The 139,518-nt window shown below is 47.5% G+C and overlaps 11 protein-coding genes and 1 pseudogene across 14 annotated transcripts; 3 read left to right on the plus strand and 9 right to left on the minus strand.

Annotated features, from left to right (window-relative positions):
• Positions 1 to 9,787: 9,787 nt before the first annotated feature.
• LOC6602180 (60S acidic ribosomal protein P0) lies at positions 9,788 to 10,981 on the minus strand. Its single transcript, XM_026992177.1, has 2 exons — positions 10,893 to 10,981; positions 9,788 to 10,835 (listed from the first exon to the last, which is right to left on the minus strand). The coding sequence occupies exons 1-2, from the start codon at positions 10,944 to 10,946 to the stop codon at positions 9,936 to 9,938; spliced, it is 954 nt and encodes a 317-aa protein (XP_026847978.1). The 5' UTR covers positions 10,947 to 10,981; the 3' UTR covers positions 9,788 to 9,935.
• A 516-nt stretch (positions 10,982 to 11,497) lies between these two features.
• Positions 11,498 to 12,100, plus strand: LOC6602181 (annotated as a pseudogene).
• A 3,028-nt stretch (positions 12,101 to 15,128) lies between these two features.
• Positions 15,129 to 18,651, plus strand: LOC6602182 (NEDD4-binding protein 2). Of its 2 annotated transcripts, XM_026992207.1 has the most exons (6): positions 15,129 to 15,349; positions 15,427 to 16,186; positions 16,264 to 17,008; positions 17,071 to 17,759; positions 17,818 to 18,401; positions 18,463 to 18,651. In XM_026992207.1, the coding sequence occupies exons 2-6, from the start codon at positions 15,464 to 15,466 to the stop codon at positions 18,533 to 18,535; spliced, it is 2,814 nt and encodes a 937-aa protein (XP_026848008.1). In that variant the 5' UTR covers positions 15,129 to 15,349; positions 15,427 to 15,463; the 3' UTR covers positions 18,536 to 18,651. The 2 variants fall into 2 exon arrangements, with proteins under 2 accessions (XP_026848008.1, XP_002027222.2); XM_002027186.2 differs by having other exon boundaries at positions 15,129 to 16,186.
• Positions 18,652 to 19,203: 552 nt separating this feature from the next.
• Positions 19,204 to 20,194, minus strand: LOC6602183. Its single transcript, XM_002027187.2, has 2 exons — positions 20,038 to 20,194; positions 19,204 to 19,977 (listed from the first exon to the last, which is right to left on the minus strand). The coding sequence occupies exons 1-2, from the start codon at positions 20,053 to 20,055 to the stop codon at positions 19,417 to 19,419; spliced, it is 579 nt and encodes a 192-aa protein (XP_002027223.2). The 5' UTR covers positions 20,056 to 20,194; the 3' UTR covers positions 19,204 to 19,416.
• Positions 20,195 to 22,306: 2,112 nt separating this feature from the next.
• On the minus strand, positions 22,307 to 52,136 carry LOC6602184 (tyramine/octopamine receptor). Its single transcript, XM_026992239.1, has 4 exons — positions 52,088 to 52,136; positions 24,514 to 24,793; positions 23,185 to 24,447; positions 22,307 to 23,091 (listed from the first exon to the last, which is right to left on the minus strand). Exons 2-4 carry the CDS (start codon positions 24,655 to 24,657, stop codon positions 22,699 to 22,701), a joined length of 1,800 nt encoding a protein of 599 aa, XP_026848040.1. The 5' UTR covers positions 24,658 to 24,793; positions 52,088 to 52,136; the 3' UTR covers positions 22,307 to 22,698.
• A 7,137-nt stretch (positions 52,137 to 59,273) lies between these two features.
• Positions 59,274 to 60,881, plus strand: LOC6602186 (glucose-6-phosphate 1-dehydrogenase). The gene has a single exon (XM_002027190.2). It carries the CDS (start codon positions 59,292 to 59,294, stop codon positions 60,879 to 60,881), a length of 1,590 nt encoding a protein of 529 aa, XP_002027226.2. The 5' UTR covers positions 59,274 to 59,291.
• A 39,534-nt stretch (positions 60,882 to 100,415) lies between these two features.
• On the minus strand, positions 100,416 to 102,239 carry LOC6602189 (actin, larval muscle). The gene is made up of 3 exons (XM_026992238.1): positions 102,171 to 102,239; positions 101,104 to 102,069; positions 100,416 to 101,032 (listed from the first exon to the last, which is right to left on the minus strand). The coding sequence occupies exons 2-3, from the start codon at positions 102,026 to 102,028 to the stop codon at positions 100,827 to 100,829; spliced, it is 1,131 nt and encodes a 376-aa protein (XP_026848039.1). The 5' UTR covers positions 102,029 to 102,069; positions 102,171 to 102,239; the 3' UTR covers positions 100,416 to 100,826.
• A 2,575-nt stretch (positions 102,240 to 104,814) lies between these two features.
• Positions 104,815 to 115,031, minus strand: LOC6602190 (delta-1-pyrroline-5-carboxylate synthase). Its single transcript, XM_026992235.1, has 11 exons — positions 114,806 to 115,031; positions 111,124 to 111,288; positions 110,919 to 111,059; positions 110,742 to 110,849; positions 110,492 to 110,659; positions 110,229 to 110,417; positions 109,953 to 110,148; positions 109,148 to 109,389; positions 106,331 to 106,814; positions 105,994 to 106,272; positions 104,815 to 105,180 (listed from the first exon to the last, which is right to left on the minus strand). Exons 1-11 carry the CDS (start codon positions 114,899 to 114,901, stop codon positions 104,915 to 104,917), a joined length of 2,334 nt encoding a protein of 777 aa, XP_026848036.1. The 5' UTR covers positions 114,902 to 115,031; the 3' UTR covers positions 104,815 to 104,914.
• A 2,869-nt stretch (positions 115,032 to 117,900) lies between these two features.
• Positions 117,901 to 124,138, minus strand: LOC6602191 (chitin synthase chs-2). Of its 2 annotated transcripts, XM_002027195.2 has the most exons (10): positions 124,098 to 124,138; positions 123,739 to 123,989; positions 123,490 to 123,662; positions 123,249 to 123,375; positions 122,957 to 123,163; positions 122,718 to 122,893; positions 122,013 to 122,630; positions 120,893 to 121,142; positions 119,280 to 120,509; positions 117,901 to 119,206 (listed from the first exon to the last, which is right to left on the minus strand). In XM_002027195.2, the coding sequence occupies exons 1-10, from the start codon at positions 124,136 to 124,138 to the stop codon at positions 118,059 to 118,061; spliced, it is 4,221 nt and encodes a 1,406-aa protein (XP_002027231.1). In that variant the 3' UTR covers positions 117,901 to 118,058. The 2 variants fall into 2 exon arrangements, with proteins under 2 accessions (XP_002027231.1, XP_026848035.1); XM_026992234.1 differs by lacking the exons at positions 122,718 to 122,893; positions 122,957 to 123,163; positions 123,249 to 123,375; ... (1 more) ...; positions 123,739 to 123,989; positions 124,098 to 124,138 and having other exon boundaries at positions 122,009 to 122,048.
• A 1,011-nt stretch (positions 124,139 to 125,149) lies between these two features.
• Positions 125,150 to 127,567, minus strand: LOC6602192 (organic cation transporter protein). The gene is made up of 6 exons (XM_026992236.1): positions 127,166 to 127,567; positions 126,857 to 127,106; positions 126,685 to 126,788; positions 125,847 to 126,616; positions 125,552 to 125,733; positions 125,150 to 125,492 (listed from the first exon to the last, which is right to left on the minus strand). The coding sequence occupies exons 1-6, from the start codon at positions 127,393 to 127,395 to the stop codon at positions 125,289 to 125,291; spliced, it is 1,740 nt and encodes a 579-aa protein (XP_026848037.1). The 5' UTR covers positions 127,396 to 127,567; the 3' UTR covers positions 125,150 to 125,288.
• Positions 127,568 to 128,477: 910 nt separating this feature from the next.
• Positions 128,478 to 130,704, minus strand: LOC6602193 (solute carrier family 22 member 3). Its single transcript, XM_026992237.1, has 6 exons — positions 130,354 to 130,704; positions 130,068 to 130,299; positions 129,897 to 130,000; positions 129,063 to 129,838; positions 128,821 to 129,002; positions 128,478 to 128,755 (listed from the first exon to the last, which is right to left on the minus strand). Exons 1-6 carry the CDS (start codon positions 130,566 to 130,568, stop codon positions 128,579 to 128,581), a joined length of 1,686 nt encoding a protein of 561 aa, XP_026848038.1. The 5' UTR covers positions 130,569 to 130,704; the 3' UTR covers positions 128,478 to 128,578.
• Positions 130,705 to 130,959: 255 nt separating this feature from the next.
• On the minus strand, positions 130,960 to 138,102 carry LOC6602194. Of its 2 annotated transcripts, none has more exons than XM_026992232.1 (7): positions 138,012 to 138,102; positions 136,313 to 136,673; positions 134,245 to 136,249; positions 133,769 to 134,173; positions 132,251 to 133,706; positions 132,100 to 132,193; positions 130,960 to 132,043 (listed from the first exon to the last, which is right to left on the minus strand). In XM_026992232.1, the coding sequence occupies exons 2-7, from the start codon at positions 136,653 to 136,655 to the stop codon at positions 131,703 to 131,705; spliced, it is 4,644 nt and encodes a 1,547-aa protein (XP_026848033.1). In that variant the 5' UTR covers positions 136,656 to 136,673; positions 138,012 to 138,102; the 3' UTR covers positions 130,960 to 131,702. The 2 variants fall into 2 exon arrangements, with proteins under 2 accessions (XP_026848033.1, XP_026848034.1); XM_026992233.1 differs by having other exon boundaries at positions 138,002 to 138,102.
• Positions 138,103 to 139,518: the final 1,416 nt, after the last annotated feature.

Consider the following 139,518-nt stretch of genomic DNA (forward strand, 5'->3'; position numbering starts at 1 on the left):
TGCCACTGCCACCGCCACCGCTACTGCCACCGCCACCGCTACTGCCGCCGCCTATTTGTGTCTCTCTGTCTGTGTGTGCGCTTCTCTCTTATTTGAATAGGTATCCATTTTATTGTTTATTCTAGACTTTTGGTATAAGCATGTCGCGACTAATTCCAATTAATTCAGCAGACAAATATCCTCGAACGACGGAAGCCCAAAACTTGCAAACTTCCTTCGCTCTCTCCCCCCCACCCCCTCCCCCCTTTTTCATCCTGTCTCAATGAAATGCTGAGCATGCAAGCCAGCCGGCTCACTCAACGTACAAGAGCGACAGAGAGAGAGAGGGGAGGAGAGGAGAGTGAGTGAGCAAAAGCGCTGAGCTTTTGGCTTTGGCTTCAGCTTTGGCTAGTTGTCTGCCTTTGATTGTTGCTGTTGTTGTTGGTGGGCAAGGTCGCTTTCGGTTGCAGGGCGGAACAAACAACGAAACCTGAAAGTGAGGCGGCACAGTGGAGCGAGAATAATGTATCTTTGATAAGTTTTTGGCCCAAAGACATGTTCTGCCATGAAGAGAATCACAGTGGTCCACATCTCTTCAGGAATGTTTTTTCGTTAATCAAGAGAATGTTCAGCACCGGGGAACAGAAGCTCCTATGGGAGATTCCAAGGATCTGACTAAAAAGGCTTCTAGCATATGCCTAAACTTGTGGAATGGAACAATTTTACACTTCTCGCCCTCGTATTTACCCCACTGTGCCGCATAATCAAATTTCCCAAAATTCCGAGCGGAGTGAGAGGGAGAGGCGGGGGCACATTCGGAAACATTCAGAATCGGAATCAGAGTCCTGAACTTCTCCAAGTCCTGGCCCCGGCATGTGTGCATGTGTAAAATCAGCTTATAGCCTCTGCCCTCCACTCCGGCTCTCTGTGTGTGTGTGTGTTTGTGTGTGTGTGTGTGTATGTGTGTGCAACACAGAGTCAGAGTTTATTTAAGCAAGTTGAAAGTTTTTGCCTGAAAGATTTACCTTCTGCCAGTCGGGAAGACAGTCGAAAACTTCTTTTTGCAGCACCATTGACTTTTGTATTTGTTACAGTTTTCTTCGGGTAATTCAGATTTTAGCAATCTGCAACGTGCAACGCGCAACGTGCTACCTGCCGCTGTCAGCTCCCATCCCACCATCCCGCCATCCCACTATCCCCCGCCTCGTCCTCTAGGATGTAATTTGTTTGTGCTCAAAATGCTAAGATGCTGAAATGAAACCCACACAGATTTCGACTTGGTGCAAACAATGGAGAGCAGTGCCAAGCGGAGCAGAAAGGTATCTAAATATATATACATATATGCGATATAGAGATTAACCAGAGAACTGGAACGGGAACTGGGCCTGTGATATGTTTTTGCAGCCATAGGTAAGGAAAAACAATTCCAGACCCACTGGGAGAATCTTCGCACAAGATTCCAATAGCAGAAGCACCACAGAAAATTCATTAAGCCATATCCCATGCTCATTAGAAGTTCAAATAACTTTCAGATACTCGGAGAGCAAACATAACCCAAGCCTAAAAGTTCCATCAGATGGATATCATGGCCAAGGGTTAATTGGCTGAAGCCGGGCCGAAAAGTGAATGAAATGGATGGCAAATCTCGTCTGGCTGTTAATCATGTTATTACTTGGCAAGGCAATTAATTAATTTGAGCTATTTATATATTATGCATGAGCCGGATACAAATGTATCTGTATCTGGCCATCAGCACAGAGCGCACACACACATACGCGCACCCAGAGATGATAGGGGGCGGGCTGAAATTTGCTGAGCCAAGCTGTCAGAGACTTTGGTCATATTTGGTTTTATTATTATATGCATATGTTGACATTTACAAAGCCAACAGTGGAACGGGGACTGGTGGCAAGAGGCGGAGGTGGTGGCAAGCGGGGGAGGTGGAGGTGGAGGTGGAGGCGGTGGTTTCAGCTTGTGCAAATAACTTTTTGTATCTACTATGATCCATCAGCAAATGCAGTGAACAAACTTTTCCCCAGCAAAAACATGATTTTTTAGCCCAACCCCAGACTCCTAACCCTCAACCCGTGTCCTCACCCTCACCCTCACCCCACCCTCATCCTCATCCTCACCGAGCACCACCGCTCAGAAACCATAAACCAAACACAGCAAAGACATTTAAACAAATCAAGCAATGAAGCTAAAAGTCTCTCAACCGTATCACACATGAGACCCCGTCTGTCCCCACAGTGGAGTGGAATGCTTCATTTAGCCCAAAAATGTTACGGAAAATACCAAAGCAACGTAAGGGTTACAAGAGTCTCTCTCTCTCTCTGTCTCTCTGGTTGGTTACTGCTGTCTTAAGTGATGAATATCTGGAGAGAATTTTGTATCCGCTTTAATGGTTAGATTGCGTTAGCCGAATAAGACCCCTGGGACAGGGGACTGAAACCAGAATGGAGCGGAACCGAAAGCAAAAACGTACCAAAGCTAAGTAAGTAAACGGATCCTTTCATCAGACCCTGCTGCGGGGTTACTTTATGAGTACTAGTGCTAATTCGGATAGCAGATGTTTCGTCACTCTATTTAATTGAAACTTCAAGTGGAATCAACTGGAAAAAAATAACCAGCAGTGTATCGGAGAATTGTGACTGTTTAGTCCATCAATTGATAGTGTTTATTTGGAATCCGTTCTGGTAGCCAACAAATCTACTTCCTACCTTCGACGACGATATTGTTTTCATTTACGTTCTCATTGGCCACGGTTTGTGCGGAAGCCCCAGCCAGAGCGAGGGCCAGGATCAGGTAGATAAACCTCATGTTGATAGCTATCCAGATGGTTTTCGAATGTACAGCTTACTGCTTTGGGGACCGGGCCCCACTTATATACCCTCATATTCCTGGTCATGCTTAAATGCTATTTTCAATGCATGTTTAATGAAAAGTTTAAGCTAGATTTCATAACTGGAATCAATGTGGCTGGTAACTGTTTCCTCAACTAAACACTATTGGTACAGAATTCGGATGCGCTTTACTGGATCGATTCTGTTAGTTGAATGATACCACAGGGACACGGACTGGATCAGGATCGAACGCGAGAAGTACTAAAGCTAAATATTAGTAAAATATTGTTCAGTAGGTAACATTCCTTATTAAGTATATCCATATGCTATATTTTAGGGTAGTACGACGTGGAGTACCTGCATTCACTCATGAATCACCTATGATCATATGTAGATACAGAGAGATATCAAAGTATATATGTTTAATCTTTCTCTCTCTCTCACTTTATCTCTTCTCCAATGTGGCTTAGCAGTTAAGGCTGAGGTCTTATGCCACGCTAGGTTACCTATCATCGCACCTATGTACATGTATGGGGTATCTCGACAATGACTTTCTAACAGATTTGTGTACAAAGATAATCAAACTAATCGTTCATAATTATATTTAGGTATATTTTTATCATATATTTAACTGGGGAATGCCATCTCTTTAATCCTTCAAACCGATTATAGTGTTTATTTATCATCCCTGCTGGTCTCCACGAAACTACTTCCTACTTCCCTCCTTTGATGACGATTGTGTTGTTATTTCTGTTCATATCGGCGTGAACGGAAACCGTCGTCAGAAGAAGTGCCAGGATAAGATACAAAAAAATCATTTTTTTGCTAGCCAAATGGTTTTGGAAGGTAGAGTCCGCTAACTGGCGAACCCTATTTATACCCACATGCTTATTGGTCATGCTTAAATGCTACTTTTAATGGGTATTTAACTTAAAAGTCAAGTATGAAGTATTACTGGACGGGAAATCTGGAACTAATAATGGTTACCAAAATTACTTGGCAATTTCCCATTTGTATTTAATGTAAGGTTCAACAGGGATTCTATAATATGAAGTTATTCGAATTGCTATATTTGAAGAACTTTTGTTCTGTACTTTTTTCTACCTTTATAAATGGCTTGTTTCAATGAATTCTTTGTACGTACATGGATCCCGAAAATCTTTCGAAAATGTACTTCCATCTTTTGTTTGTTTCTCTAGTGCTAGAAGGTTGTACTACCTTATAAATGATTTAAATACAAAACTGTTACGATAATTTCCTGGCAAAATTCAATACATTTTTTTTTAAGCTTAAATGTCTCCTAAACATGATATTTAATTTGATGTGATTCATATTATTTAAATTTTATTTGAATTCTTTGTTCTATCTCTTGACTCTGGGAGAAACCAACCAAAATCTTATTGCATTCTAATTTCGCTTCTCCCACCCGCTTTCCATCTTTTCCAGCCCAGCCCCATTATTAAAGAGGCATGCTTGATTATCATTTTTTATCATTTATCATTTGCAAGATTATCTGTCCAAACCATAGATCTATTTACGACCAACTTTGATATTGTTGGTATTCTTATTGATATTCCCTCCACCTTTTCCATCTGATGGGGGGGCTGCCTCTGCTGATGGTCCTCCTACTGGCCCTGGTTGTATTTGCTGATGTTGTGGCAATTGTTCTGCTGCTGGTCCTCCTACTTGGCCTAGTGGTATCGGTGGATGTTGTGGCGGTGGTCCTCCTACTTGGTCTGGTGGCTGTGCTTGTGTTTGATATGGATTTTGTTGATATTGCACTGGATATTGTTCTGGTTGTTGTTGTCCTTCATAACCCATTACCTGTCCATTATATTGGGCAATCGACAGAGACACCCATATGATCGGGAGCAGAGTAATGCTGATGCACTTCATCTTAGCATTGGGAGCAGTGAAGGCAATCCCTGTTGACCGGACGCTTTTTATACCCGAGCCCCTGGCTCTCACCTTTCGGTGGTGCAAGTGTAGAGAATCGATGGAACCGTATCGGGCTCTATTTCCCACTCAAAACTGGTAGCCACTGGAGAGAATTGATCGAACTCGTTAATGCTTCTGTAGCAGACTGGTAGCTCTAATGGAACTAATCCCAGGGAATTCTTACATTGCATGCATCTTAGTCACGGATTTTATGTAACTTTCAGGTGAAGTTTTCTACGTATGTAGTTTTTGAATGGGGTTGGGGTGGTGTGATACATATCTGTTTGTCCTGGCTTTTTCCAGGACTCCGTTTCGTCTTGTTTGTCTTGGCCTTTTGCTGTGACAAAATTACATTTTACACATTAATTTGTGTAAGTGGAAACATTTTACATGACATTTAAACTTGCGTCAGCTCACTCTCTCTGTCTGTCCCTCTACTGGTGACTGCTGGCTGGCTGGCTGGCTGGCTGGCTGGCTGGCTGGCTGGCTGGCTCCTTGCTGCTTGCTCCTTGTGGTTGTCTGGTGGTTGTTGCAGCTGCAAACCACCCAAAAGATACACCACACACTAGTTAGATAGACCGTGGGGAGAGGAGAAAGGGGAATGGGAGAATGGGGATTGCCTTGCACTTTGTCTGTTGAGGCGGAATATGCCGCGTTCTGTTCTCAGTCCTCACTTTGAGCTTATTTTTCGGGGGTACAGTCTCTCAGCTCCTCATACCCGGCACATGCCCCAGCAAACTTTCCGCAGAACTGCAATGGTGTAAGTGGTCTCTGGGGGGGTGGCTGGGCGGGTGGCTATGGGGCAGCATTGGTATGGTGCGCTATGCCACGCCACGCCACGCCATGACACTCCTCCCCGCCCACCACCACTGCGGTCGTGTAGTCAACTTCAACTTCACTTAAAATCCTTTTTGCCATTACGTTTCGATGCATATGAGGTTTTGTTTTGGAGGCAAGTGCTTCGGATCTCGCCGCCCTCTCCACCCTCAGCTTATTTATAATTTAAATTTGGCAAAAAGTTTTGCCAGGTTGCATTCCCAGCCATCGAGTGGGTGAACTTTACTTTTATGTAAATGCCGCACACACTATCACTATCCCTTTCCCTCTGCCTCTTCTCATCGCTCTGGGCCCCTCTCTTGGCCCGGCTCGATGTCATTCAAAAAGTTTCGCTTTTGGCCATGCCAGAGAGAGCCCATCAGCCATGAGCCAAGAGAGAGCCCTGTCCTGCTCTTTGCTGGAACAGCAGCAGTCATTATGGCCTATGATTAGGGCTTTTAGAGTGCAGTTTAGTTGGGCTTATGGCCCCAGTGTGTGCGTGTGTGCGTGTGTGCGTGGACCTTTGACTGGGTTAGCTGCTGGATTATTCCCCATTGAAGTTGATTCCAGGGGAACCACTCATCCATTTATCTGTGGTCCAACAGCCGCCGCAGCAGCAGCAGCAGTAGAATTCTAAGCACCCGAAAATAAATACATTTTGAGCAGCTTTATCAAAGCTGAAAAGCCTGCTCCAGCCAAGAGCGTCCGCCGACCACCGTCCCAGCCCGAAAGACAGTTGGAAAACTTCAACCAATAAAAATTAAAATATTTAAGCAAAGCGTAAAGATGCAAAGCTCCGCAGTAAAGAAAGATACATGGCCCAGGGAGAGCTTTCGGCTCAGTGCCGGCTTCTATTGAAGATTAAAAATTCCACACAACCTGCGTTGGAGCAGCAGGGGCGCAGAGTGGCAGAGTGGCAGAGTGGGGTTCCGACCGAAAGTATCATTGCAAAAGTTTCATTCGCTTTTCTCCGAGAGATTTCGAGGCTGCGGTAAAAATGCCTGTGCACAAAGGAAAGAAAAGAACAGAGAAAGAGGATTCTCTACCTTTCGTATGTGTGTGTGTGTGTGTGTGTGTGTGTGCTAAGTATTTTCTCGGTTAATTATGCAAAGATATACGCTTAAAATTTTGCAATATTACGTGCATATTTCAAATACCCGGTCCTGGAAAATTCCCGCTGCCAGCGTAAAAACGTAAAGCCGTAAAAATGCCTTCAAGGAGACAAGGCTCCAGCGATACACACACACATACACACTCCAGACAGCTGTGCTAAGGAGTAGGGCCAAAGCTTACGCCTCGTAGGTAGCGTGCCCCAAGACCGAGACCAGGACCACGACTAGGACCAGAACCAGAACCAGAACCCTGACACAGGGCTCAAAAGTGTTCTTTTTTTGGATGTGTCCAGAGACGAAGGATGCCTGCAATGGCTGACGGGGGGCTGACGGGGAGGCTGGGGCTGGGGTGGGTACGTGGAAGGTTACTCCCCTGGCACACGGATTTTTAATTGCTCGTTTGCCTTGCAATCATCGTTCGTCGTTACGTTTCTTGTCGTTTATTGTTACCGTTAACACAACCGTTACCACTGGCCCAGAGACAGCGACAGAGTGAAAGCGCGTTAGATGCTCCTCAGATGAACCCGTTTTGTGTTTAATTAAAGTGCTCCGATTTTAATGACACCCACCATGGAGAATAACCAGAAAAAAGATGTGGGGTATAGGATTTATCCACTTTATCCACAGAGAACAAATCAGATCTTCAAACACGAAATCAAGACAAGGATAAATGATCATAAATGTCCTAACTTAAAGCTTAAAAGAGAACATCTTGTAGTACCTAGTTCTCATCATGGAAATGGCTTAGAACCTCAGATTTTTACGTATCGAAGGGCGAATCTTAAAGTCCCAGCGACATGAAAGGGGTGTTGGATCGGTGGTTATGTTGTTGGGTTGTTGGGTGGGTGTTCCTCTGAGTGCGTGCTGTTGACTGTGATTTATGTGGGGCCGGGGCCGGGGCCGGGGCCGGGCCTCGTTTTGGGACCACCTCAGCTTGAGCTTCCCTGTTTTGGGCAACTCGAAACATATGCATAGATAAATTATACGCGGCAAGCGCCCCTCAACCACAGCAAATCCTCGTATCGGCGGGGAGAAAGCAAACATTTTGATGTGACGAGACTAAATTGAGCATGCTGTGCAGTCGGGGCGGGTGGAAGGGGGCGTGGCTCCAGGTGCTCTGTTGGCCTCCGCCCGGACAATAATCCCGGGAATTTGTGTGTTCAGATCTCTATTCAATTTTTGTGTGGCTTCCCCTTTCATGTTTTCAAAAGATTTCACAAAATATGTATGCTTTTATTGTACGTCAGTCAGTTGGAAAATATATTTTTGTTTCGGCCATCAATGGATGTGTCCAACAGCAGATGCGATCCCGACTAAAGTTCAGTTCATTTGGAAACTCCAATTCCAATTCCAATTCCCATTCCTTTTCCACTTCGCAGTTCGCAGTTCGGTTAAAGAACTGCTGGCCAAGAATCATTTAAGCCATTCCACAGGAGCTAAACCATTTTGCTCCAAATCTTTTGGCCAAACAAATCACAGCTGAGCACACACACACAGACAGACACACACAGACATTGTGGAGTGTGGTCGGTCCAGTGGGGTGATATACTAGTATGTCATGGCCCGGCATGGTATGCCCGGAGAACAGAACATGCATAACAGCAGCATCATCGTTATATCGATGGCATTCACATGTTTAGCACACAAACGAAATGCCAAAGCAAAAATATGCATACAAATCTATCTGTGTTCACATTGGATAGCCCAAAATCGAGTACAGTTTGGCGTCTCGTGGGAACGGGGGGGAGAAGCTGGAGTCCATTCGAGAGAGAGAGAGAGAGTCGCATCTGTATCTGGGATCTGTCGACTGCTCCACATTTTGTTGTGCATTGCAAACATGGCGTTTGTGTGTGTGAGGCGATGCTGTGTGTGGTGACGTGTGGTACATATATCGTATATTGTCTATATGGGTCTTCTGCTGTCCGTCCGCCACATGGCTGGCTGCTGTCCCAATCAATTGTCCGACTGTCCAAACTTCATTTGTTATGCGCATCACAAAAATTGAAGCAAATCATTTTGGCAATCGCATTTTGATTTCGAATGTCGCTTGCTGATTGAGTGGGATGGTATGATGGAGGATTTCAATGGTGGATTGGGGATGATTGGTCAATCGCCCCACAGTTTATGTTAATTTCGTCGTATATTTGCCGCCAGAGGCGCTCGAATTATGCAATGCCCTTATTAATTTATCTAGCAATCAAATGGGTTTCACAGCCACATAGTGATAACAACGTGACACCGGCAACTCCATGCGATATATGTACTATCTATTAATTTATATTGAATGTTAAAAGTCTTCATTGATTTTGGCTATCAAACCCCATACACAAATTCTTATACAGTATTCTTATTATGTGAAAAAATTCTTAGCCCTCTCCTACTATGTTCATAGCTTTCTTATATCCAGCTGTGACTCAACTATCGCTTCACTCACGCTACCAAAAATCATCTCTAGATCCAATGAAGGCCTGCGGAGGATTTATTTTCGTCAGGGTTTCGGTCCTGGCTATTTATGCAGTGTTTAACTTGGCCCGCGGCTGCTCCTCCTCTTCTTACTCCTATTTTTGCTTATTTTCCCCGTCCCATGAAGGCGTGGCACTTTCACGCCCCAGTCGCGTAACTCATTTTCGCTCTCCAGACGGGCCAGAAAAGTGCCGAGAAAAAGGGAAAGAAAGTTTCTTTGGCTGCCACTTGGCACATTCTTAATTTCTTGCGTATTTTGTCAAGACAAATTGAATTTTTATGAGCGTCGTCGTCGTCGTCGTCGTCGTCGTCGCCGTCGTTTGCGAAAAGCAAAAGAAATCGCAAAAGTCGTCGACAACGAACGACGGCAGCAGAAACTTTAAACTTTTCTCATCTTGTGAAATTCATTTTAGCACAAGTAATTACTTTGTAAATATATGAGGGTGGGGAGACGAGAGGCAGCAGCAGATGCAGCCAAAGTCCACGTAGAACAGCACATGCTGCCTTCCGGCTATTTAAGGGGCAATAAAGTGTCTTAAAGGTGTTAGGGGCGGCGCATAAAGGGCGCTAACGTGATCCTCTTTGGGGTATCTCCTTACAAGTTAGAAACAAAACAGATTGCATATTTGCTTTCAAAACAGTTTACAGAATGTTTAATGCAACTCGCCATTGGGCTTGTCAAACCGCGACGATCATTTGCTTTAGGGACACACATTTTACGATCTTAGAGAGTAAACGCTGAAAGCAGCAACGGGCTGCAGGCGACAGCAGGCGGCTAACCAGCCTAATCGAAGAGACCGAAGCCCATGTCATCGTCCTCCTCTTCGGACTCGGACTCGACCTTCTTGGCCTCCTCCTTCTTCTCGGCAGCACCGCCGGCAGCGGGAGCAGCCACAGCGGAGGTAGCGGCAGCAAACTTGCTGGGGTCCTTGATGTACTCCTTGATGGTGGTGGCCTCCTTGAACTCCACCTCTGTGGTGGCGGCGATGGCCAGCAGGTTCTTGAATCCATTGGCAATGCTGTGAGGGGCCGAGGCGATGGTCGGGTAGCCCACGGATAAACAGACGGCAGCCAGGTTGGCCACTCCCTGCTGGAACTTGGCACGCAGATCCTCTGGCTTGATGTCCAAGATCTCAGGCGAGAAGATGGAGCCAGAGTCGTATACCTGGCTGACGATCAGACCGTACGAGAAGGGCGAAATGTTCAACATGTTGAGCAATGTGGCCTCGGAGGCGCCCACTTTGTCGCCGGGCTTGAGGATGGGCACATCGTTGATGATTTCAATTGTACCCTTGGAAATCTTGGTCGGGATGGACAGAGCCTGGAAGAAACTGGTCTTCTCGGGTCCCAAGCCAGTGTTCTGTGCTGGGATGATGACGTTCAGGGGAGCGATGGCACCCGGACGGGCTGGGGCGCGCACCTTCGACTCAAGCAACTTGTCGCGAACCTCTGCCAAATCACCCTTGGTGAAGACAAAGCCAACATTGCCCTTGATGTGGGGTAGCAGCTTCTCCAGCTGGGGATTGTTCTCCAAATGACCGCGAATGGCCTTGCGCATCATGGTGTTCTTGCCCATCAGCACTACAGCCAGTCCGCGCAGGCTGGTACGGATGTTCTGCATCTGCTTGGAGCCCACATTGTCAGCGCCTACAATGAAGCACTTTGGAAACTCGTCGAAGAGTTCCTAGAATGGCACCTATGTTAGTGGCAATAGCCATTTGATGTGGCACACAATACTTACCACAACTTTCACGAAGTACTGAGCCTTCCATGCTGCCTTGTTCTCCCTAACCATATTGATTGTGTATTAGGGACTCGTTGAAAGAATTTAAGAACTGCAAAAAGAGCCACATATTCGATTAAAGGCGTTGCGTCGCATCAGCTTGTTGTTATTTTTTACCCATATTTGCCAAAGATGGCATATATTTTCAAAGATTTAATTTCCACTTACCAAAGCAAGAACTTTTCACTGAGGTGACTTTGACCAAAATGGCCGAGCCAAGGGAAATCGTAAATACAGCTGCAAAACCATCGATATTACTATCGTGTGCCACTGGCGGAGTTGCCACACAGATGAGAATTCCTGAAACTGACAATACAAATCATCTACTGCGACAATATAGATGTCATAATGCAGTATTGCAATCTAATCAGTACGAAATTAGCATCGAGGACGATCAAGTTTTATTTAAATTCATTATTTAAAATTCATTTAAGAAATAAAGAATTTTGTTGATAGCGGTGTTGCATGTGCTGAAAATATCGATGCATTGCTCCAAAACATCGAAACTATCGATAGTGCTCGATGGTTTGACAATACTTAAATCGTCCAAAGTTCTCCTCCTGTTTTAATGAAATAAGTAAGAGTAAAGCTGCTCAGGCAGTCAGTCAACGTACAGAAGTCACATTCCACTTTATATCAGAATGGGAAAAGATTACTACCAGATACTGGGCATAAACAGAAATGCAACTAAGGATGACATCAAAAAGGGATACAGGCGGATGGCGCTCAAATACCATCCGGATAAGAACGACCACCCCCAGGCCGAAGAACAGTTTCAGGAAGTTGCGGCCGCCTTTGAGGTGCTGTCAAACAAGGAGAAACGAGAACTTTACGATCAATACGGAGAAGAAGGTCTCAAGTCTCAAGATGAGGCGGCGCAGACATTTGCCCAGCCCACACCTGATATGGTGCCCTTTATGTGCGCAGTGGGCGGAACTGTCTTATTTGCCTTTGCAGCATACAAAACGTTTCAATTTTTCTCGAAAAAAAAGAACCCAGATGTAGACAACGACGAATCTTCATCAGATTAAATTTATTGTTAATTTACTAAACGTACTTTTCGGTGTTATTGTTATTAATTTTTTCGACTAAATAAAACAGCTGAGTGTCATCGATATTTATCCAAAACGATGAACAAAATTATGGCAGCTCAAAAAAACATCAGATAGGATTTTTGTGCATTGATTTGATATTTTGGAAAGTATTATTATGTCGGAACATTACCGGTGTGTGGATTAGTTACAATTAAAAAATATTATATAATAAAGCAACAAAACAGTTTTCAAACTCCCGGTCACGACATTCCTTGCGATAGGCCGCAGCCAAAGACCATGTAAATACATTCTTTGCGTCAGCTGAGTAATTGCAAGTAGAAATTTGCAGGTATTTGAAAATAACTGATCGAAACATTAAACATATATTGTACATTTTATATAGGATAAAATGGACAACTTCGAAGTTTTGGGAGTGAAAAGAAATGCTACCTGGGAGCAAATTAGAAAGGCCTATTTTAAAAAGGCCTTGCGTTTCCACCCAGACAAGAACAGTACCGGAGAGGAGGAGTTTAAGAAGATAAGCGCCGCCTACAAAATCTTGAAGGATCAACATGAACGAAGCAAATTAGATCAGACCTACCGCGAAAAACAAACAGGTCCCGAAAAATCACACGAAAAACACCGGCGGAAGCACAGTCAAGACAAGGAAGCTTCGTGGAACAGCTCAAAATGGAAAATTCCGTCCAAGTCAAACCTAAAAATGTATTTTCTTGTTCTTGGAAGTATGGTTTGTGCATATACGATCTAAAAAATGATTTGGAACCATAGAGCGCCTCGTGCAGCGATGATGGAAGAGGTTGCTCATTTAGCAGACACGATCGCGGCACTCGAAAAGATATCCAATGCATCGAATGCAGAGACTTCATTGACTTCCTCCCTATCATCAGCTACCAGCGCCGTAGCTAGCGCAACTGCCGGAGGGATAACCAAGATATGGAAGTGGACTACAGGGTCATCGAATGCAGCGACTTCATTGATTTCCTTCCTATCATCAGCTACCAGCGCCGTAGTTAGCGCCACTGCCGGAGGGATATCCAAGATATGGAAGTGGACTACAGGGTCATCGAATGCAGCGACTTCATTGACTTCCTTCCTATCATCAGCTACCAGCGCCGTAGCTAGCGCAACTGCCGGAGGGATATCCAAGATATGGAAGTGGACTACAGGGTCATCGAATGCAGCGACTTCATTGACTTCCTTCCTATCATCAGCTACCAGCGCCGTAGCTAGCGCAACTGCCGGAGGGATATCCAAGATATGGAAGTGGACTACAGGGTCATCGAATGCAGCGACTTCATTGATTTCCTTCCTATCATCAGCTACCAGCGCCGTAGCTAGCGCAACTGCCGGAGGGATATCCAAGATATGGAAGTGGACTACAGGGTCATCGAATGCAGCGACTTCATTGATTTCCTTCCTATCATCAGCTACCAGCGCCGTAGTTAGCGCCACTGCCGGAGGGATATCCAAGATATGGAAGTGGACTACAGGGTCATCGAATGCAGCGACTTCATTGACTTCCTTCCTATCATCAGCTACCAGCGCCGTAGCTAGCGCAACTGCCGGAGGGATATCCAAGATATGGAAGTGGACTACAGGGTCATCGAATGCAGCGACTTCATTGACTTCCTTCCTATCATCAGCTACCAGCGCCGTAGCTAGCGCAACTGCCGGAGGGATATCCAAGATATGGAAGTGGACTACAGGGTCATCGAATGCAGCGACTTCATTGATTTCCTTCCTATCATCAGCTACCAGCGCCGTAGCTAGCGCAACTGCCGGAGGGATATCCAAGATATGGAAGTGGACTACAGGGTCATCGAATGCAGAGACTTCATTGACTTCCTCCCTATCATCAGCTACCAGCGCCGTAGCTAGCGCCACTGCCGGAGGGATATCCAAGATATGGAAATGGACCACAGGGTCGTAGCCAAATCGTATGCTGTGGGCCTTACAATTTTCTTTACTGCATCTCGTATTTAGCATTGTGAATAAAAAATACTGTACAACTCTCTAATATTGCATATAGTGCTTTGCTAATTTTTCTGCGAAGAGAGAGATAGCAAGAGACAAAAACCGCCAAATTAGTGTTAGCAGACACGTCTTTCGGCTATCAGTCGAAGACTGATGTTTTCATCACAATGGCAATCGACACCACAATCAGAAACAGAGCCAGGAGCAGCATCATCAAAGCCCGAACTCGAGTTATCTAAAAAGGTGGTTCAACTGGATTAATTGGCTGCCCGTAGTCGCTTTCTTTTCGATTATAGAGCAAGTGATGAAATATTGTCAGCGCTGGCTGTGTTGTCAGTTTGTTCTACCGCTGCTACTCGAACTACTCCACGTTGCAGTCAAATATTCGAGAATTGTAATCCCAATCGTGGCAAAATTGTCTCTGCGAACATTGTTTTTTCTGGCCAAGGGCCTTGTGACCACACTGGTCCAATGGCTGGTCCAATTTCTGTCTAGTCGCTCCATTGTGGAGAATCTTGTGATTTTCGGCCACCTGTTGCAGATTCTAATTCTGGGATACTGGATGGGAATATTGCCCTTGTTTGGGTGGAGCATACTACGCTTCATTCACATTGCATTGATCATAGCTCTTATCGCTGTAAAGCTGTTTCTGAATATCCTTCTTTATATGACTGGATTTTAATAAAATTTTGTTTAAGATCTAGTAAGATTCGAAATTTATTTAGTGGTAATTGTTGTTAATCATTTTTGTTTAAAACTTATTTTGTAAGCAATCCAATCAGACGATATATTTTTATCGATAAGTCCACTATCGATATCCTGTGACGAAAAAATGAGACGTAATTATGAATGGGCTATAAAAAAGGGTATGGACAACAGGCAAAAATAGCCAAGGCAAATTGCCAGGTTCGTACGACCTCACCTCGCGGGTGAGCACAACATACCTTGAAGACAAAATCGGCAAGGTATATTGGGTAAATGTGGTGAATGTCACCTTGCATGCGTTGCATTTTCTGGGCTATGTTGCCTATTGTCCATACCTTCTTTTCCCTTCCATTATTTCGTTTCTTACAATGATTTAAGTTTTAAGTGTAATTACTATAAAGTGTCTAATCGATGGCCATTTATAAATGATGATTTATATATGTCATTGATGCAGTGGTGTTGTTAATGCGATGCAGCGCAAAAAGCACTTTGATGCTTCAAAGACGTATTATTTAGTTTATGTACACAAAACACAACACACGACAAAAAGGGACGCATCTGAAACTCGAACCCAAGGAATTCGCATGTGTTAGCAGTAAATAACCAGCTAAAGAACGGCCCCCAAGTTTGTGCAACAGCTTGGGTCGAGGATCGAGTGGATTGGCAGTTTCCATAGTATTGGTGAGTCCGGTCCGCGATAAGGGAACGGAGCAGAGCAGTCGAGATTACTGCGTATTACGTTTCACTTACACATTCAGAGAGAGCAACAGTTGCGCAACAACAACAACAAATAGAATGTCAGCGGCGCGAAATGCTGCTGAGCCAGCGGAATTGGCGGTCTTGCTCAACAACGAGCTGAGCGTCAGCCAGCCCAACGTCAACAGCAGAGGTAACGGCAATGGCAACGGCAGAACCAACATCGCCATGTACACTCCGAGGAAATTCGTTGGCCCAGCCGCAACCAGCAGCTTCAAAATGTATCCCAGCAGCTTCGAAATGTATCCCAGCAGCGCCAACAACAAAGACAAACAGTTCAATGCCATTTGCATGAAGGCCCAAGCTGGCCAAAAACTGATGATCATCATGCGCGGGCCATCGGGCAGCGGTAAGTCCACGCTGGCTGAATCTGTAATACGCCAAAGCGGTCTGCTGGAGCAAAACGACATGCTGGACTTCGTCTATAGCACAGATGATTACTTCAACAGGCGTGTCTATAAGTTTGATAGAACTCTGCTGACGACCGCCCATAACTGGAACAAGGAGAGGGTACAAAAAAAAGCCTCTATGGGCTGGAGTCCCATCATAGTCGACAACACCAACATAACGGTGTGGGAAATGCTGCCTTATGTCAAGATTGCCGTACAGTATGGCTACCTGGTGGAGCTGCTGGAGCCTCAAACAGACTGGTCAAAGTCGGCCAGCAAGCTGGCACAAAAGAACATACATAAGGTGCCCCGGGAGAACATTCAGCGCATGCTGGAGCGCTACGAGAAGACAAGTGTGCCGGAACTAATCAAGGTAAAAGCAAGAATCAAGTGCAAGTCTAAGGTTTTCCCTATTCTCAAGGTATTCTCTCTCTCTTTCTCTCTTCTCAGTTGCTGAAGGAAACCAAATACACAGTAAAGTTGCCACAGCTACGACAACACCCGCCACTGCCGGCCGTGCCCACGATAGTTACGCTGCCAGAGAACGACAATCCTGATAGTCTATCCCCAAACGGTTTCAAGCTGAATGTCAATGCCTGCAGTTGGGTGCCCCACGAACAAGGTGCTCCCAAATATTGGTCGCAATCGGGCGGTGAGCAGCCCCCATCAGCCCCCAGACTAGATCCAGTTGCTGTTGGGACTGGTTCGTACGAGAATGCGCTTATAGATCTGCTGCGCGATGACCCGGCCGAAAAGGCCCCACCGAAGGCTGGTTCCAATGAACAAACCACTTTCGAGCGCCACTGTCTTAATTGTCCCAACGAGCCCTCAAATTTCGTTTTGCTGCGTCAAATGTATCCGAACAAGCGGCTGACAGGCCTCTGGGATCTCTACGTGAAGTGCAAAACGAATGTGGATTGGGCCGTGGACATACTAATCAAAGAGGATGAGCTGAATGCCGGCTCGGAATCGGACCTTGACGCGTCCATGTTGCCAGAGGAGTCGGCACAATTCCAATGCGATTGTGGCAGAGCTGATAAAAAGGGGGAAGCTTCTCCACCCCCACGTTCACCATCGCCAACGGTCTTGGGGGCCAAGTATATGCCCAAGCCCCAACGCCAGAGCCGTAACAAACGCTTCTCGGCACCGCCAAACAAGGAGCTGCAGTTGCAAGTTGAGAACTTCTTTGTACTAGGTTTGAGATGCTTCGAATGGGAACCATTGCCCTCAAGCTCATGGATTTGATTTGTGTTTTAGGTGATGAACAATACTCGGATCACACCCGAAGGATACGCGACATACGCAATGGTATACTCGATCAGCCGATGATTGTGCAGCCCACAGAAGTCGTAGAAGCGGAGGAGGAGGAGGATCCCGACGACAATATTCTGGAGGAAATGGATTTGGGGGATACTCTGGTCCAGCAACTGCGCACTCTGTTCCATACAGATGGGGAGATGATGCCGCCGGAGCTGCCCGCCACCAAAGTGTTTGTGCCACGGCAATTGCTTAAGCAATTGTACATGCTGTGGCTGGAGGGCGTCTATAATCAGCTGGAGGAGCAGCGCCAGAGAACGTTGCGCGACGATGAACAATTCGCCCGCCTACTGAAGCATCCCGAATATGCCGAGTGCAGCGAGTCGCCCAGGAACGTGAACGAGTTGCTCGACATGGAGCTGGCCTGGAGCATTTACAACAGCGAGCAACAGGCCGCCAAGCAGGCGTCCGAGATGGCCGCCCGTCATCAGCCCAACGACATTGCCACCCATTTGACAAAAATGAAGCTGTGCGAGAAGTTCCCGAATATACCCAACGAAACGGTGCTCGAGATATTCTCGGCCACCGGCAGCAACTATGGCAAGACCGTGGAGGTGCTCGACAGTGATGTCCAGAGTTCTCTCAACGAGGCGGAGCTTTATGATAAGGCGTTGCGCGAGAGCGAGAAGGTATACCATTCAAATATGCTCAGTCTCTGCCTCACTTTAAACCACTTTTTCTGTTTAGGTCGCACTGCAGGAGCAACAGCAACAGCAACAGCAGAAGTTACAGCAAACCGTCAAAGGCAGCGAGAATAGTGCTGCAAGCCAAGGCCAGCGGTGTGTCTCGACAGCGTCGTCGAGCAGCCGCTCGCCGCAGTTGCACGAGGAGGCAAAGTGTGCCGCTCTGCGTGACTTTGAGGAGACCCGCAATCTGGCCGCCCACCATGCCCAGCTAAAGGCCGAATGCTATCTGAAGGCCAACCAGGCTGTGCAGAAGGGCAACGGCAATGTGGCGCTGTACTATTCGCAGATAGCCAATCTGCACAAGACAAAGATCGATGTGTTCAACCATCGGGCTGCCACCTGCATTATGGAAGTGCACAAGCACACCCAGAACAATCCGGATCTGCTGGACCTACACTATCTGCACACTGTGGAGGCCATCAGCTGTCTGGATCTCTTCCTCGATCGCCACATAACCAAGCTGCGCAAGAGTACGCGTGTGTACAAGCATGTGTTCATCATTACAGGACGGGGACTGCACAGCGCCAATGGAGTGTCCACCATAAAGAACAAGGTCAAGTGCAGGTTGGGAGAAAGGCGTTTACGGTGAGTCTTCAGAGGATAAATTTATGAGGGATCGCTTATCGCTTGCATTTTATCACTCCAGCTGGCAGGAGGTCAACCCGGGACTTTTGCGTGTGAAAGTGTTTTCTGCTTCGCGTCACTCGGATAACTTTTGATCAACGTCCATCAACGGTACAGGACAGGTCGGAAGAGCAGCAGCAGCGTCAGCTATCCGGGTTCTGTAATTGCCCTTTGTATTGATTCTTACAAAATTCATAGTCAGCCCATTCTGTTCGCTGTGTTTTTCTTTTAATTTTAAGCATGTTCCTCATGCCGCTGCCAAAAGAGACATTCCAGTTTATTTTTGAACGATGCATGCTTGCAACGTACCTTCAATTTCTTTAAAACTTACTTATTTTTCTTATCATCGAAGATTCGTATGAAACACGAATCGGGGGAATGGAATGGAGTCGATAAAACAGGTGCTATATTCGCATAGCCTACAAATTAACTCAAGTATCTATCAAGGATATATAACTATATATTTTTGTACTACTGCACAAGTTATTATATTAGAATACATAAGAGTATAGTCTTAAGTGTAGCCGTAAGCAAAAAAAAACTACAATTAAATATTTTTGTTATGCTCTGCAACTTTTCCACAATTAATCCAAGAGTCCCGTGTTAAGTCCTTGGGCAACGCAGGTATTCATAAAAGCCATTCCGAGTATGATTGGTGATATTTCTGCAGGTACTGGCACTAGCAGGTACCAGGTACATAGCCTCCTACCTACTGGGAACGGAACATCTGGTCACTGTAGAAAACCCCATCGCAGAGTGGAAACCAAAGTTTTTGTTGAATGTTTGAAACATGGAAAGACGATGTTTTATTTAAGACTACAAAAAGTAAGATTCCTGGTCTGTAAAATTTAAAATCAGTTCATTGTTTTCAGATACACATGCAGTGTGTACACAAAGCGAATGATTCGTATTCGGTACTTAGTCTAGAACTTGGTCGATGGCAGTCTAAGAAGTGCTCCTATGGCTTTGGTTGGGTCTAGCAGTAGCTTGGTGACGCCTTGCGCGGAGAGGTTGTTGGCGATGGCGACTTGGCAGCAGCCACTCCTGCTCCCGGCGACTGGTTCTCCTTGCCGGTGGTGGTCTGTACGCGATTGCCGATGGCCACCAGTTCCATGAGATTTGCCCGCACGCGCTTGGGCGTGAAACGCGAGGAGCCTGGGCTGTTGTTGGGTTTTTCGCGTGGCGGTGTGTTAAGGAACACGCCCTCGAAGATCGTCTCCAAGCTGTTGCTGCGACTCAGGGCCGTCTTAGTGTCTTCGGCGTCGCTGGGCGGAGTGATTTGTGCGTTGATTTCATGCAGGGCCACAAAGTCGGGATGGTTTTGGCAGGCGGGCTCCTCTGGATGATGCTGCTTCGGAGTTTCAATGTCCGAGATGTTCAGGTCATCGATGGGTGATGGCGTGCGTCCATGCGGCGAGAAGGCGCGTATCTCAAAGGCCGGCAATTCGTCGCAATTGCTCGGCTCCTTCACGCCCCCCAGATCATGCTCGAATGCCAGCGACAGGTCACTCTCGCTGTCCACCGACGACAGCGAGCACTGCAGGCGAAAGGAGCTGTTATGCTGCTGCTCGATGATGCCACACATGTGTGTATTTACCGAATCCGATGAGTCCATGTTGTGGCTCGAGTCCTTCGTCTGTCCTGTATTTATATGCGACGCCTGCAAGGCCAATGCTTCTGCCTGCTCTGGACTGCAGAAAGATTTCGCGGAAATCTAGGCTAGCAGGTAATCTGTACGCTGTTCTTTGGTTGCCGCTCCGGTCGGCCGGTTTGTTTACGATAAATATATTTTTGATTAACAAGTTACATTTTAAACCCAGCAAATATCGAAATGAGAGGTGTCAAATATATCATATCATATATCGATATATATCGATTGAGGTATACAATGAACTGAACCACCAAACGCAATTATGAGCTTGAACTAATTAACCCTTCATGGACCAATGCGTGTTTAAATACTCAAGAGGAGATCGTGCGATCGTTTTATAAAGTTCCGGGTGTCCTTTATGCACTAGAAAATAATTAAAAGCGATATGCTTACACGCCGGCCACATTGGTATTTAAATACCAAACGGATTTTTGTGTTGCTATATGGCAAAACTTAAACTGGAGCAACAACCAGATGAATATTATAATAATATTTTGTCAGTGGTATTTAAATACACAAGCTATTTATCAGATATTCGCAAAATTAAACATTTGTTATTGTCTCTATGAGAGGAGGAGCGACCGTAATGGGTTAATGATTCGGTTTCAGAAAGTGTGCGCCAAAAATAAAAAAAACACTACCATTCTCTCATAGTTATTGTTTTTCAATATGGCTTAACTGATTGCAGCGATTAGGATGCCTTTCAAGCTTATACTGTGGTAGAGTTTAGTTACTTTATTAAACGAATATGTTTCGCTTAGACGTTGTTTACATTGCCGCTGCCGGCTCGCGACTTGTCCGAAGTTCTGAACGTAGGTGATCGCTACGAGCTGACACAGCTCTTCACTGTGAAACCTACAAGCGCTTGGACGCAACAATGTACACTGTGCCGCAGTCCCTTCTGCTGCGTGGGCACCTGTGTGTTGTCCGGTCCGACAAGTCCGTGAAGTGGGAGCCAACACATGGACAATGGCCGAAAGACTGGAGGCCATCAAGGTACGGCGGTAATCGAACAAAATTTAAGTGAGATAAACATTTGAATGTTTCAGGACAGCCCCGCGCAATTGAACCTAGTGAATCCGGATCTAACCAGGTCACTGATAGAAAAGGACGTGGTGAGTCGCTAGTACCATCTTTGGGAGGGTTTTTTTTTTCCGATATTCCTGTAAAGAGCTTGCCGTGATCCAGCCAGCAGCAAAAACTTTCTAATGGTGCAGGTATATAGTCAATTTTAGAGCGGCGCGGCTGTTGTTGTTTTACTTCGACAGATACATTTGTAAGAAGCTAAACATAACTGAACACAAATAAGAGAACTCCTCTCCTGAGATCTGTCGTTTTTTCAGGCTCTGAAATGAACCTTCATCATCTAATATAAATCATACAAAATTTGGAAAAATTCTATGCCACAAGATTTACCATCTCTACCCGAAATACAATAGTCAATATTTTTCATAACTTTTATTTGAATCTGTCTTTTGTTGGTTGTTTGGTTTCTGTTTTTTGTTTATGCTTAGTTTGGTTTTGCTCGTTAAACAATTTAATTAGTGAAATTATCGTACATCGTCGTTAAAAGTCATAAATTGTGGTGTATACGATGTGTATAGTATGTACTTTAGATTAGTTTATTTAAGTTTAGTTTAGTTTATACATCGATTTATAGATCTCGTCGGCTAACTCTGTTGCATTCTGCCAAGTGCAATGAAACATTTATTTATGTATGTATATTTATTATAATTATTATGTATTTATAATTCTCGAATGTGCTAGCTTTTAGCTGCCCATCGAAACGCAATTGTTGCTGTCTGTCAAAAAAAAAAAACACACATTTAAAATTAACGGTTATATTATATTATATTATGTAACAAATAGTTTAAAGCGTATTCAAAGTATACATTAAGTACAATAGTTTAGTTCTTTGGTTTACATTTGCCTACAATTACAATTAAATACAAATCGTTAAAGTAATCGCCTAGAAAAAAAACACATTTCGTTTCATAGAAGTTGGTTTTTTTTTTCTTCTGTTTCGTTTATGTAATTAATTTATGTTGAGCGCATATTTAATTTTACTAACACTTTTCTTTGGGTTTTCTGTAGTATGCATAGAGTGAAACACGAAGTTTTTTGCCACAATCCTGTGCCTAAACATTTAATTTAATTTTATTAAATTCAATTTCATGTTTGTTCTCTTGTGTGGAACGATATATGTATGTATGTATGCATGTATTATACGAGTACACGTATGTATGTATGTATGTTTTTTTTTCTTCGATTTCATTGCATAATTTTGATGTGGGACTTGCTTGTGGCCAGTTGCCCCTTCGCATGAGTATCTAACGGGTTTAAATCTATACGCCAAATACAGTTTTACTCGCGCCTCGAAAGATCAGAGAGACATAAAGAGAGTCAGTGGCCCCTGAATGCCAAAGAAAGGAAACCAAATATGTGCTCAGATTTTCTGTGATCAATCGATGTGGGTATCTCCTTGCCAATGCTTTTGTTGCCAGCCAGTTCTCTTTCTTTCACTCTCTCTACTTTAAGTTTGGCACAAACTCTGAGTAATGCTCTACCTCTCCGTTCCGTTCCGTTCCGTTCCGTCCAGTCCGCTCCTTACTTCATGCCCAGCAGCCGCTTGAAGGCCCGCCTATAGTCCAGGTTAAAGATGGTATAGATGACCGGATTCAGGCCGGAGTTGATGTAGCCCAGCCAGGTGATGAAGTTCTTGAACTTGTCGCTGGGACAGCAGCTCTGGCAGAACGGCAGGATGACATACATAAGGAAGAAGGGCAGCCAGCAGATGACGAAGACGCCCATGATGATGCCCAGGGTACGGGCTGCCCGCCGCTCCTTGGACAGTGAGATCTTCTGTTTCTCCTCGATGAACTGGTTCACGCCGCTGGGCTTCTTCTGCAGCGGTGCGGCGGCCACTGCACCGGCGCCAGTCGATGATTGGGGCGGTGTCAGTTTGAGCGAGGTCTGCTCCTCCGCCTGGGTCACACAGACCTGCGAATAAAAAACCAATCAATCACTGCTCGCTGGATCTACGAAAACTTCAGCTAAACTAAAACCCCAAATTGGGCGAAGCTTGTGCCTCACCTGAATGCAGCCTTTGGGATCGCTGCCGCTCTCCGTGCTAATCTCTGCATCAGATTTTCCTGCAGCATTGCCGCCGCCACTGCCGCCAGCCGGCAGGAGCTGCTGCTCGCCATGGGGCTCGCAGGTGGACGCGGACTGGGACTTGCGACCACCCCGGGCCTTGCCGTGCTTGATGGAGTCCTTAATCTTGGACCGACGCGACTTCTTCACCAGCACCACCACATGTTGCTGCTGATCGTTGGTGGTGGCCGTCTTCGAGCCCTCCTGCTGGCCATGGGTCTCGCTGCTGATGCTCTCCTGGTCGTTCTGGATCATGGGCGTGGAGAAGTTGGCCCGGTCCCGGCCGCAGCAGAGCCAATTGGTGAGAGCGCGAGACTTCGAGGAGGAGGCTGCAGCCGGCGAGGAGTTGGTGATGGGCTCCAGCTCCGTGGACTTGAGGGCAATCGTGTTCAGCTTGGTGGCCTTGGCCCGCTCCCGCAGCCGTCGCCGCGTGGCCACAAAGATCTCGATGTAGACAATCGTCATGATGGCTAGCGGTATGAAGAACGAGCCCAGCGAGGAGTAGATGACGTAGCCCCGTTGCGAGGTGAGCTCGCAGGGCGTGGCGCTGGTGAACTCGTCGGGCCAATCGTTCCAGCCGATCAGCGGCGGACTGCTGATCACCAGCGAAAGCACCCATACGCCGGAGATCAGGAGCAGGACGCGGCCCACTGTCCGCTTCTGGGCATAGTTAATGGGATCGGTTATGGCCCAGTAGCGGTCCAGGGCAATGGCGCACAGATTGAGGATGGAGGAGGTGCAGCAGAGCACGTCGCAAGTCAGCCAGAGCTTGCACAGGTGTATGCCGAACTCCCAGCGTCCCAGGATCGAGTAGGCCACGTTGAACGGCAGCACCAGCAGGGCCACCGTCAGGTCGGCCACCGCCAGCGAAACGATGAAGAAGTTTTGGACAATCCGCAGCGGCTTGTACGTGAACACACTGAGAATAACCAGGATATTTCCTATAATCGTTAGCACGATAATTATCGACAGAACCAGTGCGGTCAGCAGAGCCTCCCACTCTGGGACGGCCAGCTGCAGGCCGAGAATGCTGGCGTGCAGCTCCTCAACGGCACCGCCGCCACATTCCTCCGATTCGCCCGGACTAGTGCCCGCCGTCGTTGTCAGCGCAGCTGCCACTGTGGTCAGCCCCTCCACCAGCGAGCCGGATATATTGGCTGCTGTTTCCGTGGCTGATGCGCCCCGTCCGCTGATTTCGTCTGCCTGGCTGCTGCTGGCGGCGGTGGCGGCAGCGGCGGCGGCGGCTGCAGCGGCAGCGGCAGCACTGACAACAGTTACCGATTTCGTCGATCCGCCGGCTGCTGCTGCTGCTGCTGCTTCCGGCGCTGTGCTGACAGCGGCTGCCGCGGTAAAAGCCGCCGCTGCCACCGTTGTGGTGACATTTATGAACAAGATTTGATCTGCCGATGGCATTTTGGCATTGCCTGTCCTGTCCTGTCCTGTCCTGCCCTGCCCAGCCCTGCCCACCAGCGCTCGGATCACTCTTACATGCGTCCTTCAAGGGTGTGGGAGAGGGGGAGTAGCGGGGTTGGAATGTATGGGTGGTGTCCTGCAAAGAGAAATGGCGTGAAAAACAGGATTAATGTGGCTGCAACTTTCAACGCAGAGAGGATGTGGGTCAGACATTTGAAAATCCAAAGTACTACAATCCGAATTCGTTTCCCAGTAAACGCCCCCCAATGGCCTCTTTGGCTCAGTCGGAAGTTTTCAGCCGTCAGCCATCAGCCATCAGCCATCAGCGATGGGGAAAAAGTTTTGTCATTGCAAATGTGAAGGACTCAAGCACAAGGCAATCAGGATCATGTCAAATCCAAATTATTTACAACTTGTCAATAAGCATGCAAAGATTCCCTCACAATTCCCAGCCAAGACAGTTGAATGATGGGACCACCAGTCCCAGTCGAACCGAAACGGAACCGGAATGGAACCGAAACGGAACGGAAAGGAACGGAACAGCACATGGATAGAGCCGAAACCGGGGCAAAAAGGTCAAGTTGATGGGGCATCCTTTGAGGTTCGGGGCAGCTACACTTGTCAATCCGATGGAATCCGCGACCAGAAGGTTATTAACAATTTAAATGACGCATCTTCTCGCATTTAACTCTGGGTTGGATGAAATATTTAGAAGTAATTAAAAATGTGCAGCCCCGAAGTACTCAAGGAAGGACTCAGCTGTCTGGAATGGGACTGGGAATCTAAGTAAACGGTTTTCCCGAGAAGATACTCGAAGGGTGTTCCGTACAATAGCTTGTTGATCCCTTCCCCACCGCCCCACCGCCTCACCGCCCCCTCATCAATAAGAACCCACTGCTCACCCCATAATCATCCAATAATTGTTGCTCTGCTCTCGCCGGTCCTCTCCCACTTGACACTTCTATATCCGTTAAGCTCTTCCCAAGTTTACCCAAGGCATACCACCTCGCCCCCGCCCCCACCCCCGCCCCTAGTGATGGCAGTTGAAAGAACATTAATCAAAATAACCCGCTCATAAACTGAACACTCCGAGGGAGCAGGAAGAGAGAGAGAGAGAGGAAGGAACAACTTTGAAGCAAACATTTCCATTCAGCCAAAAATTGTTTTGAGTTTTTTTTGTTGTTTTGTTTTTCGCCGCGCCATGGGAGGGGGGAGGGGAGGCCTGAACCCTGAATCCCACCTTGATTTCTGTCGGCAAATGTAAAGCTTTTAGCTCGGGTTGTGGACGGAAGGCCGTTCTTTGGATAGGAGGTAGGCAGCGGATATTTTTGTACAAACAGATGGGGGAAAAAGTTTTAAGCGATTTTTAGTTGGTTACCTGGCCAAGATTTGAACAAGATATCGGGCACGAGTTGAAGGGGGTAAACCCCACCAGATCGCTGAGTGGGGGGCCTTAAAGAGCATTTCCCTATCATTGATGGAACCCAGGCGACATATATAATTAAATAAATCTTGGGCGGAGGACGGGGAGCGGCCTGTTTTGTTTTTGAGACTGTCCTGGCCGCCGGGCGATAAGCTTATTACAAAGCCCCTGATTACGGCTCCCCCACGACTGCTACTCTTTTCATGTGAGTGGGTGTCGATGTGCGGGTGTGGCAACAGCTTAGGATAGTTTTGGCCCTGACTCGGGCCTGGGCTCGGGCTTGGGCTCGGGCTTGGGCTCGGGCTCGGGCCCAGTGCCTTGGAATGGGGTAAAAGTTTTTTGAACTCGCATGCAGTCGCCTGCAAAGGATGCGGCGACCTTGACTTGACCAGATTTCTCTGCTATACATTTGAATACACATATCCTGCGCGTATGTATGGGCATGTCCTTTTTGGCAAACTTGTCATTACCATTGGTGTGTGTGTGCGTGTGTGCGTGGATGTGGGAAAACCACTGCTGGGGATAGAAAACTTTTGCTAGTTTGGGCAGAAAACAGAAATCGAGAATCGCTGGCGAAATCAAATGGAATATTTAAGGGTTTTCCTTACATCTGCCCCCCCCTCCGCCCCCTCGGAAGAGTATCCCCGCTTCGTTGAGGCGATCTTTTTGTTTTATCCAATTTTCTGCCGTGTCATGCTCATTAAATATGCAAGAGTTCCGGCGTATCTGCAAGATACACGCATCCTAACACCACCCACAGAGAGCACTGCCCGTCTTATTTATAGCCCACATTAGGCACTTGGCCATCTAAAAATACTGGAACCCCCCCCCCAAAAGAAAGAAAGAAAAAAAAGTCGAGAGACGGGCAGGCGAAACGCTTTGATGCTGATCCAGTTTGCCACACACACGCACAGAACAGAACAGAAAAAAAACAATGATAATAATGAAAGATACGTGAATAGACCCGGACACATGTATCTTGGGGAATTTCTGTTAATTGGCATTGATGGGCGAGTGGGCCACGCCCCTGGACTCCGGCTCTTTAACACCTCCGAGCTCCGTTTCTTTTAATTTGCATGATTAATGGGGCGTACAAACACCCAAATTTCCCCCATAATTACACGAACTAAACGAAAAACACACACAAAATAAGAAAAAAAATGTACCTAAGAAAACGATTTGATTTGCTTGGCTTTGATTGCGTGGCAGCTCTTTTTGAATACCGGGCAATTTTAAATATTTCATGCGCAATTTGAACGAACTCAATTGATTGGAACTTTCGACATTTTTCGCGCCTAACTAAACATGGTTATGCCCCGAAAGGAATGCGAGTGGGGGGTAGGCCTTCGAATGTTTCCCTTGCTTGAAGTTTTCCCTTTGATTTCCACTATTCTTGGCAATTATTGTAGCAGGTCGCCGATCTGTACGGCAACTGACAGCTGGCCAGGCTCCAGGCTCCCGATAAGGCCAGTGAAACTCTGATGGCAATTCAAATTCCAATTCCCATTCCAATTCCCATTCCCAGGCCTAAACTCACCTGCGTTTTTGCAGTTTCTCCCATTACCTATCGACCAGAACTATGCCGGCATGAGCTCGGGACTCGGGACTCTGCCTGATGCTGAACCCAAATGAAAGTCCACATCTTCTCAATAGAGTGCAATCCGGGAGCGAGTCCAGGGGGAGGGCCTTATCCGCACACGGTCAGGCTCTGCGGTCCATTCAGGATATTCACGCATTCCACGTTGAGCCCCCAACGGCCCTTCCACAATTTTTGGGCTTTTATTACGCAACTATCGATGCAGTTTTGAGATAGAAATGGGATTATGTGGGACACTCTCTCACTGGGCCCACCAGGACTGCCAGGACAAACAAAATATTTAACAATATTTATAAACGAAACGTGTCGGCTTCGGTCCATTTATATCCGTTCAGAGCTTGCAGGCTTAATGCATTTTAAAGGAGCAGCCATGCATCAGTCCAGGAAGACACCTCCTCCCACTCCCACTCCCACTCCCTCTTCCACTTCCACTTCCACTCTTATTCGGGCTGGCTGCAATTTTGTGAAGGCCAGGTTTCTTGGGGCCTCCCTTTTGTTACGGGTCTGTTGTGCAGGTGCTTTTCCGCAATGACAAGAACATGTGATGTGTAAAACAGTGTGAAGATCGTTCCTGACACGGGGGACAGGAGGCAAGATAAAGGCCGGTGCCTGCCAGGAAAAGTATTTGCAGGGCAGTGACGAGAGAGGGAAGGAGAGGGAGAGCTGCTGGCAACTGACTGATTGGATGGTTATTGGAGAATGCAAATTACTGAGGGATTATAACGAACGGATTATACCGTCAGAAGGGTATGCTCCTCGTACACAATGTGGGGATTCCTGAAACGGATTAGAGAGCCTTCAGACTGCGTCGACTATCGCGAGAGCCCGATTTTGTTTCCTTGTATGTTTAAATCGATCGGTGAATGAAATTGCTGGCACAACTGCATAACCCTCCATGGCATTCCGTCGTGGGCTGTGTCAATCGTTTCCCCGTTTCTGTTGAAATGTCAGCAATTTGTGCGCCGCTATCCTGGCGCCCGACAACTTGGCACGTTTCTGGGAGCTAATGCGGGCCAAGCTATTCGAAAATTGATGCATACTCGTACTGTTGCACAATCAGGGGGGGCAGATGGGACAGATGGGGATGGACACGTGCAGCGTCCGACAAATGCTCTCAACATACATCTGTGTGAGTATACCTGAAAGTGATAAACATGGAAATCATCATCATTGGGGGGGGGGAAAAAAGAAGCAAACCAGCCATGTAAGCTGCCAGCCAAACGAGTATCCTGCCGTTGCTTGTGCTTGGCCACGCCCATGAAACGTACGTCTGTCCGCCTGTCTGTCCGTCAGTCAGTCAAAAATTGCACTCGAATGCACATTTTGTGCCAGCGAATCGAACCCTGGTCGGAGACCCATTGAGCAGCGCCAAGGACCAAGGATATGCGATGCGAGAGAGTTGCAAATGGAAGTGCTTTTTCCGCTGGCACCCACACCCACACCCACACCCCCACCCACACCCAAACCCACCCATTTCTCTTGGCTGTTTGGTAATTGCTGAAATACTTGTAGGGTTTTGGATGGGCGTGTCATAGTGGTCTGTATTTAGCAATGCTTCATCCCACTGTGCCATTCAATCGAAATTCTTATCAATTTATTTTACTGTTGCAGGCAGGAGCCCTTCCCCCCATTACAAGCCAATTTACTGTGGCAGGATAACAGCCCCCTCCTCCAGCACATAATTTCCTATTCCTGCAGCGATCGGGGAAACATGGAGCATTAGCTGGGGATTATGCGGCATGTGCCTCCACCCCCCTCCTTTGATGTCTTCCACACTTTTTAGTCCATTCAACATGTGGTAGGCGTGTCGGGCTTCCTGTTTCCATTAATGGCCCCCACCCCCCGCCCTTGTCTGACCCTGAATGCTCTTTTAATACACATTCTATTCGTTTCGGCTAAGACAAAATGCTAAACTATTCATGAATTGATTTCCCCTTTTCCACCGATTTCTGTTTATTTGTCTGCCCAGCGGGTGGCGGGTGGCGGGTAGCGGGTGGCGGGTGGCGGGTAGCGGCCCAGGGAGCCATAAAGTGCTGGCTGTCTTCTTCGTAGTAAAATCAATTTGTAAAACTAATTAATGATATCATCTTTTTGGCTGTTGTCTCTCCCAATTAGCTAAGAGTTCCGAGTATTTCCCCCAGTCAAATCTCTGTTTATCTTCCCATGCCCCTGCCACTTCCCATGCCCCTGCCACTTCCCATGTTGGTGCCCAGATCTTAAAGTTAAATGGACAATGCCCGGGGTTTTGTGTGGCTGTTTAGTTTTCATATGTACACACAAACGGGATTTCAATTGATTTGATTGATTTGCTTTTTCGTCCTATCCCATCCTATACCATGCCATCCTCTAACCATTTGCCACTTTTGATTTTTTGCACAAACAAATCAAAATGTCTATGGAAGGCACTTTTTCTTCCATCTTTTTTTTCTGAATTGGCATGCAATTGGTTCTTGTTTTTGTTTGTCGATTGTGTGTGGTGCTGCGAGTGGTCAGGGAATTTCAGATTGCTTTCGAGTGGGTTGCTCGAAGCCTTTTGATTGCAATTTGGTTCAGATTTGATTTGATATATTCGCAGCAGCAGCTGGATAACAATCAACCTGGCTCCGATTGGGTTCGAGTGGCAGCACTGACTCCGACTCTGACTCTGTATCATATTTGTATCTATTAACTTTTCCTTGGATTGCCAGTGTCCTTCTTGCTCTAGCTCTTGTACAAACTTGGGCCAACATCTGTTGCTGCTCCCGAGCCCAGGGCACGGGCCAGCTGTTCCACGAGCACATATACATACGTCATCCGGGCAGTGGCTGTGGCCCGGCCTGCACTTAATTAAACATTTCCGTTTAAACAATGGACTTGCCCCGCACTCGCACACGATAAATATATACGTGTCAGTGCTCGTATATTGCCTATGGGAGAGCCCCAGGATTAGCGCTTCCCTGCCCCAAAAGGGGGCGGCGAGGGGCAGAACCAAAGACCACAATGTAATAAGCTTTGTTATGGGCAAACTTTCTCGGAAAGAGCGGGTGTCTCCGGACTCCGGCGGACCCTTGGCGGACTTTGACTGCGTACGTGTCGAGAGGTTTGATTGAAAAGCCATGCCCGATCGATGCAGTCATAAAAACTAAAAGGACGCCGGGCGTTCCGCTGTAGGCAAAAGTGCCAGCACTCTGGGTCAAAGTGGCGGCACTGAGTCTACACTGGGAGAAATATACACATACTTAAGCTGGATAATTGGTTTGGGTTCTCCAGCGCAGACTCTGGATATGTTTTCCTAATCGCATTTCACTTATTATACATTCTTTTGGCCATGTTTTGTATAGTGTACTCCAGACGATTGCAATTGCGAAAAGCACAAAGCAAAACACAACACAAAACGGCAAAGACCGTGGCCCGGCAAAGACCGGGTCCCCTCATTTCTATAAAAGCTTCTTCTTCGTTGCCCAATAAACAGGGACTGTTTATGGACTTTGGCATTGATGGGGGGAGGGGGGGACATGTCTCGGGCTTTTGGGCCATCCAAATCGAAATCCAAATCCTAATTCGATTCGATTATATTTTTATTTTCTTGATTTTCTTGATTTTCTTGATTTTCTTGATTGTGATTGCTGGCAATGTGGCGTTAAAAGTAACCGAATTAGCGCTTAAGAAGTTGAACCACTTATTCAGGTCATCATTTTTCGATTGGGTTGGAGAGGGGGAATGCGGGAGATACAGGGGGTACAGGGGTATACCGGGCATTCAGAGCACCCTCGCACTCATGAATAAATGCATTAAAATCAAGATGCAATATTTGGGCAAAGGATTTCACTCGATCCCCTGCCTTTGTCCTTACGCAGACTGGCTTGCTTTAAAATTCATTGCATTGCAGAGCAATCTAGTCGATGGTTGATGGCGCCTCATCAATATGGGGGCTGGATTTGCTCCTGCTGCTGCGCCTCAGACGGGGCAACTCAAAGCAGCATCCCCGCAGTGGCACTGGCAGTGGCAGCAACAGCGGCAGCCCCGACATGGAGCGTATTTGTCAGAGACACAGCCCCCACGCCCTTTCGCCACCCCAAGAATTCCCCAAATGATAGTCACAGAGAATCGCAGGGAATCGGAGGGAGGGGCGGGGGGGATGCTGGAGAGAATGTGTTCGGTACGTGTCTGACAGAAGGGAACTTTGTTGCTTTGGCTTTTCCTTTGACGCTCTCACTGCATGCGACAAAATGTACTTGCTCGCATTTATTACATGCAATTTGGTGGCCCAGTGGTGTGGCTTTATGTTGTTTACCCAGGCACCGTCCCCTCATTCCTTCTTTTTGCTGACTTTTCGACTCGGAAATACACCCAGAGATACCCAGAGATACGCAGAGATACCCAGAGAGATGTGATAACTTTGTTGGCCCTGTCCAGGGAAAGCGAGACGAGTGGAGCAAGCAAATAGTGGAGTCAAATAGAGCAATGCTGGACGGGCGCCATCCATCAATTGCAATTGGGGCTGGCCAAGAGTGGAAAAGTGTTTAAACAGTATGGCTTAGAGGGCATTGAGATAGGTCTGTTGGCGTTTTGTTAGACGATAGTGTGTCAGGTCGGGATGGGGCGGAAATAAGTACCCCCTCCCTTTGGCGAATACTTCCAGCTATAAATATTTTTTGTAGGTGTATATCTACCCCGCTAGAGCTCTGGCTAAAAACTAACCCATTAAGGTAATCCACGAATTTATGGGAGTGACAGGCCTACAATATTCGGGCACACTTGACAGCTGTCAGAGCCATGATAGATTAGCCATAGACATAAGTTATGACTGCCACAGATAGCGACGGACGATAATGGGTGACAAAAGGATTAAGTGGAAAGCAAAGGCATTTCCCGTATAATTTCCCGGTATCACAGATTATAATCTGTGTGGAATAATCAGTGCCCGCTGGCACGCCAAGACCAATGCTCGTATTTTGAAATAAATATCGCACTCGAAGTGTTCTCTAGTCTAGATAAATCTATGATGTGTCAGTTTTGCCAGAGGTTTTCCTTGGGCCCATAAATTGTTGTCCGAAATTGCTGCGGCTTTTGCTGCTATCCCAGCTATCCCTGCTATATTTTTACTGTCGTATTTTGGACGAGAGTACTTTCGCCCATCCGTGACATGTACGTTGTACATGGCATATAAATCATATTTGGCAGCCCATTGGCGCTGTCCACTCGCGTACTCAATCGCCATTAGAACTACATACTGCCTTTGAATGGGGGGCATGGGCAGGGGCAGGGGCAGGGAGGTAAAAATCACTTGAAATATTATCATTCCCAGAACAATTCGTATGCATCAAATGCAAATATCCCATATATATTGATATATATTACACAATCATGCCGCACCAATTGTTGTTTATTATCTGCTCGTCTGCCCCTCTGCTCCTCAGCCCCCTCTGCTCGTCTGCCCCTCTGCTCCTCAGCCCCCTCTGCTCGTCTGCTCCTCTGCTGACTGGGTTTCCTCTCATGTCTGCCGTCCAAGTTGTGTTTTTTTTTTGTGTGAGAACGAGTATATATGCATTTTTTATTTGGCAATAGCACTCGTATTCCCCCTTGACTCTGGATCCCGAGCAGCTGCAGCTGCAGGTGTCGTCTGTCTGCACTCGAACATCAAGGAGCAGCAGCAGCAGCAGACGGCACGACGTGTGCCTGTTAAGAAAATATATATCTTACACAGAACAGAAAGCAGAAGAAACTTTTCCTGCCTATCATGGCAGTGATGCAAGTGCTCTTCGGTTCGGGGCTGGTCGACCCAGAGAATGACCTGCAGAGTAGTGAGTGCTGGGGCTTTTTCTAGGCAAGGATGGCACTTCATAACTCAAGTCTTCACGAATTCCATTCCACATAAAGCAGACTTCCTTGGCCGATCTCTGTATTCCCCGTATTCTGCGTTTCCTGCTTATGATATAGTAGGCCAGTATCTTTCATGGTTCTCCGCCCATGCCATGCTTATGAAATATTTTTCGACGATTTTCACTCTCCTTCCACTTGGTTTGCCAGAGGTGCCAGAGGTGCCTGTCTGCCCACCTTCCCATCTCAACGCCTAGTCCATCTGTGGCCCGACAATTGTCTATATAGTATATTTAGCAAAATGTTTTCTTTCCTCCGCCTTTGTGCTTTGTTTTGGCCGCAGAAAACCCGGCACTGAACGAGCACCAGCCCCAGCCCCAGCACCAGCCCCAGCCCCAGCCCCAGCCCCAGCACCCGCACCAGAGATATCCATAAATAATTGCTTCGATTTTTTAGCTAGTGCCGATGCCTCAAGTAGTGTGTCGACAACTTTATGAGCACCACCCGAACTGTGGGGGCGGTGAAGGCGGCGGAGGGCGGGGAAGGTGGCGGAGGGGGAGGGCAGTGGGGGAATGCCTCAAGTGTTGGACTGTTTGGGGTTTGTTTCTGTTTCGCCTCAATTTCCCTCTATTTTTCCTTGATGAATTCAACAAATATTGACAACGTGCGTGCCAAACACAAAATAAATCATAGTCGATTCTTGTTTTTATTTTTGTTCTCTCTTCTCTTCTCTTCTCTTCTTTTCCTTCCTTTTCGTCTTTCCATTTTCCCCCAAAATTTTCTTCTCGTATTTATTTACATGCCGGAAGAACGCCGAGCGGGAATGAAAATGAAAACGAAGTCAACATCAGTGCCACCACGAGGGGCAGCAGTGGCAGTGGCAGCAGCAGCAGCAGCAGCAGCAACGCACGTCATTAACAGCTCGTTTTTCCTGGCGGTGGGGGGGTTGGGGAGGGGGTACATGAACAGGAGGGCGAGGTGCTGGTACTCGTGCTGGGGTCCAACATTCTGTGTGGGCGCTTTAGGCGCATATCTCCGTATGTCATATGGGGCTCGACTCTCGGGGCTATCTATTAAATGGAAATAAGTTTTGTACATTGGCATGGCAACTGTTTTCCCCCAATTCCCCGATTCCCTGATGGAAATAAGAGCCATCTACATATATCTCCACAAAAATTCGTGGCACTGCAACGCTTTCGAAATCTCAACAAACCGCAATATTTTCAATCGTTTTTTCAACTAATTCGGCCCTTAGATTGTTTTTATAAGAAGTGTATCCCAAAAACAAGGTCCTTGAGTATTTTCCATTCTTCCGCCTTGAGGGAAGTTTCGTCTTTCAATCTATTCGACTTTCATGTCTCTCTTTGGGCCGCTTGAATTTCCCAATCCTTTGTGGACTTTCTTCTCCATTTTCCCGTTATCTCTTGGGCCGCAAGTTTTCCCATAAAAATTAAGTAAATTGCCTCGTCAATTATCGCAGCTCAATGGCAATTAGCAATTGGTTTTGTTTGCCAGGGCGTAACCTCAAGTGGGTTTTTGCTTCTCCTTCGATGGGGAACTCTTTGGGGGCTTGTTTTTCTCTCTGGCAAATGCCTTTAATTTGGGTTTCGTTTCTGCGGAATTTTGGAAATCAATGAGCCTTGAATGTTGCCAAATTATTGACGATGGGGTGGGGCGTGGCATTGCGGGGGCAACAAAATGCAAACTGAAAATGGATCCTGCTCCTCTGTGTCGCATGGAGCACACAAAGGAAAATTAGTCACGCCTAATTTGCAATTCATTGCAGGCAACAATTGACTTTGCCAATGATACAATTTGAATAGGTCCAAAATGCTCCCACTCCCCCCTAGCCGCCCCACTCCTTCAATAGGGATACGGATGGATGCTGCTCACTTCCATGCGAGCGCCTCGAGTGGCGCCTCAGATGATTGATATGGGTGCTTAAGTGGAGCAAGACGAAAGGAATCAAATTAAAAATCCTCACACTAGAGTCACGAATGGAATGAGGAAAGAGAGAGCAAAAGCTGAAGTGCCCTAACCCTTGAGGTCCCTCCATCAGTGTCCTTAATCCCTTAACCTTTTGCTAAATGTATTAATTTTCCTCTTTTGGATCTGCGATGGGAATTTACATCACATTCCACTGCTTATAAATGGAGTCTTACCTACAAAGAAGTTAGTATTGAATATAATAGTGCTAGGACCCAGGAATCTATTCGAAAACAATGATATTCGTTTTCCAGGAGCCTCTAGGACTTTCATTAAAATGTCTCCAGCTACGAATATCATCTAAGATCCTTTCCTATAGAGACAATTTTCATTTTAAATGAAAGCCCCGAAGTCAGTCCAAGGGTTTGCCCATTGTATGTCCCCCAGCGGACGGAGGGGGGAAGCCCGAACAATGAACTATAATTTATATGCTCTGAATTAATCCAGCTCCTTGGCAAAGCTCGCAGCTTTATCACCTGCCACTGTTGCTCCTGGCTCCTGGCTCCTGGCGATTGCAGGGACAAAGTCTGAGGGCGTGTCCCAGTGCCGCCGCCGGTTATATATTGGCACATAGTCGTACGATATGTACGCTCGTGTATCCATTTAGCAAATGCAACTCTCATCGGTGCAGTTGCAAATATTTAGCTAAAATATGCCACACTTTAACATCTTTAGACAGGAGCTCTCTCTCACTCTCTCTCTCTGTCGTCCCTGAGGCTCCTTTTGTTGCCCGACTCTCGGCTGTATAATTTAATAAGGTCTGGTAAAAGCTATTGGCCCAGGCAGCAGACCAGGCTAAAAGGAAGTTGAACACACACACACACACACACACACACACACAGCCACGCACTGGCAACGGGTCCCTTATTGCTGCTCGTTTTGTAGTTTTCGACAGGTGGGTGGTACAGGAGTGGGGTTGGATGGGTGTAGGAATGCATAATTTCATTATGCTCGCCGAACAAAGGCAGAGGACCAGCAAGAGATACGGCTACAAGGGTTAAGGGGGGGACAGAGCTAGAACTGTGCCGAGTATTCGCTTTACAGCGAAGGTTAAATCATTAGGAAAATTAAAATTTTCCTCGTGCTTGGACACTTGATTGTGTTTTATTGGTGGAGCGGCCCAAACAGCATCTCAAAGGAGATATTTATCTGGCAGATACTGTTGCATATCCACATCATTAGTTGGCTGGGCTGCCCCTTTGAGTGTTCTATTCCTGTACATGGACTATAAATTACTTAGTTGCCTTTTTAGAGCTGGTTGTAGTTGTTGCTGTTCCGGTTGGGCTCTGGCTGGGGCAATCTGGCATCTTTCCCTGACTTTCCTGACTTCCTAGACGCTTCATAAATTTCAATTTATCTTTGGGCCCGTCGCCTCGTCTTCCTTTTGGCCATATTTATTTGCAGCTGTTGACAAGTAACATTAGGTTTAGAGGGAGGCTGCGATGAGGTCTAGAGGAGTCCGGAGTGTGTCCGGCACGGAATGCCCCTAATGGATAGTGTGCGAAAGGCCAAAGGATACGGCCAAGGATGGGGATACGAAACACTGCGAAGGCAAACAGTTTTTTACGACAGGCCATTAAGTTTATCTCTGGCCGCTCGGGCCCTGTCCTGCAAGGTGAAAATTCCCAAGCAAGTGCACTGTGCAGATCCTTTATCTGGGGAAACTCTGAACTATTATTGATTATACGACGAGCACTCCCCCCCCCCCCCCCCCACACACCCTCGGCACAAAAAAGCAGCAGCCTAATCAGTTCTCGTTTCGTTTCTAAAGGTGGAGGAAGTTTTTCATTAAAGTTTGATTCACCTTTCTTCTTTTTTTGTTTGCCGTGTGCCGTGTCGTGCACCTGCAGAAGAAAAGTTCAGGCTCTTGAACGAGGAAAAATTGCAAAGGTGGGCGAAAGTTGTACTCATTAGCATGCGGTCCTGGGCGCCCCCCTCTCTCCGCGAAGGATGTCAGCTTCTGGTTTCTGCTTATGCGTGAGCAACTTTCAACAGCTGACAACAGTTTTGTCTGTCTGGCAGGCAGGATGGGGGGAATGGGGGGATGTGGGAGGGGCTATGGGGTGTGGGTGTGGGTGTGGGTGTGGGTGTGGCATAGGCCCTTAACCCCTTATCCTGGGGCCAAGACAAAAGTGAAACAACACGCAAGCTAAAAAAAAAGTTGTTCTAAGCTCTCCAGCTCACTCTCTATCTCTATCTCTCGCTCTGTACCCGAACCTAGACCCGGACCCAGACCCGGACCCGGACCCGTACCCGGACCCGACTACAGATGTCGTTTTGCGGTTGCCTGTGTCTCTGGCCCTCTGTTCCTTCCAGTCTAAGAGTCTGAGAGTCTGAGAGTCTGAGTGTGTGTGCATCTGATGTTCTGTCAAAACTGTCTGCAGCAATGAAAACGAAAACTGATGCGCCCCCCCCTCCATACACTGAAAGAAACTGCAGGACATTTTGGCAGGATTCTGGCTACACATCTGCACTATTTATAGATAGATCTAGATCACTGGCTCGGTGTTTTGGCAGTGATTATAGTCCCCGATAGATGAGATGGGCTTCAGCCGTGGCCCCAAACTTTTGGCAAGTGCTTGCGCCCCACTTTCTGTCTGTCTGCTGTATGCTGGCTCCCATCGTCAGCTCACTTGCCAGACATGTTGAGAGCAATCCACATGCATAGTTTTTCGAGAGCAATTAAGTGAAATTCGTATTAGTTAGTGGCAGAGGGTGGCCAGGACATGCAGCAAGCAGCGAAAAGTATTAGCCAAAAGGATGGTGGAGGGGGACGGGGACGGGGACACACACAGCCGCCAAACTTGGACACATTGCCAGGGCTGTGCTCAACGCTGAGCCACTGAGCCACCGCCGAACCGCCGAAGGAGGAGCGGGGAAGCTGCGGGGAAAAGTTGTTGGCGCTGGATGCTGCTGCTGCCTCTCCTTTGATAATGTGAGTTCCATGTAACACGCGCTCGCATACAAAGCATGTCATTAAAAGTTATTCCGCCTCCACTTCCCCCCCAGTGCCACTCCCCCTGAGGCCGACATCGGTTGATTTTGGGTTCCATTGGATAGTAAGCCAAACAAGCGACATCTTATGCTCTGGTCTGGCAATTTTCTTTGTTGTTGGACAGTGACTGGCTGCCCCACACTCCAACTGTGCAGGGCTCTTGTCATTAGCTCTGGTCATTCATCGTTTTCTATGGTGCTAACCAGCTATACCGATGCTTTTTAATATCTTATCTAATCCACAACAATTTCTTTCGATTGTCAAATTTTTCACAAAATTTAGAGTGGTTTGGTGGCTGTTTTTTAAGTCCAGAGAAGTGCGACACATTTTAAGGTTGTTTGGCAATATTTTTAATGGGATTTCACCTCAGCCTAGACACTGTTAAGGCCCTCATAAAAGCCGGAACAACAACTGGGCCATCATACTCGTATAAAAAAGTAAACGAGCCAAGACAAAATTACACGAAAATATGTTTGCACAACTGGGTCGGGTCATAGCCATGTCCAATGAGGTTCGTCGTCGTCGCCATGGTCCTCAGTGTCGCCATAGCCATCGCCATAGCCATCGTCATCGGCATCGCCATCGCTCCGAGTATGCCTGCGTGTGGCATGTGTCCAGGGCACCGCCACATCCGAGGCGGACGTTCGTCGGCTCGGTGTATCCAATTCCATTAAAATCAATTTGTCTATTTATTTAACCGATAATCTGCTGAAGCTTCCAACCTCCAACAACTGCCGGCGCTGTAAAGTTCCCTCAATCGAGTGTGGCTCTGGGTCTGGCTCCGTCTCTGGCTCTGGGACTGGGACTGGGCGTTCGTAAATTGTTCCTCCATTGAGAGTGGGGGTGGCACGACAGGTGACAGGGCCAAACAGGTGGACAGAGGGAGAGGGCTGGGGAAAGGGCTACGCTGCGCCAGAGAGCAACCACTACTGCTGGACGTGGACGGCCCTGGGAAAGCTCTAATTTGTCAACATCAGGCCAGGTGAAATGTTTTAATTTTCTGCTCACACTTTGGCGACCAAATGTCGATTTATTATCACCCGCCCGACACACAGCCCGTCCCAATGCCAGCGCCAGTACAGAGGTGGGGGTCACGCCCAGACCTCTCGGGGTCACCTCTGTGTAGTCAATATTTGCGTCAAAGGAGGCGGTAGCATCATGTATGCAGGTGGCACCTGTCGTGCTTTGTCGTAGTTTTTACGACACTATTAACATCATTGTGTATGTGTGATTTATGTACCAGGGATCCCTCTCGCTCTCAGAGCCCGCTCCGTTCCCCAAGTAATCGTTGTGGGCTTGTGTCTGTCTCACTTGAACTCTGATGGCATTCCTTGGCCCTCTATATGCGTTTCTTCTGTTTGGTTTGAATTGGTTTGGTTCGTTTGGGCCATAAAAATCGACTAGTTGCCCCGAAAAGTAGGCAACATTGAAGGCATTACGGCCAAAAGGCAAACAAAGGCAAATAGAAAGGGGCCGCCGGTACGAAGGACGATAGACGACAGACGAGAGACAGAGAACAGCTGCCTTCGTTGATTTTGACATATGAGAAGCACTATGCCTTTATGCGTTCACAAGTATGCGCCACTTAATTACACATATTTTGGGAACGGGGGATGGGTTATGGGCTATGGGTGGTGGCTGTGCTTCCGTTTTGTGGTTATTTGATGATGTTGTTTTTCGGATTTTTGTTTCGTTTTCTTCTGGTTCCTCGTTTAGTGTCCATTAAGTGCTTGAGATGCGTAAATGAGCCTTGATTACATTATTGATTTGTCTATGCGAGTATCTGTCATTAGACTTAATCACGTGATCCATTCTAACATGCATTTTCAGGCTGAAGAGAATTTTGTTTAATGGCAACATTCAGTGTTGCTAGGGTCTTGTTGCTGGCAGCAGGCTTAGGCACAAATGCACATTAACATTTATTGCAGGCAGCATTTGGCCACTGCTTCTCTATGCTAACAACAGGGCGCGTTTCGATAAAGCAGTTCTATGCCAAAGTCCTCTTTAAAGGGATTTTTTCCTCTCCCCTGATTAAATTTTATAAAAGAAGTTCTCCTTCTCCATCTTAGGTAGTCCAGTCTTTGAAGTCGACCCCTTTGGCTGCCCAAATATGTTGCGACCACTGCTTGAGGTCCGCACTGCTTGTGTTTCCTAGCAAGCAGCTTATTTTCAACCACTTCAAGGCGATCTGCTTTTATAGGCTTTGCCTCTTCCCTCCCCTTGTCCCACACTCTGCTTTGCTTGCTGCTACATCAATCAAATGCCGTTAGAGCACTCAACAATAGCTGAAAGAGAGAGAGAGAGAGAGAGAGAGAGCGAGAGATGTGCAGGGCAGTCCCTGAGCATTCCGCTTCAGTGGGTTCGTTGACAGATTTTCTCCTTCTTTCAACTTCTTCCTCTTCTGCTTCTGCTGGTCACTTGAAGCGCAAATAATTGAAATTAATAAATTGAATTTAATTGAAAAGCATTTGGAGGCCGCCTCGACTTGGTAGCCAGGCACTTCAACCCAAGGAGAGAGGGAGAGAGAGAAACCGGGGGCCATGGAGATAGACTGGAAGAGTCAATGAGTTGTGAGTTTTGCTTTCCTTTTCACTTCTTTCCACTGTGACTTGGCTGTTGGTTCTCTCTCTCCCCCCTTCCTCTCGCCACTTCTCCGCCTTCTCCTCCACCGTCTCCTCATTGCTTGCCTTTCAATTTCCGCTGCATAAATCTTTTATCGCCCAAGAACTTTTCACGTTCCAAAAGCAAAGCTAATCGTCAGTGAGCATTTTCCTTGTCCCAGACCAGACCAAAACAGAACAGAAGAGCCCAGCCCGGCCCGGCGCGGCGCGGCGCGGAAGGGCCTGAAAAAGTTCGTGCATTTGGTTTTTGGTTTGCTTCGGGTTTCCTTTTTCATCTCAATGCGTTTTGTTGGCTGTTGGCTGTTGGCTCCTGCTGCCGCCGTCGCTGCTGTGTCTGGGGTAAATTAACCAACAAAACGTTTGCAAACACAACCCAGTCTTCCGTCCACTGGTATTTTGTGTTTTTGCTAAAGCTTAATTTATGCATTTGGCGAGAGAGTAACTTTTTGGCTGCTGCACAGCATGGCGTATACTTGATTTGAGTTTGTTCTTGACTCAATTTAAAGCCCAGCCTTAAAGTCCCGCTGGGGGCTGGGGAAAATGATTTATTATGGCTCTGGGTCACTGAACTCAATTAGTTGCCTGCCATCGATTATCCCAGAGAACAATCAATCAGTCAGTCATGAGGAGGTCCATTGGGATTTCAAAAAAAAAAAAAGATGAAAAACATTGGGCAGATTAGAGAATTTACCAACAGAACTGGAATGCCCCCAAATAGGCCGCACAAACGGGAGAGAGAGGGAGAGATTAGAGAGGCAAGTGGTAGAAAGTTTTCATCAATAATTCCCCTAAACGGCAGCCACAAAACTGAAAGCCAGAAATTAGGTTTACTCTTTACACTCTGCTTGATTAATCCTATTAGCTGCCCTTAATAAACATTCTTATATCAGGCCGCCGCTTAAACAACTTTCAACATAATCCACCCACACGCCCCTGCCCCCCCCTGACAGCTCATAAGCAGCCGCCCCGAGGACGCCCCGGCCAAAGATGTTTAATGACTCAGGCAGGCTGCTGGCCCCGGATCCTGGATACTGGATACTGGATTCTGGGATTCTTGGAATCGCTATGCTGGATCCTGAGCGATGATGGTTACGCTTCACGTCATCCCGTCAGCAGTTTGATGACTTAATTATAACGCTTTGGCAAAGGGTTCCTGCGAGCCCGGCTTCTTTGTATTAATTGTGGCTCGAAAAGGATATGCTGTCCGCCTCCTGTTGATTTATCCAAAAGCATTTTTGATTAATTGGTTGCTCGGGGTGCACCAGTGATTTATTGGTCGGCGCACATCTCACCTTCACGCTCCGCAGGTGAGGCAATTGATGGCACCAAACTCCATCATAATGTGGCAACCGCCCACCGCCCAACGCCCAACGCCCGCCACTCTGGCCCCACCCACATGTGGGCCATAGGAAATGGCGACAAAAGCTGCTTCTAGCCGAGGAAATTCGGCAGACAGACAAAGTTTGTTTCAAGGTTCTGAGGCTGAGACACAAAAAACTTTGCGCTCAATTCCAAATTGCTGCGGCGGCTGCTGCTCCTGCTGCTGCTCCTGCTGAGCCTCTTATTTTAAGATAAGACCCCGCAGAAGCCTTCATTCGCACTCCCTCTAAGAGCTTAGGGCCAAAGTCTCTGGCAAGTCCTCAAATTAGAAATTCTTTAATTTTGCTATTATGGTTGAAATGGCAAGGATCTGGGGCTGGGGCTCGTATCCAGGCAGCGACGGCTACAGGAAAATGTCCTTTTCCCCTTACAATTCGCTTGGTTCTTGGCACATATCTAAGATGTTCCACTTTCCCTTTTTTATTTGGCTTTTTATATATTTTTATAGATAAATGCATTGTTGTCTGTGAATTTCATTGTTTTGTTGTTTTTGAATATTCTTTATATGGCCCATACATACGCACTTAGTCTCATACATACATATATGCACTGCTTGAATATTTTCTATAAATTGTGGTCTTCAATCTTTAACCAAATCTCATTATTTTTACTTTAAATAATATTATTTGATTGCCTTTTTCAATCTCTCATTCCATCTTTTCGCAGTTTACTTTTATGTTCCATCTTTTCATTGGCTTTTCTTTTGAGCGTTTTGAAGTTATCATTTCGCACTCATCTTTAGTTGAAACTTGAAAAGATTTTCTATAAATCGCCATCGCTTTTTCGTTCTTCCTCATCCCTTTTTCGATTCACTTTATCATGGAATGTTTTTGAAGTCAATTTCCTCAGAGCCAGCTTGATCTTTCCACCTCCTGAGCGGTTGTCTGGCTTCTCCCCACCTCCCATCTTCCACCTCCCACCTCCCAGTGCCATCATCATCTTCCGTCTCCCATTTAACAGCTGCCATCTGCGCTCCCACCATTTTGTGTCAAGTCAAATGTCTTTTATGCTTTGCCAAATTTGACTAAATTAAAATCAAACGTTTGGAAAATGCCAGAAAGTAGTATGATTGATGGAGGGGGGGACGGTGGCGGGGTTGGCGGGGTGATAAGGTTACCACTCACTTTGATTGCAGTCGAGCCGAGGCTGATGTGCAAATCATTTTGGCCCTTCTTTCTTTCTTTTTTTGACAGAGTCATTCCACAGAGCACACGCCAAATATTTTGGAAATGCTTTTCTTTAGTTGGAGAGCCACGAGCCACCCTCATCACCATCACCATCACCATACAATCCGCATCCCCATCAGCATCATCATCATCATCATCGTCATCATTCTGTGACATCAGTTTTGATGACACTGTCAGGGGCGGAGTTCTTCTCCCAGTCGCAGCTCACGTATGCCAGTCAAAAATGCAGTCATGTGTGTCTCACTTTCTTTCACTTTCTCCTCGGCCTCCACAGCCTTCGCGCTCTGACAGCTAAAGTTCCGCGAAAACAGCGCATGAAGAACCAAGACAGGAAACTTAATTGCGTAAATAAACATCCATGGAAAAGACGGAGAAAACTCGGATTGAATTTCATTTCATGCATAAAGGTAGTGAGCGGAAGGAGATACAGAAATAAAGACACTCGGGCAGAAAAATGCTCAAGGAGTGCTCGAGGAAGCTCCCCAATAGTCGAGTGTGAAAATTCATCTTGAATTTCTCGCTTTTGCCACATTTATCAGCCCTGCCAATTGACTTTGGATAGCCGCAAATGAACCGTCTGATTGTCTTCCTGCCACTCTGTGTCCGTCCTGTGTCTGGGGCAAGCTGGGGCGCCGTCAGAGCACCTCATTCACTCGATAATCAGCCACATTTATATGCCACACCAGGCACAAAGAGGGGACACAGAGTGGCAGAAGCTGCCACCATTTAAAATGAACATAAATTAAATCATAAATTGCAACAATTTCCGGTAAAAACATTCACCAAAGCGAAGCGCGCGAAGCGCGCGAAAAGAAAGTCGAAGTGAAATGTTCAAGGGGAAATCGAAATCGAAAGGGAAATTGTTTTTCAATGGCTGGCAAATAATTGTTGTTAAATTGTTGTGGAAAGTTCAACCCCCCTCTGGCGACTTTCCCGACCTTCCTTACGAGGCACACCATGCGGGGCATGCGAGGGGTTCCATCAAAATCCAATTAAAAGTCAAACTAAAAGTGTCTCAATGTCGATGGCCTGGATGGCTGGCTGTGACAGCTTGTTTCGGCCGTGGATTGGACTCTTTGATCCCTGTTCCTGTTGCTCCTCGTAGTCTAAAACGTTGTCTAACCCCCCCCAAAGAGGTGTCGCTTGTCATGCTCTATAGAAAAAAAAGACACAACAAAAGCTACATAAATCCCGAACGAAACATCACGGTGCGCCCTGCTTCCCGACTGACTGCGCTCTTTTTTTCGAATATGCTCTCCGTCTCTCTGGGGGAATATCAGTTCACTAGGAAGGCAGCTAGGTTTTCCCTGCATGAGAGTAGTTTCGGGTCGACTGCGGGACTGTGCAGGTGACGCAGGTGACGACACCGAAACCTTCACACTCACATGAGCAATGATAGTCAGTCGTATCGTCAGACCTTGTCCTTATCCTTCACTCTGGGTACCCTTTATCCTCTGGCCTTCACCCTGTGTTCGGTGTTGACGTTTTGCCGTGCTGCCGTGCTGCCGTCTCCCTCCCTATCCGAGCTCCATTGTTTATGTGCTCTGGCCTGGTAAGTGGCTCTCTGATTGCGGAAATTAGCTGGTTTCAAGTCGTTGTCTGAACGAAGCTTTGTTCTCTTCTGTTCCCTCTTCTGACCTGCTCTGCTCTGCTCTGCACTGCTCTGTTCTGTTTAGTTCCGTTCTGTTCTGCTCTGTTATCCAGTGTTGTTTTCTTTTCATTTGATGGATATGCATGCAAAATATGTTCCTGGCTGCAGATGGCTCGGGTTCTGGTTCTGGGTCTGGTTCTCCTCTTCCTCCTAGACGGTCGCCCTGCCCTCACCGTGGCTGGCGGTGGGGCTTGTTGTGGTTCACGTTGTTGCGGTTGGCTGGCGGTATTTATGGTTTTGCGGTTATTAAAAGTGTCAAAAGCGTGTGCAAATAACGATGACAGCAGCAACAACAGCCATTTTGTTGTTATCTGTGAGTGTGTGCGTCTGCATCTGTGTGGGGTGAAGGATGCCATGCCGGTGTCAATGTTGTTGGCCGGGGCTGAAGGGTCTTCTCATGAATTGAATATCAGATTTAATTGCTCCTAAATCTGTCTGTCGCCCGGGGTGGACTTTCGTATGGTTTTGAGCGCTGAACGATTTATGTTGTGATTATAAGAAAATATTCAGAGCAAAACAGAAGCTTACTTCTATGGTATTAAATATCCCTTAGAAGGCTCTCTTCTTCATGGAATATCATTTTTAATGGCTTCACCGTTTAATTATGATTAATTGTAAGATGAAAGAGCTTTCACTTGCATTTTGTCATTAATATGCAAATATTTTATTTTTAATTATTAATTTAATTAATTTAATATTTCATTTATATATGGGAGTGTTTCTCTTTTAATTCTTCTACATGTGTTTTAGCTTGCAAGAAAAATCAGTTCAATATTTTAGTTACAAACTGAGACGCACCGACTGTTTGGGTCGCGCTACAATCTTCCCCGAACCCTGGCGGGGATCCTGCCATCCTGTGTGGAAAATGGCGGCCACGCTGTTCTCCCGCCAAGAGAAGACGCCACCACAGATGCCAGTCCAGCCGCGTCTCCACTTCTGGCAATGCCCCAATGCCACCATAAAGAGTCTGGGCATAGCTTTCGATGATGGCAGCAAGATGGTGGAGCTGTCGACCGTGAATAACTTCGTTCAGTTCACAAGGTAGCGCTACAGTATGTGTCCCGCTGGACATCAACGCCCGTGACTGGACCATCCTGCTTGGTGGCAGGTCGCTGGCCACCTTAGGCCCCCCGGGCGCCGTCATTGCCACAATAATAATCAATAATTGTTGATGTGGATCAAAACGATCCTCAACGGGCGATATGAACTTCAAAATCGACTATTTTGTCCAACGTCTGTCTCAGTTCATGACCCTCTTGCCCGCGTAATGATTCTGAACTAGAGCCCATTCATCGATAAAACTTAATGAGCATAATACAAATATTATTCTAAGGGTATTTCCGGTCATTCGAGTATTACCAGCTGCAGGGTGAGAGGAGCCAATTAAGATTGATAGACAGAGGAGGCATTTCCGAATCAGTTAATATATTTTTCTTTACTCGATGTACCCAATACATATTAACAGTTTGAGGGCTTTCTAGAAGTCCGAATGATGCCACTTCTCATATGAATAAATCCTTTCTTTAGAGTTCACAATTCCTTCAATTGATCCTGAATCTCTCTCAGAACTTAAAAGCCTAGAGTTTCGCTCAATTGCAAAATTCCTCTGGAAAAAAGCAATTAACTGGGCTCTTTCATATATTTCCTATTCCCCTCTATCCTCGTATTCCACGCTTAAGAGCAAGAATGTATAAAAGCGGCGGCTACGACTCGTTCAGCCTCATTCCAAAATTCGATGACGCCGCGTGTGTTTTAGCACCCGGGCGGAATAGGCTCGAAATCGTGAATAGACTTCGGCCGGAGGGCCCTAGAAAGGCGGCCAGAGAAATATAGGCCGGCTGTGTAATGGCTTTCAGTCTGCCTGCTGCCTCCTGCCTCCTGCCCCCTGCCTCCTGCCTCTTGTGTGTGTTGGCACTCTCATTTCAATTCCTATTCCGTTTGCATATTTGCAACAAATTAAAGTGCTCGGGCCTTAAAAATGATGGTAAATGTTGTAAAAAAAAAAAACAGCAGCGGAAAACAGCATATAAAGGGCAGATGGCAAGTTGTATAAAAACTTTATGCGTGCATACATATATTACCCCCTTTTGGGATCAAGCTTTATGGGGTCCTTCAGAGTATGCAATTAAAAGTGAGGTGGAGGCCCTCGCTGTGCGGCTCTCCTTTGTGGCGTCAATCAAAAATCAAAGGTGCAGTGATAATATAATAAGCTCCCAGCCCGCAGCCCCCTCTTGTGGCATGCAACACATTTTTCTGTGAGACAAAAGCAGGAGCAGGAGCAGGCGCAGGCTGAGGATGTGCATGTGGATGAGGTACTGATGAGATTCCTTTGACTGCGGCTCATCCCATCCCATCCGCAAAATGCAAAAGAAAGCCGCTGAAAAGCAGTTGCCGACGCGACGCAGCCTGAGTGATGTGGCAACAATTTTTTATGCGTTTGCAGCAGAACAGAAGCAGAAGCTACAGTGAGGCCTCGCTAAGGCTGCAGAGCAAACGATTCGTGTGTTCAGCCGGATAATCGAATGGGAATTGAGGATGAGAGCCAAGGAGTGCTCTTCACTGGAGATACTTGAATTCCTTTGCGATGGCTCTTGAATTCTTGAAGAGTTCTCTCGAGCCTCCACTGTATCTCTTTCTGCCTGCCAGCCCCAATTTGTATGCATCATCTTCAGCGCTCTCAAAAGCGAAAAATTAAAATCTTAGCAAAGCAAATTGTGCGCAAAGGACGGGTAAAGAGATAGAGATAGAGACAGGGATAGGGATAGCGATAGAAGCGGCTAAACAGATGAAAAGTTCAGGGTCTAATTGAAGAGCCCAGCCCGCACATGAAGTTTGTGCCCCAAAGCGGGATGATAAATGAATGATTTGTGTGCCGGAAAAGTGTGTCGTAATTAGCATATTATGCAGATTAACGAAACCAGCAGAAAAACTGACCAGAAAAAGACTAGAAGGACGGCTTGCATGGCAGCGCCCCCATACATATCCATGGGGATCGGGCGAGTTTAGTTTGTGTTTTCCATTAACATGCAGCACGCTCCATTTGCTCACACTCATAAGTATGCTAGACTATAGTCTCCGACTTGTTTGCTTTCTCCCTCCCCCTCTTGGATAATACTTAATAATTGCTTTGTTGTAATTAAAACTTTTCATCAATGTTTGCACTGAGGATAGCCGCCGACCAAAGAAATAATTGGGACTGGGTAAATACAAGCCAGAGATGTTTTTCGTAGCCCTTTCGTTTCGTTTCGTGCCGTTTCGTTTCGTTTCCTTTCTTTTCCATTGCCCGATGGCATTGACAGGCCACAGGGCTGACAGAAAAACCCAGCAAATACCCGCAGTGAAGGGGTGAAGCTTTCTGCACTTGCTAATTTGTATCTGTGTTGCGGTTGAGTGAGCAGAATGGTGCCCAAATCCAGCCCAACCGAACCAAACCGTACGAAATGGGATGGAACTGAACCGGCCTGATCCGAGCTCAGTGACTGAGGCACGTACTGGGAGCTGGGAGCTGAGAGCTGTACTCGGTCTCAGTTTTTGCGGGACAGGGACCCATTATTATGCAAACCGCAGCCACAAGCTTTCCTTTCCTTTTCTTTTCTTTTCTTTATTTTGCTTTCCATTCTCCTTTATTTTTTTCGGTTTTCTCTTAAAATAATTTTCATCACGCCCGCTGATTGATTGATTGGTAGATAGATGTCCCCAGCCCCTCTTCTTTGGGGCCATTCAATTAAATGAATATATTAAAATTTATTTGCGAGTAAAAAGCTTTAAAATGGAAATGGTTTCCACTTGATGGAATGCGCTGCAATTGTGATTGTGGAGAGCCTTTCGAGCACTTCTGATCGGTTAAAGCTGTTAATGAGCTTAGCGGAATAATTAGCTGGCGTCTTTCTGTGCGCCCAACGAGGCGTATGCGTGATTTGTGCAGCAAATTATGGACTATCGAATCTATAAAATCCAGAAAAATGGCCATATAGTTGAGTGGCTCCAAAGAAATTATGCTTTCTTGATTGTTTGGAAAACAAATTGAATTCCTTTGTTTAGTCGTGCCAGCGGGACGTAGTAATATTATTTGATAGGATTGGATATTTATTAGCAGAGAAAATGAGGCTCTGTGGGAAATCGCCCACTCATTGCGAATCCGAATCCCAATCAATTTGTTAAATCGCCAAGAATCGTATCGGCAAGGAAACACACACAATATTAATGCAGATGAGCCGAGCCGTCCGCACAAACAGCAACTTGCAACTTAATTTGTATATTTAATTATTTTTCAATTAGCATTTTAATTGATTTATGCGACAACGTCATTTACCATTCCGGTCCCGTATCGAGACCAGAGCTGGACCTTAATGTGTCATTAATTTCGGTCGCCAAACATCTTCGGAGGCCGTGGTAAATCATTGCCAATTTAATTGAAAAGATTAAACATTAAAATATCAATATTTCATTGATTGCATGCGGTGACGGTTATCTGCATTAATTTTGTTGGGCACATAAAGGTTTTTCATCTTACTTTTTTGTGTACTTTATTTATTTCTGGCTCTGTTGATGTTAAAGGTACATATTGTACATATGTAAATAAAATGTCGTTCTCCGGCCACTCGCATGACAAGCACAATTCGCGTGAATCAGATGGAAGCGTGTGGTTCGGGGCTATAGATAGACTTATCAGATGGGGCATATGCCCAGTCTATGGGGTGGGATACACACACACACACACACACACACACACATGCATATGTTGCTCGTTTTCTGCCTAACAGGTTAATGATTGATTGCCTCTTTTCTGGGAAGATCTGGTCAGTGACTAATAAAAGATAATACAATAATTAAGCAATCCATTCGTGTGTTTTATTAATTTGTTTATATATTAATTAGGGCCTAGAAATGCTCCTTTAAAGCAGACAGATGTCAAGTTTACTTTTATAGGGCTAAGTTCGTGGCAATGGAATTGGAGTTTTCAGTCACTAGGAAACGCTATTGGAATCCCATCTGAGGGCATTCAAGATTCGCTCTTCGCTACATCGAACCTCTTTAGTCCACGATACACGAAACACGAAAAAACATATAATATAAATAAACAAGTACTCGTAAATATACGAATAAATTGAAACAACAGGCTTAAAGAGTTGGCAGCCGCCTGTGACAGACAGACAGACAGACAGACAGACTGCAACAAAATACAAACTTGTGAATTATTAAAAATGCTTTTAGAGCTGTTCGAGCCCCAAAGCCTAAACGTTGACTTTTCCGAGCCCTCAGACCGCTGCCGAAATGTGGGTTAAGTGCAGCACATACATACATACATACATATGTACATATGTGTGTGTATGTGGAGATGCTTGTGTGTCGATGTCTTATTGAAATTTTCATGAGGCGGCAGTCCGAGCAGATAATGTGGCAGGCCTTTTGATTAGATTTTATGTAAATACTTTCCCAAGATTGTGCGGTGGAACAAGAAAGAGCAACCGCACACCGGAAAAAAATCAAATAAATATATAATCATGCGGCTGGCGCAGAAGTATGCCGCGCTTTTCAAATTGGTATAAATGCGGCACGCAGTGGGACAGAGGCGCCACCCCGGGGTGCCTGTCCCCCCGCCCCGGGGGACTAGGGCCTCGGGCCTCGGGCCTCGGGCAGAACGGAAAAACCTTTATGAGGCTGCCGCGACTGTACGACGACTGTTGCTTAAAAGCCGCGTGATGAAATAAAATAATAATCATGATGCTGTTGAAAGACGACCCCGCCGCTGGCCCTCCCCGCCCCCATTAGTTCACCTGAAGCGAAAGGAGCAGCCGCGTCGCGAAGCAAGAAGTTTTTTTAGGCGCCCGCCCTTGGGGGAGCTGTGTCGTTTAATTAATTAAAGGTGTTCAAATAAAAAAAAGAGTCGCACTTGCCAAATTTGTTGCCTTTTCCCATTACACACATGTATATATGTACATGAATGGGTGTGGGTGTGGGTGCGGGTGTGGGGGCGGTGCGGGTGTGTGTATGGGGGCGGGGGCTTGGCTGTGTATGTGCGAGAGAGTTCCGTTTTCTTTTGTACGGTCACGTTAGGGCAATATGCCGAAGCAGTTTGTTAATTGGGATCAAGCGGGAACCCAGAGAATAAAGTGTATTAAGGAGGCAAGAAACTTAAGTTCTCGTTCAGCTTTGGGTACGCTTTGAGTGGCTTAAGGAGTTTCTGATATGATAAACAATAAATTTAAAGCTATATTTTATATAGACAGTGACGGACTTGAGTGTATTTCAATAACTTTTCATTTTACTGCTGTTTAAAGAGATTTTCCATAGCGATTTAAAAAACAACAAATATTTTATCCCTTAATGAATCACTTTCTCTAAGACTGACTAATTTTTATATTGCATTATTTTTCACAATTTGTAAGCCGAAAAATATTAAAAAAATATTGGCCCACCCAGCACTTATCACATTTTAATGAGTGAATAATCTTGTAACTCGTTCATATGATTACTGGGAACTGTGGAACTGTTCACTATTTAATCTTAAAATATCGATAAGGTCGCCAAATGGCTCAAATTTAGAAAAAATACAAGTTTGGAAAAACAAACCACCGAATCCCAGAGGAAAATCAGCCAAGGAAAATATGTTCATCGTTCTATGGTTCAAAGAAAGGAGCTTCGAAATTACAAAGTTCGTAATACACAAGGAGAGAATGCAGAGAATGCCCCAAATTTGTTTGCCTTTTTTCAGGTAGTTCTTGGATAATTTGTTTAAATGATGGATTTAGCAGTGCATGCAATATTCGTTCTTTGAGCCATTTTCTTACCTGCTGTAACTATTACCAATTATATATTGTTGTGGGTGAGGTGAGCCTTGCGGCTTTCTTTGACTCTGTTTGCCACTGCCACAACACAGCCCTCTGCCACACCGCACTGCACTGCACCACAGCCCCTAGCCCTGGTTCGTCTATGGTTCGAGTTTTTTGCTTTGAGCTGCAATTGGCATGAACATTTTGCCGGACATTTCATTTGATTATGCTTGGCTGCGATTTGAAATTCATAATTGTTTGCAATTTATTTATTACACGAGAACGAATTCTGTTAACTGGTTCAGACTGGGAGATTGGGTGTGGATGCCTGGCAAATGTTTCGAGGAGTTTTCAGTTTTTTTTGTTTTGGTTTTCGATTTGAATTCACACACAAAAAAAAAAAACGTCATGGAACTTTGGGCTCAGAAAACTTTAGCTATTATCGTTGTTGTGCGTACAATGAGTCGGCGAATCGAAGATCAGACCACAATCGATTCATATTCAATTTGCGTTGATTTTGTCGTAAAAGTTGATATTGGTTGGGAAATTGTCACTTGAACTTTTGCGGCTTATTCTCAGCGTGCAGCGTGCTGTTGGGGCATCCCCGTCAGTCGGCCAGTGCCGGAGATACGAAAGACACGGAAGAGCTCCTATTTATAGCGCTGCCACTCGCGTCCACTCCCAACGACGATTCGCAAAGAACAGAACACCAGTCGCCAGTCGCCAGTGCTCGTCGCCCAATGCCGTCCTTAAACTTCACGAGCTTTCGGCGTCGCACAGTGGGACATTCGGCCATTTCAGCTTGCTAAATTAATGAGTCCCAAACGAATAAAAAGATCTTAATGTGAAAGGAACATTTTTCAGCCGTTAGCTTGCACAAGTAAGCAGGGCCATGTCTAGAAGTTTAACCATAAATTTACCCTTTTTGTTTGGCCTTTTGGTTGAGAGGTTGCGCTAGTTAAATCGATCTAGCAGCCAAATGGCTGAGGACCTCAGAATGCGCTTAATTACTTAGATAAAGAAATATTCAGAGAACACATGTAAGAAAAATCTACATGAAATTCAGGAATATTCTTGGTTTTAAGTCTGGTCACATTGGAAAAACAACCCACCAATTGGATGATTTGAAAAATAGGTTTTTCTTTAGAACTATCTATGCAAAAGAGAGACACCCAATAATAGATACCAAAAACAGAACCATACGTTACAGGGCTTAATCTTTTTCCACCTTAAAGATGCGGTAGGTGATTAAAAATTGAATCAATTTTTGGACACTGAAATAATTTTAAATTTAGAGTTCTTATAGTCGGATTCGCTGAAAAATTTGACTTTAGAAAGCCCTTTAAATTTCTCTATTCATACCACTCAAAGTGCCCATCAAATTCTTAGATTTTGTAAAGCACTTTTCGGCTGATATTCCACTGTGCGCCGCTCGTGGACTGGCTTCGTGTTCGGCGCGGCGCTCGGGCATTTGCTTCGTATTCGGCGTCGGTTAAGCAGTGCACGGCACCGCTCTCTTGCCGTTCTTTGTCTCTCTTTTCGTTACCAAACTGTTGATTCCGCCTCAAATTGAAAATTCCATTTGTTAGTTTTCGGTTTTTATTTCCAATGCTGGGGAATTTCTAGATAGTAATTGCTTCTCCTCATAGACCCAGGAACGAGGAGAAAGTGCGAAGGAGTGAAAGGAGTGGAGGTGGTAGTGGGAAGGAGTGTGACAATTCACATTAGACATTCATGGGAGTATGATGATGATGATGATGACGGGGGGGCACAACTGGGAGTTCTTCCTGTTATTCCTTCATTCTTTTATGGCAATGAGTTAACAATAATTTGTAGTTGTTGCTGGATCTCTGTGTGCAGGCAGGAAACTCAATTATCTGGGAGCATGAGAATGAAAAAGATGATAAATACGAACACTCCTAAACTGTAGGACTTCTGCCCTAATGCATGTACATAGTCGAGCGAGTAAGCCCTTGTCCAGCCGGATATAATCTAACTCTCAGTGTTTGCCTCTCAACTGCTTCTGTCTCCTGTCGACATTTTTGCAGTCCTCTGCCCCGCTCTGCACCTCGCCCCCTCCTTGCCTCTTTGGTGTCAATTAAAGTTTTAACAGTTGCATGTCACAGCAAATTATCGTGGCAACAACAGCACATACACATACACATACACATACGCAAATAAATGGCAAACCGTGGCAAGGTCCTGGCCAAATTGTAGACCCAAGTGCTCTCAGACAGGCAGATACAGTGAAACGAGGTTTTGTAGCTTCAATCTTCAATCTTAGTAGCGGAAGTTTGAGACAGGGTCCTCTGAAGAGACATTTCACTGTGGCAGGTGTTGGGTGGGACACCCCCAAAGGACAGTTTTTCTTCATAAACATTGGCACATGGCAGCACATAACTTGACCAAAACACATTTGAGTGTCATACATACATATGTATGCACATATGTGGATTGCTGCACATGGCAGGCGGCTCCTTCGGAGCCTTTTCTCACCTCAAACGCACACAAGTAGATGTCTCTGTGGCCACGAAGTGGGTCACGTCACGGAAATTTGCATATTTCATTCCGTTGAGCACATCAAAGCGAATCGAAACCAGACCAAAAAATTGGGCAGTTCTCCACGGCAATATATTTGTGTTTGTATTTTTTTTGATTTAGTTTTCAATCAATCCCTTCGGTTATTAACGGTTCAGTGGCTGTGTATAGGGGATTTTCGCACCAGGCCCGGCAGCCATTTCTCAGTAATTCGATCCGAAGAATATCTAGAAGGATTTTCATATTTCTTTTCGTCTGTCAACCCTCCGCCCAAAATTAATTTATCTTCCAGCTGAAATGTGGAAAAATACCGGCGAAAAAAATATATATGGAAATTGAAAAGTTGCAAATTACAATGGCTTGGATCGATAGTTGGCCAATATACATTATACGAACACGAATGCGAATACATATGCATATGCATTCTATATCTCTCTGGCACATTGTTGTTCACATCCGATTGGGGTTTCTGTAGTTGTTGGTTTTGTATTGTCTTTTTTGTTTTTGCCACAAATGAATTGGCATCTTTCGAATGCTTTTGGTCCGCCCGTGCTCTGTGGATGATATTCACTCGCTCTACCCCCTTTCGGGCTGCTCTTTTTCACTGCATAATAGCCAGAGATGTTTGCTATTCGGTGTTTTGGCCTTGCCGTTCTCTATCTGTATCTGTGTCTGTGTCGGTGTCTGTGTGTTTGTGGGTCTCTTTGTGTGTGCCCTACCGATGCATTGAACCAGAAATATGTAGATATGCCAATGTGCCATTTTGTGCTCTTGCCGAGGATTACGCCTAAAAGTATGCCATGTATTTTGCCATCTACAGTGAAGCTTCTCCAACAGCTCCAAGCGGAGCCAAGTGTGCATACAAAAGAAGCCTTTCTTAAAGCATTTGTGTAGCTCTATTTATTTATTTAATTTTCTTGTTTTCCTGCCAGGCTATTATCCTGTTGTGCTAGGCTTCAACTTGAACTCCCCGAGTCAATACGAACTCCACCCACAAGTGGGTATGGATTTTCCCTGGCACAGAACTGGACCCGGACCTAACTCAACCTTTGTCGTGATCCGGGAATCCCCACGCGCATTGCCCAAAAAAGCACTTTAAGCGCAGGTGAAAGGTCAACTGCCATTCAGAAGTCAACTCAAATTTCAAATTAAAAATTGTAAAATATACCCAGAAATTAATTATCCCGACAACGGAAAGAGTCAGGTACCAAAAGTCATTGTTTGAGAGGCTCAGGGATAATTTTTAAAACGTCTCCTAAAGTCACTCAAAGCCTTGGGTCAATTACTTAACGGGCTTTTAGTTCTTCTTCTTATTAGCCGTGCTCTCACGAAGGCCCAAACAAATAAAGAGATACCCCTACTTACAAATCCTGATATCATTTGATGAATGAATGAATGGACCAAAGGAACCCGAGTCCGAGTCCGAATCTGACTGTGACTCCGCCTCCGTCTCAGACTCCCCCTCTGGCCGGGAAATCCAATAAAAGATTGGCCAAACCCACAAAAATGCGGAGCAGCACCGTATTTTAATTATGCGAACGGAGATTTCTTTTCTCTTCTTTGGAGCATTCCATTTGCTCGGGAGATGCTGAGATACTGAGATGCTGAGATACTGAGATGCTGCCGACTGATGCCAGTTGGCCAAAATGAATGCCATTCGGCCAGAATGCAATAAAACAATTTAATTAAATTTTATGCGAGCCAAGTGAAAGTAAATGAAAACAAATAAACCACAATTTACTCCCGACAGATGGCACATGTGTGGCCCTCTAGTACTGTTCCCGGTCCTGGTCCTAGTCCATACTCCTGCCTTCTGGTCTGCCATATCCATGTGGCAATTATGAGCTTAATGGTGTGGCCTCTATCCCGCTTCCATTTGCCACACACTGTCACACATCATCAGAGGAGGAGATGAACAGACTTGCAGACCACCCGACCTGACCTGATCATTTGGGCATTTAAAAACTTTGGCTTTAAGCAACTGTTTGCCAAATAATTCATTTTGTTCCGCTCTCGCTCTCTGTCTCTCCCTTTACCGGGCTTCCTATGTGTGTGATTTATGCATGTGTTTAAAATGCTTTGCTTGTGCATAAATCGCTGGCAAAGTTTCGACTCCTTCTGGACCTTCTGCTCGAGCCCTGTCCCAGCTAGTTTGTCTGGGTCATCCATCCGGACTCCGTACTGCGGGCTCCGGGCTCCGGGCTCCGGGCACCGTAGTTCCGTTTCGTCCCTCCTCCTGCTGGGCTCATTGACCACTCTTATGTTTGTGCTTGGTTCGGTTCCGGCCTAGGAATTTCCTTTGTTTGCTGATTGAAATTGACTTTCAGGGGGAGAAGCCAAGGCGCCAGTTGGCCTACTCAACTGACCAAAAGAGCTACAATCAAATGAGCCAAGGAATGCTGCCTCTTGTCGGGTCATTGCAAAGGTTACAATGAGCGATTTGGGGGTGGCCCAGAGTCATGAATCAACCGATTTGTATGTGGCCATAATCCATTAAATGCCTTAATATTGAACTCATCTTTCTTCAGGCATCATTCTTCCACATTGACAGCTTTGAAGGCAAACAATTTGAATAAATTTTGTAAGCCCCCCATAGTTTCTGTCTTCCGACAGACTTTAAACTCCTAAGAGTCTAAGAAAAATATTGATTATTGTAAGCTTCAAACAAAATCTTTACCCCTTCACAAATTTCGTATTCGTATTTATGTCCGTATTTAGCCTGTTCTCTCTGCATTTTGTATGGTTTCGATAACCCTATTAACTTGTTATCACACTCATAACTTGATTTTCCTTAAATTTGGCGAATTAATCTTAATGTCCAAAGTACTTCAATCTCGAGTCTATCTGTCGATGGGCAGCTTATGCAAATGCAGGGCAGAGACGACTTCGACCTCAATTAGTTGTAAATACAAGCTCTTGACCAATGCTCGGCCATGATTATGGCAGAATAACAAGCATACGCCAGGTGGGCGCCCGACCAGGACGAGGACGAGGGGCCTGCACTCGTAGGACGTTTTTGAATGTGGATCGGGATTGGGCCTATCCAGAGAGGGGCAAACTAAGCCAATTAGCAAAGCCAACAGCAAGCAATTGAACTTGAAGATGTCCAGGATGAGAGGAGTCTCCTGGCAACTAATCTCTGAGCGACTCCGGCCCCTCCTCGTGTGCCTGCCTAATAATATTGGCGGGTTTGTCAGGCACGTGGGAAGAAAAAGAAAGTGGTAGAGCAGGAGCGCCACTGAATTAGACCTGATTTTGATGCGTGCGTCACGTTTACGCCAACGCTTTTCTTTTATTTACTTTGATTCGCTGCTGTTTGTGTTCCTTGGCTCCGTGGAGGGGGAAAAAAGGTCGTGAGCCGTGCTTGTAATCCCTGTCGGTCCTCCTTCTGTCACCTTAGTCACTGCAGGATATGAGCCACAGGAAACTCTCTCTTCCCTGAGCCCCTAAATTCGTAATGGCGAATAAAAGCAGGCTCCTAAGTGCATTTCGACACAATAACTCTTTCGACACAGCATAGACCCTCTTAAGCCGCGTCCAAAAGTCTTCGTCATGCTTTATTCTCTATAAAGTTTCAGCCTTTTAGCCCGATTAGCTCCACCACATGGCCGAATCGAGAGCATTGTGTTCCCCCGCCTTAATAGACGCTGACAACCGCTGAGCCATGAAGATCTCCCCGACAGTTGTCGGCCTCTTTGCACTGCTGCTCTTGGTTTGCTGCCTCGGCCTGGAGGCTACAAAAATCAAGAAGTGCTTCAAGAAGGGCTACACCTGGAACCGTAAGAAGCAAATGTGTACGAAATCGGAGCGGAGAGTAACCATTATAGAAATCCGACCGGGCGACCCAAAGGCAATGAAACCAGAGACTGCCCCGAGCTCAAAGCTACCATAGACTTGGAAGTGAAACAGTCAATAAAGACAGGGAGTTAAAGGCTCGCAAGAGCCTTTGGCCGCCTTAAATGCTGTCCACGTTTGGCCGCGTTGCCCATCAAAAAGTGAATAAAAAAATAGAAATCGGTCTGCAATCGTTGAGCTCGAATTGCCATCATCTGTCTGGGGCCCTAGGAGCAGAGGCCAGCACTATTAGCTGGCCCCTCAACATGTGCGCCGTTCGAAGGTATAAAAATGCCAATGCAACATCATCCCCCAGTCCTGATCCTTCGTCGGTCTCCTATGCACTTCAACGGGAGCTTAAGGCATTTGTAATGATTGAATTTGAATTGAAAGGCAAAGGCAAACGCAAAGGCAAAGGCAGCTGGAAATCTCTCATGTGTTTATTCGACTCTCGAAACTTCTTTGCCCCCACCATCGCCGTTCTGGTCTCCTCCGGCAAGTAATCCTGCCGTGCTTCCTGCCGGGCTCTCGAATATTTTTGCCAGCCAGTTTTCCAGCCAGCTTGTTGCTGCTGGCTGAAATAACATTTTGTTTGGCAGCAGCAGCAGCAGCAAATGGCGATTTAAATTCTGTGAAAATATCGCATTGGATGACTGGGGGCTTTAAGGGCTCTGCTGAAGTATTTCCAACAAATTGAGTTGGTATTTAGTTGAAGTTTTTAGTATTTAAGCTTAAGCTGCTATTTCTTGGCTGTCTCCCATCGCTCTCACTTTGCTCGAACTCTCAAAGTTCATTTCAAAATTCTCCCTTTTGATAATTCCTTTAAAATTTAAGTTTTTCCGTTAACGAAATGCAACCTATCGATCCGAACAATGACACGGCCACCTCTTTTGTGGTGTTGGGGGCCTCGGGGAAGCTGGCCAAGGAGAAGATCTTTCCGGCCCTGTGGGCCCTCTACAGGGACAATCGGCTGCCGCAGGGCACCAGGATTTTCACCTACTGCCGAACGAAGCTCCACACGAGAACCTTCCGGCTGACGTGTGCACCCTACATGGACCTGGACCCGGAGCGCGATCCCCCGAAGTTCAACATTTTCTGGACGACGGTGCACTGTGTCCAGGGGCAGTACGACCAAGCGGACGACTACGTGGCCCTCACCGAGGCCATGGTGCGGCAGGAGACGAAGCACAACCAGGTGTATGCGAATCGCATCTTCTACCTGGCCCTGCCCCCCATCACCTTCGATCACGTGACCCTCAACTTGGGCCGAATGTGTAAATCGCCGTTGGGCTGCACTCGGATTGTGGTGGAGAAGCCCTTCGCCAGGAACGATCTCACCTTCAAGCCCTACCAGACACTGCTGTGTCAGTCCTTCAAGGAGTCGCAGATCTACATGATCGATCACTACCTAAGCAAACAGATCTCGCAGAACCTGTTCGGCCTGCGCTTCGCCAACAACCTCTGGTCGGAGACACTGAACAACCGTCATGTGGCCGCCGTGTTGATAACCTGGAAGTGCGAGAAGCCGGTGAAGGACCATGCGGAATACTTCAACTTCTACGGCATCATTCGCGACGTTATGACCAATCACATGATGCAGCTCTTGGCTCTGGTGGCCATGGACAAGCCCTACTCGAACACCATCGACGACCTGCGAGACGGGCGACTCAAAATATTTAAGGATGTGGTCACCCCCGACATGGGGGACGTGATCATCGGCCAGTACCGCCGATCGGAGACCGATCCCGAAAAGATGGGCTACACGGAGCACAGCTACATACCCAAGGACTCTATGACGCCCACATTCGCTATGGTCGTGCTGCATATCAAGAGCAGGCGTTGGTCCGGAGTGCCATTCATCCTGCGTGCCGGCAAGGCCATGAACGACACCAAGATAGAGGTGAGGATGCAGTACAAATCGGTGGCGTGCGACGAGGGGAACAGCAAGGATCTGGACATCAGGAACGAGCTGGTCCTGAGACTCGCACCCTTCGAGGAGATCTTCATGCGGCTGCGACTGAAGCAGCCCGGAGAGGAGCTCTGTCTGAAGGAGGCGGCCCTCAATCTACGAGTGGACGAGCGAGACACCAAGTACATGCCGAACTTCCGCAGCCAAATCCTGGACATCCTCAAGGGCAACCAGAGCATGTTCATGCGCACCGATGAGCAGTGCGAGATCTGGCGCATCTTCTCGCCCATCCTGCAGAAGATCGACCTGGACCGACCCAAGCCCCTGCCGTACAATTTTGGATCACGGGGTCCACTGCTCGCCTACCGCAAGGCTGAGCGGGTCGGGTTCGTATTCTTCACGTCCGATGAGTGGCGCGAGAGCAAGGAGAACCTGGACTATACGGTAAAGAGCAGCAGGATCCTGAGTGGACCGCACTATTCGTTGAAGCCCAACCGAAAGCCGGCCAAGTTGAAGCCCAGCGAAATCTAATAAAATCAACAACGAAAGTTTTTTAATTAAACAAGTGCAGCCAGCAGGCAGAGTTATTGTTACAGCCAATGCCACTGCCACTGCCACTGCCACTACCAACAACCAACTACCAACTATTACTGCACCAGTTGGCCATCATCAAGTCCGGGTTGCTGCACCTTGACTTGGTCTACTGGTTTATCCAAACTTATCAACACTTTGTTCTGTGTTCTGCTGCTTCTGGTGATGCTGCTGCTGCTGCTGCTGTTGCTGCTGCTCTGGGAGGGTATAAATAACACGCATGATTTGGCCATTGTCCCTTGGCCGGGCTCTGGGGGCTGCAAGGAGCTCGTAAATAACCAGGAGGTAGCATTGACCAGATAGCGTCTAGGGAATTCCCTTTCGGGGAACTTTAAGGACTAACAATGGAACCTACATGTTGTAATGTACTGCATGTAAATGTGATAGATGGAAATCTTACACGGATAAACACAAAGCTATATGTAGGACGGGTAAGTTCCAATCTCTGGCTGCTCCTCTCTTCACGGCTTCGTAACAGATATGCCCCGCCTAAGTTTCTTTCAGTTTGTTAGAGTATTAACTGCTACTAGCCGTAGTCAGGCGTTGGCCAGTTGTTGTTCTGCAGGAGCTGGCAAGTTGCCGGCTCTGGCTCGGCTGGTTCAGTAAAAGTTTCCAATAACTGTATAGCAGTTGATGAAAAAATGTATGTACATATGTATACCCCGTGTAACCCAAAAAAATACAGAGAGCGAGAGAGAGAGGGAGAGGGAGAAATAGAGATAGCTGCGAAAGTTACTTTGATTTCTTAAGCGCAACTTTGGCGAAGAAACTTGTTCGAACTGCTCAATCACCAGTCTTTGACTTCTTGTTTACCCCGTAAACTTCGCTGCGGTCATTCTGCTCCTGGCTGCTGCGTGTTCCTGCCTCGCCTGATGAGGACGATGACGATTCCGCGGCGATTCAGCCTCCAAGAGATTAAAGAGTTTCCAGTTAAAGAGCTTCGATGAATTGCCATCTAATTAGCTAATGTACTAAGTGGCTTTTGGCTTGTATGCAACACATTGTTATCCTTGGCACACATTTGCTTAAAAGATTTCCCTGCCCACACAGTGGGGGGTGGGGGGGCGTGGGTTTGTTCCATTCGTTCCCCAAATTTCTGCCGCCTTGATTTTTCATGGTCTTTTGTTGTTCTCTTAACGCTGCCACCCACGCATATGCTTTGTGTTATTTTTCTTTTCTCTCGCTGGTTTGTTTTTCTCGATTTTCCGGGTTTTCCTCCTTTCGGCAGCCAAAAAGCCAAATAAAAAGATTCCCTCGCCCTCACCAGCCCACCAATTCCACACGATCCGGGCGCTGTGTGGTCGGTCTGTGCCATGGAAATCATTAAAAACAATATTGTCGCTTCCAATTGAGATTGCCTTCAAAGTTTATTTATTTTATTGCCACCTCCTGCCTCTGGCATCGCCTCATTTCTTTAGCTTTATATCTCTCATAGGGGACTCGGGCTCGCCTTTTTGCTGCTGGGGGGCTGTGGGGTGTCTCAACATGATTGCCTATTTAATTTGCTATAAACATGAAAATAACCATTAAATCAGCCATAAAGCGATTAAGTCGTTTACAATATCCAGGAAAAAGGATGTCTCAGGAATCAGGAGTCACGAATCACCTCAGATCCACCCACCATCATCATCAATCTGTGCAATCCGAACCATTTAGCTCTGCGTAACCGAAACCGAGACCGAAACCGAGACCAGAACTAGAGCCCATCCGTACCTAATCGAACCCCAACCTGAGCTAATCTCTGTCATGCCTCTCCGAAGGCCTGCCCTCACATTCTGCGGGTATTCCATCTATGCGAGCACACACATATGACTTGCATCCTTGGCTCGCTCTCTGGGGTTTTGCAATGCCACCATTTCACTTTTTAATACCCCACAAACAGGAGACCCAAACAAACACACCTACAGCAGGCCCCATAGGGGGGCGGGAGCGATAAAAAACGAGTCCTGGCTACACCTAGTGGCAAAAAGGATTTCGTGTTTGGAAACCGTAAAGTGAAATTAAAATGGCTGGCCCAGCGCTGAGCTGGTCAAAGCCGGCTCGCCTCGGACCGGACCGAGCCGGACCGGGAAGGGAAGGGATAGGGGATGGGGGATAGGGGATAAGGGATGTGGGTGTGGGAGTGGGACAGGGCTCGGAGGCGGTAAAGCAAATGGCCAGCGCGCTTACAAAACACGGGCAATCAAAAAATTGTAGTTAGTCGGGCATCGACTCATCCTTCGACACAGAGCTGCCACCCCTTGCCCCTCCCCTTGCGCATCCCCTTGCCCCTCCCCTTGCTCATCCCCTTGCTCATCCCCTTGCCGTTCTCCTTGTGATTCCCCTCTGTGTGCTGGTTGTACTATCTTTACGGGTTTTTCTATGCTATGCTGCAGCTACTGCGCTACTGGTTCTCCGGCTTCTGTTCCTGACCAAGTTACAGGCACCTACAACGAACGATTACAACCCGTGACACTCTACACAACTTGTGGGCCAACAGTTTGCGGTTTCAGTCGAAACGGAATGGAGGTGAAGTGAAGTGAAGTTAAGGAGAGGAAAGATTCTCTGGTCAACATTTCAAATTGCTTAATTTAAAAGTGACTGGCAAAAAAGGAGCAACATTCGTCGAAAACAGACAGAGAAGAGGGATTGCAGAAGAGAAGGAGAGGGAGAAAGAGATAGAGATAGAGATAGAGACTGAGACAGAGACAGAGAGAGTGTGAAAAAATAGTTAGATAAATGTTGACCAGCTCAGTAGTGGTACGAGTAGTTGGGCTTGTGGCTTTGGAGGTGTTTTTGGTGTTTCTGGATCTGCTCCTCTGCCTCTGGCTCTGACTCTGTCTCTGTCTCTGTATCCCCATCTCTATCCATGGCATCAGGCAGCAACAAGCTCGTAATCAAAGCAAACGAATTGGGCAGATTTTCAACGCTTGTCCCGGACGAGGGCGGTGCGAAGGAACCCCCAAAAATATGTTGCAACAAATATGCCGTTGGGAGTGGTACGGAGGAGCCGAGCGCTAGGATTGCAATGGAACTGGAAGGGTGTGAAATGGTGGATTAGCCAAGTGAGATGACAGTAAATGGAATTGAAGGATGAGATATACACATGTAGATATGAAGAGTAATATGCAGGGTTATGAGATGGAGAGTGCAAAAGATCTTTGAGGTTGCTTTTGCCTCTCGGATTGTCTTTCAAAAGCGACACCAAGTTAGTTACTTAGGTGCGGTCGAGCTCCATTTGGGATCTACTCAAGCCTGCCTGAAAGGCTATGTCCTTGAGCTAAAAACCTTTGAGTGCATACAGTTTGAATAGGAGAAATGCGAATCATTGATTTGAGTGTTAATTCGTTTTGATTGGGAAGCCTATTGCCAACTTTTTCCAGCATTACTCAGACTCCTCGATCCACTCTCGCTTGTTAGATGTTCCTTGTCCGTGCTATCCATACATTTTTCAGCATTTCCACTCTGTTTTACATTTGCTTTGCTGGCGCTCCTCCACTGACGTTCTCTGCCGGTCCGTTCCGTTCCGCTCCGTTCCGTTCCGCTCCGCTCCGTTCGACAGGGCTCCGACACTCGTTACATTGATAACGTTTCATTTGCTGCTTCTACCTGGTCCACTTAACCTGGTCGAATGGAGCGGGGAGCGGGGAGGGGCACCAGAAAAAGGTTTGTTAATTTCAAAGATATTGCAGAATAATTGCTTGTTTGGTCTGGCCACTGCAGTGGCCAGTCGGACAGTTCCTGTCGCCTTGGATTCTCGCATCACTCCTTTAAGGTAGGACTTTAAGAGTTTAACGGTTAACTGCACTTTTTGTGTGCCCTGCCAGTCCTCCGGTTCCCATTGGCAGCCCTCCTTCCGGGGCACGTAAAAATGCGGTTTATAGTTCATGTGCACTCGCGGCGGCATCTTCTCCATGGCTTCTCCATGGCATCGCCATGGCTCCTCTCCTCCACCTCTGCGCTTCTCCACTCTCATCAGCGTCAGAGCTGCAGGAGAAGTTCCAAGGAGCTGTACTGCCGCACAATGGCCGCATGCACGTCTCTCTGGTCATGGTGTTTGAGTCTCTATGTTCCAGTAGTATCTGTGTGTTTGTGTATTTGTGTGTGTGTTTGAGTGCGCCTCGACGTCTATTTGTGTTGGTGCTAAAACGTGTCATTTGATGCGTAGAAATGTCGTAATATGAGCTAGGTGCTCGGCTTGGCTTGGCTTGGCTTCGCTTCGATGTTCCGCCTCCCTGCCCGCTCTATTCCCCACTCGCAGCGCGCTTTTTATGTGCTCCGTCAGTCAGCTGCTGCCACCGTCCTTCCAAAACTTTGAATTCCTTTACCCCAATGCACACCCGTACATATGCAAATTGTCCACGCTTTATGGGGGGTTTCATTTATTTTGCATAAATATTTATATGCGAAGTGTTTTTATTTTTATTTTTTTTTTCGGGGACTCTTTAATAATCTAATAGAGAGCGAAAGCGGTCGTAGACGAGGTTTAGTCAAGAGCGCGGAAAGTTGTAGGACTTTTATGGGTTGAGGTTATATGAATCTGAAGGAGTAAGGCCATGATTTAATGCCTCATTCTCCCTTTATTTATTAATTTAAAATAATTTTTAGGCTCATAAAATACAGATAATCAACACCTATAAATATGTTCAAATCTTAATCGTTTTCTATAAATTTAAATACTTTTCCTATATATTTTCATGGAATAGTGTATCTGTAGATCCTTGAATTATTAGAAAATCTCAATTGTCGAGTCATCTCCATTTGAGGCTTCCCAGCGGGCTTTTTGGGGGCGGACCTCCCAGATTATTTGATTATCCGTGTTGGTAAACAAATATTATGCGACAATTTGTCATTTACGAGCATTGTCCGGATCGTAAATATATTTTTATGTTGCACATTGAGGGAAATTTATTTGTTATGCGCTTTTGGTTTTTATAAACAAGTTATGAAGTGCTTTCCCCTCGATTGCTGGCAGCTGGGGATCCTACGATTTTATGGCTCTGAGTTATTGCTGATGGAAGGGCGGTGTCGGTCCTGGTCCTGGTCCTGGTCCTGGTCCGGGTGCCGGTGCCGGAGGATGATCAGGTTAAGCGACACTAAAGTTTATTTCAGCTCTGATGCTTCACCTCCTGGCCATATTATAATTTGAAAATAGTTCTTCGCGCCACAGTTCGGTGAACATTTTCATAATGGCAATTTTGGTGTGCAAATCTGTGGGTGGATGGGCTGGTACGGGGGACGGAGGGCACACTTTAGTTATGGCTGCATTATAAATTTCAAATGCAAAACCAGACACTTGCGAGGAACCTGGCTGCTGCCTGGGAACCGACTCCCATTTGTCAGGGTTATGTGCAGCTTCCCCTGCGCACACGTTGCGGTTTATGCACATGGCAATCTCTACGAGTAAATGCTCTTGGATCCAGCCACCCGCCACCCGCCTGCCGCCACCCGTCTCCTTTTGCGACAATCGTCTGGGCTGCATTACGCTAATAACCTAAAACCGTGTGAGTTATGCCATTCTACTTGCGACTGTGGCGGCTGGGAGGGCTCTGGTTTTGTCTAGCGGCTTAAGCTGAATTTGTGAGAGCAGGACGTATCTTCAGCTTCGGCTTCAGCATCAGGAGCAGGAGCAGGAGCAGGAGATAGTTCTGCTAAGCTGCTAATTGACTCAATGAGATCTTTGGGAAAACACTTAGGCCAGGGCCACTTCTGTCCTAGTAGAGATAAAGAATTTACCCACGTCTGTGTGCGTTAGTCAGGCTTTTGTGTTGCTATTGAAATAACTTTGAGCAGGTAAACGTAAACTTAAGCGTTATCCCTCTCCATGGTATTGGATGATGGTTGATGGTTGACAGCATTTAACGGCTACTGTTCGGCGCACTTCCGCCCTACCCTGAGGCGGAAGTTGACCAAACGCTCGAAGGTCGAAGGCTCCTCTGCGAGTGTGCGAGTGTGCGTGGCGTGTGCGTGTGAATAGAACTTCCGGGGCATGTCCTGGAGCAAGGGCTGTCATTGTCATGTGCCACGCTCTAGTTTGCATGCCCTTCTGCCGCGTACCGCCTTCATATCTCCAGCATATTTGCTTTGACAGTTTGTTAGCATATCAATGACCTCTCGGATGTCGCCAAAAAGGTGCAACCAGCAGCATACATACTATACTGTACACCGTATATAGTACATATCCTCTATCCACATAGATTCTCATACAACTCTTTGCCTCCGTCGGATACCAGAGCAACCATAAAAGAGGATGATGGCCACATCAATTTGTTTTTACTCTGTGTCTCCCGCCCACTTAATTAGCGGTGAACAGTGGACATTTTTTCGTTGTGATGAAGCTTAAAGTGAGAATAGTTTGCATGCCATGCTGGAATGTATTCAGGATACTCTGAGTTAATACCCCGGATAATTGCTCGGTATATATTTCGAAGGGTATTTGGGTATATTAGATGTTGTGAGCGAGATGTAACGCCTGGTCTTGGTGTGAAAAGCGAGAGATGGAGAGATAAAGATGGAGTGGACGGTGCGGAGTATAAACAGTCAGAAATTTTTCTAAAACTCGAACAATACAAGCGGTCCTGCTCCCTATCTTTCTTTCTATGTTTTTCATATCTCATGACAAGTGCAAGCAAAATTGTATTGTATAGGATACATAATCTTAACTGAGTATCGTGTATTGTAGTGTCGCGGCACGTGAGCCGCCACTCACGTATCGAGCGGTTTTTTGATCAGGCTCTGCGTATTAATGACTTTGGGCGCGGTCTGAGCCCCTTCAAAGAGAATTTCAAACGGCTTTATGCCAGCCGCAGCTGTCAGAGGAATGTCTGTGTATAACATTAGAATCTAATTGAAATTAAACTGTCGAAGTAGTCAAAGGGAATATGTCCGAGCTGGTCGAAGGATGTACAGGCACTCCTAGTGGTTTATGGCATTACATTCTCATATTTCCACACACACACACACACGCACACAAACTAGCCTTAATCTCCACATAAAGTTTGAGATTTATCATCTTGTTGGGCTTAAATGAGTTAGCATAAATCACAACCAAATGTGCTATATATGATCCGCACATATTAACATGTTCAAGTCGTAAATTTTGAGTACAAAGCAAAATATATAAAAATTCCAGCCCCGGGCCAAAATTCGACTGAAAAGGGTCCCAAAAAGAGCAGACAGTCTGGACGAGAGCAGAGTGGACAGGAGGAGCTAAAGCTGGAGGGAATCTTGGCCCTGGCGCCAGTTCGACTTGGCCATTGTCCGAGGTTGAGGTCGAGGTTGAGGTTGAGGCTGCGGCTGTGTCTGGGTCTGAGGCTGGGCAGGAAATCATTTCAAATTTAGAACTGTCAGAGAGTTCACGGAGAGAGGGATCTAAAAGAGGGGTCCGCCCAGAAAGCTCCCCAATTTGGTTTATTGTTGTCTGACGAAAGTTTGCCTGATTTGCGGTCGCTCGTTTCTCGTTGCATTAGTGCAGACATTTCACGCAAAACTGTTGGAAGTTTTTCTTGTTCGAATACCCTGTATCCAAGAGTACAACGGTACATTGGAATGTGTGCAACAACAGCGACTACAACGGCTGGAGTATTCGAACTCGGATCATGAATGTTTTCAATCCCTGCCATGCCATCTTTGCGCAAAGTAATTTGAGATCAAATCTGCGCCGTCCAGCCTTGGAAAAATGCGAGCAAGGGTATCCTTTAGTCGGTACGATGTACACTGTATTGTGCTACCATGTATTCGATGTTGCTGGCGACTAATTTGGCTGCAGGAGCCGTAGCGGTCTCAATTTAATTGCATTTGCCATGCTGCAGCTCCTCCCAGCAGCAAAGGCTGCTTCATTCCGAATTCCTTTTACGCATTATTATTTAACTAACAAGTAACTAGCAAAGTTTCCATACTTGGGCTAACTTTTGTCTTTAAAGTGTTTGCAGCGCGCAGCCGGCAGCCGGCAGCGGCAGAAGGACAGAGTGCCGTCGTCCCTTCCTTCTGCTGCCGTTGACAGCCGTGGGGCATGCGAGAAACAAAAGCAGCGAGGATCCCGCGCAGCACGAGAGGGAGAGACAAAAAGTATGTTTAAATTAAATAAGATAAAATCTCATAAAAATGAAAATAGTTTCGCCATCGTGTGGCGGCTTCTGCACCCTTTCCCCTCCCTCGCCGTGCGCTCCGCAAAAATGTTTAAATCAAAAATTTATCTCATTAAATCCGTGTCTCTAAGAAACTTCTTCCTTTCGTCTTCCACCTCTTGGCCCCGTTTGACATTTGCTTATGCGAAAATATTTTCTTAACTCGATTTTTGCCCTCCTTTCATCCTGTCGGTGGCCAGGGACATGAATCAACTATGCAAACAGATGAGATTTCTGTCACATTTCTATGAATGTTTTGTGTGTCTCGAGATAACCTCAAGACCGGTTCATTTATTTTTCCAGCACACAAAATGGGAAAAAACTGAGTTCAGTTAGACTCGTGGATTGTTTTCGGACGGCAGGCTATAACATTTGTGGTGCAACCTCAATTCGCCTGCCACATCCGCTCCAATAAAAGCTTTCATCGTCGCCTGGCTGCATTTCAATTAATGCAACAGCATTTGCCTGCAAATCGCATCAGCGGCAACAATCGCCAACGTTTTTCCCGCATTTAAATAGGCGGCTAAAAACAAATTGGGCACCATTTTCCTCGCCAGAGAGAGAGAGAGAGAGGGAGAGGCAGCGAGGCCTAATTCATTTGCTCGGAGCTCAGGGCTCAGGGCTCGGTGCTCGGTGCTCGGTTCTCGGAGATTTGTTGGCGGGATAAGTCCGCAAACAATTTGCTGCCACTGGCGGCTCTGGAAATGTTCGAAGCTAAATGGAAAAGTGCAGGATATGTGACAATTTGCATTTTTATGCAAACTATTTTAGCTCAATTATGGGGTTACTGTAGCCCCTCCTCCCGTCCGCAGGTGAGCCCCTCCTCCCCCAGGATGATGTCTGCAGCTGGGGACTGGGGTTCCCACTGGAGATGAATGCGTGACGCCGCGTAAGCATACAAAAGGTAATCGAATTCGTTGGCAAATGCCATATAGGATTCAAGTGTCTTGCAAAAATATCCAGGAATATGTGAAATGGTGCTGCTGGAGGCTTCACATGGACCATTTGGCGGACCATCTGGTATGCCGGGTACGAGTCTTCGAGCCACTCACGATCGGGATCAGCTCACGCATTCATCCCCGTGTCGGTTTCCGTCAGAGAACGTTAGGCAGGCATGCGAGAAACTCATTTTGTTTTGGCATACGAGTATAAAATAAAACACGCGCGACTGCTCCTGCAAGCCATGGAATGGGGAACGGAGTAGCGGAGAGCAGGCGGGCACCTGCAGGTGGTGCAGGTGGTTCCTGGGATGCAGATTCAGAGCTTTGCATAGGCTGGCACATAACTTCGCATAGCATACTTTGTGCGGCAGCCACACGAGTGACTGAGTGAGTACGAGCACAGTATGTGGGCAGGGGCGTAATCTATATGTTTATAGAGAATTTATGCATTAGTCGCACCTGCCACACCCGCTCTATTTGAGGAAGGGGGAGGGGGAGCCGCACTCGTGCGCCGCTTTATGGCCATCAGACATGTAAATTAACATAATAACCATCATGAGCCCTGAGCCCGAGCCCGAGCCTGAGCCCAGAGCCCAGAGCCAAGCGCCTAGAACCCTAGTCTGACTCAAATCCGGACTCTGCTTGGCTCTCTGAGCCCCAGCTTGGCCGGAATTGCCTTGGGGCAGAAGGACTACAGTAGCCCTTTGGGGTGGCGCTTGAAGTGCGCTTTCGGTGTGATGAGGCGACGCCGCAAATTATGCAATGTTTTTCCCTCTCTTAACTGGCTTCTCTGCACCTGTTTGTTTAGCATTCTGGAATAATGTAAATCAAATTATGTTAAACTATGCAAAGTCTGTGCGGAGTCTGGGCGGAGGAGCATGTTTGCGAAAGGGATTTAATTTTGGCCGGATTTCGGTTCAATTTTATGAGCATTAGCATTTTGACTCTATAATTGCAACTAAAATTTAATAATAAATGTTAATTTGAGACTTTTCCAAGTAGGTTCAACAAGTAATTGTTTATACAAAAATTCACTAGAGAGCTCGTTTCAAAAGGAAAAGGGTTTTTGTTTTTTCATAGCTGCTTTTGAAAATTTAAATTTTAATAGTTTTTAAAAATCATCGTTTTGTAACGTATCACCGATTATATTTGATTTCCTCCCAATCACACTGCCTGCCGCCCAATTATCGCCTGTAAGCCATAATCCAACATATAGTTGTTGAGTGCACTGCCGCATCCACAGCCACGGCCACAGCCGCATCCTGGCCGCCTTTCCATCAGCTCAGACCACTGCGGCACGTTAAGCTCGTGTAGTCTCTTTCTCTGTATCTGTATCTGTATCTGTATCTGTAACTCTCTGACTCTGCTGGGTCTCTCTCTCTCTCTCTTGCACTCTCACGTTGGTATTACTTTATTAATCTGCCTGCTTGGCATGTGTAAAAAAGCAAACAATCGCTATCCCTTGTTAATTAATAGCCATTGCATTGAGTGCGCGAAAAAAGGCAGGAAGAGAGATATTTTAAAATCCCTCTTTACGAGCAGCCGCAGCAGCAGCAGCAACAAGCGAGGCTCCGTGTCCGGGCCCGCGCCAATATCATAATAAGCACTGTGTTAAGCGCCTCATGGTGCACACGCAACAACAAAAAAGTGCATGAAAAAGGCTTTAAAACCATCAAAGATCAGGCCACACACCGAGGTGTGCAACAAAAACGGAAAATTTTAAGTTCTGGCTCGCTTTAAGCCCAAGCGAGCGCTTTAATAAACGGTTCGACATGTATGTGTGTATGTGTGTATGTGTGGGTGTACATACATATAGTATGTATGTGGTCGTTGCTGTTGTTATTGTCGCTATAGCTTCTGCTGTTGCATGCAGCTTAAATATTTTTAATTGCATTTCGCGTAATCACCGACACCTACACAACAGCAACGACGCCGAAGCCGAAGCCGAAGCCGAAGCCAACGACGACGCCGATGCCAACGCCGGCACAGACGCCATCATCAGCAGGCTCCGACTACTCCTTCGACTCCTTCTATCACCGCCTCTGACTCCGCTGCAGACTCACTTCATGTAGAGGTTGGGGCAGGGTGCTGAGTGGTGGGGAGGGGGGCCGAGCCAAAGTCAGGGCAAGCGAGGCGAACATTTTTCCAATAGTTAATGGCAATTTGCTGTTTTGCTATTTACGCCAATTATCCAGCATTTCGCAGCAACAACATGAGGGCCCAGCCAAGTCAAGGCTCCAGCAACAGCAACAGCTACAGCTACAGCAGAGCAGAGCAGCAGCACAATATGGAACCAGCCAGGAGCCGACCCGACCAGCTCCAGCCCCAGCCCCAGCCCCAAAAAACCCCAACCACCCAGCCCCTTCCACATCAAACTCAACAGAGTCCGGGGCAAAGTGCAAGTCGCGCTGCGGTTGCTTTGCGCATGTGTGTGTGTGTGTGTGTGTGTGTGTGCGACAGCGGCTTAGTCAGAAGGGGACAAATAATGGGGGGGATAAATGCCCAACTTTATTAATTTCCCATTGATGCTACAGTCATCCCGCAGCTATATATTTCTCAGTTGCTCCAGACTTTGTTGTCTCAGATATCACTCAGTTATGAAACAGACATCATATTCGTAGATTCACGCTATCTATACTTACTTTCAGCTCTCAATCGAATATGTGAATAAGAGGTCTATTTACTCTGTGAAAAACGGAAATCCCCTTATGATATTCGCTGCCAAAGTTAGTGTCCGACAAAGAAATTCGCCTGTGGCTTCGCACACATATGAAGGTAAGTGACATTATCAAATACAAATACTTGCTATCTTTAATTCCAATCAGCGAATGATTTTTGCCTTCGAACATGTCGCGTTAGAATTGGTTGGCATCAAGGGATTTGCATGGTCACTTACAATATCTGCCAGGGCCCCCTTTGGAATATTCTGGTGCCACCCCTCTGTTCAATGTGCACCAATACAGGGACGCTGTGTAAACACATCATAATTGAAGCCTTCAACAAGTTTCACATACAATTACGGACACCTTTTGCTGGTGCTGGAATACAGAAGAGCCAGAAGAGGTGGAGGTGGAGTGACGTCCAGGCCTGGGCACAGACCCCTTTTGTTTCTGAGTGTTTCAGCGACATGGGCGGTCAGCCGAGGGGGAATTGGCCTTTTGTCATTTGCCCCGTGAGCGGTCAATTGCATTAACGATTAAATGAAGACAAAAGTTCGTTCCTGGCAAAGGAAAATTCCAACCCATCTCTAGAGCTCTCTCCAGAAAGGTTGATAATTATAACCCACATGAATTGTGAATACGGCCAAATTGTCGTTAATTATATTCAACATTTAACAGCGGCTTTCGCATAATGAGTTCACCTTTAACCTCTGTTCATGCTATTTACCCATAGACCCAACTCGTACACACTCGTATTCATCGCTAGAGAGATGGAGAGCTGGAGAGGATGAGGAAGTCCACATTCATTTTAATCCACTCATAATCCTCTTGGAGTTTATGCTAATTGACAATTTGTGCCGCGTTGGTAGGGCTGGATGGCTGGCTGGCAGGCAGGAATTTCGACAAAGTGCAGCCCTGTCGTTGTCTGTCTCTCTTTACCTATGGATGTACATATGTATCTCTCTGTTGCTCTCTCTATCCCTCTCTCTCTATCTTTCTCGTTCTCTTTGAGTAATCTAATTAAAGCATTCAAGTTTTGTCTAATTTGTTGCGCACAGTTAGTTCTTGTTGTGTCGAGCTTAGTGATTTTATTAGCATTCAACACAGAACGCCAATTAATTCCATTAGTGGTGACGACGGCGTTGTCCTGGCGCTTTGGTGTCTCCTAGCTACAGAATTGGGTATGGGAGTGGGGAAGCCGGGAGCCGGGAGTGGGTGGCTCGACTTGGTGGAGCTGTTTACTTTTAATAGCAAAAGGGTGTGGAACGGGGACAGTCGTGAACGCATTTCGAGCTGATCAAATCAGTTGAAATACATTTTCCCCACACAAATCATTTCAACTTTTTAATTGCTGTAATTATTTGTGCACCACCAGCGGGGATGCGGGGGGTAACGTGATTAGCAGCCTTGGGCCACAAAAGTTGGCCTCGATGGTGGCGGATAGTAAATGGGCGAGTGCCGAGAAGCTGCTTATGATAGCAAATAAAATTCCATTTTATTTTCTTAATTTATGCAGAAGGACAGCCTTTAAAACGATACGCGAGAGTAGTGTGATCGGTTCTCTAAATTTAAAAACAATCGCTATTAAGAAACATAAATTCGATGGTGGATTGTGCGTCTATCTGGATTAGTAGACCACAAATTGATTAAAACCATTCCGATCTTAAAATCGTTAAAGGACAAATGGCAATTATACTTTCGCTTACTCTCCCTCTTTATATATTTACATGTCGGGTGGCTCAGCTACTCTCAGAGCACTGTCTCTACGCACTCTCACTATCTCCTACACAACAGAGCGACGGACAGAGGACACGAATGAGCATGCACAGCAATCTGAAAGACAGTGGACGACAACAAACAATCTCGTAGCGAGTTCTTGGACAACAAACAGACCAAAATACACTGAGAACAGTATTAGGATCCGACCTACATGCGAGTATCTGCTCAAGAGATAAACAATAAGCGAATTTCCGGGAAAGATCAATGAAACGGAACTTTGCTTGCGACTCTCGACAAACAGCCGGACGCCTAGTCACACCTTCTCCTGCCGTATGTCACATTGGATTTATTACTATTTGATTGGTTTTATTTATTTACCCTGCCGCAAAACGACAACTGTTGGGGGCAGGCATCGGCATCCGTCCAGCCATCCATCGGTTAGTACAGTGCGTCACAATCACATGTGACAGCTTGTGACTAAATACTTTCGGCAGGGCACTGGGGACGCGGGGCTTTGGATGAATAATTCATTGCCCGGAATAGGACACGCCAGACCTAAAATAAACATGCAGCAATTATCCAAGGCTTCGGACTCTGTTTATGCAATTGTGAAATTAAATTCAATTTTGATGATTTTCTGGGACAATTTAACATGATTCGTCGCTTGGACAGACTCCAGACATGACCGTAATGTTTGACAAATGCCTGCCTCTTCCTCTGTCTCTTCCACTGTCTCTGTCTCTGTCTCTTCCTCTTCCTCTGACACTGGCACAATCTCATTGCAAATGCTGTCTGACATCAATTTGGGAGATTATTTCTAGCATTTACTCATACATATATATTCGTATCTCTTTTGTGCTAGGAACAAACAATACAATACCCGTTGACATTCGAATTCGAGTGGAGAAGTGCATCTGTGTGAGGCTCTCGACTTGAATTCGCCATTTATCGAACTGTGTAATTTATGGCATTTGTTGTTAATTTGTCTTGCCCCTATCCCCAGTCCCCCATTCCAGTCCCATGCCTTCTCTCTAGCTCTCTCTCTCTAATACTTTTTCCCCAAACAAAGCCAAAGTCAAATAGTCGAGCAAACAGTGCGTATACTTGATGAATGGCATACAATAGACATTTGGAGCTGGCCAACCCCTCACCAATGAACTTACGCTTATTTAACCCCGCATTGAGTTATGGCTATCAAGCGTTAACCACAATATAAACGGCTTTTGCAGGTCTGCCCTGGATGGGAGCAGGATACGAGTAGGAAGAGGAAGGTCCTAGGGCGGGTCCGCAAAGTGCTCTTTTAATTCCCAGAAATATTACCTTAAATATCTACTCTGGCAGGATGGTATCCTATAGCAGTTTTGAGCAGATCCTAAAGAGTATATGCATTCTATGTATCTATTAATAACCGGTATTCAAGGGTATGCTCTCAGCTCTTTCTTGTTATCCTTTAATTTAATTAATTTTAGTTCGCTGTTGTTTCAGCATTAAAAAACTATCACCTGAAGATGGATGGCACGTGCAAAAACTTTACTCATTTGTTTGCTGTTCGCTGCACCCCAAGCGAAAACCGCAGTCTCACTAATTTCGTGCTATCCCTCAAACACATCCAACCGCGCGTACTTAAATGCATTGCAGCTTTGGAAATTTAGTTGGAGAGGTTTCTGGCTAAAGAATATGGGGGAAATCGACTAGAAATAGATTTTCAGCGGCAGCAGGTGGGAGCCGGGGGGCATCCTCAGGCGTTCCCTGCAGCTGACAGCAGAAGAAAATTAATTTGCGAATTAAATTTGAGCATGAACTTGTAATTAGCACCCTGGCAGCGGAGTGGCATGCTTCAAACTTGCAGACCGAGTTTTATTTTGTTCCGCACTTGTTCTGCTCAGACTTAGAGTGCACTTCGTGTTGTTCTTGCCGAGAGGCTGCAAAGTTGCATATGCATAAAAGTCAGAACAAATACCGGTGGAGAGGAGTGGAGTCGGGTCGAGTGGAGTGGAGTGAAGGATGCTTGGGGAATTGTTTTTGCGGCAGCAACAGTTTCCATTTCCAACTCGCAGGCGAAGATGCTCCCACAGCAATGGATACTCGCCTCTAGAACCGCAATGCAGATGAGCAGTGGCTGAACTTTGATTAGGCAAATCCTGAAATGCACTTCGCAGGAATTGAATATTTAATGCGCTTCAAGGTGCAAAATTCTTCACATTTATCTGGTACGAGTCCCCGCCACATTCTTGCAACTTTCTGCTGCTGGAAAACACTTTTATTGGACACTTTACATGGCACTTTCCCCAGCATGAATTTCCATAAGAATTGTTCTCTGTAAAACTTCCCAAAAGAAATAAAAAAATATATTCACCTTTTGGATTGTGGGGATTGTGGATTGGGATGTGGTGCGTGGGTGGGTGCCCGTATATCATCCGCAAGTTGCAATTAAAACGTTGTCAATGCCGGATTTTATGTGACCATATCTGCATGGTGGCAAGGTCCTTCCTTTTTGCAATATTTACGAAAATATGCGCTCTGGTCGGTCCTGGCTCTGGTTTCGGTTCTGGCTTCGACCCAACGAAAATCTCTCGGGCTGCCAGTGGCACAACGAAAATGTTACTTAGGAGACAGCCCCAGCCCCAGCCCCAGCCGCCCTTCCGTATCCTTCCAGCATCCCTATTTACACTAGTCTGCACAGCTCCGTTTGCTGTTTGTGTTTGCTGTTGATCTTCCAGCTTGATTTTACTTTAGCCCCCCAAAAAGCTGCGAGCATTTGTATGCCACGTTTTCAGCAGCAACAAAAAGGTAAAGAACGAGAGGCGGAGTGTGGCAGAAGAAACACTTCAGTTGCACGCTCTATATATGTCCATATACATATGTATAAACACACATGTGTATAGTATATATTGTTGATGTTAATGCCATCGCCAGTTGAGCTAAATTCGTGTTGGGGCAAATGCATTTCTCTCATAATTGGATGGGATTTGCTCTGCTCCGTGTTAGGATTCGGTTCGATTTGGGGTTCTCTGACTTTAAAAAAGATAATAAAAGAGGAAGCCTTAAAGGGTTCTGCTTCTGCTACACCAGCTTAAAATGAACGACCATGATCCACTCTGTACTGCACAAGTATTCCCCTCTTTTGAGGAATATTTTACTTCTAGCGAATGGTAATTGCAGAACAATCGGCCAGCCCACAGCAGGGAGGGCATGCCACAATGCAAGTGACAATTTAATTAACACATTTCATAGACACCGCAAACGGTGGGGGGGGGGGGGAGAGAGGGGACCCTGCTCGTTTTGCGGCAGCAACAATTGGTTTTTCCCTTTGGCATTTTAATTATGTATTTGTTGCACTGGCTGCCATTTTTGTGATTGCATGTTTAGTTAAACAATTTAATGGGTCTCCTAATTTATGGGTGGCAGCCGCTGGCTGGCCATAAATTAACACGCAAACGAACGCTTAAATACCATTTTGCCGTAAATCGCTTCTCTACGTATAGTACTTTCCTCTCAAACATTTCTATACAATGGCGGGCCAGATGTGGTCTGGTCTGGTCTGGTCTTCATCCTCAAACTATTTTAATTGAGCTTTTAATTCCCGCTTATCCCTGCTTTCAGCCCCATTACATTTCATCATTCAAACATGCGACTGAGGAATGAGGACTGAGGACTGAGGACTGAGGTCTGAGGACTGAGGTCTGAGGACTGAGGAGAATAAATAATATAAATGACTGGCAGTGTGCAAACATCTTGTAAGGCATTAGTTAACATGTTCTTTGTCCGACTATCTAAATGAAAATGTTTTTGTTTTCGCTTTCACTTTTACTTTTCGCTTTGCCTCCCCATTGATTTTCCCCGGGTGTTGTAGTTGTCTGTTGTTCGTCTGTTGTTCATTGCTGTCGTTCTCGACAGCCAACAAGGATTGCACGTCACTTGCAGTTTTTCACTGGCAGCCGGAATATTGCGCTGAAGTTGCGGCTGAATGACAGGGTTAAGGGTGAGCCGAGGACATTGCGAATGGAATGCGCCAGTTTATTCAATAAATGTGTTCCGGAATGTCAGGGCTAAGCAGTAGCATCTCGAACTAAAGGAATAACTGTGAAGGGCTCTAATTGAAGCTCTCTATGCTCTCCCTATGGGAATGGAATGGGAATGGAACTGGGACCGGGGCTTCATCTCTTTGATTGATGGCTGTTCGAGCATACATCAGAGTTATACTAATATCTACCCAGTGGCCCACGAGTCATACCGTACATACCAGCGCCTATTGACAGACAATTAGGTGTGCCAGTTAGTCAGTGATTGATGAATCTCCGCACAAGTTTCCGCTTTTCCAACTAATTGCATCGCCAAGACCGAAAAACAACTCTTAATAGACTACGGCAAGAAACTACCAGTACAAGAAGAAACGGAATCAAGAAGTTTGCATATCCATTGCACGTTCTACAATTTAATTGCAAAATTGCAGGGAGAATTAGTTGTGGCGCAATCATAAAACAAACTGTCTGCCAGCTCCAGTTGCTCGCCTGCTCCTGCTACAGCTCCTGCTCGAGCTCCAGATCCGGTGTCCTGGATGCCCGGAAATGGCAGCCAGTTGAGTCAACAATAGACGACGCTTGGATTTTCGCGTAAAGTTTCCCAGCGCAACTACGGCAGCGGCTCCGACTCCGACTCCAACGACAACGAGGACGAGGACGACATCCGTTGGCAACATTTCACAGCATATTTAGTTGGCGGGCTCGGTGACTTTAATTTGCCTGGCCGGCACCTGGGGAAACGCGACCCAGACCCATACCCATGCCCATGCCTCAGCCACGGCACGGAGAAATAGCATTGTTGGTTACTTGCAGTCGCTTGTTTTATGGTCCCGAGTCAGCCCCCGAGTTGGCAATTAGAAAAGGGAAACTGGCAAACACACGCGGCGTATGCGTAATTTCCAAGGCACAAACTGGAGTGCCGGGGGAAACGCAAGGAGAGCAGGGAATGGAAACGCAACAGAACAAAGACTTAGACAAATCTCGAGATGGTGAAAGGGAAACCAAGCCGAGAAAGAGGCTTACCGAGGAGGTTTCTTTAATTTGCATTAAGAGCATAAATGGCATTCTGTTCGGTTCCATTGTACTCTCACCGGTTGTGCTTGTGAAATCCTTTAAGTTTTATTACCAATCAATTCCGATCCGCCTCTCATAACTCTGCCTGATGTTCCGGGGAGTAGCCAGGGGAAATCATTCCGACCGTATCCAATCAACGCCTGGCCCACGCCTGACAACAGTCCCGCCAGCCATGTGTACAGAGCCGCCGCATGCCTCCATGGCCCGCCTCCACACCAGGCCCAGAGCCCTCTCCGGACTGCTCCCTCCCTGCCTGCCTCTCATCGCACTTTGTTTGCCTTGTTGCCACACACTCATTTAGCGCCCAGTTTGTTTTGTAATTGCTTTCCATTGTTGGACTGAAAATTGCAAAATGTTTGCACTCCACTCGCAGCACGGGCCTCGAGGCGGGACTCGAGAACGCACCTCAGGCAGGCAGCACTGGAGATGGAACTGGAGCTGGAGATGGAGATCCCTCATTTGCCTACCGGTGCACATAATTGTGAGCTTGGCAACGCTAAACGGCAATTGTTGACAGCCCAGCAAATCAGCTTTAATAGCTCCAGTGTTCCAGTGCTTCCCTTTGAGAGACGGCGGGACTAAGAGGTTTATTAATAAACGCAAGTCGTCGACAGCTGTGCCAGCATGGAGCACGAAGGACAAGGACAAAAGACGATCCTTTCAATTTATGCACAAAAGGTGGTTTATTATTAATAAATTTCATCTTAGCCTTCCGCTCCCGCGGCGCTCAAAATCCAAATCGCGACTGACGATGACACTTGCCAATTGTTCTGCCCTTCGACCAGGGTCAGCGTCGGCCCCGCTCAAGTTCACCAGCCAGTCTGGAAAATGGACAAAGGACAAAGTCAAGGATTGTCGGGGGCTGCCCTCTAATGAAATTTCCTGCCAGTTATTGTGTACTAAGCACCTTTGGCATATTAATTAATGGCTGATTGTGCGGCTCGTTAGCCATTGTGGGCCCTGAAAAAACCCGACCAGTTAATGAAGCCCCAAATTGCCGAAAATTTGAGCTCAAATAAAAATAAAGCCATTGAGTAATTGACCTCGGGCGCTGGTAATAGCACATTCGATGCCGATAACAGGGAATTGCCCAAATGGCATCCAAACATGGGTGACCTAGTATGTGACCTCCGAGTACCCTCATCTGCAATTGACTTGTCAGGGAAAGAAAGCCGCAACTTGGCTTGGAATGCGGCTCTTGGGGCTATCGTGGTTAATTAAATCCTTATGACTATGCATCAAGAATATGCGTATACGCATATGTATCTCAAAATAGGTTAATATTTTCGTTTGCCCCGCAAATTACGCATACGTCACGTAGACAATCCAGAGACAGCTTCGGGGCAATCAGCATGGCTCTGTCCGAGGTCATGAACATCGTCCGCTCATGAGACTAAGACGAGTCAAGGCCACTGGCAAACTCAAATCATATTTGAAATAATCAGAATAAATAAATCCGAGTACAATTCTCCCGGCAAGACACGAGGCAGACGGCTCATAGACCGTCTGGCAAAGGTACTTTGTAGTCGTGTGTTTTTGGCCAGCCCACATCAAATACACGTACAACACGACCACGATACTAATTTCATATTCATATTCATATTCAAATACAGATTTATCTTTAAACAAACAAACGGCGAGGGAAGGAGATGCGCGACAAGGCAATAAAAATTAACACATGCCCGATTCGCAATGCACACTCTGCACTTCCCCATTTCCCACCTCACCAATCCCCATGCCCCCATTTTCAACTGACAAGATATGTTACCATAAACAATACACAATCGTATGATACACAATAAAAGGTCCCATAAATAATGCAGTCCGACAATTAGAGGAGCAAAAACTGATGCAGAATTTCTAATGCATAAAAGTTAAATCGAAAATGGTGTGAATGGAATTTCAATTGGCATATTGCATGTTTGCTTAAGCGAAACAATGTAGCAGAAATCAGCAAAAAAAAAAAAAAAAAGGGAAAGCGCCACACAAAAACTATTTCACTGAATGGGTTTGAAAAGCAAACAAACTGCTGTTGCACATTTTAAATGGAAATTGAATTTACAAACACACAAAATTCAATTCAATTGACGGACGGACGGCCGGGCGGACGGACGGACGGACGGGGAGAGTGAGTGTACGCTTTGGTTCTGCTACTCGCGCAAACTCTGAACTTTTGATGGCCATTCACTTCGATAAGGCGTTCATTAAGCTTCCTGCCACGTGGCGCTTTCATTCCATTCAGCTTCAGGTTTTGTCTGATGAAATGCTTGGCATTTCGCCTCCCATAATTCATATCCTGACGCAATCAATCTTCACGAACTCATTCACCGACTCTCGGAGCACTTTCTCAACTTTCTCTCTCGGTTGTCGTTCATTTGCATGCGACCGCCGTTTGTTTGCTCATTTATAATGGTCAAGAGGGGACCCGAACCGGCCTCGATGCCCAGCTGGCCCAAACACAAATCCAGACCCATTTGTAAACATCGTGTCAAATTTTTGCATCGCTGCAGCACACTCGTATTTATAAATATTTCCCAAGCTCATATTTGTCAGGCCCGGTCCCCGCCCCGGCCCCCGCCCCGGCCACGGCCCCTCCGTCCTGTTCTATCGCTAGATATACGAGTATGCCTCGCTGGTATTTATAGACGGAATGACAGTTTTTTCTGTTTTGGTTTCTGTATTTGTTCTTGTTTTTGTTTTTGTTTTCATGTTTGCGGACACATGGGCATGGTTTGTCGACTTCTGATGTGGGTCAAGAGGGGAACACGTTGGCCTCAACTTGTCTGCCTTCTGTGCCGTTCCTTCCGCTCGGAGACTGATGCGGCCTACACGTGCTGGCAATTAGTCTGCGATGAGTCGTCTCCAACGTGACTGGGAACTCCAGCTGCCTCTGGAGGGACTCCGATTAAATGGAAATGAATTCGAACTTTGCAGATTAATTTGTGCCCCTTGAAGCACGCCCGTATTTAATATAATATAATTAATGTGCCAGAAATATTTTGCACTGCCGCCCAATTTTCCTGAGGCGGTTCATCAAAATATTACGCATACGCCCCACAGAACTCCCTCTCACTCCCTCCCCAAACGGCCATTGTTGGTCTTTTGGGGGCTTTCGTCGAATTCGCAAATATTTGACAAACACAAACATTAAAGCTAAAGCCTCTCGCCTCTCGCCAATCGCCTCTCGCCTCGTGGGTCAACGACATCGGCCCCTCGCTCCACCTAATATTTGCTCTGTACTTCTGTGAGCTGTTCTGGCATAAAATTTATGAGCTGCAGCTTAACTTTCAACCAGCCGCAAGTAAACCACACAAAAATTTGCTACTTAAGGAGGCCAAAAAAGAATGGTAGAAAGGAGGAGCGGGTGGAGGCAAAATGTAACGAGAAAAAGCAGGAGAAAATGGGAAAATAAAACTTCCACTTGGCGCCAGGGGGAGGCTAATTTTAGAAGCAGAAGCCGAAGCAGCAGCAGCCAGTTGAGAGCAAAACACTTGGAAGCACACTTTTAATTTTCACGCTGCAGTCCGGTCCCTGTCCTCGGGGTGTACTTATGGTAGATGCGCTCGATGTGGGCGATGTGGGTGATGCATCATAGAGGAGTGACCCGGACTGACCTCCGGCACACCTACGGGCTGTTAAGCAGTTGAACTTTTCAGTTGTTCCATATATATTGTATATAAACTGCTCGTATAATATACTGAGACTCAATAAACTGGGAATTCGCCAGAAAGTTTTCCCCCTGGCATTGCAATTGAAGAAGTTTCCCCAAATGGCGAAAATTAAAGGCACATTAACTTCAAACTGTAGCCATCAAATAAAATAGGATTTATGCAGCGGAAGAGCGGCTAGCGAAAGAAAGCGGAAAGAAAAGCGTCGGGAATTATTTTTAGCAGCCGAAAATATTTTAATTAATTAAGAATATTCAGTGAAAAGAACCAGAACCCTTTTTTTTCGACTGCAAGTCATAGACAGAAATGAAAAATGGACGCTAAGTAGCGTAAAGTATTTGCAATGAATTTATGAAGCTTAAGAGAAAGAGACAGACAGAAAAGGGCCAGAGGGAGATGGAGAAAGAGAGGTTGAAAGAGAGAGGGGGGAAAGCAGTAATAGATAACGTTTCAAGGATGTCTGGTGGGAACATTAGCCTGGGTCTTCCTTGAAATTTGTGGCATTTTAATTGGGTTGGGTCGAACACGAAAGGAAATGCGGGAAGGCAGAAGAAAACGCTTCAGAGAAAGGCTTACCCAGTTCGTGGGCATACTCGTACCCACTTTCACCCCCACCCGGACAGGAAATTGCCTTGAGAATTGAGTGACCCCTGCTGTAGGGGGGCGGGTGCTTCGTGGAATATATCTAATTGAAGAGAATCCCTGGAGACACGATTGCATCACACATGTGTTAACATTGAAAATTAAATCTTAGACGGGTATTTTTCTACTTCGTGAGACCTATTAGAAGTGCCATCTAAGCCAGAAATATCAAACAAGGACGGGACTTCTCCTTAGGCCCAATCAAGGGTCTGGCTTGATAGAGCATATTTGCCAGGCCGGACAAATGGCTAGATGTTTGAACATGTCCGACCATAATTTCTGCTGCCAAAAACAAACACAGAAACAAAGAAGGAAAAAAACAATCCCAGAGACAGATAGAACTGTGGCCGACAGCACACAGACGTTTAATAAGGCTCGTCCCTGGGATTTGATTGATTAAGTGCCTGCATTTGACGCTGCCCTTGACGAGGCCGAGCGCGTGGGTGATGGCTGATGGCTGATGGCTGATGGACTACTCTGGATAAAGTTGTAAAAATCTATAAAAGCCGGTCCTGTCCCGAGAGCAGGAGTCTAAACACATTGTAAACATTTGCTTTTACGAGCAGGCGGCCGTGTTGACAATTTTATGCACATTACATTTATTACTAATACGCCACGTAAACACTTAAAGCTCCGGCCGGAAACACGGGAAGCAGCCTGGTGGGAAGCAGAGCAAACAAGCCACTTCCGTTCTTCTTGTCGGTTTCTCGAACAAACAGACGAACCAACAAATGGCAGTGGGTCAGGTCAGTGGGGGTGGTGCTGGGCACGGGGAAGTACAGGATGTCTCACAAAAGCCAGGCTCATAACACGGCAGCGGCTTTTTATTTAGATTGTGTTTAGTTACCCTACAGTCTGGTGGGGTATACGCAATCGCAGATTAACTATGTCAAGAAAAATCACACAGTTTCCCTAGTTAGGGTATCTGTATCCCAATCTTGCGGTTTTCCGTGTGGGATTTTATATTTATCCCAAATTTATATGCACGCAATGCTCGACCGCAACGTGACATTGTCAAATGTGTATGTCCGTGTGTCCTGTGCGTCCTGTGCATGGGCTTGTCTGTCTGTTCCAAGACCGGAGCAGGCATTTCCGGGATCAGCGGTGGTGGTGTTGCCGTCACTGGCAGACAACCCCGAGCCAGCCCGAAAAACACCACACCATAAACTCTGTGCGACCTGCTGTGCTCGTTATTATGCAGTAGGAAAATAATACGAGTAACAATCCCAGCTTGGGGTATGAAAAACAGCAGCAGGTGTTGCCAAAACATAAGAAGCGGAGAATCAACATGAAAAGATTTCGTTTTTCCGGGCCCTGAACGAAATTTTGCCTTTGACGTGACGCCTGTCTAAACGGAGTCAGTGCCGTGCAGTCCTCGAGAGTCCTAGTACCCGCCCTCCCAGTCCCAGTCCCAGTCCCCAGTCCCCAGTCTCCAGTCTACAGTCCCTATTCCCATTCCAAGTCTCAGTCTCGGTTGCTCAGTTTGTTTTTCCCTTCTACGTCTGCCCGTCTGCCCGTCTACCCCTCTTACCCTGGACTAGAACCGACTCTGTCTATCTGGTTGTTTGTCTAGGGCTGTCTGTTGTTGGTGTTTGCTGAAGGCAGTACATCAGCCGGATGCAGACAACGAGCGCCCATGAAAGAGTTTGCATTTTTGCCAGCACTCATCGCTTCAGTCGTTCTGGGAAACGGATTTTCCCCCGAATGCCCCCACCCAAAGATGGCCTCGTACGAGGAATACATTTCGCGAATCCGACGGAGATTTTCCGGGGAAAACGAGGCGGGGAACACACTCAGTCGGATGCTAGATTTCCATTTCTCGGCCATTTGCTGCATGTCTAAGCTGTTGCTGCTGTCAGGGCTCTCCATTCTCATCCTGCCTGGCCCGCCCAGGCTAAGTGTGTGTTAATTTTACGCCTGTGTGGGGAGAGTCCTCTTTTTGGGGCATGGGCAGGGGGGGGGCACATGTTGAGGTTAAGTTTTTGCAATTTGAATTAAGTGCACGCCTCTCATCCAGCGCCCATCCACACCAAAGGGGAGGTGCGGAGGCCTCTGCCTGATGATTTTATTGCAGCTAATTGCTCATTTACAGTCACTGCCATCTGTATTCGCAGAAGATCACATTCCACGCCCAAATTAAAGCCATTCCATCTCCCACTCCTGCTCTCTCGTAATTATTGGCTCCAGGAATCGCAAATTTATGCTGGTCGCCTGGGGAACGACTATCAAAAGCCCACACGTGGCCGGTTCTGGATAGCGGAACACAAAACTTAATGCGTTTTTAATTTGCAGCGTTTTTATGGCCACGGAGGCCCTCTGTGGTCCCCACAAAAAAAAAAATAATACGAAAGCGCTGACTCGACGAGGCTGCTGTAAACACTTAATGTGCAGGTCGCGTTTGGATACTAGACCGACTCGAAATGGTCCATGTCCAGCCAGAGAGGGAAGTAGCCGGCCGTGCAAGGGGTTCGTGAAAAGAAATTTACGGAATTTACAGACCAGCGCTTATAATCATAGGATTGTACGTAAAATAGTTGTTTAGCACGGCATGTGTGACTGATTTTCTTACTCCTCCTAACTGAACAATCTATACAGAGCACAACCTTTACTCTATCCTAGTGGAAATAGTATAAAGTTTCTAATTTACTAATTGAATTCTTCTACCCTTCTGCCGCTGCTGGAGCTCCGCCACTGCTCCCACACTTACCACTGACCACTGACTTTTGTTGCCTCTTGCTATCTCCCCCTCTCACTCTCTCTCTCTCTCTCTCTCTTCTCTCTTCTCTCTCCATTGCTCTATCTCTCCTGTCCACAGTTGTACATTTTTCGGACAGGACAGGACAGGACAGGACAGCGCCAAAGACAACAACAAAGTGCATAACAAGGACAACAAATTTGCACACAACGTTTATGTAAAATAGGCAACATTTGTTTTATTGTCGTGGGCTGCCTCATGTCATGGCATACCGCCTGTTCCTGCAGCTTCCCTTTCCCAACGACCCCAACCCCAACCCCAACCCACAGTCGCACAGTCACAGAGTCGTTGCTGTGGACCAAAAATGTTGGAGGAGCACGCTTTCATTTTAATTGCACACATGCTTATCATTTCAACAACAGCGCAGAACCCAACAACGCGACATCGGACAACATTCAGGCATACATATATATATATATATATTTACATATACATATATAAATATATACCCTAGTACCCCTTTTTCGTAGCACCCCCCGTAACAGCTCGTTAGCCCTTGGGGGTAGCCGAAAAAAATATTGCCAGGCTATTTCTGCCATCAAATTGTCCCACTCCGCACCCTGTCGTCTCTAGCATCCGTTCTTGCTGAAATTTGCAAACGGCTACAACACTGCGAACAAGAGAGCAGAGCAGACAACAACTGTTGAATATATATCTATATGTACGAGCAGAAGGACGAGGACGAGGATGAGGACGAGGACGAGCACGAGTCCGAGCACGAGTATGTATAAATACCCGTATATGGAGAGCAGGAGCAGGAGAGTACTGCAGGCAAAAGCCATAAAAGTCAGCTACTTAAACGCAATTGAGCTTTAATGGTGGAGAACTGGCGAGCTGGAGAACTGGAGGATAGGGCCATAGACGAGGATCCAGAACGGGTCTAGAGCCACATCAGCAAATAAACACCCAGCAAACGGGCCAGATGAACAGATTTCTGAGAGGGAGTCGAGCGCCTCGACTATAAAAAAGATTTACTGTCTACAAATTTATGATGCCCCCCAACCCTGTTCGGCTTTCCTGGCTACCCCACGAAACCCTCGGGGCTGCAGCAAAAACAGAAGCAGAAGGAGAAGCAGAAGGAGAAGCGGAATCAGGAGCAAAAACAAGGTTAAGCCGAGGCATGAACAAATTTCACTTTCTGGCTTGGCATTTTAACTCTCGCTGTAAATCTCAATTAAAGTTCCATCTCCTGCCGCCTCACCACCCCGGAAGGATGGGTGCGGATACTGCGGCTGCTCGGATATGTTTGGCATGCGATGGCCACTCAATCTAATTGAAATCCAAACGTTTGCCGCACAAACCAAAGCAAACAATGCGTCTCAAGGAGATTCCCGAGACCTGCCAGGGGCAGGTCCTCACCACGGAAGGCGGCGATTGGAATTAGTGCTTTTGACCGTCGACTGAATGGATGGGAAGTAGGGGAATGAAATGCAATTTAATCTTACAGAATTCCTGTACAGAGTTGACATCATGAAAGTATTTCTTCAGGAAGGGGCTAAGACAATCTAAATTTGCCCTGGATCAACCCCTATTTGGACTCCCCTCGCCCAGCCTATCCGATCTATGCTTAACCCCGGCTAACCCCACGTAACCCCATTTGAGCTGGTATCCAACCCAACTGCACTCCATCTTAGCTGGAACCCGACTCGAACAATTATTAGCATAGAAAGACACTTAGCGGGGGGGCAATCGGTAGAGTCCTTTTGTGCTCTCCCTGAGCGTGGTTCCCATTGTCCGGTAATAGGTCCCCTCGGCCCTCCTCTCAGACTATCTACTCGTACCTATCTATCCTTCGCTGGAACATTCTTTGAAAGGAGCTCAAATTGCTTATTCTATTTCCAGATTTCTGTCTCTTCTGGTCTCACCTCTCTCGCCCCGAGCTCGGCCCAGCCCTTCATTTCTTTTCCCTTCACTCTTCTCAACTTCATCCGCTTTCGCCATTCTCATTCCAATCGCCTTGCAGCTCTTGGCGTAAATCGTTTTAATTTCCAGCACATTTTACGCGCTACTCATCTTACCCCCTCCACCTCCACCTCCACCCCCACCTCCATCGCACAATAACACTCACACACAGACAAAAGAGTTCCAGATAGAAAAAAATACCTGAAACAAAAACAAAGAGAACGGTAACGGGAACTTGAAGAGAGAGGTGTACCCGTACTCGTACTCGTACACCCCGGCGCGATTGCAATGGGCAATGGGCTGTGCCTTGAGGGCAGGCCAAAAGTGTTTGGTTCTTCGGTACTTGGCGGCGGTGTCCGTGTCACCGTAACTTTTATTTCCCCCGACGGCCGAACAATACAAAAAAAAACCTGAAGCACTCTTACTTGCCTCCACTGCAGCTCTTCCCATCCAACGGCCCCCGCCTCCCCCACCATTGTTGTCGGATTTTTATGACAAAGAGGCGCACGCGGACCCCCAATGAAAACTGAAACAGTCAAATGGCGTGGGCCTCGGCCCCCCTCCCCTGGAAATGGGCTGCAAAAAAAAAGAAAAACTGTTTACTAAAACGGAACTAGCCGCACAGGAGAGGTGCCCGCTGCATATGTGGTGCCGCAGCGGGGCAGGGCGGCCGTATGGATAGTCGAGATATGCAGATACATATATACGTATACCCACTGCCTGGGAGGGTAACCGAATTTATGATGTCATTATTTACATGGCATAAACTTTTGCTGTCCGCTGCCCGCTGCCCGCTGTCCGCAGTCCGCTCCTGACTGCAAATAGATTTAATGCTTTGTTTTACCTTCCAACTCGACACCCTATTCCTATCTCCCTTTTTCCAGGGACGGGGGCCATTTGGATTGGCCCAATAGAGGTGTTGACCACGAGCAATGGCCGGCCTATAGGGCCCTCCTATAGGAGGTCTCCACTATCATGAAAGATGATCGTTCCAATGGCAGTCGCTCTGTCAGCTTCATCGAGGTCCATTTGCAGTGCATCTGCTAGTCATCTAGCTGATGGTGCTGGGGCTTTTTTATGGGGAAGTTCCTCGCGATTTTAATTGGATTTTATCTTCCCGCTGCCATTTTCATGGCTCCTCTTACCTCTTTCCTATTCCGCATTCCCAACCCTCCTCGGGCAGCCCAGCACCTCTCTGTCTCGTCGTTTTCATGCTACGTTGATTTGAGCTTGAGGAAAATTGCCAAATTAAATGCTTGGGGTAAACAGCTGACACTGGAAAGGGGTTGCTTGGCTGGCTGGCTGGCTGGTTGTTTCCCCTCGTTGTCAGTGCTTTGACATGTTGAGGCAGGCCGCAGGCAGCCACACTGGCTTCGAGGGGTGACCGCCGAAACACGCACGAGCACGCACGTTAAGGGGCGGCAGGAGCAGGAGTTGGCATTGGAGTTTGGCACAAATCAATTGGACAAATATTGAAGCCAAAAGTGGCTTCCCCAAGACTCTACAAAAGTTTATGCCATATTCTGGCTAAGCACTTTCCTTCTTTCTTCGATATGACGACAATTTGGTTACTAACTTGTGGAGCAATTGGGAAGGCCCTACTTCTGATGGATCGTCCAATCAAAGCGTCTTCTTTAATTGGCTCCCATTTCCTAGGGTACCATTTCTGAACAGCAATTAAGTCATTTGGTTGCACAGTGGCAAACACTTTTCATTCAAAATGTGGCACTCACAATACGAGTAGTAGACAACACACCCACACTCACCCACTCACACATAAGGCCTGGGAAAATGACATTTCGATTGTGGCACATAATAGATGGCAGATGATAACTAAAGTCATTTGCAAAGTGGGTGGGGAATGGGACTGGGAATGGAGCAATGAAGTCCACTTAAATTTATACAATTTGTTTTATTTCGACAGGGAAGAAAAAGGAAGAAAAATTTATTTAGAGCAAGACAAATGTTTCTTTTGTGCGTCGACGACCATTTTCCCGACTGAAAATGGGAATAAAAACGACTGGGAATAAAGACGACAATCATAATGACAATGACGATAATGATGACAGAGGAATCCTGGACAGGGCGGGGCATGGTGTTGGAGGAGCTGTGAGAAAATGTGTTTTGTTAACAATTCCACACGATGGTCTTAGGCTGCTCAGGAGGACTTTCCTAATGGACAAACAACAAGAATTTAAGTGCTAGCCGGCTTCTCTGAAAGGCGACAGACGGGAACCAGAGGAGAGGAGTGGAGAGGAGAGCTGTGTCGGCTGACCATCATTCACACAACGGACGGAGAAGTCTTAAAAGTTGTGGCAAAGTTCTTTGACTTTTCCTTGTGCCACTCTTGCCTCAGGGGATGCGATGCGATGCCGCGGGCTGTATAGTATGTTGTGGTATAACTTTCCCAAGAATATCTATACATCAAATTGCGATGAGATGATAGGCAAGCAATTCCCCTCGACCTGGAGAAATTTCATTTCCCTCAAAATTGTTATGATTTTTCTCCTCTGGCATCTGAAACTTCAGTTCAATTTGTTTGTCATTATTTAATTGAAGTTTTCTCGGACTGTTGTTTCCCTGGAATTCATTTGCATTTCATTGTATTCCAGATGTGTGTGTGTGTGTGTTCATGATTGTTTTCCATTTTGCTTTCGACTTAAAGTTATGCCAGATGGCCACTAACCATACATCTCTGAGCAGAGAGAGAGAGAGAGAAAAAGAGCAGAGAAGATTCTCACTGGATTCACTATATTTCTTACGTATACCATTGGATGCCTGCCATTTGCCCACCGCACCTGCTCATCACACGATGAGTGTTCTCTCAGTCATGCAACATTAAGCATTTGTCTTTACAGCACTGCCACTTCGGTCCCTTCGGCTTGGTTGCTGTTTAATCTGGCCAAAAACCATTGCACACTTCCCGGCGAACCCACACACAGACATACATTTTTACGCATTTTCGCGGTATACATGCTTAATGCTACTATTAATTTATTGTCTCACCCGGCGAGGGCTGCTCCCTCAGTTGTGGGCACAGCTCTGCAGTGCTCCTGGAACTTCTGGGAGCTCCCCCGTAGGCAGCTCGGGAGTGCACATCTGGGTATAATTCATACATGTTCATGAGCTCAGCTTGGGATGGGAGAGCGTCTCCGGATTCTTCTCCAGGTTCCTTCCGCACGCGTGTAATGCGAGTGATTAAACTGTTTCGGCAAACAAAGTACCCGGCAAGACAATGACGAAATGAGTCGAGTCGAGTTGAGTAGAGTCCCGAAACTCCTTGCGGGTCGCAGCATTTTGTTTACTGGATAATGTTGAAAATTCTGGCAATGGCTCATCCCCGTCCCCCGTCCCCCGTCCACCACTGCTTGCATGAAATATGCAAAGCCACTTTTCATAGGTTGCATCAACATCTGGCATGAAGCAGCTGCAGCTGCAGGAAAGATTCAGTTACAGATAGAGATACAAGTTAATAGAGAGAGATACGGTACTCGTGTGTGTACATTACCCCATAAATTCGAGCCATTTTACGATTTCTATTTGCCGTTTCCTCTCAAACAATCCCCGAACGGAAGCTTCAAGATAATGGTATCAAGACAGATATTGTCTTTCCACTCTTAAGTTTTGACGCTTTTTTTGGGGCAACCTTTTTGCCACCTCTTTTCCTTTTCCTTTGCCTTCAGCATAAGTTATTATTTAGTGTGCTCTTTGTTCTGTTTCTCTTCTCCCCGCTGCCCTCCCTTGGAACGCTTTGTCTGTGCCACGAGCTGCAGTTTTGTCGCCTGCAGTGGTTGCTGCTGCCGTTGCTGTTGTGCTCCATCCACTTGAATGAAATTTCCGGCGACAGCACTAAACAATCATAATAACAGATACTGTTTCCCTCGCACACAATTCTTCTTTCCTTCTGTCAGTCCTCCTTCCCCCCCCTTTCCACTTTCCCCGCTCCCGGCTCCCTTCTCCCTTCTCTCTGCTGCTGTTTCTGTTGCTGAAATGGAAGAAGAACTCAATGTCAGTCAGTGAAGCGTTCCGAAGAACACAAACGGACGTACAGTCAGACAGACGGACAAACAGACAAGCAGACAGACAGACAGCTGTCTGAGTTTGTTCTTTCAGCTTAAAAAAAAAAATCATATGCAATTAGTAGACGAAAAACTAAATACAAACAAAACGGGAAAGTTTCTCAAAAATAGTATAGAAATCTTGATAAGAATCCATTTGAAAATGAACAATAAAGAGGATAGCATTCGAATATTTAACAAGAAAGACCTTTTCCTGCTCGAAGTGCTGCATAAATTTCTGTGATCAATTCTGTAATTCCACAGCATCAGCGGAGGACAGTCTCCTGTTCAAAGTCACTTAGCCATAAGTTGCCCTTGCCCAGGCTTACGCCCCTGTCTGGCCTAGCCAGTCGGCCCCTTTGACTGCAGTACCATGGAAGGCGATAACTTTTAGCTTAGAACACAAATTGAGTTAGTGTCTTGACCTACTCAACGGCCCGATTTTGTTTGTGATTTGTGCCCAGCGGCGGCGAACGTCGCTCCAGCAAAACGCAGAAACACAACTTTTGCTTTCATTTCGAGCAAAAGTGAGTTGCGTCGGGGAAAGAGAGCCACGAAGAGCGAACAAAGAGTGGAAGCTGAAACGAAGAGAAAACCCGAGTCGATAAAGCAGTGTGCAAAAATGCTGCATCAATGTGGATTTTGAGGCTTTCAAAGAAACCCGTAAACAGAAATGCAATGAGTGGACAATTGGGTCCCCCCTCAGGTGGATTTGGCCTCCTTTGAGAGAATGCCTTTTGAGGAAATTGGGAAACTCACTCACCTCTGTTTTTCAGGCCATAAATGTCCGCGGGGGGTTTGTTTATTTCGGCGTCTATTGCACTTTGGCGTACAACTAGGCGTATGGGGGATATTGCGCATACGCCGCCAGTGCCTCGCTTCAGTGTTTTTTTTTTTTGTTTGTGTGCTTGCTGCAACGTTTTTCGCAATTTCATATAACAATTAAAAACCATTAGGGCTAAAACAAAAACTCGTGGCAGCAGAAGCATCTTCACCACACATTCAGACCGCCCCCTTTCAGCGCCCAACCCTCTCTGCAGCTGCAGCTGCAACATCTGCTGCTGCTGCTGCTGTTGTTGCTGTTTTTGCTGTTTTTGCTGTTTTTGCTGTTGTTTAAAGGTAATGGCGTGTCATTTGCATTTTGCATGAAGGCAACAAAACAACAACAGTCTTGCATGAGAGTAGTGTGGCAAATGATTTTTGTTTGCTGTGGCATGCCGCACAGAGAATGCGAATGGGTGAATGGGAGATCATATGGCTCAGCTGGGGAAAGGTTGAAATGGACCTCGTGATGGCGATGAGGAGCCCCATGGCTCCAGCCCAGGAGGTTCCATTTATGGATATGATGTGCTAATGCAGTGAAGTTTTTACAATGCCAGGACTTTCAGCAGTGCCAGAGCCAGTGCCGACGATGAGCGGATCCGACCAAAATCCAGTCGGAAACAACTGTGAAAGTCATAATTCCTCGAGAGTTCGCATTAAATCCCAATTAATCACGCTCATTTGACTGCATAACAAAACAATTAAAATCCTGCCCTGCCCTGCCCTGCCCTGCCCTGGCCGTTCATAGAGGTAAATCAAACATCGAGTGTGCTTGCGTAGCCGTCATTAATCTGGCTGGGAACCCCCTTCGTTAATGCACATGAAATGTAATTAATTTGCGGGTTGCCTTTTGATTTACAATTTTATTTGCCACCGGCCATAAATAAGTCGTTTTTTTTCCGGCACGGTCAAATCGCACCAGGATCGTATGAACGGACGGTCGGTCAAAGGCCAACGCCAACACCGCCAAACTCAATTCAAACGCTAGGACTTGACGGTCTGTATTTTTTCTCCGAAATTCGATTGTGGCTTCCGCCAATTTTATTGCCATGATATTCCACGTCAGCGGCAGAGTGTCAGGCGATTGTCGTTTTTGGCATGTTTTGCACGTTTTTAATATTGAAACTGTGTGCTGTGTGCAATTGTGTTTTTGTATCGTCGGTTTTTGCGGATACTATAGTGGGTATAATACAATTTTCAATTTTCGATTGCAGTCCCACGATATTTATGTGTTTTTCTCCCATTGCCATTTTCGATTGCCATCAATGCGAAACTATTTACATTCAACAAGGGTTGAAGAGTGTTTCGAGAGGACATTGGTGAAATATTTTTTAATTAGGGATAGTTTTTCAAGTGGAATATCAGGCAGCTAGGCACGAGTCCAATAGAAAATTAAATCTAATTTAAATTAAAATTATTCGGCATCAATAAGTGCCCAAAAAGAACGATGCAGAACCATCCAGCAAATGCTGGCAGCTAATAAAAAATGATATGCGGGCATTTTAGAAAATTGTGACAATATTCGCTATCCCAAGTTGACCATTTCAATATCCTGGCTAAAGACCCCTCACCATTTACCTGGAACGCCGGCTTCGTCCATCTTGGTCGACCCATCGCCTTACCCATTCCCGCCACAGATCCTTTTCGGGCCACATAAATTATGGCCAGAGCTACAGCTACCGCTACCGCTCCAGCGGCATTACCAACTCGTTTAGCTAAACTCGCACAATAACTGCTAAAGCCACTGAACAGTTGCCATATTTTGCTCGACCTTTTCACTTTACTTGCTCACTTTTCTTTCGCCGCCCCCCCGCCACAGCTTGTGCATATTGTGTGCAATATTAAAAGAAAGGGAATAACCAAGAAGGGCAGCACACCGCCAGAGCAACAACAATGGGACTGACTGCAAACAGACCGGAGACCGCAGACCGGAAACCGGAGACCGGGGACCGCACCGCGTCTGGAATTTCAATATCCGAAGCAGTGGTAATATGAAAATATTGAATTTTAAACTCAACCATATTACTGTGTTGTTATTGTTGCTGTTATTATTATTATTAAAACCAAAACACAATGCAGACAAAGGAAGAAATTCTCTTTAAGGCAAACGCAAACCTAATGCAAATTTATTAAATGACGAAGAAAACCGAATAAAAAAGAAACTCAAAGGAAAAGCATTAACAAAAGATTTTCTCTGCTCAGGGCTTCATTTTTGCCAACTGATTGGATTTCCATATCAAATTCTCAACTTTTTCCGCTCTCTCTCTCTCTCTCTCTCTGGTGCTCTCTCTCGCTCTTGGACCGCAATTAGGCGATGTGGCGCTGAGGCGCTGAGGCGTTGAGGCGCCAAGTCTGGAGGGATCTCGGGCCACACTTCAGCAGAGTTTTTCCCTGCAATTAAAAAGCGCCAAAGGGAAACCAAACAAAACGAAACCAAGCCAAACCGAACCGAACCGAACCGAAACTGCAATTGTTTCAACGTGGTCTGAAGCCGAAATGTGCTTTTAAATAGTTTTCCCTCCTTCCTATTTGTTGCGATCTCTCGACGTGGGCGCCTTTCAATTCAATTCAATTCAATTCAATTGGATTTGATTTGGTCAATATTCATAAAATCGGGGGCAAACTTTTCAACTTTTCTGCGGTTTTAAGCTGGAAAGTTTTTATTGGCGTTGGCACTTTCCACTTTCCCACTATCCCACTATCCTCCACGCTATCCCCGCTATCCTTGCTATCCCCTCTGCCTCGCTGGCTCGCTGTCCCACTGCCTCAGTGCCAACGGTTTCCCCAGCTCGTTTGCGGCTTTGTTCGACTGGCAAATGAAAATAGTTTGCTGCCTGCGAATGAAACCGAAGAACTGAATGGAGGAGCATCGTTCAGGGTCAAATATTTAGCATGTTGTTCAAGAAAATTAAGGTCAACCCAGACCCACAGAGGCGGACGGGGCCCGAGCATCTGTTACGGAACTTTTGTACATTTTTCCGCTTCATATGAGAGCAGCACAGCACAGCAGAGCGCAGCGCAGCCAAATAAAAGAATAGTACCAAAAAATTATATATTCAGTCAGTGAGCAGCAAAACTGTTCATGAAAGTCAAATTTTTGGTATTTTCCATGAATATTTCAAGCTATAATATGAGTTAGTTTTGTCATTGGCAGTCCTGGAAAGAAGCCTCAGCAGCGGCCTCTCTCTCTCTTGAGTCTGAATTTATTGAGCTTTTATAGAGACATTTTGGAGACACAGCAGCACTTGTTCCCTGTCGCATCCTGAATTACCATCCCGTAAATATAGCAGCTGCTTAGAGCACAATCCCCCATCGATATACGGGCTCTGGTGTTCCACCTGCATATGGTAGCAGCTTCGAACTTTGTCGATAAGGTGGGGATGGGGATGGGAATGGCTGGGGATGGCAGGCTAAACCGGAGCTTAGCTGGAGGCGCCTGCTCCCTGCCATATGCAAATTGTTCCGGCTCAAGTCTGCAGCTGTCGACAGCCCGATTCAGAGGCAGCACTTTATTTTTACGGCTCTGGCACGGTCGTATATTTATTCTGCTGCTGCTTCTGCTGCTGCTGCTGCTGCTGTGGCACACACGGAGAACGAAGACCGGAGAATTTATGGTAATTAAAGTCAGAGTTTTGGATAAAGGAACAACTGTTCTCCATCTCATCTCTCGATTCTCTGCCTGCCCCATTTAGCTGGGTTCTCAATCAGTCTGGTAATTATGTATGCTCAACCGATCCCTCGAGCAGCAGCAGGAGGAGGAGCAGAAACAGGAGCCACTTGGATGGCACTCACCGCACCAACGGCATCATACATCCCCACATCCCCCAGGTGCTCTCTCTCTCTCTCCCTCTCTCTCTCAATCCGCAGAGAATCGCAATCGGAATCGGAATCAGCATTAAGCAGATTCGCCCTGATGAACATTAAAAAAAAAAAAATAACTGTTCGCAGTTCGCTTTCACATATCCTTTGCCTTGTCCCCTGCCTGCCTGGGACTGCGATTGCCCTCCCCTCCCCACCCCTTCATCTTTGTGTGGCAGAGTGCACACTGAAGCGTCGCAAGGCAGCGGAGGGAGAGTCATCGTCCTCCCTCTCTGCAGGAGGAGCAGTGGAACGCAATTTATTGTAATGCCTTCTTTTCCTTTTTTTCAATAATCACTGCACTTAATTGCGAGCAACTATTAATTGAATGAAGAGTGCTCCCACACACACACACACACACACACTCAAACACACACGAAGATATGCAGCCACTCACAGATACACAGATAGATGGATGAATGTTGTCATAGTGAGCTGAAGAGTGAAAGGATTTCCACGTTGCCATGCTCCCAGTGAAAGGGGAGGCTGGGAGTCCGACTGCTATCAGCCCGCAATGTTTATGAAACCCTTCCCCATCAGCCCGTCGTTCTGTCTGTCTGTCTGAGGGTCCCTGACACATACCTAGATAAATCAGCAAACAGGGGACGGCTGAGCAGAGGGAGGCAGTACACTTCAGTGGGTGCCCTGACAAAGATGCGATAATCGCTTCATTCATGGGACTTAAGCCCGAAACGAGCCTACGCAGACAGGATAAAAGGTGCAAACTGTGTAGATCCACGTGCTGGTGGAGGAGTGGTAGAGTGCGTTGCGGAAGGGATAGGTGGTGTATGAAGGTACACCTATCCGTATGTATTTCTCCGTGATGAGAGCTGATATTGTGAAATCTCTTTCAATGCGCGGTTTTATTGAAGAAGTTTGCTTTTGCCAGGAATTATATAAAGTTTATTGGACTATTCCTGCCCTAAAGGGTCTTAGGAATCATGTAAAGATGCAAAGATGCAAAGAGGATAAAATACATCTACATCAATCTTTTCCAGCGCAATAATTTCTATAGAGCCACATATCAATCTTGGCGGGACATTCATCAGCATCAGCAGTACATCAGCACTTGGAAGATGCATTTGATACACATATCAATCTTTATAGATGGATAAATACCTACATATATCACAAACAATAAACGCTTCCTTTAAAGCCAGCCATGCATCAATGTCGACTATAGGGTCTCCCTCTGAAATGTCGCAGCTCTGACATTTCGGAGCTTTTTCCATTAACTCTTTCCTCCTCGGAACAGAGCCAGCACCTGCTGTGCACTAATTGAATTTAACTTTAAATTACTGAGAATAAAACGGAAACTCAAAGAGAGAAGAGCCCCCACCCCCACCCACAACCATGTGGGTTAAAGTTTTCTCTCTTTTGGAGAAATGTCAGTTACACTCATTTGGCATATACATAAATTTAAATTTGCAGATTCCTGTGAGAGAACATCAGCATGATGATGATGATGATAAGAATGATGATGATGATGATGACGAGGATGACGTGATGGAGTCGACTCAACTGCGATGTCTGCTGTGGTCAGCCAGGAGGGGGTAGTAGTAGACCCATCATGGATGTGGGGAGGGAGGTACATACAGCAGCAGCCTAGCCTGATGAAGATTGAGGGGTCCTGGTATCATGGTGAAGCCCTTTTCTTTATTAATTTCCTGTCCGCATGTGGTGCACCTCAAGCCCGGAAAACAATTTGTTAGCTTGTCAAAAGCATCGACCGTCAAGTCCAAGTTTCGGGCCAACGCTGGTACTTCCTCCGCCCAGCACCCAGCACCCATCACCCAGCAACAACTCGTTAACTTTGGGCTTTAATTCCAGAAATGTTTGCCTTGGTTCGGGCACAAATCTGCATAATGAAAACGGCAAATACATTGAAGTATTTGCCTTTAGCATTAACACCAAATTATAATGGTATCAATGGGCGGGTGGGTTGGTGGCTGCAGGGGGCGAGTGCATTAAATTAGCATAAAATAAACAGCAACAAGCCGCACACCCAACACAACACTTGCAACTCGTTGCTGCTGTTGCACCGACTGCAAAACAATTTCCAAACAAACAATCGAGGCAGATTACACAGTGGTGGGGCGAGGAAAACTCTGGCCGGACTGCAATTAAATTCAATTTGATGCCCAGACAAGAGTGGTCCAACATGACCGGCCAAACGATGCAATGCCCGCCCGTGGGTGTGGTATTCGAATAGTTGATACCTCCACTCTGATACCCATAATTTCCGTTTTTCGTTCCGTTCGATGTATGGATGTTTCCCCCGCTTTAAAACTCACACTCATCATATCATACCCTCATTTCAGTGGGCCCTTCCTTTGTGGGCAATTTCAACTCTTCGACCGTTGTGTCCACTGATTGATTGAGTGACGATTGCCCGGCCTCCCATCCCCATCCCCATCGCCATTCCATCCCCAACCCATTCCCATTCGAGTCCAGATGGGGAGACAAACATTAAGTTGTCTGCCAATTGCTGACCCTCCGAGTAATTTCTGTGGCAGATAATGAACCGCACTTGGACTGCCCCGGAGGTCGGGATCGTTTCTAATGGAGCATTGCTAACAATGCAGGCAAATTCTGACTAAAAGTGTAATTACGAGAGGTCAGGATGTGCAGTGTAACCCTATTGTTTGGTATATGTATAGGTTTTCGATTTTGAAAGGATATCCCAATAGTCCCTGCCATCCCAGGAATGCCTGAGCTGCCTAGCAGTTTAAGCTATTAGGCGACTGCCAGTGTTTATGGAGACTTTGTAAGAATTACCCCATAAACTGAGAGTCAAACGCTTGTCGCCAGCCAGCCACTGGCTCTTGACTAATTAGGCCTCAGCTTTTGGCACCTAGTTTATGCATAGATTGCCGACAATCTGCAAAACTTTCCGCCCAAAAGCTGTCAGGTGTCTGTGTGCATACGAGTGTAAGCATTTTATATGGGGCGGGGGGAAGGACAGCTGGTGGAAAGTTCTTGCAGCAGTTGAATCTCTAAACTCTTCCCCCTGAGTTCATCTCTTGAGCTGTGCCTGGACCCCAGCAAGTGGAGGAACAGAAGTCATATAGACAGAGAAAATGTGACAGGCGAGCAAAGCTGGAAAAGTGGATGCTGGACTCGCATATTGACATCCCAGCTGTCCAGCAGCAAAAGTTTTCCTTGGACTGATTGACACTTGGTCCAGTCCGAGGCCTAATTAGAAAAGTTTAGCCCCCCCACCCCTCCCAATGATTCCTTCGATTCGATTCATGTAGGTTATTGGTTTTTATTGTCGATATACAACCGATTCGGATGGCACTTTTCTTGATTCTTTCTACAGCTCCCGAACTTAAAAGCAAATAAAAAAATTCCGAGGCGAATCAAAAAAAAAAAAAAAAAATATAGGCAACGGCCTGCTCGTGTTTGCTTGTTTTCTTTGTGGTATTTCTCTGTTCTCATTTCTCTCTATGTTTAAAACTTCTTCATCAACTAAATGTAATTTTAAAGATACTTTTTCATCGAATTGCCTTCTGGCTAGCCCCGACCCCAGTGCCTAGGCACATAAATGTCTTATGCAAGAGACAAATACCAGACACAAAAACCCGAAGAGATATTGGATGGGTTTTGGGGCTGCCCCGTTGTCTGGGCAGCGGCGGCGGCGGCGGAGGTGGGAGTGCTTAGAAGCACTTGCGGTGAACGATTCCGGGGCCGGACTCGTCGTACTCCTGCTTCGAGATCCACATCTGCTGGAAGGTGGACAGCGAGGCCAGGATGGAGCCACCGATCCATACGGAGTACTTGCGCTCTGGTGGGGCAATGATCTTGATCTTGATGGTTGAGGGAGCCAGAGCGGTGATCTCCTTTTGCATACGATCAGCGATACCTGAATAGGAACGAAAGGCGATTAAGCAATATCCAAAATTGACAGGGCTCGAAGGCAAAGTGAGTCCCAACCTGGATACATGGTGGTACCACCGGACAGCACGTTGTTGGCATACAGATCCTTGCGGATGTCCACGTCGCACTTCATGATGGACTGGTAGACGGTCTCGTGGATGCCGCACGACTCCATTCCCAGGAACGAGGGCTGGAAGAGGGCCTCTGGGGTGCGGAAGCGCTCGTTGCCGATGGTGATGACCTGGCCATCGGGCAGCTCGTAGGACTTCTCCAGCGAAGTGGAGGCAGCCGCCGTGGCCATCTCCTGCTCGAAGTCCAGGGCGACGTAGCACAGCTTCTCCTTGATGTCGCGAACGATCTCACGCTCAGCGGTGGTGGTGAACGAGTAGCCGCGCTCGGTGAGGATCTTCATCAGGTAGTCGGTCAAGTCGCGACCAGCCAGATCGAGACGGAGGATGGCATGGGGCAGGGCATAGCCTTCATAGATGGGGACGGTGTGCGAGACACCATCACCGGAATCCAAAACGATACCGGTGGTACGGCCGGAGGCGTACAGGGAGAGCACTGCCTGGATGGCGACGTACATGGCTGGGGAGTTGAATGTCTCAAACATAATCTGGGTCATCTTCTCGCGGTTTGCCTTGGGGTTGAGGGGGGCCTCAGTCAGCAGGACGGGGTGCTCTTCTGGGGCCACACGCAGCTCGTTGTAGAAGGTGTGATGCCAGACCTTCTCCATGTCGTCCCAGTTGGTGATGATGCCGTGCTCGATGGGGTACTTCAGGGAGAGGATACCTCTCTTGGACTGGGCCTCGTCGCCGACGTAGCAGTCCTTCTGGCCCATGCCCACCATCACACCCTGATGCCTGGGGCGGCCCACGATCGAGGGGAAGACGGCACGGGGGGCATCGTCTCCAGCGAATCCGGCCTTGCACATACCGGAGCCATTGTCGACCACCAGGGCTGATGCTTCTTCGTCACACATTTTGATTTAGTTCGGTACGGTACGGTACGGTTCGGGTAGCACTAAAAGGAGGAAGCAGGAAGCACTGACAGAGCTATAATATCCTGAATATATGCAGGTTGTGTGGGGCTTATCCTATATCCCACGACAGGGCGGCACTCACGACGTGTAAATCCAACAGCGACAGCAATCAGAGTGATTCGTTCTGCGACCAGACATCGGTATTTAAATAAGTTCTGTCCCCAGTCCCAGTCGCAGTCCCAGTCCCTGTCCCTGTCCCTGTCATCTTGAACAATTGTTCATCTAGTAACATGTTGATGAATTTCGCGATATGCTACGCTTGTAGGGGATCAGGCATTCAAAGCGCGGGGATGTGGGGGGCGGCACGGATACACATCATTTCGATTTTACGCGAGTGTTGGTCATCCGGGGTATTCCGATTTTCTGGCACCGTTTGATGGGCAATTGACGGGACTATAACATATCGTTGTGTTTATCCTATTGTGCCAGGACAACACACAGAGGAATTTCTCCTTTCATTCTTGTTGATCGCTTATAATTGTGCTGGCCAGACCCTCAGCGAAGCTGCGCTCTCCCAGAGAAGGGCAAAGCGAGATAGCATGCTTGGGCTAGAGATGGCAGTACTTCAGCTTGAAAAATGCTTAAGGGATGAGCTTTTTCCAGAGATAGTGGCTTGTATCGCCTCTCAAATGCATTAGCCAATGGATCAGTGCTCACATCGCACTTTCTTTTAGAGTATCCATTTGTCTCCACTCGTCAAAATCATTCATCATTTAGTTTCTTTTCATTTTCGCTAAATTATGTCGGCTGCGTTTGCCAGCACCAGCACCAGCACCGCCTCGGACTTCCACATAGAACGGCGGGCACGGGCAGCGCAGCACACAGAAGAGGGAAATATGCGCCAGGACTTGTATAGTCATCTGTTGTTGTTATATTTTTAAGTTTTTATATAAATAAACCCACGCGAAACTACACAAGAAAAAAGAACAACAAAAACACGAAAAAAAGGCAACAGCTACAAGAACAATGCAGGCATTTTCCCTCAGATTCAGTTTTGACGGCACTGCATGGGAAAATTGTGCCAATGAAGAAGAGAATACATCTCGATGCTCTCGGGCTCGGGCGCGGTCTCGGTCCCACTCAGTCCCTAGATGGTTGTGGCCCCAAAGTTGTCGCCCAAAAATGCAGCCAAAGCATTTACACATGATAGAAAATGTTGACGGCGCGGCGTCGTGTGGATTTCATTGAATCTATATAAAACAAAATGAAATTTGCTTCGCAAAAATATGTGCCCAGAGCAGGGGCAAGAGCAGAGCAGAGCAGTGCAGATCAGAGCAGAGCAGAGCAGAGCTGAGGAACTGAACGGAACGGAACCCAGAGCGATGTCTGCATTTGGCCCATGGCAATTTCTCGCCTGTCTTCTGATATCGCTCGATCTTAACGTGGTATTAGCCACAAGATTAATGCCTGCTATTCTAATTAAGTGGGCCCCAATCGAGGACTGCAGTGCTGCTGCTGATGGGAGAGAGACGGCGAGGACCCATTCCGATTCTCGTTTGCAGTCGCTAGTCGCTGCCCATAAATGGGTAAACTTCTCACCAGTTAAGTTGCTCAAGTGCTTCGCAACTACGGAAAACTACGTGCTTTCCGCACGGATCAGGTACGGGAAACTTTCACGTATCATTGTCTGTACGCGCGTCGAGGAGTTGAAAGAGGTAAAAATTATGCTCGCCCTACTCTGCCCTGCCCTGCCCTGCCCTGCCCTGCCCTGTACACGCTATATGTCGGTAAGAACGAGTTGCAGTTGCCCCGGGGAGCGGGCAGTAGATAAATAAAGCGGGTCGCTCGAGCACTTCAAAGGAGAGCATCGTATCTGGCGCTACCTATTCTGAATCCTCCCTGGCGGACGGCAGACGGCTGAAGGCAGTAGCTGACCCCGTCTTCAATTTGGGATAGAAGTTAGGATGCAAGTGGGTAATGCCAGAAAAGAAGAAAAAAAAAGTTTGGCGCGTTGACAGGACGCTCCGCAGCTAGGGCTCCACCTCTAACCTTTCAACGAGCGTAATGCAGCAGCAGAAACTTGAGGCAAAGAGCGAAAGCTGAGCTGCACCTGGGGGAAACGAGAAACGGGAAACGGGACACGGGACACGGGAAACTTGCCCCAGTGCACATAAAAATTAAAATACCTGCCACGCGGTTGCATACCAAGTGGAGAGGAGGAGCTGCAGTTCACGTTTCTTTTGGCTAATTTATGATTTGCCATACGAATACACGTATATTTGGATGGCTATGGCTCTACCACCAGTGATGCTTGCAGAAGATTGAAACTTTAAGCGGAATTCTTGGGTACGACTACTTTTCGGTTTATTTTATTTTCATTTTCCTTTCCGTTCCCATTCCCATTCCCTCTCCTCCTCGAAGGAGGTGCCATCTAAGGTGCGGTGTGAAGGGCGGAGTACGGATGAACTTTCGCTGGGAAAACTTTCGGAGCCCAAGACAAGGGCTGACAGTTTTAACTACCCCCGGCACCAGCCCGCCCCACAGGGCAAGCCGGCCACATCCTTTACTTTATTAATTACACAAGTTGTCTGGGCAAATATTTTTCACTCAAATTAATTTCTCCCATGTGGCCACGACGGCAGCTGTCATCAGGGAAAGCGGAAAGCGGAAAACGGGGACATGTCTCAACTCCGTGAACACCCGCACAAGCACCCGCACCCGCACCCGCACCTGCAACTGCAACTGCAACACCAAGGCGCCGTCAAGTAATTACCCTTCACTCAAAATGCACTCCCGAAATCATGAGGATTCGTACGTAACATTCTTCTTTTGAACACGAATCCGAGCACTTAAAACTATATACAATTTAGATTAGATTGGTGAGTCCTAGTTGTCCAGGGGCATGCTCTCGTGCAGCCACGTGCGCTCGCCGCCCTCTGCAAAGTCCGCCGCTGCATGATCCTGGCCATTCAGTATCCACTTGGTGGTCAGCAGCCCCTCAACGCCCACGGGGCCGCGGGCATGGATGCGGGCCGTGGAGATGCCCACCTCGGCGCCAAGGCCGAAGCGGAAGCCGTCCGCGAACCGGGAGCTGGCATTGTGGAACACACAGGCGCTGTCCACGCTTCCGAGGAATTGCTTGGCCGCGGCATCTACAGTGGAAAATGCAAATAGTAGAAATTGCAATAGAAATTGTGGAAATGTGTAGAAATGTGTAGAAATGTGGAAATTCAAACACGAGAGGGAAAGTGTTGAATAAAATTAATTTCCCAAATGATTTAAATTTGTTGTGGCAAGCAAAGCAAAAGCGAGGTATGGTGCATGGTGGGGGTGATGGGGATGGTGATGATGTTGCATGGCGTGCATGCAAAAGTTCGCATGCAAAAGATTACGTAACTTGAATTAGGACTTGGGTTTGGGTTTCATTTGCAAGTGGTTGTTTTTTTGGCTAAGGGCTTGACTGACGAACTGCAAATGTAATTACAGAATTCGCTCTTGCTGAAGGGCCCCCCTCCCCTTCTCACCACGGAAACCCTCTACTCCTGCAGAAATTTTGATCAAAATGGGAACTTTCTTATTGTGAGGGTGGGATTCCCTCAGCTCCTAATTGAATTAAAGTTGAATATTGTACTCACACCTCATGCCATGTCCCATTGTGAATGGCTGGCCCATTGAATTACAGGCGACGGTTAGGGGCCACCTGCCTTGTCGCATATAAATCTCATATTTAAAGGTTCCCCTATTCAGCTTTCCCATTCTCCTCCAAAACCCACTCATCTGCAGCAATAACCATTATGGAAGCTCGATCCCCCAGCCGCCAACCAGCATTTGAAAATTCTCATTACCCCGAAACACAAATCAAATTGGAATAAAAATGGCAAAAAGGGAGCGGGGGACAAAACGATTTTTCTGCTTCGATTGCAAGCAATAGAAATTAATTTTCAATTTGTCGAGCGTTTCGTTACCGTTTTCCGTTACAATGACATCGGTGTGGCCGCTGCCGAATGTATGGATGTGATTAATGGCCTCCTCCAGGCTGGGCACAATCTCGATGCAGCACTCGAGGGCGCCGTACTCGTGCCGCAGGCTCTTGGCCGCGGGCGGGCCGAAGGTCAGCTGCTGGTTTAGACGGGGGCCGGCATTGATTTTGACACCCTCGCGCTTCAGCATGTTGCAGACATCACCGAAGATGTCGCCACTCATCAGATCCTCGTGTATGAGCAGGGTTTCCATTGCATTGCAGGCTGATTGCAGATAAAATAGGTTAAAATGTGCACCAGTTGAACAGCTGGATGGGCTTACCGGCTGGATAGTCACACTTGGCGTCGCGGGCGATGTGCAGGGCCTTCTGCAGGTCCGCATCCCGGTCGATGTACACGTGGCAGACACCCTCCGCATGGCCCAGGACGGGGATGTGCACCGACTGCTGCTGGATGCTGCGCACTAGCTCAGAGGAGCCGCGTGGAATAATCAGATCAATGTGCTTCTCCATTGACAGCAGATCGCTAATCTCCTCGCGCGTGGAGACCAAGGAGACGGCATGCTCGGCTCCGACTGTGACCAGTGCCTCCGTGACCAGGTCCATGAGCGCCCTGTTGCTGTGGGCCGCCTCCTTGCCGCCCTTGAGCAGCAGCCCGTTGCCGGAGGCCATGGCCAGGGCGGCGACTTGGGGAAGCGAGTCAGGACGCGATTCGAAGATTACCAGGAGGACGCCAATGGGAACGGTGACCTGCTTCAGTTCCAGTCCTTCGGCCAGGCGGGTGCGGCGCAGGACGCGACCCACATTCTGGAATGACAGCGATACGGGATGAGAGAAAGGAAAGGGAAGTGAAAAGGCAAAGGCAGGGCCAATCGGCAATTCAGCATAAATCGCATAACGTATACGCCATGTGAGACCGCTGGTCATAAAATAACTCGATTCTTATGCGACACTCCCAGCGGTCCGGGTCCGAGTCTCCCATCCACCCCCCTAGATTCTGTGGATTCGCCGCATTTGGATTCCCCGGCGTCCATTTTGAGGCGTTACATAAATCAAGACGCTCATCGCGTCGTAATCTTTATTTATTTTTAATGGCCTGCTGTCCAACGCCCCCGCCCTCGGGAGGTCCTTTCACTCCAGGTCCCTTCTCCTGCCATGAGAAATCTCTAGAAAATTGGCTGCAGATAACATAAAGAGATTGCGGAATGGGCTGGTCTGGCCTGGCCTGGTCTGCTCTGGTCTGCTCTGGTATGGTCCGGTCCGGGTTTGGGTCCCTGTCCGAGTCCGTGTCTGGGTTCGGGTATGGGTTGCTCCCGACAGCAGTGGACTGGCATTGTTTGCATAGAATGGACCTCCGACCAAGACCTCCTTACAGACCTCCATCCTACCCTGCTATTGCTGCTCCGCTCACCGTGTTTAACCATTAAACTCAACTTGGGCGCTGAGTAAATTTGGTTATATGGTCATTATTATTGACTTTGGCATTGTAGGACGCAAAACTTTAAATTATATTTGCAAAGGACAATTGGATAAGTCATGGCTGGGCTGGGCTGGGCTGGGCTGGACTGGACAGGACAGGCTGTAGTGGAGTTGAGTGTTCTTACTTCTTGGGGAAGTAGAGGTTTGGACAAGTTTATTATAGCCCAAGAAATGTGTAAGAAACAGAGAACTTTATGATGGGCAAAAGGAGGAAATTGAAGAATTTTTCGTTGTGTTATTAGAAGTTGTTTGATGATTTCGAAAAGCGTTCAGACCCTTGGGACAGGGGGAATCCCGATGGTAGGCCGAATTCCGTACCAATACTGTCAGCACCGCCCGCACCATTCTGCCCTACATTTATGTTGGACCTTTTTTCGTTCAGTACTTATTTTGCAATAAAACTTTTTATACGAACTGTAAGTAGTCTGGGTAATTGAAATCTGAAGCAGTGTCGGCCTTGCCTACCCTTGACCCTGCCCTGCCCTGCCTGATTCCGTCATACACTCAAATTTCGAACGAGGTTCAGGGGCTCGGCTCGGCCCAGAGGCCAAACAATGTCCGCCGCATTTCGGTCAATGTGGGGGGAACGGGCGGGCGGACAGAAACACTTTCCGCGGCATCCGAGCGACATTTATTGAGTGCGTTATGGATTTTCTGTATGCCCAGCCAGCAGGCTCCTCATGCGGGCATGCGACTACGAGTACGAGTGTGTTTGGGGCGGGTTCACTTTTTTATGATTTTTCACGCTGCCGCCATTTTGTGTCATAATTTCGCCTGCTATTTTTACAATAAACTCATGTCCTGCCCCATCCTGCCATTCTGCCCTCCCGCCACCCCGCCCCGTTACCATTCTCAATGGAAAAAGTTTTGCTGGAGCAAAAAAAAAGACAGAGGAAAACTTTTTGCGTTTCCGCACAATCACATCCAATAAAACGGTTGGCTGAGAGGGCGGTGGCTCAGCCCAAGCCCTGGCCCGGGTCGAACGCCCCCCGCCCCCCATTCATCCTTTCCCCAGCGATATTCGATCAACTCTGTCTGGGAATGGCATCGGGCTAATGTCACTGGCAAGCCACCCAACGGTGGGGGGGGCATACAAGGAAACTGTCTTTTATCTTTCACTTGCTTAGCTTCCAGGGCCCTGCACACTCCCAGGGCACGGCCAAGGGTGTATCCGGCTCCAGAGCATGCAGCTCGTCCCCCGTCGAACCTCCTTTAGCTTCCTTCAGTCGTCTCGTCCGGGGTGTCAATTTTTGTTGAAGTGTAAAATTGCTTAGAGATTTCATAATGTTGCTAAAGCGCTGCAAAACTGCTCCAACTACACCAACTGCACAAACTGAAAACTGCATATGGCTCTGGGAGCACTCCCTGGCGGAGTGCTCGTGCTCGGGCTCCGGCTCGGGCTCTCGCCCTTTGTTGCAGTCCATGAAATGGCCATTTTGCCAGGGGAGACAAATCCAGTTCGCAGGAGCTGCTAACTCAATTTCTGGCTGATTTTTCGACATCGCAACAAATGCAATTTGCTCGAACTTTTCGAGGGGTCAGCAGAGCTCTGTGCGCCTTTGCTCTATGCTCTATGCTCCCAGCTCTCGCTCTTTGCTCTTTGACCTGTCCCTGCCCCACAAAGTGGGTGCAAGGACGGGCAGTAATTAAGTTCGGCTTACCTTGTGGCTGTCCTCGGCGATTTGCTTGAGGCCAATGGCCAGGTTCTTCAGCTTGGCCGAGTTGAGGGAGAGTCGCGAGAGCAGCGGCTTGGCCAGGCCGTTCTTCTGGGCCTCGGCCAGATCCTTGGCATTGGCCTCCAGGATGAACTTCTCCCGGCTCACCAGCAGATCGGCCAGCGTGTTGACGGCGCTGGCTCTCTGGGCGGGCGTCAGGGCCTGCATCTGACGGCTTCCGGTGCGAGCTGTGGCAGAAGGGATTAGAGGCGAAATTAGCAACAGCCGTAACAAGTTGCAGCTGTCTAATTAACAGCCACTTTTGGCCAACTGCGGCAGCTAGCCCTAATAACAATTAAATTACATTTTACCCAACTAAAAATAGCAGCAACATCCCCCCCCCTCCGTGGTTAAGCCAGGCACCTTCCTGACCCACTTTTCTCGCACCCGCTCTCTCCTCTGACTGTCTCGGCTTGTTTGGCCGTCTGAGGGTGTAAGCCCTAATGGCCATTAGCCCGGGCCCCAGCCACTTCTCATTCGCTGTTAAAGCGATGCTTGAAAGTTTCCAGCCAACCGATGGACTTAACTGGAACCCGCTTAAAGCCTTACTCTAGTTGATTGGCAATCAATGTGGTCGGATGGGTGGACGGGCAAAACCGCTAATTACAGCCGGAGATTCCGTCTTTTGCTAGTACTCGTACTCTTCTCCTCGTAAAGCCCTTGTCCTTGTCCTTATCCATTGTCTAGCCACATCATTGTTCAACCCCCGTTGTCATGGCCATAAGCCGGATTGAGTCGAGGACTCACTTACCGTTCTCGGCCATCACCTCAACGGACACAGTATTGGTGTTCTCGGTGGCCTCCGTGAAGAAGGTGCCCACCTTCCTGCCGCCAATGATGGTCTTGATTGCCTTCTCCTGCATGCCGTTGCAGATGACCACGCTGACGCCACGATCCAGTGCCCAAGTGGCTGCCTTCACCTTCGAGTCCATGCCGCCAGTTCCCACCTGACGCAAAGAGAGAGAGAGAGAGAGTTGCGGGCGGATTTCGAGACCAGATAATTTAGTTAGGACGGATCTGGACTCACCTTCGACTTCTTGCCGAACTCGATGCTGCTGCTGTCGTTGCTGTTGTAGGTGTGCATCAGCTTGGCGCCATCCTCCCAGGGGGGCTTGTTGTAAATGCCATCAACGTCCGACATGAGGATTAGCAGATCCGCCTGCACCTCGGCGGCCAGCATGGCCGACAAGCTATCGTTGTCCTTAATGGGAATTCCCTACGATACACATGGACTTTGTCACGTGTCTGGTGGCAGATAGAGGACATCCCATCCCATCCCACCCCACTCACCCGCCTCGCTCCTCCCGCAGGCTCATCGTCACGTATGAACATCGGCGGCGACACGGCGTCGTTCGTATTTATGATGGGCACAATATTCAGGCTAATTAATTCGGAGAGTGTGCAGAACAGATTGTTGCGCGTCTCCTCGTTGTAGAAGTCCGGCTTGGTCACCAGCACCTGCAACCAGAAACAACCAGAAACAACAGCTCGCGGTAATCCCAGTACCCTAATCACGGGGATCGGATCTGTGGCCACGTACCTGTGCAATCTTGACGCCGTACTGGGCAAACATTGCATCGTAGAGGGACATCAAGCCCGATTGACCCACCGCAGCCGCTGCACGCGGTTCCAGGGTGGCGCCATCGAACTATTTTTGTGGTAGGGATGGGCGAAGACTGAGTGGATTAGTGTCTCCGCGGCTGATTAGTGTGCTCACCTCCTTGCTGTCCTTCGGGTTGAGAGTCTCGCGCATTGACAGCGACATGAGCAGCTCCTGGGCGAGCTTCTGCTTGCCAAAGGCCACCGCTCCACTCGTGACCATCATCACCTCGCGGCCCTCCAAATGGCACTCGGCCACCTGCAAGGGGGAACATAGACGGTGCAGGTAATACGGGGATCAGAAGTCTCCGCTCCACACTCACCTGCTCTACAATGGAGGCCAGTCGGCCCAGGGCCAGGCCGTGGTTATCCTCCCGAGTGATGACCGCGCTGCCCAGCTTGACCACCAGGCGGCGGGCGTACTTCAGCTGGCTGCGCTCCGTGAACGTGGGATGGGCCATCTCCAGGCGTCTGTCGGGGGACACCAGCTGCAAAGATCGTGAATTATTAGCACCTTTTTCTGGGACTCTGAGACTCTGCGACTCTGGGTCTCTGCGACTCTGGGTTCCAGGCCAAGAGCGCAACGCTCTGTCCTCTGTCCTATCGCTGACAATCAGCGACAAATACACGAGTAAGGTCGTAAATTACGACAGCACCGGCGCTGGCCATAAAAACAATAAGTCGAAATAAATGGCAATCCAATTAATGGGAACAGCACCCCCGCGCCCCCTCGAACGTGTTCAATCAGTTTATAATCAGCAAAACTACGACTGTAAAACGGGAGAGACCCCTATAAAACGAGTGCTCGTAGGGGAAGTGCAGGGTCCCCTCTCTACCTATTCGAATTTCTAATTATTATGTGTGTTAATTGCTTTTTTAGCCAGCGGCGCGTGGTCAAAAAGTCAGTTTGCTGCTGCGCTTCCCCGAATGGATAATCAAATGGAAATTATGCATAATTGAATTGCATAACTCCACCAGAGCTCTAATTATAGCGATTATCTGGCCGGACTTTAAGGACACATAAATTCAAGTGTTTACCACTGGCATTTGATGGGCATTTGCACTTCCGGGAATCGGAACCTCGGAACCTGCCTCGCCGCAAAGGCTTCCGGGAAGCGCATCCAATCAAAATCTTTGGAACTATGCCACCAAAGGCGGAGGTCAAGGATTGTGTTTTCCTTACTGAACAGCCATTTGGAGGGTAATCGGATTAAATTACCCATAAAAATAATTGCCAGAAACAGCATTCGTCGGTCTGAGATAAACAGAGTGAAGTGATAAGATTACGTAGGCGGAAGAAAATGGTAAGTGTGCACAAATTTGTGTCTCTCTCTGTCCGAACATCAGGCCATCATTACCTATCATCTTTCAGCTGACTCGTCCATCAGTCAGTCAATCAATCAATCAAACCGCTTTTTCAGGTCCCGTTTTTTCAGTGTGGTCTGTTCCATTCTGATTGCCCTTCAGACGCAATAACATCAAATCAGCTTTGACTATTCACATAACTCGTCGTCGTCGTCGCTTTCGTGTCAATTATGTCGGAAAAATCAGCTCAAAATCGAAGCGTAAATACTGCGATTTTGTTACATCCCGCCCCCCCTCTGACTCTGATTCTGAATGACTGACTGACAATCGCGATGAAATTGCTGCGATGAGTGGTGACAGGTGCAGGACCGTAAAGCTGCTCTGTTCTATTATGTTCTGTTCTGTTTTGTTTGTTTGCTCTAGTCAATTGTTTGGCCATTTACAGCCTGTTATCGCGAAGGCACGCTTTACCTTTTTTTTTTATCAGTATGAGTATGAGTGCGAGTGCGAGTCCGAGTATCGCAAAGCAAAGACCTCCTCCGCAGCAAGAAAAAAAACAAAACGAATCAGAAACAGAAACAGAATCAGAATCAGCCAAATGTTTTACGAGCATGGGCCCTGTCTGACACACACCAAACACAATAATATTGTGTCTGGCCGGCGGCGGCGGCGGCACGGCACTCATGGCATATGCGTGATACCAAATGCAATTAGTCGAAGGTCAAGTTTTACCCCGGAGTAATACATACGAGTATGTAGGTATATGGGGCTCTTATCGAGTGTCTGCTGCCTGTCAAATGGGATGGATGATGGAATTCGAATTCGAATTCTAATTATCGAGCAATTAATGCGAGCATTCTGGAACATAGTCCCCACATCTTGTTAGCTTCAACTTCCACTTCCACTCGGACTCAACCGAATCCAAATCTACCCCTTCCCTGGACACTTTGTCGCCTGTCGCTGGCTGCCTCTTGTGCTGTGTTTTTCGGGTTTTTCTTCCCTCTGTGCCATGTTCCTCTGGTCCGCTGCTGTTGCTCTTTTTTATGATGTGCCCAGTACACGCACAGGGAGTCGGGACCGAAGGCGCCATAACTGCCAACACGTGTCAAAATGAAGCGACTCAATGGTGGGGCAGGCTGGCAGCCGGGCAGTGTGGCACTGTGGAAGTGTGGCAGTGTGGTGAAGGGTATACGAACGACCCTGACCTAGGCAAATCGTTTCGAGTGTCAAAGGCTGGGCCTGATGTCGGACATATGCAAATGTGTGGCAGGCAGAGAGGAAACCACCGAGTAGAGTAGAGTCGAGTCGAGTCCTTGCCTGGGGGCAAGAGCAGCACAAATGTTGCTGCATATTTGAAAGGGGTTTTGAGTTTATTGTAAAGTTATCCCCTGCCACTGCCACTGCCACTGCCATAGCCACAGCCCCTCTCCCTGCCCCGCTCATTCTGTGGAAATACAATATTTACACTTTTAGAATTTATTTGAACACGTTCTTCCATTTGCCTGACCCCTGAACCCATCCGAATCCAAGTCCGAATCTGGTCAGGCAGCTGTCATGCTGTGACAACATTTTATCAGCTTGTCGGGACAATCTTTACCCCCTTCTTGCGTCTCCTCTCCTCTGCTCTTCGCTGCTCTCCTTTCCTGTGGCGACGATGCCTGTTTTGCATGTTTTGGAAAATCAAACCGAAACTGTAAATGATTTACAGCCCATAGCTCAGAACCCGACCCCGATACCGACCCCCACACCGACACCGACCCCGTCCCCGATCGATGGCCATTCAATTAGCTCCGGCTCCGATTTTTGATGGCCCATTTTGGCCCAGTTTATGGCTTGGGTTAGCCCCGACAACGAGAGAACCCTTTCAAGCTGTTGTTGGTCGGTCGTAAAGACCATAAAGAGAACTCTTTATATGTACCAATGGGCTGGGGGTTTGTTGTTTTGATTCGCCTCTGATTAGATTTAAGTGCGAGGGCAAAATTTTCCAATGGAACTAACGAAAGCGGCACGAGTACTCCCCCCTTAGCAGCAGCTGCTAATAAGTAGCTTACGTAATCAAAACAAAGCACTAGACAGGAAAGGGGCCCCACTCCGACTGGGACTCTCCTTGGGGGTAAAGGCATAGGAGACCGAGACCCCGGACCGGACCCAAACAAGAGGTTCACGCCCAGACTTCATGCCTCGGGACTGCCGCTGTAATTTTCCCCCCCATTGGAATCAACTTTAATCACTGCTTATCGGTCAACAAGCTGGCGATTTCTTAATACTCGTAAAAAAAAACGTGTATATGTGCGAGTAAAATTGAATACATTCATATTCATATACACTCGTACTCGCAGATACTGCACAGGTTCGTGCCCCGCCCTGGCGATGTTCTTTGTCGCTGGCAAAGTCCAAGAGACTTAGAGCCGAAGTCTGCCGGCTATGTGCACTACGGGTGTGGTAATCTCTATAAGCAGATCACCCAGACAAGGGTACATATATCACTGGGTTCCCACAGGTTTGAACCGCTTCATCCGAACACAAAGCACTGATAAAGCCGCGAGTGTGGATCAGCAGTCAAAGGTTCATTTGCACTCATAAATAAATTTAAAAAAAATATAGAAAATATAATAAGTTCTAAGACGGACTTTGCATTATCGGTAACTTTTAAACTCGGTTTCAGTCGTAGATCTTTTCGGTTATATAAATCAGACTCACTGGCTGCCGGGGTCCATGGGAGCTGGCGGCACGCCAGACATTGCTGGAGAAGCTGTTGCGCAGGGCATGTGCCACACTGAAGCTGTTGCGCAGCATTTTTGGCAGTGAAGTGAGACCTCTGGGATGGGATTCTGCAGGATATAGTCAGTGGGGACTATGTTGGGTATATCACAGATTGAAACAAGACGAAACGCGCTCGAACGGAACCGCACCGCAAAGCCGGACAAGTTCTACTGAATGGAGGCTAGTCGAAATTGTACTGCCGGACTGCTGCTGGCGTTGCTACTGGCTTGTCGCTTGTGGCCTGTCGCCCGCTCCTGATAGTAGGCCGCAAACATGTGTAATTGTAAGTGTTCATTGCGATTGCGATTATACAACAGCTCGCCCTCACTTCCACTCCCACTCCGGCTCTCCTACCCTCGTATCTCCTATGGATTCCCGCTCTCCGCATCTCGCTCTCTCTTTCTCTCTCTCTTAAAGTGTTATCAATCAGAGAAGCTCACTCCCTCTCTCTCTCTCTTTCTCTGTCTCCTTGTCTCTCCGTCGGTATTCCACAAAGATAATGTGAATCGTTTGACCATGCCAAAATCGGAGGGGGGAGAGAACTGGGGCCTTATCAAGTGGGGCAGTGGCGCGAAGAAGCTCATATCTGAATGTTCAGTGTTTGCATCGCTGGATGGCAGCGAAAATCAATTTTTAATTGGAAGTAGGACGATTTTTTGTATCAGCGCTCCCAGGGCTCTCCTCAACTAGATAATCACTTGACGCTTCATTTGGCATTGTTGAACACTGAATTGCACATCAAACATTGTCATGGAAATCACCTGCCACTCAACTATAATTGCAGCAGCTGACGAAAAATCATTATAAATACCAGACAGCATGGGAAATATTAATTAACTGCTGAAACACGAACTTGTTTATTTGAATGAGCAGTTCCCGGGAAGGGGAACTACGAGGCTAGTGACAGGCGGTGGATGCGGGACAGCGACGGGGACAGGGACTGGGACAGGGACAGGGCGCATAATCAGTGCATATTGTGCTCAAATGTCCTGCAGCCTTTCATTTAATTATTTTCACAAAGCAACCAGCAGCTCCTCCAACTGAGTCAGAGCATCGACTAACAGATGCCCTGCCCTGCCCTGCAAAGAGTAAGCTTTACAGCACGGAAATGTTTCTACCCTAATGACATAATTTCTGGCCGTGACAAAAAACTGCTGCTGGCAGGCCAGACCAGGACGCAACTGACACCCGGACACGGAACTATTTTCATAATTAAATGACATTAAAAACTTTTGTTGCCGCTTTGTTGCAGCTCAGTGGTGGCCCGATCATAGTTGCACCCATCCCTTCCCCTCTCTTCCCTTCTCTTCTCCACTCTTCTCCTTTTTACTGTGCTCATCCTGTCCTGTCCTGTTCTGTCCTGTCGTGTCGTGTGTATTGTCCTCGATTGCAATTGCAATGCATAGAAAAGCCATAAAATACAAAAGCAAATGGCAAAAGGCCCCCGGGAAGGTGGTGCTGGGCCGGGACTTCCACTGCAGCTGGGTGGTCTGCCCGGGGTCAGATAAGTGCAAAATTATGTTCCCAGGCATTGGCTCCGGCTCCGGCTCCGGCTATGCCCTCTCAGCCTCTCTCCCCGTCTCTCCGTCGCCCCCTTTGAAAGCTGCAACTGAAACTGGCACAAGTTTTTCAATCGAATTTTGCTGTTGTTTATGGGTCGGGCTTTCCAGTTTCCGTGGCGCTTTGTTTCGCTTTACGGCCAGGTCGGCCCGAGCAGTGGCACTCTATGAATGCGAAATTTATATGCCTCGTGGCCACAACTTGTGCAGCAGCAGAGCAGCGAACGAACAAGCAGAAGAAGCTACATTACGCATACGCCAAGTAGGCCAGCGGCAAAAATAGTTGTCAAAGTTTTCGGTTTCTTCAGAGCTTCTTCCCTTCGGCTAAGGCTGGTTGCCCGCTAGCTGGCTGGCTGGCTGGCTGGCTGGCAATTGAAAATTGTCATAAATTTGCTAATGCCTTGCAGTTCTTGTGCGGATTCTGAATTCCGGACTGTGGTTTTTCCCTCGCGCAGCACAAAGGGGAAAAACGCATTCAAGTCTGAAATTGTTTGCACTTTTGGCCATGGCATGCAAATGGCTGGTTTTTGTTGGTTATTGTTTCATCTGCCTGAATGAGCTTTGGGCTGGGCATCGTCAAAGAGTTTCCCAATTAATTGATACCGGGACCACTCTTCTTTATGGCCAGAGAGAAAGGATAAGCCAACAAAGTTGTCCATTTCCATAACTCTTCTACTGTCTAATCGATATTCACTGGGTGCCGTGCCCTCCCATTTGACCAGCTGAATTCATTAGTTAGCCCTGTTCTTACATGATGGCCACTACTCCGCCTCGTCTAGCCACCCCTTTCAAGCTTCAGCTAAAGCACTTGGGGAAACCAAAGACAATCCACATCCTGCGGCCATAAGTTCGTCCTTCTTGCAGCTCCTGCTTCCTCCTCCTTGCCTCTCCTTCTTTTAATATATGCGCATTTCCAAAGTAAGTCCTGCCTGTCCTTGCAGTCCTTGGAAGGGTCCGCTCCCCGCCTGTCAACTGGTTTTCTTTTTGCCGAGGCACTGAAAAATTCACTTACAAAACACTTACGCCGACACCTTGCCACGCCCACTCCCACGCCCACGCCCCGGCACACACGCCCACACCACACCACACCGTTAGGGTGGAAGGAAGTTGAAGGAAAGTGGGAAACGGGGAAACGGGAAAAGGAAAACTTGTGCATTGCTGCAGAAACTTCATCAAATCCGAGCTAATCACACTTTGATTTGCATTTTGTAACGAAACGGAGCGGAGCGGACTTTGCCACGAGCAAAAAGCGCATCGCATCGCATCGCCACCACGAGGAGCACTTAGCTCTAAGCGTTGGCTCCGACATTGATGAATGAAGGGCACCCCCTCTCCACCCCACCCCACTCCAACCCACTCCACCCACTATGGTGCATCTGGTAATTATGCTAATGAGACGTCTTCAGCTCTCTAAGTACAAGGGGGAAGAGGATGTGAACTTGGCTGCTTTTGCCACTCGAGTTAAATGCAATTAATTATATTTTTATGCCACCAAGACGTTAAGGGACATGAAGTACATAGAGATATAGTTAGTATATGTAGGATAAAGATACATGTGTTGTATATAGTAGATAGTAAATAGTACAGTTGGAAGATTCTCTGGGTAATACTTGTGTGCAGTATGTTCCAATCTAGAACTCGGTTTGCTCGTAGCCGCCATTATCGTAAAGCTGCATGCTATTCCGGTTACTGAAGCTCACCTTCTTGGCCATGAGCGGGGGGCGTGTGCCCGTCTTGGGGGTTGGTGTGCCCCCCGGCGTGGCAGCTGCATTGAACTTGGCCGCGGAACGACGCTCTTGGAGAAGCTTCACGGATTTCCGATTGAGAGCTAGGTTCTTGAGGTTCAGGTCGTCTTCTCCGAAGAAGCGACGCTCAAAGTTGAACACCAGATTGCTGTAGTCGCTCTGCTGCTTGTTGCGGGTCTCGTGCAGCCGGAAGATAGTCTGGCGTCGCACCATGCTCTCCCTGTGCTCCCCATCGTTGTCGATCAGGAGCTCGTCATAGTGATGCTCGTCCTCATCATCGTCGAACAACCGCTTGGGCCGCTGCAGGCGCCTGGCTATATTGACAGCACTCCCCTTCAGCTCCAGGGCGGCATCCGCGTCCGTGAACTGCCCCCCGGAACGAAACCAGTCCACTTGAGTGGTGGCCAGCAGCTGGGACATGGTGGCAAAGCGGTGGAAGAACATGGCGATAAACTGGATGATCAGAATCAGGCCAAAGAATATCACGAAGCAGAGGCCAATGGGGTCCAGCTCCTTGTACTGGCGGTAGATGCCAACCTGTAGGTTGTCCCGGTCGAAGGACACAAAGTCCGTGGGGTCGATGGGCCACTTTAAGTGAAGGAACTCCTTCTTCAGCTGCAGCAGGAACACGATCAGCACGAAGATGGCGTTCACCATCACGAAGGCAAAGGCGATCATGTTCCTCAGCTCTCGCAGGCCGTCGGCCATGGACTGCTTCTGCTCTCGGCTCAGCTCCAGGGGCTTTAGGTATTGCTTGATCACATCCTTCCAGAATCTCTGCTCCATGAGAGATATTTCCCCGAGCTCCGAGTTAATCAGCAGAGGATCGTTCAGCCAGCCCGGCAAATGGGGCTCTTGATCACCGGGCGAGTCCTTGTCATCGTCCTTGAGTACAGGTGCCTCTCGAGTGCCCCAAGAGACATCGTTCATGTTGAAGACCGAGAAAATCATGAGCAGCATGTACATTGAAGGTATTGTGATGTAATATATGACGCCGCAGAGCAGCGCCCAGAACTCCTGGGGATGCATTAACCCTTAAATAGATGGGAATAAGTACAGATGTAAACGCTGTCTTTAAGTATTTTGTCAATCGTGCCATACTCGTACCTGCAATTGTGATCTGCACTGCCACCAGGAGGAAGAAGAGCGAAGCAGGAGCCAAAGGCCCATCCTCCATCATCTGGACGATGATTCCAATCAGGACGGCCATCATGACCAGGCAGTAGATCGCACTGATCACGAAGGCAATCAGCAGCTGGAACTTCTGCTTCAGGTACACGCACGAAAGAATAAAGAACAGGATGGGAAAGAAGTTCCACAGGAAGGCGGTCCAAATGTTGATGGTAAAGACTGCCACCAGAGCACCCACCATCATCAGGAAGATTGTGCCGGGCCCAAGGACAGTGCCAATCATGAGCATGCCCTGGTACCACACGTACATCGTGGATATCGAGTTGTTCTTCTTGACCACTGTGTCCGCGTCGGCCAGGATGTCGAAGATGTTGGCTATCGTGGAAGGCACCCAGCGACGCCGCTGGTTGTAGAACTCGTTGAAGCCCTCCGGGGAGTGGGTGTAGGCATCGGAGGCGGCGCAGTACTCGACCCGGGAGCCGGCCTTCAGCAGGAGCGTGCAGAGCCAGCGGTCCTCCCCCTGATCGTACTGCACCATCTTCATGGGCTCCGATGTGACCATCGTGTAGCGCTTCATCACGCTGTTCTCCATGAGAGCACTCGCCCGGAATAGGCTGAAGCAGCCAGGACTGCACAGCACACAGCCAATCACGTGCTCCGTGGCCTTCTGCAGCCAGTGGCCGATGGCGTACTCGAAGCGCTGGTACCACACCATCGGACCCCTGCCCACTGGGTGGATGCGCCCACAGGCGGCGCCCAGCTCGTCCACCGCCTTCATGCGGTCGATGAGCAGCTGCACGGCTCGCGGCTGGAAGTCAATGTCTCCGTCCAATGCCAATATGAAGGTGTTCTCCGCTATCACCGCCTTGCGCCGGGGCGAGAGCTGCTCCGTCTCCATGATGCGGTACCCCAACAGGTAGTACATATACATAACCTGCGACCAGCGCTTCTTGTGTCGGATCTTGTCCTTATTCTTGAGGTGGGCCACCATCTTGGTACGCCCCGGTAGTGTCCACACCAGGCGGCCCCCATACGGGGTCTCTATTTTGAGGGGCGGCTTCAGCCGGATGTTCACTCCGTACACCTCAAAGGCGGCCTTGTCTATAGTCCGGGTGAGCGTTTTCACGTACTCGTTGACTGGCGGGTTCCGTTTGTTCTGGCACTGACGTGGGTCCAGCACAAAGGCGTCGTCAAAGAAAATGTTTGCTAAGGAAATAGACGGAAGGGAGAAAAAGAAAAAAAGAATAAGAATAAGAATAAGAATAAGAGTAGGAGGCGGAATTAGACAGATCGTAAAGTTGTCGGAGACACTTGCAAATGCCATTCGCTTTGGCTTAATGCCATTTTGGCAAGCGCGGAAATGAAGTCGCCAAATGCTATAAATAGGGCTGCACACAGAGCACCCGAATACGACTTATTCCAACTGCAACCTGCATAAATTTCCACTTTGACACATTTAATATATGCATGCAAATGCGGGACAGCGGAGAACTACCGACGATGGCATCCCCATCTGGAGCATCTGGTAACTGGAGGGATTTTGTGCTGGTCCTGGTGTTGCTGCTGCTGCTCTTGACACATTTACATACTTTCCAGCTCGTAGTATTCATCGTCCGCCTTGCCGCCGTTTAGATGCGTCTTTGCCATGCGGCGTGCGCATTGATCCTCATCCAGGCGGACAATTGATTTGAGGAACTCCATCATCTCCTCCTCCGTCTCGTGCCACATTGTTGCACAAACAATCAGTTGCGGTATCTTGTCCTCCTCCAGAATGTCCCTGCTCGCATTCAATTCTGATGCCAGGGCCATCACCGACTCCCTGGGTGTGGTTAGGTCGCTCTGGTGGGTCGACAAACAGAGAGAAAGAGAGAGAGAGAGAGAGAGAGAGAGAGAGAGAGATGGAGGTGGTAGGGTTTAGTTTAAGCTCTGAACGATTGCAGTTGATATCAAGTGGTTTTGGCCATCAAATGCGGTATTGTGGGGCGTTAAAGAGAGCATGGAAATTGTTAGTGAGCTTTGATGCCTTCCCCCACTCCCATTCACCTCATTAGAGGAGAGGTTGTCGGAGCCATCTCGTGTGCTGTCCCTAATGACAGAGCCACATTACGAATGCACATAATTCGCTGGCATTCTAATTTATGCCCTCAAAACTCTCAACTCTTGTGCCCTGATTTTAATTACTTTAATGTCTTTATGCTGGCCCTTTTTCGGGAGATGAGGCCTGAAAACATACAACCGAACTGAAGCACTTTTAATTAAGTTTACACCCACTGAAACACCCACCGAAAATCCCCTTCCACACACACGCACGCATCGCATGAAGGGGCAGGGCGCAGAGGGAAGCCCAGCAAACGCAAACATTTCCTGAACTTTACAGTTTCCCCGTCATTTAACTTAATTACATTGCCCGACATTTGAAGTGCAAAGCGAACATCTCCTCCTGATGAGTAGTGCCAGTCCGTCTAAATGTACCAGAATAGTCAAAAAGTCCTCGAAATAGATAGATGTGGCGTGGGGGGGGAGGAGGAGGACGGGGTGGGAAAGGCATCTCCTTTCCACACATGGCAGTCAGTGGGGAAAACTCGTGAAAGCTTGGCGCTATGATTGATGCCGCCTGATTATAATTATTCATATACACCCCATTCCTCGGGCGCAATTTGATTGGCGACGAGACACAATTAACAGCATAGCAGCCATACCCATACCCACTTTGATGGCCAGATACTCCTCGCTCCAGTCCACAATCCTTCGGTTCATCATGCCGCACTGATCCACCAGCAAGCCGCAATACCACGGACAAACGAAGAGCTTCTCTGTCTGGGCATTCTTGTCGTTGCGTGGCTGCCAGATGTGCAGGCACGTCCACACTTGGGCCAGCCACCACAGCGGCCACAGCCACAGAACGTAGTCCATACAGCTCTTTCCCAGTTCTTCCAGACTTCCGGCCAGTGCCTGCAGCGTGAGGTAGTCCGGCATGAGTCCATGCAGGGAGCAGGGATCTGCCGCCCGAAGGTAGGCGAGGAGGGTGGCCAGTGCAACGGTCACTGGCGTGGCCAGGATGAGGGGCAGGGCATAGCTGAGCTCCTGGATCTTGATTTTGCAGGCAAACTTGCCGAAAACATGGCACAGATACGCGGCAGCCACCTGCACCATCAGGGCATACACCACCGCATTCGGATTGGATTGCATCGTATACTGTGACTGTGCCCTTGCTTCTGTCCCGATAAACGAGCTGCTGCCGTTCGCCTGCGATGAGGCGGCGTAGGATTCTGTTAAGTGTAGCGCATCGAGTTCGTCGCTCCTGCTGCCGCTGCTCCCGCTGCTCTGCTGCAAGTGCAAAAGGAAGTGGAAATGCATCAAAGTTGACTCGCGCTCTACTCTAATGAGCATCAGGATTCGGTGGTCTGCACTCACCACCAGGGTTATGAGATGGGTCCGCCAGGCGTCCGAGAACAGACTGAAGTACTCCACGAAGCTGTGACCGTGCAGGAGGAAGGCAGTTGTGGCGAACACCACGATTTTGAGCGGTGCCAGGTAGAGGTACGTGTGGTAGCGGGAGCGGGTACAGCGGATGGTGCGAATGATGTAGGCTGATGGATGATAAAAGTGCGAGAATCATTGGTGGAGAGTCGGAGGGAGGGAGCGGCACTCACCGATGGCCTCGTGGGTGTTGGCAAAGTTCTCCCACCAGCGGAATGAGACCAACAGTAGGGGAATGGCCAAAAGCTGCACCTCCAGCTGAGAGCTCATCGACGGCCAGAGCAGGAAGACACTGCCCTGCGCCATTACGGCCAGAATGGAGAGGGCCAAGACCAGACTGTCCACCGACTTCCAGTGGATACGGGTTCCCGTCAGCAGATCTGAAGTGCGGGAGCAGGCAGCCAGTGGCAATCAATTTAATTGTTGTCGGCCCCAAGCCCCCAAGATAAGATTGCTGTGACTCACTGAGCAGGGCGGGCACAAAGCAGACACAGCACCCCAGCATCGCTCCACGCGTCAGGTCCAATGCTGGCAGCACGGTGAAGGTGAGCAACGCCAGCCCAACGACGTGCAGCAGTTCAAAGAGGGTGACCTGATTACAGCCCACAGCAAGGAGCAGGGAACAGAGAACAGAGAGAGTAGAGGGAGCTTATCAATCACCATCCGTGCGGGTTAGACCATGCCCCGGTCCTTTCCTAACACTCACCAGAGCCACTTCCAGTCCGCTGGGTCGATGCTCGCGCTTGAACATGCAGATGCGGAGGGCGCGCAGGAAGGTGAAGACTTCGGGGGCAGCGAAGGCAAAGATCAGAGCCCACACCCACGCGATTTGTTCCAGCTTGTTGGGCATAGCCACCACCACCGCGCCGGGCAGCAGAACTTTGGATAAAGAGAAAGTTCCGTCATCAATTACAGAATACTGAATACAGAATGGAGGGTTAGGCCCTTGACTCACGGTATTTACTGCACACTTGCACCTTGGTACCGCTGCTTCCGCTGCCACTGGTATTGCCAGCCATATAAAGATAAAGCAGCTTGGCTGCCACACTTGTGGCCAGAACGACGGCGAAGACTATGAGGAAAACGAGCAGCTTGAAGAGCTTGAGAAAAAACTGCAACTTCTTCCAGTCAGCATCGGAGCCGCTCGTCTTCTTGGCCGGGGGATCCTGGAAAGAGTCCCAGAGGGGTTGCTTATCGCGTAGTTTCCTGGAATTAACCGATTGTGGTCTTATTAGGTGCTTGCGTAGTCGTATCTTATATATACTTATATATATGGATATATCTATACGTATAGTATAAAAAGTGGTGTCCTACCGAGTACGCATAATATAGTCGCTTTCATAGTCACCGCTCATGTCTCTCTGCGACCATCGACAAATCGGAACTGACAGAGAGACAGCAGTTCCGACCTGGTAGTTCTCCACTCACTACAAACCGATCGGGCGATCGATCGTAAGATAAGGTTTCTTCGTCGTGGTCGTTAATGATAGCATCGAGGACAGATGCGCGTAAGTAGTCAGCAATTAACCAGAAAATTCGACTCCGATAAGAGCACATCCGCGACCCGATGTCTAAGGCCAATCTCTTATGATTCAAGTGCAATCGTCATTACCCATAAACTGCCATTCATAAAGTGAGACAGCTCAAAACGCCAGTAAAGGTAGTTGTCAATTGCTTTAAATTGTTCTTTTTAATTTTCTGTCTTTTTTGGGGCGTGGACCGTTTGTTTGTTGATTGCACCACTGAGACTCAAGTTCGCGGCTATGTTACCTGATTTCCTATGTAAGTGCAGTTGTTCTGTCCATTGTTTGGCATTACTGCACCTGCCCACGAGCTCTACAAAGCTAACAAAATTATCAAGCACTATCGTTGGCTCGTGTGGAAGGGAAAGGAAAGCACTTGAGGTGCTGCATGCTACATATATCTCAGTTGATCAGCAGCCGATCTGGGTGTGGCATGTCTTTTCGGGACCGGGAGAGTCCTGCCAATCGATTTAAACACACAGTTGGATCTTTTAAAAAAGCGTTTTCCTTAAGATTGGCCTATTTTGAAAGAAGTATGTATTAATTTGTTTTAAAATCAAACAAAATCGAGTGGGAACGTTGTGAGTCGCTTCTACGGCCGCGAGTCTATATTTATGCCTGATATTCAGTAAGTATGTCTCCCATCCGCCAGAGGGCGCACACTGAACTATGAAGACTGTGTGAAAGAGAGGGAATGAGGGCTTATCATTTAACATTACAGTTTTTCTTACATTACATTCTACACGTGTACACATAAAAATCACATGTAGAATGTACAATACATGTAGCAAATTTTAATAAAAAATGTTTTTATGCAGTATTTGTTTAAAAATTATGTTTTCTTTGAAATAAAATCGACAATTACATACAAAACTTAACTAAGACATAACGAACATATTAACAAATGCATCATTGGCTTTCTTACACTTAAGCTATAAAATCTTTGGCCCTTTTTGGATACCATTAAAACACCGGATGCAGATCAACACATCTTACGAGTACTACCTTCTGCTTCCTCACCCACAACAGCCTGTCCCCGGCGTTTTACCAGATTCAGATCGCGCGCCTCCTCCATGGTGGTGGGCAGTACTTTGTCTGCCGTCTCTGGAAAGGCCAGGGTAAGAACACCACTCATCAGAGCAAAGCTGGCAAAGAGAATTTGCGGGGCGTATGCGTAATACTTGGCCTAGAGTAAGGAAAATATTAGACTCTTTGCAAGATGGTGATTGGGCCTGATATACTCACCAGCAAAGGCGTCTGCGGCGCCAGCATTGAGCCAATGCGACCCACCATGGAGCAAAGGGAAAGAAGACTGTTGCGCACATTGGTGGGAAAGATCTCCGAGGTAAAGAAGTACAGAATCTGAAAGCTGCAGGTGATAGCCAGCTTGCCAATAAGAAACAATGTCAGGGCGCCAGCGTAGTTATCTAGGAAGAAAGATACGAGTGATTGCCTAATTTATACATTTTCTAGACATTGCCAAAGGCAATCTTGGGCTATCTTTAATACTTAATAAAGAAATATATTTCCTCTGGCTTACCTGGTGCAATGCCAGCGGAGGCGCCCATGCAGACCGCACAGAGGAGCATCGATGCGCAGAGCGAGTAACGTCGGCCTATTCGATCCATGATGATCAGTGGAAGGAGCAGACCGGGGATCTGGATGAACCCGTTCAGCATGAAGTTAGTGTACTTGTTTCCGCCCAAGTTAACCGAGTTGAGGCTGAGTCCCAGGGCGATCAGAGTGTGGGTGAACCAGCAGAGGCAGCAGTTCAGAATACGGAGTGAGAAGAATCGCACAGCTTTCATAATGGGGTACTGGCTCTCGTTGGCCTGACTCAGCTTCTGGCGATTGGTGGCCAGCAGCTCATCCAACTGCTCATCCGGCAAGGGTCGTTTGTTGATTCGGGCTGCCCGACGCAGCACAGCAGCGGCTCGTTCCTCCGAGCCCTGGCTGAGCAGCCAGCGCACGCTCTCGGGAAGTATCCACAGAAACAGTATCTGCAGGACAGCAGGGGCATAGAGCACTCGGAGTAGCCAGCGCCAGTGCTGGACCTGCGAGGCCAGGAAGCCGAGGAATGCCTCACCCAGGGAGTAGAAAATGGTGATGATCGTGGCCGCAGCCACCCGACGCTTGGGGCCTACCAACTCAATGGCCAAAAGGAAGGCCGTGGGAAAAAGAGTGCTGCCCACGGCCATATCGAGGAACTCGAAGATCAGGAACATGTAATAGTTGGTCGACAGGGAGCGAATTACGCCCATGAATGCACTCAGTGCTCCAGCTATGGCCAACATTGTTCGGCGTCCGTATCTGGAAAGGCAAGATTGGGAAAATGAGGGAAATTCCAAATTAACCTAAAAGGATCTCATCAATCGTACCGATCTGCAAAGAAACCGCCAATGGGTATGCCCACAAACTGTCCCACATTGTTGATAGTACCCACCATCGAGAGCTTCCACTGATCGGCGCAAAAGATTCCAAACTAAACGGAGGAGTACAACGTGATTATTGAGTTGGGGAAAAAACACAATAAAACTGCAAAACACATACCTCCGTTGAGATGGTCTTCTCCTCATCCCTGAACTTGAAGTCATGGCCACAAGTCTCCGTCTCTCTGTTAAAGTACGCGGCATCACAGTACGCCCCAGATGGATCCGTGAACGGAGCGTAAAGCTGCTCCGTTTCATTCGCCACATAGCGATGGCAGTCGTCCCAGGCGGAGTTCTTGTACGGAACTGTGAAGTTCAGCCAGCTCTCCTCGTAAACGCTGGCGGGGCTGTCGCACTGAGTGATGTTGCACCTAACAACACGAGATGAGAGTCCAGATTATGGACATATTTTCACTACGTTTTCACCCACCTATGCACCACTGTGCTCGCGGTAAACACATATGAGATCGAAAAGAAGGCATTGAAGAGCATGGGAACGCACAAAAGCACGTAGTTGATGATCTGATAGCGTCCAAACTGGCCAATACGCACGAGAATGGCGTCCAGCGAGTTATCTTCATCACTCGGTGCCGGTTCCGGCTCCGCATGACCGTTGCTCGCAGCCGGAGAGCTGCCGTTTCCCTCCTTTTGGTTAGGCATCGTTGTATATATAAAAGGCACTATTTTCGATTGAAAGTGAAATACGCGGCACGTGGTTGAATGCACTTTTTATGTGCGTCTCCGCGCGATGTGTGTTTTATAACTTTCGGTCTGGCTTGCGGAGACTACAGCTAGATATTTTATTTATAGACATCGACACTCTGGAGCGTCTCGCTGCCATACACTGACTGATACTCGTATCGCAGCGCGCCCACCACATCACCCGGTTGAGGTTGCTTTCAGTTCGGCCCGTAGTGTGCTCCCATCGTAGAGAGAGTTCTCTTACTTTCGCTGTTTCCTCTCTCATTTACTATTTGTGTGCTAGTGTCTGGTCTTCTCCATGCCTCTCCTCCACTCCACTCCACTCCGCACCGCTGGGCAGGCCCTATCACTGCTTGATCTGCTGCTATCAGGTTCTTATCAGTCCCAGTCCAAAACTATTTGCTCTCGACAGCTTTGGGTGAATAAAAAATTACACTCAATCGTAGCACACGTTTAATTGTGAATGGTTTTAGTCGGACATTAGCACCAAACTGTTGATATCAGTCTAGTACATTGTATGTGGGATATGGCCAGTGTATGTTCTATCAGACGGCGAGACACTCTGTCTGAGGTGGGGGAAACAGCTGTTCCTGTTCGTTGCCTGATGGCTCGACTGGGTCAACAAGTTGTCTGGCTGCATGTCGATGACCTTGTCAGGGAGCGACAGTGTTTGGCTTCACACTTGATTTAGGTAACCCTAAGATGATTAGGTGAGGAAATTGAATACACAAGTGACTGAATGACTGACAATCAATTTGTTCACTTCCATTGCCGACCAGACTGATAAATCAATGATAGGTAGCGATAGCGACAATGAAACCGCAATCAATGAGAAGCCTAGTGAATTATTGACGGTTTGTAATTGAAAATACGAGTATGTCATCGAAGGAAGCTATAAATCGGTGATAAGTCGTGGAAATAACAGTCGCTGGTGATAAGCCACTACTTAGTATTGATTCTGCAAATTCCCAAAGTACTCTATCGGGAATCGAATCGTAAAAACTCACCTTAAAAATGTCTAAAAATGCCCTGGCTTCTTATATTTATAAATTTTTTATTGTCTTTGACTTTTTTTCTGATCACGCACTGATCAGATCAGATCTCTGGTCTCCATGATACCCCAAAAACGGTTCAGTTTCGATTAGACAGCACTTTTTGTTGCCAGGGGCTTTGGCATGCTTCTGTCCAGGGATCGTGCCTCCTCCAGCGTGGTGGGCAGAGCCTTGTTCGTGGTCTCCGGAAAGTACAGCGTTAGGCAGGCGCAGACAAAGCCGAATAAGGCAAAGAGAAAGTGGGGAGCGTACGTGTAGTAGGGAATCTGCAAGAGAAGAGGGTCTTCATTAGGGAGACACTGGCGGAAAAGTGGACGCCGACACCACTCACCAGCAGAGGAGTCTGGGGAGCCAGCATGGAGCCAAAGCGACCAACCATCGAGCAGAAGGAGAGCAGGCTGTTCCGGCAGTTCGTGGGGAAGATCTCAGAGGTAAAGAAGTACAGAATCACAAAGCTGCCAGTAGAAGTCATCTTGGCCATGAAATATAGCACAGAGGAGGTTACCGGGTAGGCTGGCAAAAGAACTGGCTTCGTAAATGGTAGTTCCAGTGAATAAATGAAGCAAAACTTACCCTCCTGCAAAGCGGGTACAGCCAGTAGAAAGAGTGTGCAACTCGTCATGCATGAGGTTAGGGCCCAGCGTCGACCAATGCGGTGCATAATCACTGTGGCCAGAAGAGAGCCCGGCAGCTGCATGAACCCCATCATACTAAAGTTCTCGAACTTGCTGCCCTTCAGCTCGCTGGAATTGAGGCTGAGGCCTAGGGCAATGAAGGTGTGGGTGAACCACACAAAGCAGCACTGGGCAATGCGCCAGCCTAGAGCATGAACAATCTGGCGCAGGCTGTAGTGGCCTCCTGTGGCAGAAGACTTAGCCACTAGCTGCCGGTTGGAGCGCATCAACTCAGTCAGCTGCTGCTCCGACAAGGATTTTCGATTGACCCGAGCCACTTTACGCAGAATGTTCATGGCGTCCAGCTCCTTCGACTGACTGAGAAGCCAGCGCACGCTCTCCGGCAGCAGGCAGATAAAGATCAAGTGCAGCAGTGCCGGGGTGTATAGCACGCGGAGCAGCACCCGCCAATCCCTGATAAAGTCGGCCAGGTAACCCAGGGCAGCCTCGGCCAGTCCATAGGTGAGGGTGATCGACGTGGCAGCCACAACGCGATGCTTCGGGCCAACCAGCTCGAGGGCCATTAGGAAGGCGGTGGGAAAGAGAGTACTGCCCACGGCCATGTCCAGGAACTCGAGGCCTAGGAAACTGTAATAGTTTGGGGCATGCGAGCGGGCCAGTCCGGCGAAAGCGCTGAGAATTCCACCTATGACAAGCAGGCTTTTGCGACCATATCTAAAATGGGAATATCTGCTTGCTATCGAGTCTTTGCACTAGACCATAAATCACTTACCGATCTGCTAAATATCCTCCGAGGGGTATTCCCACAAACTGTCCTATGTTATTGACTGTGCCCACCATCGACAGCTTCCACTGATCGCCGCAAAAGATTCCAAACTGTGAAAGAAAGATTATGCGACAAAGATCATATATTTCTGCGTCCTTAGAACTCCCCCATGCCCACCTCGCTTGCTATGGTACGCTCGTCTTCTACCAGCTTGAAGCCTGCTTCACAGATAATCAGTTCACTCTGGTTAAAATTACTTTCATTGCAAGCTGCAGATGCAGTTTCAATTTCAGAGCTGAGTGCATAGTGCTGGCACTGATCCCAAGCTCCACGGCTTTGAGGTGTCGTAAAGTTCAGAAATGGGGCGGAGTAGCTGCTATCTGAGCTGTCGCACTGGGTAATATTGCATCTGCGGATAATTTGTATTGGTTATTGGTTAGCGAAGGTTACTCATAGATTGAACCTGTGGGCCACATTACTGGCGGTGAAAATATACGAGATGGAGTAGAAGGCATTGCATATGATGGGCAGGCAGAGCAGCAGATAGTTGGTGATCTGGAAGCGACCAAACTGTCCGATCTGGACGATGATCGCGTCCAGTTGGCTGTCCTCCGTGGATGTGGCGCCCGACTCTGCCACCTGCGGGACCCCGTCCAGTTTGGGCTGCAGTTTAAGCATGCTGCTGATAGCGCCGTCTCTGAGTGACTGACTCGCCAACCCCCAGCCTCCAACTTGGAATGCCGCACGCTCATTGCCCACTGCTCTTAATTGGCAAAATTATTCACGCCGCCTTGGGGGGCGTGGATGTGGATCTTCCCCCAACGGTTTCCCTCTGTTTTTTTTTCGCACGTTTCAATTACCTAGGCGTCGGGTCGGACCAGCACGCTTACAAAGAACTTTGACGGCAGCTGGCAAAAATTAATTGCCGGATTAAGTAATACTTAGCACCAGCTGGAACCTGAGCGCTGTCTGCGATCTACTAGCAATCTTCGGCTTGCAGCGGATACGGGTACAGGCATGGGTAGGTGACTAACCTTGCCGCCTTATCAAGACTTCAATGGAGCCATTGTAATGTAATTATGTTTTTATTGTTCAGATTCAATGCAAGAATTAAAAATATCACTTGATGTTGTTTTTGTTGTTGGTGTGTTTGAGTGTGCTGTGTGTGTCGGTAAATAAGAGAGTGAGTGAGACAGACTACATATAAATAGGGTAAAAATACAGACGTATGTATGTACGTACATATGAACCATTTAGAGTATTAAAGCTTCGGTCAAAGGAAACTTGGCGTAACATTACGTACGAATATAAATACAATTTCAAATACAAATATATGTGGGCGTGAAGCATAGCACTACCTTTCCAACATCTCCATTACTCCCTAAGCATTAACTGGTTTACTATGGCCAATACCGCATCAATGGGAAGGGGGGGGGGATTGGCTCCAGAGGAGTTATCTGTACAACCTACAGGAGATTTTTTTGTTTGTTCGGCCTGTTTTGCTCCGTAAATCATTGCTACAATAATTATCCAAATGTTGCGTTTGTGTCAAACAGAATGTCAATAAATAATGCAATCGTAATGGGTTTACGAGTCCTAAAACTACAAACTACATATGTATATGGTGCCCTCTACATGCGTTAAATACATGAGATATAAATAACGTTTTTTGATTTTGTAATACCGCCTTGCTACGTTAATATCAATCAATCAATCTTATCATTTGCAGTGTGATAATTCCGTTTGTAACTAGTTAAAAGGGGACTACCGACTGTGACAAGCTACTATTCCCAGATCAAGCATGCATACAGATTACAGATTATACATGGGATTACTGGTAGCATCGAACAACTGAGTCCCCGTCGACTCGATCATGGACCTCAGGGCAATGCTTCGTTGTTTGGCCACTGCCTTGCGCAGTGTGAGCTCGAATACATTGTCTTCGTCAATGTTGTCCATGGGCAGGTGGTCCCTACCCTCGGCAGACTCCTCCGGACCCCTGAAGACGAGCTCTTCGTGCTCATAGAGAACGCAGGTTTCGGCAAATTCCTTGGCAAAGTATTGCGCAGTGTTCCGATTTTGAATGACCTCGCTGGGAAAGCACTGAAGGAGTTCCTCAAAGGTCAACTCCGCCACCAGATTGTTAAGGATCTCTGCAAGTTAGGATGGTTAGGATACTGCTCAGACAGATCAAGGCTGTACCACAAACCTGTTATGTGCACTTTCCAGTTGGGCAAAGCATCCTGCTTGCTGAGAATCTTGCGCAACAAACTCTCCCAGTGTTTGGGTGTGAAGCCGCAGGACTAAAATTATACGAATTTTAAACTCTTATCTCGCCAGAATCATTCTCGAATACCGACCTTTCCATACTGCCATAGATAGGCGGGACAAAAGCTCAGCATGTAGTTAATGGCCAAGTTCTTCGGCAATATGATTACCAAAAAGCTGTCAATGCCCATCAAGTGCGGCGTCTTTTGAATGAATGCCAAAAACTCCGAAATAATCTCTCGATCCACTTTGCTGGAGGCCAGAAGACTTTGAATCTTCAGTGTCAGCGTCAGCAGCTCGTTGTGCCAGCTAACAAAGCGGACCTTGAACTCGCCTTCATCCTTGTTGGGATAGCTGAAGTCACTGCGTTCGAAGGGCGGCAGTCGGTTCAAATATTGTGGACGCTCCAGTAGGCAGGGAATGGGCCGTATATAGGATTTGATGTGGCGGTCGTATTCCTCGCCGTCGGCCAACTTGTAGTCGGGAATAAACGGAACGTAGATCAGCTTGCCGGCCAGGGGATCGTTGGGATTCTTCACCATTGGCTTGGGACAGTAATTCGGTGCCATGCCCACCATATAGGAAATGCACTCCATGCGCAGGTTGAGGAAATCTTCAGAACTCGACTGCTGTTCCACATCCGCAGACTGGAGATCCGTGATGAGATCACTGAGGGCCTTCAGTCGGCCCATGTACATGCGAAAGAGGATCTTGAGACCCTTGAGATTCGTAATGGCCAGATCGTCGTCTGGCTGGGGCTGCGAAAGCGAGGCATTTGAGTTGCGCTTCTGGAATGGCGACGACTGTTGTTCCTGCAGCTGATCGTAGACTATACGCTGCTGCCTACCGTTGATCGATAGGCTTGCTGATCTCTCCTCCTGCGCTGAGCTGGCGCAGGAGCTGGACAGAGACTGGGCGTCCGCCTCGCTGTGCAGCGAGGGAGCCCGAGAGCTGCTGCACTCTTCGTCGTAGTCGTCATCCAGCTGGGGTGGTGTCTGCGAACGAATCTCGTGGGGCTGCAGCGAGGAGCTCACATCGTAGAGATCATAATAATAAACCTGTAGAATATTCACAAAAACCTTCTGAGAGGTTTGATAGCCCTTCTGGCCAATGTGCGAGGCAATGTAGTTGAGGAAGAGTTGCAGCAGCACATCCAAAGTGAGGCTATGCTCGATGCAAAGGGCGTGAATGAAGGCATCGCTGATGGCCTCTATTAATGCAGGCTGCTCGTTGGCCAACAGAATGGTTTCACAAAAGTCCGAAAAGGATACGATGGCACTCGGCGTGGGCGTGGAGACACTAGCGGGCTTGCTTTTCACACCGCCTCGACGGGTTTTCTTCCGCGAGCTGGTGGTCTGTTGCTGGTCAGCCTGCTGATGCTGGCGTCGCTGATAAATCACAGTGCTGTCGTCAAAGAGAACATTCTTGTGCTTGATCAAAGCCGTGGCCAGGGTTCGCCTGGTCGACTTGGCTATGATTTCCTGGGCCAGGAGATAGTTGGACATGCGGCAGGCTGTCACAGCCAGCAGGAGGTTCTCATCGGCGGAGCTGCAAGGGTAAATTTCAGCTAGGATATATTCAACACATAACCATATTATTTGCAGCCTTACAGCGTGTTCAAGTATTTAAAATAGTTGATGAGCTCTCCGCTCATGGTGTCCGCCACTACAGGGGAACAAAGCATTATCTGGGGTATATCCACCGGGGCGTGCTTGATGAACATATTGAGGAACTCCAACGAAATCGGCACCAGCTTGTACCCCTGCTGCAGCACTCGGGCCGGGGTGAAGTACGGTCGAACTGTCTGGTTAAGAAAGGCGGACCTCAAGCGATCTGTTCCCAGGCTGAGTAGGAATAGTTTTACTGTGTAGATTAGGCCTGCCAATTCGGATGTTTCCACATCTTCCTCGTTGTCCATGAACTGCTGAATGTAGTTGTTGTAAATGTCCACCAATTGGATCTGGCACATTTTGTAGAAACCCGTTGCTTGGAGATAAACCTCCTGCTTGCTGGAACTGCAACGGAAAAGTGGGGGACCGATTATCACACATTGAACAGATGAAGAAAAACTCTTGTCAATACTCACCGTATTGAGAAGTCGGCCAATTTTCGACAGTTCGCAGTAAACATTTTCCTCAGCAGCTGCTCGCGCTCCGAGCCCAGCCGCTCGCCCTGCAATGTGAGGCTCAGCCGCAACATGACATGGGCCTCCTCCATGAGATCATAGAAATTCGAGCTGCTCGCACTGCGATACGACTCCGCAATGCCCTCGAGATCCTCGATGACGTGCTCTACCCGGGGCACCTCCAGGTTGTAGAGGGTCCACTCATTAGTCACCGTTGAGGATTGGGCAGCGCTGCTGCTCCTCAGAAGGCTGCTGTGCTTGGCCTTTGCTTCGGCCAGCAGTCTGGCAGCAATATTCCGCTTGACAGCGACGGTTGTGGTGGACACTTCTCCCGTGCTGCGACGCTTGTGCAGCTCCAGGGCGGCATTGGTGATTAGCACCAGCTGCTCTCGATTCACGCAAACAAACTGAACGTGCATGAAGGCAGCGAGACCCACGACAGCGATGGGCGTGGTGATGTCTGGTGCAGACTCCTCGGGAAAAATGCCCCCAATAGAAGGATATTCGAAGCGATTGTGGAAGAGCTTGTGGCCTATCCGCGAGGTGTGCGTCTCCACGGACTCCGAGGTGACCGCAAAGACCACATAATCGTTGATGTGCACCTGAATGACGGGAGCCGTAAAGCTGTAGCTGGCCACAGGCTTCTCGTTCTCACTGTACCATTTCCCCTGAGCGGAGAACTGATAGAGGTAGCCGTCCACACTGCTGGCCACCAGGAGAGCATGGCCTATGCACCGTTGATGCTGCGAAGACTTGAGGGTCCTGCGATTGACGTGTTTGAAGGTGGTGACGGCACTAGGCACCTGCTGGTTGCCCATGTCGTACTCATCGTCCTCTAGGTCCGTCCCCTGGCCAGTCCTTTGGTAGATTGCCTTCAGATCCAAGCAGCGCAAGATGTCCAGAATTCTGGGCTGCTGCTCGGATGTTTTCATGCAGATCTGAAGTAGCTTTCTCACATCATATTGCACAGAGGCGTCCTCCAGGTGATTCCCACCTGCGATGCCACGCACATTCATGGCCTTGGCCTCGTTGACGAGCTTTATTTTGATATCGCCGGCCCGCTGGGGTGTGATAGTGATATCCTGGCTGTCCTCTGGGCCACCATTCTTTCCCCCACTCCCACCATTCTCGCTCTGATCCCACTGAGAGCGTAGCTCTGGTTCAAACTCACGCCCATAGGCGTTATTCACCAGCTTGGCCAAGTTAAAGTCCAACGGAGATCGTCCGGGCAGGGCTCCATTCAGTGCCATGGGAGCTTTTCCACTGCTCGTCGACTGCATGGAGTCGCTCTCGCAGCTCTGTTGACTGTGGGTGGAGCTAACCACTCCCCCGCTGGCGCTTGCCTTGCTGCCCAAGCTCAAGGATTCCGAGAGCGGCTCGTCTCCGATGCCGCCATAGTCGTTGTCCAAACAGCTCAACTCCTGCCCGGCGGTTGCCTTGCTGTTTGCCAGAGCATCAATCACCTTGAAGGCCACACAGTAACGGTGACTTAGGCAGGCGATGACATTCTCCGCCAGGCATAGGCGCATGGGGACAAAGTTCAGCTGCACAAAGAACTTGAAGGGCAGAAAATCGATAAACGCGAATCGGGGCTGAGTGTTCTCGTGGACACATTGCGTGTACTCGTACAGGTAGATCCTGTCCCGGCTGCTCACGATGATGTTTCCAGAGGTCTGACAGCACTGAACCAGTTCGGGGGGACTGCGCAGCGGCAGCTCGATCACGTCGATGCTCTCGACGAGCGGCGTCTTCGGCGTTGTCATCGAGGCTATTCTGATGGTGATGGGCAGCTCGTTGAGCTTGCTATCGGGGAACTTCCAGAAGTTGGCGTAGATCCGGACAAACATCTTGGTGTCATCCTCGGAGCAAACCGTATTGCTGTTGCTGCTCGAAGTGCAGCTAATGGTCGAGGAGGAGTGCACTGGGCTGCCAGCCTGCTCCTTTTCCAGGGTGAGCAGATACTTGCCTAAGCGGGAACAAGCATTCAATTAAATGTGTATTCAGAGAACATAGGGGAATTCTCACTCACCCGCCTCGCAGTATATCAACTGCACTACCTCGCCAACGGTGGCCAGCGTGTTTCTGACCGGCAGTCGTTCATCTCCCCCCCCTACTCCTGCTCCTCCACCTCCAGGGGCATCTCCACTGATGTTTGCCTGCCCTGGCTCTCCATCTCCGTGTTCATCCTCCTGGTGCTGCTGCTGTTGCTGTTGCTGTTGCTGCTTCCCAGCAATGTCATAGATCTCTATAAACTGCTCCGCGCTGCTGATGGCAATCCGATTGTTGCCAATCAGACTTGCTGCCAGGATCTCGCCATTGAGGGCATATGTCTGCTGCCTGGCAAAGTTGTACGCCTGCAGGATCTTCACCATGGCTGCTGGAACTGGTCACTGCAAGAATCAGGAAACACTTCGGGTTAGGTTTTAGTTTAAAATTCCACAATAGCGAATACAACGCCCTGGGCAGAGTGACTTCATCGCCGGACGCACACAGACTGTCTGGTGACGGTGAATCAGTCCGTTCTCCACTACAGTAGCGATAGCGAGAGCGAGTGCTCAGCTTTGACTGGGGAGTGGGAGTGGGTTAGCAGACCGCTTAGCGGGGGCTCACTAAAGTGGTTGTTGTGTGGTGTATGGTGTATGGTGTGTATGGTCTGTACGCAAGTCATTAGCATAATTGTGCGTTTATGCTGGGGAGAGAGAAAGACACTGAGGGAGAGCCGTGAAATTGGAGAGATAGCGAAAGAAGGCTGGGCTAGCGAATGGGGGTGGGGGGAAGAATGGTGATGATCATTGGTATGCAAGCGACAGAACAGAAGCCAAGTAAAGTTTCAAGGTTTCATGAATATTACAACAGGTCAGTGCTGCACCTTTCACTTCCGCTGGAATTCATGCCGTATCCTTTTCCCCCTTCCCCCCAAACAATAAACAGACAGGAAATTAGGTCACAACAATATACACAGCACCCTACCACCCTCCTCTTCTTGTCACAGTGTCCTCTCCCCATCTTGACTAGGGTTGGGCCCGGCGACCATTTCGGCTCAGATTCCGACGCTTCTACGTGCGTTCCCCTAATTAAGCCATAAAGAACAACCGAACCACGCACCGACTATTCTGCATACCCTGGGACGCATCAATCAAAACACCGGCAAAGAGGTCAAAAGGTGCGAGCCCACAAACGGAGAGAAAGAATTCCGGAAATAGAGCCAGCACGCCATAAAGGAATTTATTCTTGGCTGACCTGGCTTGACCAAATCAATAAATACGACGATAATAATCCGTGCATTAACCTAAATGAACCTGGGAACTGCTCAAAGAAGGAAGACGAGTGCTAGGGTCAAGGTATACTAATACTATGGTAAGGGAGTCCCGGCTCTTTGGGTGGCATAATTTGTTTGCTCTCTCTTTCTCTTCCACACACAACAAACGCAACTGAAGCCGGTTAGGGCTGCTCTCTCGGACTGCCTTACCTTTTAGTGGTATACCTTGGTCGGAAGAAGGAAGGGTGAGGGATGTGGGCGTTCGTGTGTGTGTATGTAAATTGCATTTTGGCAGAGGCATTCAGTAAAAATCAATAATTTTGCGGCATGCCAAGAATTTAGATAAGAAACTCTACCACACTACATATTTAACATATCATTAATTTGTTATAAACATTAAAAACAAAACAAAAGCATGTAAAAGGCAACAAAACACTGACAATTATTGTAAACACACACATTCTATTACCGCTTCGTTGTTGTCGCGGCTTTTACTGTTTTATTTTTTGTATTTTCAAGCCGTCGTTATTCAGGCCGCATTGCTAACATTAAAAACACTCCGCCCGCATATATCTATATTCACTAAATTAACGAATTTGTTGTTTGAAACATTAAGCAATGCCATTGGGGACAGTGTGACCGCGGATTTATCGCTAAAATATACCGTCCGACCCTCAGATATATACCAAAATATACCGTCTCATTTAAAAAATATACCGTAAATAGACTGTAGAATTCAAGTTCTATTGTATATATTCCTCGTTTTTGATATTCCGTGGAATATTATTAGCTATTTAGAACATTTAGCCATCCTCACATAATTTTATCCGATTAGTGAATCAATTTTCTACTTGACTGGCTTATTCTTAAAATTTGCTTTTATTGTATTTCTGTATACCTTTAACAATTAAATTTAATAGATTGACAAAATATACCATTATATACCGATATACCGTAAATATACCGTCCATTCAATTTTGGTCTAAAAAAATACAGAAAAATATTAAAATTACCGTAAACGGTTACCCTGATATTCGCTCCACCACTAACCATACAGTATGTAGATGTGCCAGTTCATACACCGAACATGTCGCAAACGAAATTTCTGTAACTTTCACATTCTGCATGTAAGGGGTTTTAAGGCTGCTGTCATTTGTGGACTATGTAATTTTTGGTTTTCGTGCTCCATACCATTTTTGGAACCGCCTTTTTTGAGTTAGGACTTTTTGACGACGCACAATATCAGAAAGACGTTTATTTTGTATATGTTTTAGATGCTAATATAGCTTAATGCAGAATATACGATTATACTGACAGGATATATTAAATTTCATACATAACTTCACATTAGAGTAAGTCCATTGATATATTCTAGGGGCAAAGTGTGTATAAGTAAAAAATGTTAATATAAACATAAATACTATATGGTCCCACGCTGTTTTCTTCACCTTTCCAGTCCGCTCGCCGTCTCGTCCTGGAGCTCCTCGTCCACTATGGAGGCCCAAAGGATCTGCACCTAACTGGACTGTGACAGCCACGGGCTGTCCATCTGCAAGCCATAGCCATGATATCGCTGCTGTGTCGCTGAGTCGACAATGTGGCGTCCCGTCCACTGCAGCAGGGACCAGTGATCGACGGCGGAATTGTTGGTTCACGCCCACAGGAAATAATATCAGCAACCCCTTTTTCATTTGCCGCCGAATCAAACGCTGGGATTTAGCATCGAGACGCGTGAGTGATAAGTATATAATTATGGATTTATTTTAAAAAATATCTTCCTTCACAGAGGACTTATGTACCCAACGCTTTGCCACACGCCTGATACGACTATCCGATTGCGCCCCACCAGACGGAGACCTATCCAAGCATTACCGAGGCGTATTCGAGACAGACTGAGTCCTTTTCCAGACAGAGAGAATCCTATCCCAGCAAGACAGAAGCACACCCCTTCCAAGATCCGAAGCAAGCCATCGACC

Source organism: Drosophila persimilis, unplaced genomic scaffold (assembly GCF_003286085.1).
Source record: "Drosophila persimilis strain 14011-0111.01,24,50 unplaced genomic scaffold, DperRS2 tig00000715-arrow-arrow-pilon, whole genome shotgun sequence".
Taxonomy (NCBI): domain Eukaryota; kingdom Metazoa; phylum Arthropoda; class Insecta; order Diptera; family Drosophilidae; genus Drosophila; species Drosophila persimilis.

Bases quoted from the DNA above. Each gene is read 5' to 3' on its own strand.
- LOC6602192 (XM_026992236.1), bottom strand. From the start codon at position 127,395: ATGCCTAACCAAAAGGAGGGAAACGGCAGCTCTCCGGCTGCGAGCAAC. The intron at 126,789-126,856 runs GTATGTGTTTTG...TCCTCCGTTTAG, and splicing joins AGAAGACCATCTCAACGGAG to TTTGGAATCTTTTGCGCCGA. The intron at 126,617-126,684 runs GTACGATTGATG...TTGCCTTTCCAG, and splicing joins GGCGGTTTCTTTGCAGATCG to ATACGGACGCCGAACAATGT.
- LOC6602189 (XM_026992238.1), bottom strand. From the start codon at position 102,028: ATGTGTGACGAAGAAGCATCAGCCCTGGTGGTCGACAATGGCTCCGGT. The intron at 101,033-101,103 runs GTTGGGACTCAC...GTTCCTATTCAG, and splicing joins TGGTACCACCATGTATCCAG to GTATCGCTGATCGTATGCAA.
- LOC6602190 (XM_026992235.1), bottom strand. From the start codon at position 114,901: ATGCTGCGCAACAGCTTCAGTGTGGCACATGCCCTGCGCAACAGCTTC. The intron at 111,289-114,805 runs GTGAGTCTGATT...CGATCTTTGCAG, and splicing joins CCCATGGACCCCGGCAGCCA to CTGGTGTCCCCCGACAGACG. The intron at 109,390-109,952 runs GTAAGTGAGTCC...CTTCTGCCACAG, and splicing joins TGAGGTGATGGCCGAGAACG to CTCGCACCGGAAGCCGTCAG.
- LOC6602193 (XM_026992237.1), bottom strand. From the start codon at position 130,568: ATGCTTAAACTGCAGCCCAAACTGGACGGGGTCCCGCAGGTGGCAGAG. The intron at 129,839-129,896 runs GTAAGTGATTTA...TTCCCATTTTAG, and splicing joins GGAGGATATTTAGCAGATCG to ATATGGTCGCAAAAGCCTGC. The intron at 129,003-129,062 runs GTAAGTTTTGCT...TTCTTTTGCCAG, and splicing joins TGTACCCGCTTTGCAGGAGG to CCTACCCGGTAACCTCCTCT.
- LOC6602182 (XM_002027186.2), top strand. From the start codon at position 15,464: ATGTCAGCGGCGCGAAATGCTGCTGAGCCAGCGGAATTGGCGGTCTTG. The intron at 16,187-16,263 runs GTAAAAGCAAGA...CTCTCTTCTCAG, and splicing joins GTGTGCCGGAACTAATCAAG to TTGCTGAAGGAAACCAAATA. The intron at 18,402-18,462 runs GTGAGTCTTCAG...TTATCACTCCAG, and splicing joins TTGGGAGAAAGGCGTTTACG to CTGGCAGGAGGTCAACCCGG.
- LOC6602191 (XM_002027195.2), bottom strand. From the start codon at position 124,138: ATGAGCGGTGACTATGAAAGCGACTATATTATGCGTACTCG. The intron at 123,663-123,738 runs GTGAGTCAAGGG...CTTTATCCAAAG, and splicing joins GCAAGTGTGCAGTAAATACC to TTCTGCTGCCCGGCGCGGTG. The intron at 122,894-122,956 runs GTGAGTGCCGCT...ATCATCCATCAG, and splicing joins CAACACCCACGAGGCCATCG to CCTACATCATTCGCACCATC.
- LOC6602180 (XM_026992177.1), bottom strand. From the start codon at position 10,946: ATGGTTAGGGAGAACAAGGCAGCATGGAAGGCTCAGTACTTCGTGAAA. The intron at 10,836-10,892 runs GTAAGTATTGTG...GTGCCATTCTAG, and splicing joins AGTACTTCGTGAAAGTTGTG to GAACTCTTCGACGAGTTTCC.
- LOC6602184 (XM_026992239.1), bottom strand. From the start codon at position 24,657: ATGCCATCGGCAGATCAAATCTTGTTCATAAATGTCACCACAACGGTG. The intron at 24,448-24,513 runs GTCAGTGCTGCC...AGCAGCAGCCAG, and splicing joins CGACGAAATCGGTAACTGTT to GCAGACGAAATCAGCGGACG. The intron at 23,092-23,184 runs GTGAGGCACAAG...TTTTATTCGCAG, and splicing joins ATCCCAAAGGCTGCATTCAG to GTCTGTGTGACCCAGGCGGA.
- LOC6602186 (XM_002027190.2), top strand. From the start codon at position 59,292: ATGCAACCTATCGATCCGAACAATGACACGGCCACCTCTTTTGTGGTG.
- LOC6602194 (XM_026992232.1), bottom strand. From the start codon at position 136,655: ATGGTGAAGATCCTGCAGGCGTACAACTTTGCCAGGCAGCAGACATAT. The intron at 132,194-132,250 runs GTCGGTATTCGA...GTATAATTTTAG, and splicing joins ATCTATGGCAGTATGGAAAG to TCCTGCGGCTTCACACCCAA. The intron at 132,044-132,099 runs GTTTGTGGTACA...CCTAACTTGCAG, and splicing joins CTGGAAAGTGCACATAACAG to AGATCCTTAACAATCTGGTG.